Source organism: Scyliorhinus torazame, chromosome 11, assembly GCF_047496885.1.
Source record: "Scyliorhinus torazame isolate Kashiwa2021f chromosome 11, sScyTor2.1, whole genome shotgun sequence".
NCBI classification, from domain to species: domain Eukaryota; kingdom Metazoa; phylum Chordata; class Chondrichthyes; order Carcharhiniformes; family Scyliorhinidae; genus Scyliorhinus; species Scyliorhinus torazame.
Window position 1 is genome coordinate 123,616,082 of NC_092717.1, and position 144,179 is coordinate 123,760,260.

At 49.5% G+C, this 144,179-nt stretch overlaps 1 protein-coding gene across 2 annotated transcripts; it reads right to left on the reverse strand.

Annotated features, from left to right (window-relative positions):
- Positions 1-264: 264 nt before the first annotated feature.
- On the reverse strand, positions 265-77,154 carry LOC140385504 (cytochrome P450 7A1-like). Of its 2 annotated transcripts, none has more exons than XM_072467728.1 (6): positions 76,862-77,154; positions 67,007-67,247; positions 25,939-26,549; positions 8,156-8,286; positions 5,050-5,228; positions 265-2,215 (listed from the first exon to the last, which is right to left on the reverse strand). In XM_072467728.1, exons 1-6 carry the CDS (start codon positions 76,942-76,944, stop codon positions 1,922-1,924), a joined length of 1,539 nt encoding a protein of 512 aa, XP_072323829.1. In that variant the 5' UTR covers positions 76,945-77,154; the 3' UTR covers positions 265-1,921. The 2 variants fall into 2 exon arrangements, with proteins under 2 accessions (XP_072323829.1, XP_072323828.1); XM_072467727.1 differs by having other exon boundaries at positions 25,939-26,564.
- Positions 77,155-144,179: the final 67,025 nt, after the last annotated feature.

Consider the following 144,179-nt stretch of genomic DNA (forward strand, 5'->3'; position numbering starts at 1 on the left):
GCACGGACACCCATCCTCCTCCCCGGCATGGACCCCATCCTCCTCCACGGCACGGACCCCTTCCTCCTCCCTGGCACGGACCCCATCCCCCTCCCCGGCACGGACCCCATCCTCCTCCCCGGCACGGACCCCATCCCCCTCCCCGGCACGGACCCCCCCATCCCCCTCCCCAGCACGGACCCCATCCTCCTCCCCGGCACTCACGCCCCCTCCCGGCACTCCCTCGGAGCCCAGCCCACTCTAACCACCCCCCCCGCTGCACACACACACACAAAACCCTACAGACACCTCTCCCCCACACATTCAGACTGCGGCCACGCCACCGCCTATCCAGCGGCCAATCCCCCAGGCCGTCACCCACCTCCACGCTGGTCGGCGTAAACCTTCAGCACTGGTTGACGCCGATTGAAAGGTGGTTTGATTTACGCCGACGTGACCCGTCATCACGCCGGCGGGACTTCGGCCCATCCGGACGGGAGGATATCGGCAGCCCCAAAATCCATTGCCTTGCGCCCACCCGTGCCATTCTCCAAGGTGTGCGGCGCCATTGACGCCCTGCCGACTTTTCTCCCTTTGGAGACTTTGGCGGGCGGCGGGGGCGGAATTCACGGCGGCCAATGGCCATTCTCCGACCAGCTGGGGGGTCGGAGAATCTCGCCCAGGGGTAGATTCTCCATTATCCCCCGCCGGTGTCGGGATTCCCGATCGGGAGGAGAATGGGGCTCGCCCAAAAATGTGATCGGAGCCAGACGTAAAACCCATTGTTATGCTCTGATCCCCAGCTGGCAGCAGCAGAGCGCTACCCTCCCTGTGCCAGTGGGAACTGTAATTCAATGTTAAGCATGCACATGCATGCAATTGACAGGCTTGAAGCCGGAGTGGCAAATTGGATCCAAAATTGGTTTAGTGGTAAGAAGCAAGGGGTAATGGTTGCAGTGGATTTTGTGACCGGAAGGCTGTTTCCATTGGAGCTCAGTACTGCGCCCCTTGTTTTTCAAGGTATATATCAATGATTTAGACTTAATTGTAGAGGCCATAATTAAAACATTTGTGTATAATATGGAAATTAGTTATGCGGTTGGTAGTTAGGAAGAAAGCTGTAGACTGCAGGAACATACCAGTGGACTGATCAGATGAGCAGAAAAGTGACAAATAGAATTCAATCTGTAGAAGTGTAAGCTTTTGTATTTGGAAGGGCAAACAAAGCAAAAGAGTACCCAATAACTGGTAGGATACTGAGGAATGTAGAGAAACAAAGGAATCTTTAAGTGCATGGTCACAGATCCCTGAAGGTAGCAGGACTGGTAGATAAGATAGTGAAGAAAGCATATGGACTACTTATGTCAGAACAGTATAACATCTTAGGCCACAAATAGAGTACTGCATGCAGCTCTGATTGCCAGAGAGGTACAGAAGACATTTCCAAGCATATTACCAAGAATTAAAACTTTATGCTAAGAGGAAAAATTGTATAGGCTGAATGCTGAAGAAAGATCTAATTGAGGTGTATAAAATTATCAGAGCCCTAGATAGAATAAGTAGGAAGGACCTATTTCTCTTAGCAGAGATCAATAACCAAGGTGCATAGCTTTAAAGTAATTGGAAGAAGGGTGAGAAGGGAACTGATGTTTTCATCCAGAGGGTGGTGAGAGTTGGGAACTCATTGCTGAAAGTATGCGAGAGGCAGAACTCCTCATCACATTTAAAAAATACTGAGATCTAAACTTATTCTGCAGGACTACAAACTAAGAGTTGAAAACTGGGGCAATGCTAGATATCCCTTCTCCATCCTCCTTCTATGCCTTAAAATTTCTTTATGTCTATGTATTACTTTTCATTTAGGCTTCAAAGGGGAGACATTGATTTTCTATACTTGGCATTTTACCAAATTTCAAATTCCTGTGAAATCATTATGCCATTATTATTTCATCCGGTAGCGAAATAGAACATCATGAGATGGCTGCAGAATTCCAAATCCAGCCCTTGAGTTATCAAGAGCTGGAGTAGGTGCTGTGGCATCAAGCAGTTCCATGTCATAGTAACAGAGCAGTAAAGCCAAGCACTGTTTGATCTCATTGATTGCAAAAAAACGACCAGGACACATACTGACTCCAGAACCAAAAGGCATGAGATAGTACTTAAGCTTTCGACCATTTTTGTAGAATGTAGTCTTCTCTTTTCCATTTTCATCCAAAAATCTGTTGTACTTAAACTCCTGAATGGTAAAGAATGATACTTTATTTTAATGCATTTACTAAACTATCACATGAAAAATATTTTGAATACTTTAAAGAATAACAAATCCTCTTGATATACCTATGTTTTGTGGAGAACATGAATGTGTTATGAGGAAAGTTTTACCTAGGCACCAAAGACAACAAATGCTAACTGAGCCCAGTTAATCCTGTAATTTCTTCTCCCTAACACCAGAGAACTTCTGTCAAAATTAGGTGAGCTGTCCCACAGACCAGTCAAGTAACAGCCGGACATAATCTTTCTTTTAATTGTTTTTTTTTTCAATTAAGGGGCAATTTAGCGTGACCAATCCACCTACCTTGCACACCTTTGGGTTGTGGGGATAAGACCCACACAGACACTAGGAGAATTGTAAACTCCACACAGACAGTGACCCGGGGCCGGGATCGAACTTGGGTCTTTGGCGCCTTGAGGCAGAAGTGCAAACCACTGTGCCACCATGCCGCCTGATATAATTTTTCTTGCAGAATCATCTTTCAATTAATGTCTTGCACACCTCGTTCACCATTCCTGGGACCTCTCTATCCACTTCATTCACCATCAGCACACATAGCTTTAATCTGCACCATCCACAAGATGCATTGCAATAACTCACCAAGCTTACTTTGGCAACATCTCCAAGTCTCTTGAACTCTATCACTAAAAAAAATGAGTGGCAATATAATGGGAATACCATCATCTCTAAATCCTCCTCCAAATCACATACCATAACGACAAGTAAATATATTGGGTGGGATTCTCTGTTTCTGAGACTAAGAGTTGACGCCAACGCAGAATTCATGGACTTTCACAACAGCACAACTGGCGCCACACCTGGACCGATTCTGCTACTGTTGGTAGCACAGTGATTAGCACTGTTGCTTCATAGCACCAGAGACCCGGATTCGATTCCCGCCTTGGGTCACTGTCTGTGCGGAGTCTGCATGTTCTTCCCCTATCTGCATGGGTTTCCTCCGAGTGCTCCGGTTTCCTCCCACAAATCCCGAAAGACGTGCTTGTTAGGTGAATTGGACATTCTGAATTCTCCCTCAGTGCACCCAAACAGGCACCGGAATGTGGCGACTAGGAGATTTTCATAGCACCTTCATTGCAGAGTTAATGTAAGCCTACTTGTGATAATAATAAAGATTATTATTCAAGGGCTAGCACCAGTGCCATGTGGAACACAATTGATTCCAATGAAAAACGGTGCGGGATTTGCCAGGTCCGTGATTGACACTCGGGAGGCTGACAAGCTGCAGCCGCTCATACACATTACAATCCCCACACATATTCATCTCAGCCAACAAGATAGCACTGGTTGTGCTGGAGTGCACCCATACAGCTGATGGGCCAGCTGGGGCCAGAGGGCACCTAGGGGGGGTGTCATGGGCGGCACCCATATGACCCGTGTTCACAGTGGACTGTTCGGGGCATGTGCAGTTGCATGGCTGCCTTGCCGGCTGCAGCAATGGTGTTCAGTGCTCGTCCATCCCAACCCCACGGCCCACCTCCTGGCCATCCCTCGCTATCCCCCCCCCCCCCAACCCGGCCCTAGCAGAAGCCCCTTGGCCAGCAGCACAACTGTCAGTAGACTATGGCGATGTTCGACATTTTCTGTACCCGCTCTCTCTCCCTCAGCAGCCACACGCCGGTTTCACAATTTTTAAAAGCACAAGTGAACTGCGCAATCGGGAACTCGGCTCATTGGAGGCAGAGAATTGCAGAGGCCCCGGAGAATACCGGGTCGGGCCCCGAATGACATGTAAACGATGTTTACTGTATGTGCGTTCCGGAACGCATTGCCGCTGCTGTCGAGGTGATGGAGAATTGCGATTTGCCATCATTTTGGCGTTGGAACCTATTCTCCACCCAATCGCCTTTCCTGATTTCAGCATCGGCCAATGGAGAATCCCGCCCATTATCTTTTCTTCATTGTAGCTGGGTGGAAATCTTAATATTCTGTACCAATCCCTAACTTGAGACCATCATCATCACAAAGATATGGTGGTTCAAGGTGATGCCCTCCTTGCTACCTCAGGATAATTAGGAATTTAGGATTGAGAGGATAAAACTATCAGGAAAGGCTGCACATAATGGGGCTCTTTTCTCTAGAAAATGGAAGACCAAGATTGAGGTCTTTAAAATTATGAAAGGGTTTGATAGGTTAGATGCTTCCAGTTGTGAGAGCATCCAAAACTATGGGCCATAATTCTATAGATCCATAGAACCCATTGAATCCCTACAATGCAGAACTACTCCAAGATTCATATTCTAACCATTCTCTGAGTAAAGGAGTTTCTTCTGAATTCATTATTGTATTTATTGGCAACTGTCTTACATTTGATTACAATACAGCGGTTAGCACTGCTGCCCCGGTTCAATTCTAGCCTTGGGTGACTGTGTGGAGTTTGCACGTTATCCCTGTGCCTGCATGGGTTTCTTCCAAGTGCTCCGGTTTCCTCTCACAGTCTACAGATGTGCAAGTTAGGTGGATTGGCCATGCTAAATTGCCCCTTAATGTCCAAAAGGTTAGGTGGGGTTACTGGGATAGGGTGGGGGCATGGACTTGGATAGGGTGCTCGTTCAGAGGGTCAGCACAGACTCGATGGCCTGAATGGCCACCTTCTGTACTTTAGGGATTCTATGATTCGATGAAGACAGAGAGATTTGTAAAAGTCTCTGAAACAATTCTCAAAAGATGAAATTAAAATCCATGATAATACTTAAGAGTACGTTTTTGAAATGTAGTTTCAGGATTCCTAAACTTTTCACACTAAAATTCAATCTGCATAATTTTGATATTTTACCTACCAAGGGATCCTCATAAATCTCTGGATCCAAATGTAGTTGTTGAGGATATAAACCAATTTGGTCTCCTTTCCGAACAGCCAGGTTTGTTCCCGTATCCAGAGTTAGTACAAAGTTCTCGGTGGCAACACGCAGCATGATTGATGCACTGGATAAGCGCAGACTTTCATTTATTAGGCTACCTGTTCAATTTTTTGAGAAGATTGTTTAGCAGAGATTCAAAAAACATTACACAAAACAAAGCCACAAATTGTTTCTCCAAAGAATTATGTCAAGAAATATTACAAGGCTGAATAAAGTGCAAGTTTATTTCTGAAATTAGCCACAACGGTAAAGATGGTAGATAATGGATAGTCAAATCTAGATCAGTAGTTCAACAAAATGAAGTTCCCTGTAGCAGAAAACAGAGTGGGCAGGGCATTTAATTGTGTGGGAGGTAAAATGTCAGCCTCTTGATGGTGGGACGAAAGTTGGGAAGCAAATGGCAGCAGATTATAGGTGCATCATGGTTCCCGATGGCAAACGGCAGGACCCTATTTTTATGCAATATCAGGTCATGTATGCACATTTAAATACATGGTCACTAGATCAAATTGTCCCTCTGCAATTAAGTTGGCAGTAAATGACGATCAGGCCCCTTCCAATTCATGCTGGTCAAAGGTGGCGTGCAGCAGGCGAGGTTGTCTTTCTGGTGGATTTGGGGTGGGTATGATCTGCTGTTCCTATATGGGGAACTTCGTTAGACCAGAGAAGAGGAGGCTGAGCTGATGCATTAAGTCTGTCCAGGGGAGGTCAGGGTATGACTGTTCAAGAGAGGGAAGTTGGAATCAACTCCAGGGACCCAATTGTGGAAGGTGTGCAGGGAGTGGCAGCAGTTCTAGTTCAAAATCTTCCCCTCAAACAGGCAGAATTATACTGCTGGCTTGCAGGGAATGGATGCTAGCACCCTGGCCTTTGACTCCCTGAAGTAACGGTGGGGTCCTGTCCAGCCCCGCTGCACAACTGGTTGGGTCGCTCGACTGCAAAATGATTGTATGGTCAGCCATTCCGCATCCAAGCGGAGGCCCCACTTACTTCCAATCCAACTGTTGAAACACCCGTCGCTGCAACAAGATTCCGCCCAATGCTTCTCATAACATTGTAAGCTACAACTAATTAAGGGATCTTATGAATGTCACTGGAAGCACAAGATTGATATGCTGCAATAAACTTCTTCTCTGCTGACACTAAGCTATGTGGCACAAAAGATTCAAAGGGTCATTGATAGATTAAGTGGACAAAACTGTGGCAAATGGAGTTTAATGTGAGGTAAGTGTAAGATCATCCATTTTGGGTCTAAAAAAGGTTGGTCTGGATATTTTCAAAATTGTGAAAAGCTAGAAAGGTTTTGGGGCCCAAGCACAGAAATAGCTTATTGTCAGGTACTAAAAATAATTAAGAAGTTGTCCTTTACCTCAAGAGGACTAGAATACAAATGATTGGAAGTTATTTTCCAGCTATACAGAGCTCTGGTTAGACCCCGCCTAGAGCTTTGTATTCAGTTCTGGGCATAACACCTTACAGTTGGAGAATCATGGAATCCCTACAGGGCAGAGTGAGGCCATTCGGCCTATTGAATCTGTACCAACCCTCTGAAAGAGCCAACCACCCCCCCCCCCCCCCCCCCCCTCCCTATCCTCGTAACCACCTAAGCTACACATCTTTGGACACTAAGGGACAATTTTATCATGGCCAGTCCACTTACCTGCACATCTTTGGCCAGTGGGAGGAAACCAGAGTTCCCGGAGGAAATCCACACAGACATGAGGACAAAGTGCAAATTCCACACAGCCAGTCACCCAAGGCCAGAATTCAATCCCGATCCCTGGCGCTGTGAAACAGCAGTGCTAACCACTGTGCCATTCATCGGAATGCAAGGGTTAAATTATGAGGACTAGTTGCATTGGCTAGGCATGAATTGCCTTGAATGTAGATTAAGAAGTGATCTAAATGAGGTGTTTAGGATGATCAAAAGAGTTTATAGGGTAGACTGATAATTCTCCCTGTGGAAGATTTCAGAACAAGAGGGGCATAACCTTAAAGTTAGAGCTAGGCAGTGAAGGGTTGATGTCAGAAAGCACTTCTTCACAGAAAAGGTAATGGAAATCTAGAACTCTCTTCCTTAAAAAGCTCTTGAGGCCAGGTCAATACTGAACCTATTGTTCAGGATTAACGAACCATGGCAGGTAGATGGGAGATGAGGGGCAGGATTCACCAAAACGGCGGCCAAGTGTTGACGACGGTCTAAACACCGGAGCGATTCACTTACCTGAAGGGGGCCAGCAGGGCGGCGGAGTGCTCCACGCAGCTCCGGCTGCTGAAACGGGGCCCTGCAATTCCGGCCGCGGGGTCCACACAGTAAGCCGGCCCCAACAATATAGGCCCCCTCGAGATCACGCGCGCCTGCCGATCGGTGGCCCCCGATCGTAACCCTGGCCGTCCTGGAGGACCCCCCCCCCCGGTGATGGATCCACCCGCCCCCTACCAGGGCGCCGTCAGCCACTCCAAGTGCCCGCCAGGTGGAACCATGTTAGAACCACACCAGCGGGAACTCGGCCAGCTGCCGGCAGAGACTCGCCGCGGGGGCCTCTTTCAATGGCTCCCGACCAGTGCTGCGTCGACCGCGCTCGCGCGACTGGCGGCGATTCTCCGGTCCACGGAGAATTGAGGGAAGGCATCGGACCCGATTGCAGGTCTGATGCCCCAATCTCCGCCCCTGCATCGAGCGCGATTTCGGCGCGGAGGCTCGGACAATCCCGACCAAGATACCCATTAGCCATAATCTAGTTAAACAGTGAAACAGGCTGAAAGGGGCTGAATGGCCTAACTCATTCCTATATAGTGAAAAATTTGTTGAAGCTAATTTGTATAGCTGGTTTAGCAATACAATTGAGTGCTTGTTATGTTAATAAAGGGGAAATAAATAAAATCTGTTGTCAAACCCCAGGCCACTTATCTGGTTATACTAGGTCTGTCTGCTCTAATACCTAGTGAGTCTTATTATTTCACATTATGTGCATTACTATTTCAAAGATATACATTAGAATGACAGATGTGATCATGTTCTTACCCATCGCTCTCATGCTATCTAATTGCTCTCTGGTGAAGATAATTGGATTATTCATGTCTCCAGGCTTCTGATTTGTCACAAGGAGCAAATCTTCAATTTCATTTTTCACTGCTTGCAATGCTTCTTGAGACCTGCAGTTTGTGTAAACCCAGATAAATGATGGTGTGAACAATATGTCATAGATAGCACGCATGATAGTTTTCCATCCAGTTATTAAAAATCTTGGGCGGGATTCTCTAATAATGGGGCTATGTCCCCACGCCGGCGTGAAAACCGGCGGCAACGATTCCGGCGTCAACGGCACCCGAAAGTGAGGAATTCTCCCCTTTTAAGGGGGCTAGGTTGCCGCCGGTGTCGTCCCCGCAGCTCCAGCCGGAGCAGAAAGGACTGCGCAAGTCCGCGCATGTGCGGAACGGCCGACGTATTTCCGTGCATGCGTGGGGGTTCCCTTCTCTGCGTCGGCTCCCGGGCAATATGGCGGAGCCCTACAGGGGCCTGGCGCGGAGTAAAGTAGGCCCCCACGGAAGCAGCCCGTTCGCCGATCGGTAGGCCCCGATCGCGGGCCAGGCCACCATGGGGCTCCCCCCCTGGGTCAGATCCCCCCGTCCCCTCTCCAGGACGGCCCCCGCACACTCACCTTCCAGGTCCTGCCGTGTGGGAGGTGAGTAAACCACGCCGGCGGGACTCGGCCAAACTCGACGGCCACTCGGCCCATCGGGGCCCGGAGAATCGCTGGGGGGAGGCCACTGTCAACGGCCCCCGACCGGTGTGGCGGCAATTCCGCAGGCCCCCTAAAAAACGGTGCCAGAGAATGGGGAAGCCGGCCTCGGGGCAGCGGGGGGCAATTCTCGTGCCCCCCCCCCCGGGGATTCTCTGACCCTGCGCGGGTCAGAGAATCCCGGCCCTTAGCTCAGCATGCATTTCTTGTCACCGAAATGTAGCGGTCCCAAAATTTGCTGGAAAAATAATGACGTGTTAATGACACATCCCATTATTAATGTGCAAATTAACCAGCACCTTGTGTGAGAGAATTGCAAATTGGCATAGGTTGTTGGGAGGAATTGCACTGCTGCATCATTAGCTTTGCAAAATGGCATCTCACCTTTAATTTCCCTGAGATTTTCATGAAGTTGCTGCATTTCACATTAATGGAAAATTAAATTCAACAAAGGAAGCAAATTGTAATAACCTCTAAGAGACCCAAGGGGCCGACCCGATTGATCTTCCTGTGGGGCTCATAAGATATCGGAGCAGAATTAGGCCACTTGGCCCATCGAGCCTGCTCTGCCATTCAATCATGGCTGATCATTTTCTTATCCCCATTCTCATGCCTTCTCCCCATAACCCCTGATCCCCTTATTAATCAAGAACCTATCTTTCTCTGTCTTAAAGACACTCAGTGATTTGGCCTCCACAGCCTTCTGCGGCAAAGAGTTCCACAGATTCACCACCCTCTGGCTGAAGAAATTCCTCCTCATCCCTGTCCCTTTAGTCTGAGATTGTGTCCTCTGGTTCTAGATTTTCTTACAAATGGAAACAACCTCTCCACGTCCACTGTATCCAGGCCTCGCAGTATCCTGTAAGTTTCAATAAGATCCCCCCTCATCCTTCTAAACTCTGAGTGGAATACAAGCTCCCCCACTGAGGGGCGGAGGTCTAACAGTGGGGCTCATTAAAACTCATTGATAAAAGCCAGCCAGGAAGGTAACCGGCATCTTCAGATGTTCCCGGCTGGGACAAGATGTACTCCCCGCTGCTTTGCGGCTTTGCTTTGGCTTGTTGAATAAATATTCCTTTTTTAATCCTTCTTGGGATTCCTGTTATTGTAATACTGGCGATGAGGAAACACTGAACTATCGGCAACAGTTCTGGACATCCAGACCATGGCTGAAATTCACTACAGAGGAGCATCGTTAAAACAGATTTTAAAATGCCACTCTTTGGGAGGCTCGATGCTTTTGACGAGAGTATAGAAGACTCGGTTGAGTGCGTTCAGCGAATGCGTTACTTTTTTAGGGAGAACGCCATTATACAGGATGACCGGCAGGAGGTGATACTACTGACTGCCTGTGGGGCCCCTACCTTTGGCATCATAAAAAGTGGGACTTATCCTGCGGCCTCAGATTCCAAAACAATTGACGAACTGGTGACACTTGTGGTGGACCATTACAACTTCAAATCATTGGTATTTGTCCAAAGGCACAAGTCTATATGGCCGGTAGAACCCGGGGGAGACAGTCACAGAACGTTTGGTGCACCTACGCAAGCTGTCTGAGAAATGCAATTATGGGCCATCCCTTCTGGAGATGCTGAGATATCGCGTTGTGTGTGGAATAAACAACATGACCACCCAATGTAAGTTGCTGGCTGAGCCATTTTGGATATGGAAAGAGCCAGTGAAAACGAGGAGAAGAGAGTCCAGGAGCTCCAGCGCTCACAAGAGATGGAGGTGAATAGCAGGTGTCCTCCATTTAGGCCAACAAAACCCCCTAAGCATAGAGCCTCTGAGACCCAGCCACTGCTCGAGCAACGTCGAGGCCAGACTGGTTGGCCGATGTCCTCTACAGCCCAGCGAGACGTCTCCCCTGAACACCAGGAGGAGGACATGCCCACCTAGAGCCAGGGCTTTACACCTGGCACAGCCCGACGAGGATGAGTACATGCAGCTAAACTGCATCCCAGCACCAGAATAGCCCCAACACCAGAATAGCCCCCAACAAAGTCACCCGCAGGTCAATGGCCACCCGCGTGAAATGGAAATTGACATTGGGGCTGCTGTCTTGGTCATAGGATGACAGACATACCAGGAAGTCCGGACAGGAATCCAGCACCTGGACCTGAGGGACGCTGAGGAGTGTTTGGCAACGTTGACAGGACTGTGGTTGAGGGGTCGAGAGCAAAGTGACATGGATCTAAGATTAAATGATGACTTACGACAGAAAGCAGGCAAAATCTCTTCACACAAATGATTATGAGCTTGTGGAACGGACTACTAGAGTTTCTGGTTACAGTAGAGACGATGGAAAACCTTGGGTGGGATTCTCCATCGGCCGATGCTGGATTCGTGAACTGCGGTTGGGCGCAGAATCGGTTGCGACACCAAATTCGTGGCGGGCGCCAGGCGCACACCAGAATGTCATGTGCCTCGACAGCGGCAAGAATGTGTTCTACTCCTCATGTACAGTAAAGACCCGGTATTCTCCAGGGCCCCCACAATGCTTCCCCTCCGTCGGGGGAATTGCCAACAGCAAGTTTCACTTGTGGTTTTAAAAATCAGGAAACAGACGCCATGGCCGACAAAGGAGAGAGAGGAGGTAGGACATGCAGAGGTGCGACCGTGTGCTGCCAGTCCTGCCACGGCCTGTGGTGGCAGCGGGAGGTGACCAGGGGATGGGCCGTGGGGTCAGGATGACCCTCCCCATGGGACTGGGCTTCCAGGCACGCTCTGCTATTGCCAGGGCCTGAAAAGCAGCCATCTTGCTGCGCTCCCAACTGACTGCCTTCCGTGGCCCGTGATTATACAGAGTGCCACTGACCGTATGCACTTGAGTGCTGAATTTGTGTGCCTTAGAGTGTTAAAGTGAGAGTTTGGTGATTGAGGGAGTTAGGTGAGGAGGGAGTAAGGTGCTCCTTTCATTTCATTTCCTACATTTCCTCAAAGAGCGTGAAGGGAGCCAGGAGTTTACAGAGAGTGCAGCTGACTGGGAGCAGAGTCGGAGGGCGGAGTTCCAGTTGGTTCACGGGGCAGCTTCATTCTGTAAGGTAAGAGTTGTTTGTTTTAGATTTTTATTTTATTTTAAGTTTTTTTTAATTTTTGTGTTTGTTTTGTTTTTTGGGAGCAGAAAGCTATCTTTGTATCATTTAGCAGTTTCACCAAGTTTAGAGGGTTCACTTGGGAGAGCAGTAGCAGTATATATATATATATTTTTAAGGGCCAAACGGGTGTTTCATCTTTTCCTTTTTTTTCCCTTTCAATGTCTTCGAGAGTTCTGATCAAAGGGAATGGAGGCTCGGGCAGTTGCATGCTCCTCCTGTAGGATGTGGGTGGTGAGGGACACCATCAGTGTCCCCGCTGACTACACCTGCAGGAAGTGCACCGAACTCCAGCTCCTCAGAGACCGCGTTAGGGAATTGGAGCTGGATGAACTTCGGATCATTCGGGAGGCAGAGGGGGTGATAGAGAAGAGTTACAGGGAGGTAGCCACACCTAAGGTGCAGGACAAGAGTAGCTGGGTTACAGTCAGGGGAAGGAATAGGAACAGGCAGACAGTGTAGAGATCCCCCGTGGCCGTTCCCCTTCAAAACAAGTATACTGCTTTGGATGCTGTTGGGGGGATGACCTACCGGGGGAAGGCCCTAGTGGTCAGATCTCTGGCACTGAGCCTGGCTCTGTGGCTCAGAAGGGAAGGGGGGAGAATAGAAAAGCATTAGTGATAGGAGACTCAATGGTTAGGGGAACGGATAGGCGATTCTGTGGTCACGAACGAGACTCCCGGAAGGTATGTTGCCTCCCAGTGCCAGGGCCAGGGATGTCCCGGATCGAGTCTACAGGATTCTTAAGGGGGAGGGGGAACAGCCAGAAGTCGTGGTGCACATAAGCACCAACAACATAGCTAAGAAAAGGGATGAGCATCTAAAAAGTGATTTTAGGGAGTTAGGTTGGAAGCTAAAAAGCAGGACAAGCAGAGTAGTGATCTCAGGATTGCTATCGGTGCCACGCGCAATGAGGCAAGGAACAGAGAGCGAGTGCAGCTGAACACGTGGCTACAGGACTAGTACAGGAGGGAAGGCTTCAGATATGTGAATCATTGGGATATCTTCTGGGGAAGGTGGGACCTGTACATGAAGGACGGATTGTACCTAAACTGGAGGGGCACCAATATCCTGGGTGGGAGGTTTGCTAGAGCTCTTCGAGGGTTTAAACTAGTTTGGCTGGGGGATGGGAACCAAAGCTATGGATCAGAGGATAGTGCAGTTGTTGAACAGGTAGAAATAGTATGCAGCAAGTCTGTGAGGAAGGATAGACAGTTGATAGGGCAAAGTTGCACTCAGTAGAATGGGTTAAAGTGTGTCTGTTTCAATGCAAGGAGTGTCAGGAATAAGGGAGATGAACTTAGAGCATGGATCAGTACTTGGAACTACGATGTTGTGGCCATTACGGAGACATGGATTTCACAGGGGCAGGAATGGTTATTAGATGTTCCGGGGTTTAGATGTTTTCAGAAGAATAGGGAGGGAGGTAAAAGAGGAGGGGGCATGGGAGTGTTAATTAGGGAGTGCATCACAGCTACAGAAAAGGAGGTAGTTGAGGAGGGTTTGTCTACTGAGTCAGTATGGGTGGAAGTCAGAAACAAGAAAGGAGCAGTCACTTTATTGGGAGTTTTCTATAGACCCCCCAATAGCAGCAGAGAGATAGAGGAACAGATTGGGCGGCAGATCTTGGAAAGATGCAGAAGTAACAGAGTTGTTGTCATGGGTGACTTCAACTTCCCTAATATTGACTGGAACCTCCTTACTGCAAATGGTATGGATAGTGCAGATTTTGTCAGGTGTGTACAGGAAGGTTTCCTGACTCAATATGTAGATAGGCCAACTAGGGGGGAGGCCATATTGGACTTGGTGCTCGGCAACGGACCAGGCCAGGTGTCAGATGTCTCGGCGGGAGAGCATTTCGGTGACAGTGACCACAACTCCTTGACCTTTACCATAGTCATGGAGAGGGATAGGAACAGACAGTATGGGAAGGTATTTAATTGGGGGAGGCGAAATTATACTGCCATTAGACAGGAGCTGAGGAGCATAAAGTGGGAACAATTGCTCTTGGGGAAATGCACTACAGTAATGTGGTTTTTTTTTAAGGAGCACTTGCTGTGAGTGCTGGATAGTTTTGTCCCACTGAGACGAGGAAGGAATGGTAAGGTGAAGGAGCCTTGGATGACAAGAGAAATGGAGCTTCTAGTCAAGAGGAAGAAGGAAGCTTACATAAGGTTGAGAAAGGAAGGATCTGGCACGACTCTAGAGGGTTACAAGGTAGCCAGGAAGGAACTCAAAAATGGACTTAGGAAAGCTAGAAGGGGGCATGAAAAAGCCCTGGCGGGACGGATTAGGGAAAAACCCAAGGCATTCTGCATTTGTGTGAGAAATAAGAGGATGATCAGAGTGAGAGTGGGGCCGATCAGGGATAGTGGAGGGAACTTGTGCCCAGAGTCTGAGGAGATTGGGGAGGACCTAAATGAATATTTCGCTTCAGTATTCACTAGAGAGAGGGACCTTGTTGCTCATGAGAACAGTGTGAATCAGGTTAATAGACTCGAACAGGTTGATATTAAGAAGGAGGATGTGCTGGAAATTTTGAAAAGCATCAGGACAGATAAGTCCCCTGGGCCTGATGGGATATACTTAAGGTTGCTACGGGAAGCGAGGGAGGAGATTGCTGCACTGTTGGCGATGATCTTTGCGTCCTCACTCTCCACTGGAGTAGTACCGGATGATTGGAGGGAGGCGAATGCTGTTCCCCTATTCAAGAAAGGGAATAGAAAATTCCTGGGAATTACAGACTCATCAGTCTTACGTCTGTGGTGAGCAAAATATTGGGAAGGATTCTGAGAGACAGGATTTATGATTATTTAGAAAAACAAGTTTGGGTTTCCGGTGTTGACTATGAAAGGAGTAAGTCACACATTTGGTGGCTCCCGCTCGGGTCGGATTTTTGGACCTTTTCTCCCGATTTTCTACCGGACTTGAATTGTAAAACTGATGACAGAGGCAATTGTGTTCTGAATTCCCACATCGGTGCATGGAGAGAAGGACTAGATGTGCTCGTAAAGAAACAGAAAGACAGAGAAGGCTTGGGGTGAAGCTGCAGCAGGAGACAGCATGGCAGAGGGCTGGACCCCATGTTTGTCGACCCAGCGGTCTACGAAGCAGCTGATGCATGTTATTCAGGAAGGCTTTGCTAAGTAGAAACGGGACTGCTTGGACCAGATAAAAGAGTCAATTGAGTGGCTGGAGCTTAGATTGGAGGCCCAAGTTCGGGTGATCCAGAAGGTAGAGAAGGCGCTGGCTGAGCAGGAGGAACATCAAACTGCAGTGGAGTTGGAGGTGGGGATGCTGAGAGACCAGCAGAAGAAGCTCCTGGAGACGGTGGAGGACCTAGAGAATAGGTCCCGCCGGCAGAACCTGAGAATCACTGGGTTCCCGGAGGGATCCGAAGGAGCGGACGCTGGGGCATACATCGCAGACATGTTTGAGAAGCTGCTGGGGGATGGGGCATTCTCCCGGCCCTTGGAAGTGGACAGGGCTCACAGAGCACTCGCGAGGAAGCCGCGAATGGGAGACCCCCCGAGGGCAATGGTGGTGAGATTCCACAGATACTCAGATGAGGAGCTCATTCTACAGTGGGCCAAGCAGACACAGAGCTGTAAGTGGGACAACAGTACCCTGCGGGTTTACCAAGACCTGAGTGTGGAGGTGGCCAGGAGAAGAGCAGGCTTCAACCAGATTAGGTCGATTCTTCTTAAGAAAAAGGTGAAGTTCGGACTGTTGTATCCGGCCCTTCACTGGGTCACGAGGTACAGCACTTTTATTTTGAGTCGCCTCAGGACGCGCAGGACTTCGCGAAAAGGGAAGGACTGGTGGTGGACTGAGAACTTTTGAACTTTGCTGCAACGTTCATGGTTTGTTTTTTGTTTGTTTTTCTGTTCATTTAAAAAAAGTTTCTAATTTTTCGTTTTGTGGAAGCTGTTTGTAATGCCTTTTGCATTGATTTGGGACCAGCGGTAGAACTGAGCGAGTTAAGGTTTTCATTTACACTGTTGGGGGATGAAGGTGTGCTTGTTTGGATCTTGGTGCTTTTCTGTTGGGCAATTGTGTGGGGATTGTTTGATGTTGGAGTATGTTTGTATGAGCGGGGGGCAGGGTGGGGAGGGAGCAATAGGTGGGAGACTATCGGGCACCAGGGATGGGGGCCACCAAGCTAGCTGGGCGGGCTAGCTCACGGAAGCGCAGTGGGGGGTGTGCATATGTTTGGTTTCTTAAAGGGGTTGGGTTACAGAGTGTTGTTACTAGGGGGGAGGGGGGTAAATGTTCTGCTGACGAGGGACGGACTTGGGCTAAGGGACATAGAAGAGGTTGGGGGCGGAGGCTGCCTGGGGGGCGGGCCAGTGGAGGCGCAGAGCATGGGCTGGAGGCAGGCCCCAAAAAGGGGGTGGCTGATCGGTGAAGCGGGGGGGGGCAATGAGCCCCCCAACTAGGCTGATCGCCTGGAATGTTCGAGGGTTAAATGGGCCGATCAAGAGGGCGCGTGTGTTCGCGCATCTTAGGGGACTGAAGGCGGACGTGGCAATGTTGCAGGAGACGGACCTTAGAGTAACTGACCAGATTAGATTGAGAAAGGCTGGGTCAGTCAGGTTTTTCACTCGGGACTAGACTCAAAGACTAGACGGGTCGCGATCCTGATCAATAAGCGGGTGGTGTTTGAGGCGGGTAGAATAGTCTCGGGTGTGGGAGGTCGGTACATTATGGTCAGTGGAAAGCTAGAGGGGGTGCAGGTGGTATTAGTAAATGTGTATGAGTCAAATTGGGATGATGTGGAGTTTATAAAGAGGATGCTGGGAAAGATACCGGACCTGGACTCGCACAGGTTGGTCATGGAGGTGACTTCTACACAGTTATTGACCCTGGCTTTCTACTGATCAAGCTCGAAAACGGGCAGGGTGCCAGCAATGGCAAAGAAACTAAAAGGGTTCATGGAGCAGATGGGGGGGGGGGGGGGGGGGGGGGGGCGGGGGGGGGGAGGGGGGGTGGATCCATGGAGATTTGGGCAGCCGAGGGTGAAGGAGTTCTCCTTCTACTCACACGTGCATAAAGTGTACTCCCGGATTGATTTCTTTATTTTGAGCAGAGCCTTATTGGCAGGGGTGGTAGACACAGGGTACTCGGCAATCACAATCTCAGACCATGCTCCGCACTGGGTTGACCTGCAGGTTAGTAAAGACAGTAACCAGCGCCCGCACTGGAGGTTAGATGTGGGACTTTTGGCTGATGAAGGGGTGTGCGAGCGGCTGAGGAAATGTATTCAGAGCTACCTGCAGGTCAACAACACGGGGGAAATGTCAGCAGCGGTGGTCTGGTGAGCACTGAAGGCAGTGGTTAGAGGAGAGCTGATTTTGATACAGGCCCATAGGGAGAAGGTAGACAGGGCAGAGTCGGACCGACTGGTAAAGGAGATACTGCAGATCGATAGGAGGTATGCGGAGACCCCAGAGGCAGGGCCTTTAAGGGAATGGCGGAGGCTGCAGGCGGAGTTCGGCTTGTTAACCACAGGGAGGGCGATGGAGCAGCTGAGAAAGGCGAGGGGGGTGATCTATGAGTATGGAGAGAAGGCCAGCAGAATGCTTGCACAGCAGCTTAGAAAGAGGGAGGCAGCCAGCGAGATAGGGAAAGTAAATGACGGAGATGGGAACCTGGTTGGAGATTCAGCAGGGGTGAATAAGGCGTTTAGGGATTTCTACAGTAGGCTGTGTAGGTCTGAACCCCCTACGGAAGTGGATGAGGCACTTCTTGGAGGGGCTGAATTTCCCAAAGGTGGACAGGGAGCTGGTAGAAGGGCTGCGGGCCCCGATCGGGTTGGAAGAGATAGTGGAGGGTCTGAAGGCTGTGTGGCGGGTAAAGCCCCGGGGCCGGATGGGTACCCAGTGGAGTTTTATAAAACGTTCTCTGGGATATTGGGGCCGGTGTTGATGAGGATGTTCAATGAGGCAAGGGAAAGAGAGGTGCTGCCCCCGACAATGTCACAGGCCACCATTTCGCTGATTCCGAAGCGGGACAAGAACCCGGTGCTGTGTGGGCCTACAGGCCGATATCCCTGTTGAATGTGGATGCCAAATTGCTGGGCAAAATTTTGCCGTCCAGGATCGAGGATTGTGTTCTGGACGTTATTGGGGAGGACCAGACGGGGTTTGTTAAGGGTAGGCAGTTGGTTGGCAATGTAAGAAGGTTGTTAAATATGATCATGATGCTCCCGGAAGGTAGGGAGATGGAGGTAGTGAACGCAATGGATGCAGAAAAGGCTTTTGATCGGGTAGAATGGGATTATCTGTGGGAGGTACTGGGATGGTTTGGATTTGAGTGGGGCTTTATTGACTGGATCAGGTTGTTGTATCAGGCTCCTGTGGCAAGTGTACGGATGAATAGGACATCGGATTATTTTAGACTGCACCGGGGGACGAGACAGGGATCCTCCCTCTCCCCACTGTTGTTTGCGCTAGCTACAGAGCCGTTGGCAATTGCTCTGAGAGCCTCAAGGGGCTGGTCCGGGGTTTGGGGGGGCGGGGGGGGGGGGGGTGAGCGGTGGAGCACAGAGTCTCGCTTTAAGCAGATGACCTGCTTCTGTATGTATCGGACCCATTAGAGGGGATGGAGGAAATCATGAGGATTCTAGATTAGTAGGGGGAAGCTTTAAGTACCTAGGCATTCAAGTGGCGCGGGAATGGGACCGGCTGCATAAATTAAATCTGGCCTGGCTAGTAGACCAAACGAAGGACGATTTTCGGAGGTGGGACGCACTTCCGTTGTCACTGGCTGGGAGGGTGCAGATGGTGAAGATGGCGGTTCTCCCGAGATTCCTGTTCGTGTTTCAATGTCTCCCCATCTTTTTTTAAACGGGTCAACAAAGTAATCACTGGCTTTGTTTGGGTGGGCAAGACCCAGCGAGTAAGGAAGGTAATGCTTGAGCGGAGTCGGGGAGAGGGCGGGCTGGCGCTGCCAAATTTTAGTAACTATTACTGGGCGGCGAATATAGCCATAATCAGGAAGTGGGTGGTGGGGGAGGGGTCGGCATGGGGGCGTATGGAGGCGGCTTCATGCAAGGGCACCAGTCTGGGGGCGTTGGTAACTGCGCCTCTGCCATTCCCGCCAGCACGGTACTCCACCAGCCCCGTGGTGGTGGCGGCCCTGAGAGTCTGGGGGCAATGGAGGAGACATGTGGGAGCAGAGGGAGCATCGGTCTGGTCTCCAATCTGTAATAATCACCGGTTTGCCCCAGGAAGTATGAATGGGAGGTTCCGGATATGGCGGAGTGCAGTGATTGAGAGGATGAGGGATATATTTATAGAGGGGAGGTTTCCGAGTTTGAGGGCGCTGGAGGAGAAGTTTGGGTTGGTGAGGGGGAAAAAATTCAAGTATCTGCAGGTGCGGGACTTCCTAAGTAAACAGGTGTCAACCTTCCCGCTCCTACCACTAAGGGGGATTCAGGGCAGGGTAGTTTCCAGAGGGTGGGTAGGAGAAGGGAGCGTCTCTGACATTTACAAGGAACTTATGGGGTCAGAGGAGATGCAGACCGAGGAGCTGAAGCGCCAGTGGGAGGAGGAGCTGGGAGGAGAGATAGAGGATGATCTATGGGCGGACGCGTTGAGTAGAGTCAACGCGTCCGCACCATGTGCCAGGCTCAGCCTGATACAATTCAAGGTCGTTCATCGGACTCACACGACTGTGGCCCGGGTGAGCAGATTCTTTGGGGTGGAAGACAGGTGTGCAAAATGTGCGGGAGGACCAGCAAACCATGTCCACATGTTCTGGGCATGTCCGAAGCTTTGGGGATTTTGGCATGGGTTTGCAGATGTCATGTCCACGGTGTTAAAAACAAGGGTGGCACTGAGTCCAGAGGTGGCGAGTTTCGGGGTGTCAGAAGACCCGGGAATCCAGGAGGAGAAAGAGGCAGACGTTCTGGCCTTTGCTTCCCTGGGAGCCCGGAGACAAATACTGTTAGCTTGGAGGGACTCAAAGTCCCCAAAGTCGGAGACCTGGCTATCGGACATGGCTAGTTTTCTCTGTTTGGAGAAAATCAAGTTCGCCTTGAGAGGGCCACTGTTAGGGTTCGCCCGGAGGTGGCAACCGTTCGTCAACTTCTTCGCAGAAAATTAATCGTCAGCAGAAGGGGGGGGGGGGGTTAGTTTAGCTTCGAGTAGGGGGTTAATAAAGGTGGGACCTGTTAGGGAGGGAGATGGCTTTTGCACTATGTTTATAGTTTCATGTACATTGTTTATTTTGTTGTTGTTATGCTACCAAAAATACATCAATAAAATGTTTATTAAAAAAAAAGAAAAACATAGTTTGATTAAAGATAGTCAGCATGGCTTTGTGAGGGGCAGGTCATGCCTCACAAGCCTCATTAAATTCTTTGAGGATGTGACGAGACACATTGATGAAGATCGGGCAGTGGATGTGGTGTATATGGATTTCAGTAAGGCATTTGATAAGGTTCCCCATGGTAGTCTCATTCAGAAAGTCAGGGGGCATGGGATACAGGGAAATTTGGCTGTCTGGATACAGAATTGGTTGGCCAAAAGAAGACAGCGAGTGGTAGTGGATGGAAAGTATTCCGCCTGGAGGTCAGTGACCAGTGGTGTCCCGCAGGGATCTGTTCTGGGACCTCTGCTCTTTGTGGTTTTTATAAATGACTTGGATGAGGAAGTGGAAGGGTGGGTTAGTAAGTTTGCCGATGACATGAAGGTTGGGGGAGTTGTAGATAGTGTTGAGGGCTGTTGCAGGTTACAACAGGACATTGACAGGATGCAGAGCTGGGCTGAGAAGTGGCAGATGGAGTTCAACCTAGATAAATGTGAAGTGATTCATTTTGGAAGGTTGAATTTGAATGCTGAATACAGGGTTAAAGGCAGGATTCTTGGAAGTGTGGAGGAACAGAGGGATCTTGGGGTCCACGTACATAGATCCCTCAAAGTTGCCACCCAGGTTGATAGGGTTGTTAAGAAGGCGTATGGTGTGTTGGCTTTCATTAACAGGGGGATTGAGTTTAAGAGCCGTGAGGTTTTTCTGCAGCTTTATAAAACCCTAGTTAGACCACACTTGGAATATTGTGTCCAGTTCTGGTCGCCTCATTATAGGAAGGATGTGGGTGCTTTGGAGAGGAGCTTTACCAGGATGCTGCCTGGAATGGAGGGCATGTCTTATGAAGAAAGATTGAGGGAGGTAGGGCTTGTCTCACTGGAGCAAAGGAGGAAGAGAGGTGACTTAATAGAGGTGTACAAGGTGATGAGAGGCATTGATTGAGTGGATAGCTAGAGACTTTTCCCCAGGGCGGAAATGGCTGTCACGAGGGGTACATAGTTTTAAGGTGATTGGAGGAAGGCATAGGGAAGATGTCAGAGGTAGGTTCTTTACACAGAGAATGGTAGGTACGTGGAATGCACTGCCAGCAGAGCTGGTGGAGTCTGAGGCATTAGGGACATTTAAGCGACTCTTGGACAGGCACATGGATAGAAGTAAATTGAAGGGGTGTAGGTTAGGTTGACCTTAGATTAGGATAAATGGTCGGCACAACATTGTGGGCCGAAGGGCCTGTATTATGCTGTACTGTTCTATGTTCTATGTATGGGTGCACCCACCCTATCAACCCCCGCACATAGCCCCCATCTTCCACCCCACCAACTACCTCCCCCCAACCTGCTGACACCCACCTGCAGAGCAGCACACAGCCCATCCAAGGGCAACGCTCACAGTAGCCCCTGCAGGAGGGCGCTGGACGGGGGCCACAGAGCGAACCGCGCGAGGACGGGCACTAGAGCCAGAGGCCCCACTGTGCCGGGCACTAACGGGGCCAAGGGTGCAGAGGGCAAAGTGCCAAGGGGAATGGCCGGGGCTGGGGGTGGGGGGATAAGCCGTGACAGGGTCTGCAGAGCAGACCGGGCTATTGAGTAGCCTGGTGGACCTGGTTGGGTACAGGGGTATGCACCTTGCTAACATGTCTGACTTTCACCTCCTGCAGGCAATGGACTTCAGAATCCAACCAGGAATGGTGGCTTTCATTCTGGTTGCCATAGCCATGGGGGAAGCACTGAGGCAGTACAAGCTGCAGCTGCTCGAGGGGGTCCCTGCAGCAGCAGAACCTGTCCCAAAGGAACAGGAGCCACCCGGTGAGAATGGAGAGCCGGCCGCCCACCAGGCCAAGGAGAAGGTGGTGGATAGGAGGCGCTGAATGAGCTCTCGAGTGTACCGACAGCACCTATTATTCAAGGATCTGCCAGACCAGGCATGCCATCGAAGACTCCGGCTGAGCAGGGGGACATTGCAACATTGCACCTGGCAACACGGGGATATGGGGGAGGACAACTGGTCCCAGTGGCTGTCAAGGTGACGGTCACCCTGAACCATTACACCACAGGGTCCTTCCAGGTGCTGAGTGGGGACCTGTCCAGAATCTCACACACCTTGGTGCACAGGTGCATTCTCACCGTCACGGAGGCCCTATATGCCCACTCGGCACAATACATCAAATTCAATGTGGACCAAGCCCACCAGGATGCCCAGGCAGCGGGGTTCGCTATCGTCGCCGAGCTGTCCCAGGTCCTGGGGGTGATCGACAGGATACATGTCGCCCTACGGGCACTGGCCCATGACAGGCCAGTCTTCACAAATTTAAAGGGGTTCCACTCGATGAACGTGCAGCTGGTTTGTGACCATGAGATGCGCATCATGCACCTCTACACCCGATACTCAGGCATGGTGCATGACACCTTCATTCTGGCCACGAACGGTTCCTGACCTCTTCAAGGCGCACCCCTAGCTGAGGGGTTGGCTTCTGGGCAACAGAGGTTATCCGCTGTGGCGCTGGCTGATGACGCCTATCCGGATGCCACAGACTGACATGGAGACCCACTACAATGACGCCCATGCAGTGACTAGGGACGTGATCGAGCAGTGCTTCGACATAGAACAAAGAATAAAGAAAAGTACAGTAAGAGGTCTTACAACACCAGGTTAAAGTCCAACAGATTTGTTTGGAATCACTAGCTTTCAGAGCTCATTCAACACACTCACCTGATGAAGGAGCAACGCTCCGAAAGCTAGTGATTCCAAACAAACCTGTTGGACTTTAGCCTGGTGTTATAAGACTTCTAACTGTGCCCACCCCAGTCCAACAGAGGCATCTCCACATCAAAGTAAAGTACAGCACAAGAACAGGCCCTTCAGCCCACCAAGCCTGTGCCGATAATGATGACGAAACGAAAAAAAAACTTCTGCCCTTACTCGGTCCGTATCCCTCTATTTCCTCACTATTCATGTACCCACCCAAAACGCCTCTTAAATGTTGCTAATGTACCTGCTTCCACCACATCCTCTGCCAACACATTCTAGGCACCCACCACTCTCCACATGAAAAACCTACCCCCACATCTCCCTTAAACTTTCCCCCTCTCACCTTGATCCTGTGCCCCCTTGTAATTGACACTCCAACCCTTTGAAAAAGCCTCTGACTATCCACCCTGTCTATGCCTCTCATAATTTTGAAGACCTCTGTCAGGTCTCACCTCAGCCTCTGTCTTTCCAGTGAAAACAATCCTAGTTTATTCAACTTCGAAGTCAACACCTTCAAGACCTGGCAACATCCTGGTGAATCGTCTTTGCAATCTCTCCAAAGCTTCCATGTTCTTTGGATAATGTGGTGACCAGAAGTGCACGCAGTACTCCAAATATGGCCTAACCAAGGTTTTATATAGCTGCAACATGATTTCCCCACTCCTGTACTCAATGCCCCGGCTGATGAAGGCAAGCATGCCATATGCCTTCTTAATCACCTTGGCCACCTGTGCTGCCACTTTTAGGGAACTGTGGACCTACACGCCCAGATCCCTCTGTATGTTAATGTCCCAAAAGGTTCTGCCATTTACAGTATAATTCATACCTAGATTTGATCCTCCAAAATGCATCACCTCGCATTTGTTCGGATTAAACTCCATCTGCCATTTCTGTGCCCAAGTCTCCAATCTATTTATATCCTGTTGTACCCTCTGACAATCCTCAGCACTATCAGCAACTCCGTCAATCTCTGTGTCATCCGCAAACTTACTAATCAGACCACCCACATTTTCCTCCAGATCATTTACGTATACCACAAACAACAGAGGTCCCAGCACTGATCCCTGTGGAACACCACTAGCTACAGATCTCCATTCTGAAAAACACCCTTCCACTGCTACTCTCTGTCTCCTATAACCAAGCCAGTTCTGTATCCAACTAGCCAGTCCACCCCGAATCCCATGCGATTTTAGTTTTTGTACCAATCTTCCATGTGGGACCTTGTCAAATGCCTTACTAAAGGATTGGATTGGATTTGTTTATTGTCACATGTACCGAGGTACAGTGAAAAGTATTTTTCTGTGAGCAGCTCAAACAGATCACTTAGTACATGAAAATAAAATAAAATAAAAAGAAAATACATAATAGGACAACACAAGGTACATAGACACCGGCATCGGGTGAAGCATACAGTAGTATTAATCAGATCAGTCCATAAAAGGGTTGTTTAGGATTAGGATCTGGTAACAGCGGGGACAAGGTGATTATTCCATATAAACTACATCCACAGCCCTTCCCTCATCAATATTCTTTGCCACCTCTTCAAAAAACTCAATCAAGTTGGTGAGACATGACCTTTCCCATACAAAACCCTAACTAGTACATTTTCCATCAAATGTGCATGTATCCTGTCTCTCAGTATCTTCTCCAAAAGCTTCCCCACCACTGATGTCAGGCTCTCCGGCCTTTAATTTGTTGGGTTATCCCTGCTTCCTTTATTGAACAAGATAACAACATTGGCTATTCTCCAGTCCTCTGGAACCTCACCTGTGGTTGAAGAGGATGTGAAGAAATCTGCTAAGGCCCCAGCTATTGCACCCCTTGCCGCCAGCAATAACCTGGTATAGATCCCATCTGGCCCTGAGGACTTGTCTACCTTAATGCAATTTAGGATACTCAACACTTCCTCCTTTAATATATTGACAGGCATCCTGAAGATGCGGTTCAGGTGCCTGGACTGCTCTAGAAGGGCCATCCAGTATAGCTCTAGGAGGGCCTGCTGCGTCCTGCACAACACGAACTTCAGAGGGGCGACATGCCGGAGGAGAGGGGTGAATGCCAGGCCTGGTCAGATGAGGAGGATACAGACATGGGGCCCGGGTAGGCACAGGAGGCCGCATAGCATGTGTGCCTGGGTCGATGCACACGGGATGCTCGAATCGCCTCCAGGTTCACCGACTAGAGAGCCTGGCCAGTGGCACAGGCAATCCCCCCCCCCCCCCCCCCCCCCACCCACCCGGACCGGCCACCCTCTCCCATGAACACCCTCTCTGTGCTATCCCCCCCCCCACCTTGCAAATCCTTCCATGATTCCTACCTGTCACGCTGCGGGGTGTGGGACCTGGGTTGGCAGTAATAGAGGGTCTGGTCCATGGGATGGGGGTTTATGATGCCTCGCTCTGGGTTGAGCTCTGGTGCAGATTTGCCAAAATGTGATCCTGCCCATTGTGGGCAGGATTCATCTCACAACATCTCGCGAGATTGGGTTGAATCTCACAAGGCGTTGCGAGCCAGGTAGATCCTGGGAGTGGGGTCTCCTGGCCACTCTGCACCACGGCGAGCTGCTTTTCTGGCGCAGCGTGGCTGTACGATCGCAGCCTTAGTTTCTGAAAAGGAGAATTCTGCCACCCGTCTTTACCACTTTTGTGATATTCTGGCAAAGCAGTTTGCCCACCCATTATAGTACCTGCCTGATTTCATCCTATTTACAATGGACAGGCTATCCATTGCATCAGATTACTGAAAGGCAGTGAAGATAAAAATCCTCATTTCCATGTCAACATGAATAGATTAGAAAGGTGGTTGAAGGAAAGCAGTATAAATGGTTATGGCAACAAAACAGAATGTTCAGGTTTAAAATTGCTGTAAGTTGATCAGACTTCTAACTTGAAATTTGTAAGTAACAGTACCTTATTAAATAATAAACACTCCAGAAGGTAGCAGGAAGCGTATTAGCCTGTGAAGCCCACAGCATTGTGACATGAGTCTTCCCCTTGCTGAGTTCATCAAGTGCAGGTGAATGATCAAAAAGTTGCATTCTTTGCTCTATGAGCTGAGATTTATTGCCATTCTGTCTTAGGTTATTGTGCGATAATGCTTGTGCTAGAGCCATTCTTGATTGCTTGGCAGCTTTGAAAAACAACAATGGAATACCACCAGCTAAAGCAGGAAATACATTGTCAAACACCTTAAAATTCTCCATGACAGACTGAATGGCAACATGCTGTGCCTTTACCTTTTCAGTATTGTCTTGTTTCATTGCTTTTTTATTTTTTCCAAAGAGTGTTAAATATCCAGCTTCAAACATTATCCTGTATGAAAATGCATAAAGACTTTCGGTGGTCCAGTTGCTAGAGTCTGGTGATTTTTTGTCTTGTAACATTACAAACTGGAGGTTTTCCATCATACTTGAGGTCAGAGGGTCCAAGGAGAATCCCTGTAGGGTCTTGTTGAAGATTTGATGTATCTCTTCATAGTTTATCCCATATTTAGCATCAGTAAAATCTGCATGATTAAATACCTGTGGAAGACAATACTGAATATTGTTTTATTTATTATACAGGAAAATTAAATAAAATCAATATTTACTTTCAGAATTCTTGCTTATGATAGCTCAGAAAGAATTGTATTCATCTCAGTATGAACAAAAATATCACTTTTGTGGGCGGTACATGCAGATTAGTTGCTTTCTAAGCCACACCATCCAAATGAAAGCTGTCTTTAACACATTACTGTGTTTGTACTGCATGCATTCAGGGAAGAATAGATAAAATCAGTTATTCCGAACCTTTTTAAATGCTTAGCTCACAATGTTACCTCATGTCACACATTTTAAACTGCTTTCCTCCTGTTTTCAATTGAATGTTTGCCAAATGTTAACTTATAATGAAAAGGTCAAAAGATTTCTTTGAACTAACAGCGTTTGGTTCACTGATTTAAAATACTAATCGCTGCATGGTTGGAAATCACAGGGGTTTCCTGTGAGTTGAATAAGCTAATTCTACAGTAAGAAACTACTTACATTTATTTAAAAAGAACGATTGAAAGCAGTTTACAAGGCAAAGTGGTGAAGGCATGAAAGAGGTATTATTAGGGTGTGGGAGGCAAACAGCCCATTTGAAGAAATTGATTTGAGAGAAGCTTCTGAAACTAAGAGGAGGGTAGGTGGTGGAAGTATTTTCTCAAAGAGAATTTCAGAAAGATGTTGCACAATAACTGAAAGGTTGGTCTCTGATGGTGGAATGGAAGGAATGAGAACAAGTGGTAATCCAGATTCAGTGAAACTGAGGGTCTACTAGGAGATACAGATGAAGAAATTTACTGAAAAAAGGTGTAGCAAGTCCATGAAAGAATTTATAGAACTTAATGTCCAGCATTTTCTGTTTTTGTTGGAAGATTTTAATATTAGTTTAAAAAAAGGAATAGAAAAATGAATGGGACTTAAAGAGGATAAATCCTCTGGACATGATGATCTACACCCCAGAGGGTTGAAAAAGGTGGCTGTAAAGATAATGGATGCATTGGTAGTTTTCTTTCAAAATCAAGACAAATTTCAAGACTCTGAAATGGTTCCAGCAGATTGTAAAATGGAAAATGTAACCTTATGTTTCTCATGTTTAATAAATCTATTGGAATTTTTTGAGGATGTAACTCGCAGAATAGGTAACAGAAAACCAGTGAATGCAGTAGATTTAGTTTTCAGAGAGCTTTTGATAAGGTCCCACACAAGAGGTTGCTAAACAAAATTAGAGCACATGGAATTGGGGGAATATACTGGCATGGATTAAGGACTTTTATGACTTTCAAAAGTAAGCAAGGGAAGGTTATTAACTTTTATTTGACCCTAAAGTGGAGACAATAGAAAAACATGAACGATTTTTATATTTTGGAAAAGTTGAATTAAAAGAGGTGCTGAGGACAATGGAATCAGGTGAAAGAGGAAAAGGATATTTTAAGTAAAGACATTGAGCTGCATTGTGTGGCTGTGTGGGGGATCCTGAGACCAGCTCTATGCTGAGGGAAGGTATGAAATCCGAAACAGCCATTCAGTAAAACAGGAAACATCTGTATTCCAGAAAGCTGTTTTGTTTCTGAACTTTCTTGGATTTCCACAGCAGAGTGGAAGTGTTTGAGGAGTCGGGTGGTATACCTTTACTAAAGTAACAGCAGTTCTGCCTTGGGCAATATTACTGGATTTTTAGAACCATAGGATTCCTGCAGTATAGAAGGGAGCCATTCAGCCCATCAAGTCTGCACTGACACTCTGAAAGAGCACCCTACCTAGGCTCACTCACTGTCCTATCCTACATAACCCCATCACCTGTAACTCCCTAACCTGTACATCTAACCTGTACATCTTTGGGCACTGAGGGACAGTTTGGCCTGGCCAATTGACCTAATATGCACATCTTTGGACTTTATAGTTAAAAGTCTATTTGGGACTATAGCCAACTGGTTTACATGTATGCACTGGCCAAGTAGGTTTTGGGAGGGATATTGTGTAAGACCTTTTAACCATGTAACTTAATCTTGTGTTCTTCAGGGTTTTTTTTTTCCTTTTTAAAATCCCAGAAGTATTATTGGAGTTTTTTGCGTCTGGTTTCAGAGGCTTTTTCTCCTCATTTTCAAAATACAGAAAGAAGGTTATGATCAATAAGACAAGTTTCCCTCTGGGATTTGGCTTACTCAGAAAATAACATCTGCTGTAATCGTAACATCTGTTACTTTCTCCACAGGTGCTGCCAGACCTGCTGAGTATTTCCAGCATTTTCTGCTTTTATTATTATAATGGTTCAGATGTGCAGAAAAAGGTAATCTGGCTTTCATTGAAAACGGTTCAAATTTGACTGTCATGTTTCTTATAAATGCCAAATTGATAAATATTTTGAAGGGGTTTCATGGTAAAATTAAGTTTTTTTAATTAACAGATTATTCCTAGAGGAGGGTGTCATTTCAATCACATTTAAAATCTAATGTTGTGCATATTTCTCTCCCAAACAGGTAACTGTTCAGTGCAATTGAAGCAGAAGGCATAGAACCAAACTGAATCAAAAAGGAAGTAGTTTGAGATCAGAAGAAAGAGGAAAAGAACTGAACTTCTGCAATGTTAAAGAACCTAAAGGGCTCAATACAGGTCTGCTGAAGCAGGAGGACGAACAGTGGAAGTATATGGTTATGAGAAGTTAAGAGGGTGGCTTGAACTTCCACAAGGCTTTACACCACTTTCCCAAGTGATTTTGAAGCTTGTCCAACAAGAATATGGTCGATAATCAGGGGAATCCTGCAGAAATTCACCCTTCAGTGTTTAAATGAAAGAAGCAAATCAGTAAATATTATTGCCATCATTTAATTACTCATATTTCTGATCACAGTGTGAAAACTTATGTATAATAGGGACAGCACAGCAACACAGAGAAATATGTTTGTGCAATGTTAACTAAGCTACGATGCTCTTCCGGTTGCGGCTATGCGGAGCTAAGCCGCAGGATTCGGCAGCTCCCGCGAAGATGGACTTTCGGGCTCGATAGAAGAGCCCCAACGGAACTTTTTACATAGCCAACCCGTGGGGAAGAGAGGAGAGAGGTCCCCCACTAACCTATATGGACCGGACCCGCAGCGAAACGGCCAAAAAAACGGCACTGGAGCAGCGGGAGAAGAGGGGGGAAAACAAACAAAATGGCGGCGGCCAGGGACAAAGAGGAGATGCAAGAATTCATCAAGCGCTGCTTCGAGGAGCTGCGCAAGGAGATGGTGGCGCCTATGCTGGCAATAATTGAAAGACTTGGGGCAACCCAGAAAGCCCAGAGGTGAAGATCCAGGAAAAAGTGAGTGAGAATGAGGATGAGCTCTTGGGCCTGGCGGTGAAAGTGGAGCGACATGAGGCGCTACACAAGACATGGGCGGGAAGACTCAAAGACCTGGAGAACAGGTCGAGGAGAAACAATCTGAGGATCCTGGGTCTCCCAGAAGGAGTGGAGGGGGCCGACGCCGCGGCATATGCGGGCACAATGATCGGGGCGCTGATGGGCACGGAGGCCCCCCCGGGGTTGCTGGAGCTGGAAGGGGCGCACCGGGTGCTGGCGAGGAAGCCCAAGGCAAACGAGCCGCCAAGGGCGATGGTGGTGAGATTTCACCGGTTCACAGACAGAGAGAGGGTCCTGAAATGGGCCAAGAAGGAGCGGAGCAGCAAGTGGGACAATGCTGAGATCAGAATATACCCGGACTGGAGCACGGAGGTCGCTAAGCGGAGAGCGGGTTTCAACCGGGCCAAAGCGGTGCTGCATCGGAAAGGAGTGAAATTTGGAATGCTGCAGCCAGCGCGACTGTGGGTCACATATAACAGCCAACACCACTACTTCGAAACGCCCAAAGAGGCGTGGACCTTTATACTAACTGAAACGTTGGACTCTAATTGAGGGTTTGTGAGGGTGGGGGGTATTTGAGGGTTGAAGTATGATGGCAGTTGTATCTAGGGGGGCAAGCACGCGCAGGGAATGTTATATAGGCTGGGGACGAGAGACAAGGCCGCAACAGAAGCTGCGTCAGGGGGGGCGGGGCAGGCACTGGAAATCGCGGGGTTTTTCTCCCGCGCGCGGGAAGAAAGGTGGGAGGGGGAACGTCTACTGATGGGGAGATTCCCACACGGGGGGGTCAAAGGAATGGCGGGGGAAGCCGGGGTCAGCACGCGTCAGCTGACTTACGGGAGTGATATGGGGGGAGCAAAATAGCTAGACAGGGATTTAGCAGGGGGGAAGGAAGGGGGGAGGGGCCGAAGGGGGGAGGGGAGGGGGGGAAGGGGGGGGAAACAGGGTTGCTGCTGCACTGGCCGAAAGGGAATGGGACACAGAAGAGGTGACCGGGACAGAGGACCCCCGGTTGGGGGCCTGGAGGGTGAGGGAGACGCGGACACGGGACTGGCCCAGAAAAGGAGATGGCTAGTCGGCAGGGGGGGGGGGGGGGGGGGGGGTGAGAGCCCCTCCAATTCGGCTGAAAACGTAGAACGTGAGGGGCCTGAATGGACCGGTGAAGAGGGCTCGAGTGTTCGCGCACTTGAAGGGACTGAAGGTAGATGTGGCTATGCTCCAAGAGACACACCTGAAGGTGGCGACCAGGTTAGGTTAAGAAGGGGATGGGTAGGACAGGTATTTCACTCGGGACTGGATGCGAAAAATAGAGGGGTAGCAATTCTGGTGGGAAAACATGTGTCATTTGAGGCCAAGACTATCGTAGCGGACAATGGAGGGAGATACGTGATGGTGAGTGGTAGGTTGCAAGGGACGTGGGTGGTGTTGGTAAATGTATACGCCCCGAACTGGGATGATGCTGGATTCATGAAGCGCATGTTGGGGCGCATCCCGGACCTGGAGGTAGGAGGCCTGATAATGGGAGGGGACTTTTAATACAGTGCGGGATCTAGCACTAGACCGCTCCAGATCAAGGATGGGAAAGAGGCCGGCGGCGGCCAGGGTGCTCAGGGGGTTTATGGACCAGATGGGGGGAGTGGACTCATGGAGGTTTGCAAGACCGCAGGCCAGGGAATTTTCTTTCTTCTCCCACATGCACAAGGCATACTCTCGGATAGACTTCTTTGTGCTGGGCAGGGTGCTCATCCCGAAGGTGGAGGGGACGGAGTATTCGGCCATAACCGTTTTGGACCATGCCCCGCACTAGGTGGAAGTGGGGCTGGGAGAGGAGAGGGACCAACGCCCGCTGTGGCGGTTGGATGTGGGACTGCTGGCAGATGAGGTGGTGTGTGGGAAGGCAAGGGGGTGTATTGAAAGGTACCTGGAGGCCAACGACAACGAGGAGGTGCGAGTGGGAGTGGTATGGGAGGCGTTGAAGGCGGTGATCAGGGGAGAGCTAATCTCCATCAGGGCTCATAGGGAGAAGACAGAGGGCAGGGAAAGGGAGAGGTTAGTGGGGGAGATTTTGCGAGTGGACAGGAGATACGCAGAGGCCCCGGAGGAAAGATTACTTGGGGAAAGGCGACGGCTCCAGACGCAGTTTGACCTGTTGACCACGGGGAAGGCAGAGGCACAATGGAGGAATGCGCAGGGGGCGACCTACGAGTACGGGGAAAAGGCCAGTCGGATGCTGGCACACCAGGTCCGTAAGCGAGGGAAATAGGGGGAGTCAAAGATGGTGGGGGAGTCATGGCCCAGAGTGCAACGGAAATAAACAAGGTATTCAAGGCCTTCTATGAAGAGCTGTACAGATCCTAGCCCCCAGGGGGGGAAGAGGGGATGAGAAGATTCCTGGACCAACTGCGGTTCCCGAGGGTGGAGGAGCAAGAGGTGGCTGGTTTGGGGGCACCAATCGGGTTGGAGGAGCTGAGTAAGGGTTTGGGGAGCATGCAGGCGGGGAAGGCCCCGGCGCCGGATGGGTTCCCGGTGGAGTTTTATAGAAAGTATGCGGATCTGTTGGCCCCGCTACTAGTGAGGACCTTTAACGAGGCAAGAGAGGAGGGGACCCTGCCCCCAACAATGTCGGAGGCGACAATTTCCTTGATTCTGAAGCGAGACAAGGACCCACTGCAATGTGGATCGTACAGGCCAATTTTGCTCCTTAATGTGGACGCTAAGCTATTGGCAAAAGTGCTGGCCACGAGGGTTGAGGACTGTATCCCGGGGGTGATACATGAGGACCAGACGGGATTTGTAAAGAGCAGGCAATTAAATACGAATGTGCGGCGGCTCTTAAACATGATAATGATGCCATCGGAGGAGGGAGAGGCAGAGAAAGTGGCAGCCATGGACGCGGAAAAGGCCTTTGACCGAGTAGAGTGGGAGTACCTCTGGGAGGTGTTGCGTAGGTTTGGGTTCGGGGGAGGGTTTATTAGCTGGGTTAAGCTCCTTTACAGCGCCCCGGTGGCAAGTGTGGTGACGAACCGGCGGAGGTCGGAGTACTTTCGGCTGTACCGAGGAACGAGGCAGGGGTGCCCTCTGTCCCCCCTGTTGTTTGCATTGGCGATCGAACCCTTGGCCATATCACTGAGGGAGTCTAATAAATGGAGGGGGGTGGTCCGCGGGGGAGAAGAGCATCGGGTGTCGCTATACACGGACGACCTGCTGCTGTACGTGGCGGACCCAATGGAGGGGATGGCGGAGGTCATGCAGACTTTGAGGGAGTTTGGGGAGTTCTCGGGCTATAAGCTCAATGTAGGGAAGAGCGAGCTTTTTGTATTACAGGCAGGGGACCAAGAAAGAGGGATAGGGGACCTACCGCTGAGGAGGGCGGAGGGGAGTTTTCGGTATCTAGGGATCCAGTTAGCCAGGAGCTGGGGGGCCCTACACAAATTGAATCTGACGAGGTTGGTGGACCAAATGGAGGTGGACTTCAAAAGATGGGACATGTTGCCGCTCGCGTTGGCGGGTAGAGTGCAGTCGGTCAAAATGGTGGTCCTTCCGAGGTTTTTGTTTGTGTTCCAGTGCCTCCCCATCGTGATTACCAAGGGCTTTTTCAAGAGAGTAGGTAGGAGTATTATGGGGTTTGTGTGGGCGAACAAGACCCCGAGGGTAAGGAGAAGGTTCCTGGCACGCAGATGGGACCGAGGAGGGCTGGCGCTGCCAAACCTAGGGAGCTACTACTGGGCAGCAAACGTGGCGATGATCCGTAAGTGGGTTATGGAGGGAGAGGGAGCGGCATGGAAGAGGATGGAGATGGCGTCCTGCAAAGGAACGATCTTGGGGGCGCTGGTGACGGCACCACTGCCGCTCTCGCCATCAAAGTACACCACGAGCCCGGTGGTGGCGGCAACGTTAAGGATCTGGGGCCAGTGGAGAAGGCACAGGGGTGCAGTGGGAGCCTCGGTGTGGTCCCCGATCAGGGGTAACCACCGGTTTGTCCCGGGGCAGATGGACGGGGGGTTCCAGGGCTGGCATCGGGCGGGGATTAGAAGAATGGGGGACCTGTTCATCGACGGGACATTTGCGAGCCTAGGGGCACTGGAGGAGAAGTTTGAGCTACCCCCGGGAAATGCATTCAGATATATGCAGGTGAGGGCTTTTGTGAGGCGACAGGTCAGGGAATTCCCGCTGCTCCCGACACACAAAATTCAAGACAGGGTGATCTCGGGTGTATGGGTTGGGGAGGGCAAGGTTTCGGCAATACACCAAGAGATGACAGAAGAGGGGGAAGCGCTAGCAGAAGAGTTTAAGGGTAAATGGGAGGAGGAGCTGGGGGAGGAGATCGAGGAAGGTTTGTGGGCTGACGCCCTGGGTAGGGTTAATTCCTCCTCCTCATGTGCCAGGCTCAGCATGATACAATTTAAGGTGGTTCACAGAGCGCACCTGACAGGGGCGAGGTTGAGTAGGTTCTTTGGGGTAGAGGACAGATGCGGAAGATGTTCAGGGAGCCCGGCGAACCATGTCCACATGTTCTGGACATGTCCGGCACTGGAAGGGTTCTGGAGAGGAGTGGCAGGAGCAATATCTCAGGTGGTGAAAGTCCGGGTCAAGCCAAGCTGGGGGCTAGCAAGGTTTGTAGTAGTGGACGAGCCGGGAGTGCAGGATGCCAAAGAGGCCGGCATTCTGGCCTTTGCGTCCCTGGTAGCCCAGCGAAGGATCTTGCTAATGTGGAAGGAGGTGAAGCCCCCTAACGTGGAGGCCTGGACAAACGACATGGCTGGGTTCATAAAGTTGGAGAGGATTAAGTTTGCCTTCAGGGGGTCTGCGCAGGGGTTCTACAGGAGGTGGCAACCGTTCCTAGACTATCTCGTGGAGCGTTAGAGGAAGGTCGGTCAGCAGCAGCAGCAACCCTGGGGGTAGGGAGGGGGGGGGGGAAACGAGGGATTGTTTGAGGGGACGGATAAGCGGGGGATAACATGGAGGGTGGGGGAAACTGGCACGAATGGGCGAGAGCCAGTGTATAAAGCTATGTAAATATATCATCTTGCTCAGGGCGGTTTTGTGTTATTTTGTTACGGGGGGGCGGTTTATTGTTTGTAAGGGGAAAAAATTGTTTTGTTAAAAAACTTTAATAAATATATTTTTTTTAAAACTAAGCTACGATGGAGAAATAACTGAAGGACAAAGACACCAGTCACAAACACTGATTCACTACACACTTCCAAAAGCAAGCTAATCAGGCTGGAGCATGAAGCTGATTTACCTAAGGGATCAGGGCCAAATTTCTCCAGCCGTTGGGATTCTCTGTACCTGCCAGCAGTGCACCTCTCTTCCTCCCCCAACCCCGCCGTGGGTTTCCAAGCGGTGTGGGCAGCTTCAATGGGAAATCCATTAGTCCAAACGTTTGAGTGGACGAGTACTAAAGGGTATCCTGGTGAGGACTCCCAGGTGCGACCAGTGAATCCCATGCCCCGCACAGCGAGAGCGAGATCCAGATCGCGATGTCTCGTGAGACTCCATTAAATCTCGCAAGATTTTTCAAGCCTTGCAAATCCCTCGAGAGACCCCTCGCAAGACTCAACGGCCTCATCCCGACACCAGGTTGGGTGCGACAAGGCCGTTGAATTTCTCCCAATGTGTCACTGACTTTATTATGATTTGTAATTTTAACCTTGCTAAGTCACGTGGCAAGCTCAGGCTTTGAAAATATCTTTTCAATACTGTAATATTGTGGGCGGCACGGTAGCACAGTGGTTAGCACTGTTGCTTCATAGCTCCAGGGTCCCAGGTTTGATTCCCGGCTTGGGTCACAGTCTGTGTGGAGTCTGCACATTCTGGGCACTCCCAGAGAAGACACAGTCAGAGTGAGACACATCGAAGAATGAGTTTGGGAGCTGGGAATTTGAAGCGAGTTGGAAATTCAATTGTGAGCGACCTTGCCCTGTAGGTGACTACAAGGGAGAGAGCTGATTGGTGACTAGCAGGTAAGCCCTTCATATCGGGAGCAGAGCTGAACAGGAGAAATCCGGAGTGCAGTCTGAGAAGGTAAGTGGTTCTCTATAAATCAGGGGTGGGATTTTCCAACCCTCCGCTGGGTGGGAAAATCGGCGGGGTTCGGCGTGAATCCCACCCCCCGCCGTCTTCCCAATTCTCCCGCCCCCAAAAATCCGGCGTAGCGTGAGTCGCGCCGCCCGCCTTGGAGAATGGAGGGATTGGGCGCGACTCAATGGGCCCCGGGGCTGTCCGGATTCTCCGGCCCGCGATGGGCCGCAGTCCCGCCATTCTATGCCAGTCCCGCCAACGTAAATTGGAGTTGGTCCCTTACCGGCGGGACCTGGCAGCGCGGGCGGGCTCCGGGGTTCTTGGGGGGTCGCGGGGGATCTGGCCCCGGGTGGTGCCCCCACGGTGGCCTGGCCCATGGTCGGGGCCCACCGATCCGCGGGCGGGCCTGTGCCGTGGGGGCACTCTATTCCTCCGCGCCGGCCGTGTAGGCCTCCGCAATGGCCGGCGCGAAGGTGAACCACCCTGCGCATGCACGAGGATGACGTCAGTGGCCTCTGATGCTCCTGCGCATGCGCGGACCTGTGCCAGCCAGCGGAGTCTCTTGGGCCCCGGCTGGCGCGATGCCAAAGGCCTTCCACGCCGGTCGGCGGGGCGCAAACCACTCCTAGCCCCTGAAGGTGCAGAGGATTCCGCACCTTTGGGGCGGCCCGACGCCGGAGTGGTTCCCGCCACTCCACTACTCCGTTTCTGCCCGCCCCGCCGATTCCCGGAGAATCCCGCCCCAGGTGACTCGTGTCCTTAACCCTTTCATCCTAGGCTCATCGGAGTTGATTCTGAGCTACATTTTGTAAGGTAAGAGTTTTGTTTTGTGTTTTTTTTTCTTCTCACACTCACGAGAGGGTAGCAAGTTAGACTCAGTCTCCTCGACCAGCAGGTAAGCGATTGGCTGGTGACTGGTAAGTAGTTTTTCCTTTCATTTTTCTTTTTCTCTTGGCATTGTAGCTGTTGTTATAAGTTAACTTAAGGGTTTCGACATGGCATCCCAGACCCGTGTCATGCTCCTCGTGTGCGATGTGGGAGTTCAGGGACATGTCCACTGTCCCTGGCTCCTTCACATGCAAGGAATGTGTCCAGCTGCAGACTGTTAGTCCGCTTGACACTCCACGATGCTGAGGAAGTCGTGAATAGCACGTTTAATAAATTAATCACACCACATTTAAAGAGTACTTTGGGAGATAGGAAATGGGTGACCACCAGTCAGAGGAAGAGTAGGAAGGCAGTGCAGGGGTCCCCTGTGGTCATCTCCCTCCAAAACAGGTATTCCGTTTTGGATACTGTTGGGGTAAATGGCTCACCAGGGAAGGCAGCAGTAGCCAGGTTCATGGCACCATGGTTGGCTCTGCTGTACAGAAGGGCAGGAAAAAAAGTGGTAGATCTATAGTGATAGGGGATTCGATTGTAAGGGGAGTAGACAGTGATCATAATTCTGTAAGTTTTATGCTGCTTATGGAAAAGGACAAGAGTGGTCCTCAGGTAAATGTGCTAGACTGGGGAAGGCTAATTACAACACCATAAGGCAGGATCCGGAGAGTGTTGACTGGGCGAGGCTGTTTGAGGAAAAATCAACATCCGGCATGTGGGAGGCTTTCAAATGTCAGTTGATTAGAATTCAGGACCGGCATGTACCTGTGAGGACAAAAGATAAGGGTGGCAAGCATAGGGAACCCTGGATAATGAAGGACATTGTGAACTTTGTCAAAAAGGAAAAGGAAGCATTCGGAAGGTCTAAAAGGCTTAGGACAGATGAAGCCCTTTAAGAATATAATGCAAATAGGAAGGAACTTAAGGTAGGAGTTAGGAAGGCTAAAAGGGATCATGAAATGTCATTGGCAAACAGGATTAAGGAAAATCCTAAGGCGTTTTATACATATGTAAAGAGCAAGAGCGTAGCCAGGGAAAGGGTTGGTCCATTCAAGGATATTGGAGGGAATCTATGTATGGAACCAGAGGAAATGTGAGAGACGCTAAATGAATACTTTGCCTCAGTATTCACCAAAGGGAAGGGCTTGGTGGATGAGGAGTATAGGGTAGAGTGTGTAGATATTCTGAGTCATGTTGATATTAATAAAGAGGAGGTGTTGGGCATCTTAAAAAGCATTAAAGTAGATACGTCCTCAGGGCCTGATGGGATCTATCCCAGAATACTGAGGGAGACAAGGAAGGAAATTGCTGGGGCCTTGACAGTAATCTTTGTATTCTCATTGGCTATAGGTGAAGTTCCAGAGGACTGGAGAGTAGCCAATGTTGTTTCATTGTTTAAGAAGGGCAGCAAGGATAATCCAGAAAATTATAGGCCGGTGAGCCTTACGTCAGTGTTAGGGACATTATTGGAAAAGATTCTTAGAAATAGGATTTACTCACATTTGGAAACAAATGATGAATAATGGATCCATTAGAACATAGAACATAGAACAATACAGCGCAGTACAGGCCCTTCGGCCCACGATGTTGCACCGAAACAAAAGCCATCTAACCTACACTATGCCATTATCATCCATATGTTTATCTAATAAACTTTTAAATGCCCTCAATGTTGGCGAGTTCACTACTGTAGCAGGTAGGGCATTCCACGGCCTCACTACTCTTTGCGTAAAGAACCTACCTCTGACCTCTGTCCTATATCTATTACCCCTCAGTTTAAAGTTATGTCCCCTCGTGCCAGCCATATCCATCCGCGGGAGAAGGCTCTCACTGTCCACCCTATCCAACCCCCTGATCATTTTGTATGCCTCTATTAAGTCTCCTCTTAACCTTCTTCTCTCCAACGAAAACAACCTCAAGTCCATCAGCCTTTCCTCATAAGATTTTCCCTCCATACCAGGCAACATCCTGGTAAATCTCCTCTGCACCCGCTCCAAAGCCTCCACGTCCTTCCTATAATGCGGTGACCAGAACTGTACGCAATACTCCAAATGCGGCCGTACCAGAGTTCTGTACAGCTGCAACATGACCTCCCGACTCCGGAACTCAATCCCTCTACCAATAAAGGCCAAGACTCCATAGGCCTTCTTCACAACCCTATCAACCTGGGTGGCAACTTTCAGGGATCTATGTACATGGACACCTAGATCCCTCTGCTCATCCACACTTTCAAGAACTTTACCATTAGCCAAATATTCCGCATTCCTGTTATTCCTTCCAAAGTGAATCACCTCACACTTCTCTACATTAAACTCCATTTGCCACCTCTCAGCCCAGCTCTGCAGCTTATCTATATCCCTCTGTAACCTGCTACATCCTTCCACACTATCGACAACACCACCGACTTTAGTATCGTCTGCAAATTTACTCACCCACCCTTCTGCGCCTTCCTCTAGGTCATTGATAAAAATGACAAACAGCAACGGCCCCAGAACAGATCCTTGTGGTACTCCACTTGTGACTGTACTCCATTCTGAACATTTCCCATCAACCACCACCCTCTGTCTTCTTTCAGCTAGCCAATTTCTAATCCACATCTCTAAATCACCCTCAATCCCCAGCCTCCGTATTTTTTGCAATAGCCTACCGTGGGGAACCTTATCAAATGCTTTGCTGAAATCCATATACACCACATCAACTGCTCTACCCTCGTCTACCTGTTCAGTCACCTTCTCAAAGAACTCAATAAGGTTTGTGAGGCATGACCTACCCTTCACAAAGCCATGCTGACTATCCCTGATCATATTATTCCTATCTAGATGATTATAAATCTTGTCTCTTATAATCCCCTCCAAGACGTTACCCACTACAGACGTGAGGCTCACCGGTCTATAGTTGCCGGAGTTGTCTCTGCTCCCCTTTTTGAACAAAGGGACCACATTTGCTGTCCTCCAGTCCTCTGGCACTATTCCTGTAGCCAATGATGACATAAAAATCAAAGCCAAAGGTCCAGCAATCTCTTCCCTGGCCTCCCATAGAATCCTAGGATAAATCCCATCAGGTCCCGGGGACTAATCTATTTTCAGCCTGTCCAGAATTGCCAACACCTCTTCCCTACGTACCTCAATGCCATCTATTCTATTAGCCTGGGGCTCAGCATTCTCCTCCACAACATTATCTTTTTCCTGAGTGAATACTGACGAAACATATTCATTTAGTATCTCGCCTATCTCTTCAGACTCCACACACAATTTCCCATCCCTGTCCTTGACTGGTCCTACTCTTTCCCTAGTCATTCGCTTATTCCTGACATACCTATAGAAAGCTTTTGGGTTTTCCTTGATCCTTCCTGCCAAATACTTCTCATGTCCCCTCCTTGCTCGTCTTAGCTCTCTCTTTAGATCCTTGCTCGCTACCTTGTAACTATCCATCGCCCCAACCGAAACTTCACACTTCATCTTCACATAGGCCTCCTTCTTCCTCTTAACAAGAGATTCCACTTCCTTGGTAAACCACGGTTCCCTCGCTCGACGCCTTCCTCCCTGTCTGACCGGTACATACTTATCAAGAACACGCAGTAGCTGATCCTTGAACAAGCCCCACTTATCCAGTGTGCCCAACACTTGCAGCCTACTTCTCCACCTTATCCCCCCCAAGTCACGTTTAATGGCATCATAATTGCCCTTCCCCCAGCTATAACTCTTGCCCTGCGGTGTATACTTATCCCTTTCCATCATTAACGTAAACGTCACCGAATTGTGGTCACTGTCCCCAAAGTGCTCTCCTACCTCTAAATCCAACACCTGGCCTGGTTCATTACACAAAACCAAATCCAACGTGGCCTCGCCTCTTGTTGGCCTGTCAACATATTGTTTCAGGAAACCCTCCTGCACACACTGTACAAAAAACGACCCATCTAATGTACTCGAACTATATCTTTTCCAGTCAATATTTGGAAAGTTAAAGTCTCCCATAATAACTACCCTGTTACTTTCGCTCATATCCAGAATCATCTTCGCCATCCTTTCCTCTACATCCCTAGAACTATTAGGAGGCCTATAAAAAACTCCCAACAGGGTGACCTCTCCTTTCCTGTTTCTAACTTCAGCCCATACTACCTCGGAAGAAGAGTCCCCATCTAGCATCCTCTCCGCCACCGTAATACTGCTCTTGACTAGCAGCGCCACACCTCCCCCTCTTTTGCCTCCTTCTCTGAGCTTACTAAAACACCTAAACCCCGGAACCTGCAACATCCATTCCTGTCCCTGCTCTATCCATGTCTCCGAAATGGCCACAACATCGAAGTCCCAGGTACCAACCCATCCTGCCAGTTCCCCTACCTTGTTTCGTATACTCCTGGCATTGAAGTAGACACACTTCAAACCACCTACCTGAACACTGGCCCCCTCCTGCGACGTCAAATCTGTGCTCCTGACCTCTATACTCTCATTCTCACTTACCCTAAAACTACAATCCAGGTTCCCATGCCCCTGCTGCATTAGTTTAAACCCCCCCAAAGAGCACTAACAAATCTCCCCCCCAGGATATTTGTGCCCCTCAGGTTCAGATGTAGACCATCCTGTCTGTAGAGGTCCCACCTTCCCCAGAAAGAGCCCCAGTTATCCAAAAATCTGAATCCCTCCCGCCTGCACCATCCCTGTAGTCACGTGTTTAAATGCTCTCTCTCCCTATTCCTCATCTCACTATCACGTGGCACGGGCAACAACCCAGAGATAACAACTCTGTTTGTTCTAGTTCTGAGCTTCCATCCTAGCTCCCTGAAAGCCTGCCTGACATCCTTGTCCCCTTTCCTACCTATGTCGTTAGTGCCAATGTGGACCACGACTTGGGGCTGCTCCCCCTCCCCCCTAAGGACCCGGAAAACACGATCCGAGACATCACGTACCCTTGCACCTGGGAGGCAACATACCAAACGTGAGTCTCTCACGCTCCCACAAAATCTCCTATCTGTGCCCCTGACTATAGAGTCCCCAATTACTAATGCTCTGCTCCTCTCCCCCCTTCCCTTCTGAGCAACAGGGACAGACTCCGTGCCAGAGGCCCGTACCCCATGGCTTACCCCTGGTAAGTCCCCCCCCCCACAAGTATCCAAAGCGGTATACTTGTTTCTCAGGGGAACGACCGCAGGGGATCCCTGCACTGACTGCTTTTTCCCAGTCCCTCTTACAGTTACCCACCTATCTCCAATCTTTGGTGTAACTAATTCCCTGAAGCTGCTATCTATCACTGCATTAGTGATGGATAGCATGGTTTTGTGAAGGGGAGGTCGTGCCTCACTAATTTTATCGAGTGAGGAAGTGACAAAGATGATAGATGAAGGAAAGGCAGTAGATGTTGTGTACATGGACTTCAGTAAAGCCTTTGACAAGGTACCTGGTATGAAAGGTGAAGTCACATGGGATCAGAGGACAGCTGGCAAGTTGGATACGGAACTGGCTTGGGCACAGAAGACAGAGGGTAACAGTAGAAGGGTGTTTTTCTGAATGTAAGGCTGTGACTAGCGGCATTCCATAGGGATCAGTTCTGGGGGCTTTGTTATTCGTGGTGTATATGAATGATTTGGAGAAAATGTAGCTGGTCTGATTAGTAAGTTCACAGACGACACAAAAATTGGGGCAGTTGCGGATGGTAAAGAGGATTGTCAGAGGATACAGCAGGATATAAACTGGTTGGAGTCTTGGGCAGAGAAATGTATGAAGGATTTAGGTTATTCCGGACCTTTAGTAATACTTTATTAATAACCTATGCTCCAGGTTAACCCACCAAAAGAGGGAAACCTGTTTTCCTGCTAAGACTCAGAATAGATCTCACGAAGGGAGGATGCTTTTCCAGGTCTCAGACAGTTAAACAGGATCTCAGTTACTTTTTATGGGGAAAGTTCAGATGCATCACTCATAACTAAATTTTTACCTCTATCGTCATGGGTCCTAGCCATTTAAGGCTTCATAAATGAGTGTCTAGGAGTTTAAACTTTGAGAGTAATTCTTACACAGTATAATTTTGATCAAAGTATTTTCATTGTAAAAATACTCCCAATAGATACATACAGAATTGCAGAGTTAAAAATATAAATTGATTAACAGTCTGTGGTTATCTGTTAATAATATAAAATTGTTAACAGTCCTATGTTATCTTCTAACACACTAACTTCTCTCAATAGAATGAGATATCTGAAACATGGAAAATCCTAAAGTATCTCCTATAAATTTCTTAATACATTTCTAAGAAGTTAAACAAAACATACTTACAAAACCTTAGGTTTTGTCTGACGAGGCAAGCTTGAAGAACAGAGCTTTGACCCACACTCCTGCAGAGGAGTGAGAAGGTACCTCTCTGCTAAAATGCCCCTCTTTTTATGTACATAAAATTCTCTTATCAGTCAAGGACTGCATCTGTTATCTTGTCACTTATTGTTGGTTAACCCCTATAGCCAAATGGCTAATTGGATGTATTATCATCAATACATGTTTTAATGATGTTAGTGTCTGCGTGAATGTCAGGTGTCTTAAGATATATTGGCAAAGAGGGACTCGTATAGAGATCTGTCTCTTTTCAATGCCATGTCTCTTAGATATATAGATTGTCAAACAGACACTTCTTTGAGGGTGTTATTCTAAATGTCAAGAGTTATATAGTTAAGGAAAGATATGTGTATTATTTATCTGAAGAATTTCCTGTCCTCATGGTTTGAATACTTATAGGTGCAGGGGAGTGATCCCAAAGAATTTATGGTGTGTCAAAGGAAGGTCTTTCTTATCCTGTAATTACTTGTATTAATGAGCCTTTGAAACCAGCTCCGAGTTTCTTCCAGCAGGTGGTAACCTCTACCTGACCTTTAGCTGAAGTGGTTTTATTCCACTTTGAATTAAAATACTGTTTGTATTAATGCCTTATTTCAAACCGAATTCTGCGGTGAACGTGATATTCATCACAAATGGCAGATGGAGTATAATCCCAACAGGTGTGAGGTAATGCACTTTAGAAGGTCCAATGCATGTAGGAATTCTATAATAAATGGTAGAACTCTTGTGGGTACTGACAGGCAGAGAGATCTGGGTGTGCATGTCCACCGATCACTGAATGTGGCAACGCCTGTGGATAAGGTGGTCAAGCAGGCATACGGCATGTCGTTTGGGGCATTGAATATAAAAATTGGCAAGTCATGTTGCAGCTGTACAGGACCTTAGTTAGGCCTCATTTGGAATATTGTATACAATTCTGGTCGCCACACTACCAGAAGGATCTGGATGCTTTGGAGAGGGTACAGAAGCAGTTTACAAGGATGTTGCCTGGCATGGAGCACATTAGCTATGAGGAAGGTTAGATAAACTCGGTCTGTTCTCACTGGAACGATGGAGGTTGAGAGGCGACCTGAAAGAGGTCTGCAAGATTATGTGTGGCATGGACAGGGTGGATAGTCAGATGCTCTTTCCTAGGGTAGGAGAGTCAAGTACTAGGGGACATAGGTTTAAAATGCGCGGGGAAAACTTTAGAACCGATGTGTGAGGCAAGTTTTTTTACACAGAGTGGTAAATATATGGGGCTGGATTCTCCGCAGCCCTGCATGGAAATTGCGGTCGGTGCGGGGGCGGAGAATCCACTTTCACGATGTAATCGGGCCCGGCGCCGATTCGGCGATTCTCCAGACCCCGAAAATCGGCGAGACCGCGGAGTACGCCGCGCGGCTGGGGGCCCATTGCCAAAGGCCCGCTGAGCAAATTTCTGGCCGAGTTCCCGATGGCGTGGAACTAACCACCTATTGCCAGTCGGGATGCTGGTCGAGGGCGGGCGAATCGGAGACCGGGGGGGGGCCGGCGATTAAAGGCGCGGGATTCAAGGCTCAGGCTGTCGAAGTATTGCAAGGCTGACACAGGAGCTCTTTGATTAAGTTTTATTGACGTGCACATGGACGGCAAAGCCAGTGGGATGCACTGGTATTACTCTGAATTATTTTAGTAAGGAGGAACATTTATAGCTCGATTTAAACAATAGAATTAACAGCCCCTCAGTCTAAAACTAGAGGGCATAGGTTTAAGGTGAGAGGGGAGAGATTCGGAAGGGCCCAGAGGGGCAATTTCTTCACTCAGAGGGTAGTGAGTGTCTGGAATGTGCTGCCAGAGGTAGTAGTAGAGGCGGGTACAATTGTGTCTTTTAAAAAGCATTTAGATAGTTACATGGGTAAGATGGGTATAGAGGGTTATGGGCCAAGTGCGGGCAACTGGGACTAGCTTAATGGTAAAAACTGGGCGGCATGGACTGGTTGGGCCAAAGGGCCTGTTTCCATGCTGTAAACTTCTATGATTCTATGATACAGACCAATGAAAGGACAGTAATTCTAGCCAATAGAAAGTGACAGAAAACAGGGCAAATGGACCAATGAAACACTAGCTCTTTCTATCCTCCTCTTGCATATGTATCTTCCCTTTGACCTGAATATGATGGTACATGACAAGAAAAACGCATTCCTGTTATAACTACTTCCAACATTCTGTCTCTACAGACTTGCGTCATTACTAATGGACTCTGAGAACAGCGCGGGAGCTGAGGGAGCCGGGACTTTGAAAACAGCACGGGAGCTGAGTGAGCCGGGACTTTGAAAACAGCGCGGGGGCTGACTGAGCCGGGACTTTGAAAACAGCGCGGGAGCTGAGTGAGCCGGGACAGTGAAAACAGCGCGGGAGATTTAAAAAGCGCGGGAGCTGCGAGTCGGAGCGGAGATTTTAAAAGATCGCGGCCTAGTTTCGGGAGCCGTTCGGAGGAGGAGGAGCAGTCTCTGTCAGGGAGAGAACCTGAGAACATCTAAGACACTCAGAAGATAAGAAGGTAAGTAAGTTATTTTTACTCATTTTTACTTTTATACCTTTTTCAAATTGTGTGTGTCGGGGGGAAACTGAAGTGACATCACAGAAAAGCTTTGCCTGAGTGGCTGGTTGGGAATCTACACTAAATTAAAAAAATTAAGCATTGGTAACTAATTAAACATAATTACTTAATTATAATTTAGAGGGATATCTAAGCCAGAGATCGGAGAGTACTATATTTAGCTTTCGCATTTCTATTAGAAATCTAGTGCTAGGAAACAGATAGTTAACAGTAACTTTGAAATTTAAAAAAATATATTTTTAAAAAATAAAAAAATTTAATTTTAATTTTAATTAATTGACGCAATGTCAGTTAGAGGGGTGCAGTGCTCTGACTGTGAGATGTGGCAGGTCCGGGAGGCTTCCAGCGTCCCGGATGGCTTCATCTGCAGAAAGTGCACCCAACTGGAGCTCCTCACAGACCGCATGGTTCGGTTGGAGCAGCAATTGGATGCACTTAGGAGCATGCAGGTGGCGGAAAGCATCATAGATCGCAGTTATGTAAATGTGGTCACACCCAAGGTGCAGGCAGAGAAATGGGTGACCACCAGAAAGGGCAGGCAGTCAGTGCAGGAATCCCCTGTGGTTGTCCCCCTCTCTAACAGGTATACCCCTTTGGATACTGTCGGGGGGGGATAGCCTATCAGGGGAAAACAGCAGCAGCCAGAGCAGTGGCACCACGGCTGGCTCTGATGTTCAGAAGGGAGGGTCAAAGCGCAGAAGAGTAATAGTAATAGGGGACTCTATAGTCAGGGGCACAGATAGGCGCTTCTGTGGACGTGAAAGAGACTCCAGGATGGCATGTTGCCTCCCTGGTGCCAGGGTCCAGGATGTCTCCGAACTGGTAGAGGGCATCCTGAAGGGGGAGGGCAAACAGGCAGAGGTCGTTGTACATATTGGTACTAACGACATAGGCAGGAAGGGGCATGAGGTCCTGCAGCAGGAGTTCAGGGAGCTAGGCAGAAATTTAAAAGACAGGACCTCGAGGGTTGTAATCTCGGGATTACTCCCTGTGCCACGTGCCAGTGAGGCTAGAAATAGGAAGATAGAGCAGCTAAACACGTGGCTAAACAGCTGGTGTAGGAGGGAGGGTTTCCGTTATCTGGACCACTGGGAGCTCTTCCGGGGCAGGTGTGACCTGTATAAGAAGGACGGGTTGCATCTAAACCAGAGAGGCATAAATATCCTGGCCGCGAGGTTTGCTAGTGTCACACGGGAGGGTTTAAACTAGTATGGCAGGGGGGTGGGCACGGGAGCAATAGGTCAGAAGGTGAGAGCATTGAGGGAGAACTAGGGAATAGGGACAGTGTGGCTCTGAGGCAGAGCAGACAGGGAGAAGTTGCTGAACACAGCGGGTCTGGTGGCCTGAAGTGCATATGTTTTAATGCAAGAAGTATTACGGGTAAGGCAGATGAACTTAGAGCTTGGATTAGTACTTGGAACTATGATGTTGTTGCCATTACAGAGACCTGGTTGAGGGAAGGGCAGGATTGGCAGCTAAACGTTCCAAGATTTAGATGTTTCAGGCGGGATAGAGGGGGATGTAAAAGGGGAGGCGGAGTTGCGCTACTGGTTCGGGAGAATATCACAGCTGTACTGCGGGAGGACACCTCAGAGGGCAGTGAGGCTATATGGGTAGAGATCAGGAATAAGAAGGGTGCAGTCACAATGTTGGGGGTTTACTACAGGCCTCCCAACAGCCAGCGGGAGATAGAGGAGCAGATAGGTAGACAGATTTTGGAAAAGAGTAAAAACAACAGGGTTGTGGTGATGGGAGACTTCAACTTCCCCAATATTGACTGGGACTCACTTAGTGCCAGGGGCTTAGACGGGGCGGAGTTTGTAAGGAGCATCCAGGAGGGCTTCTTAAAACAATATGTAGACAGTCCAACTAGGGAAGGGGCGGTACTGGACCTGGTATTGGGGAATGAGCCCGGCCAGGTGGTAGATGTTTCAGTAGGGGAGCATTTCGGTAACAGTGACCACAATTCAGTAAGTTTTAAAGTACTGGTGGACAAGGATAAGAGTGGTCCTAGGATGAATGTGCTAAATTGGGGGAAGGCTAAATATAACAATATTAGGCGGGAACTGAAGAACATAGATTGGGGGCGGATGTTTGAGGGCAAATCAACATCTGACATGTGGGATGCTTTCAAGTGTCAGTTGAAAGGAATTCAGGATCGGCATGTTCCTGTGAGGAAGAAGGATAAATACGGCAATTTTCGGGAACCTTGGATGACGAGAGATATTGTAGGCCTCGTCAAAAAGAAAAAGGAGGCATTTGTCATGGCTAAAAGGCTGGGAACAGACGAAGCCTGCGTGGAATATAAGGAAAGTAGGAAGGAACTTAAGCAAGGAGTCAGGAGGGCTAGAAGGGGTCACGAAAGGTCATTGGCAAATAGGGTTAAGGAAAATCCCAAGGCTTTTTACACGTACATAAAAAGCAAGAGGGTAGCCAGGGAAAGGGTTGGCCCACTGAAGGATAGGCAAGGGAATCTATGTGTGGAGCCAGAGGAAATGGGCGAGGTACTAAATGAATACTTTGCATCAGTATTCACCAAAGAGAAGAAATTGGTAGATGTTGAGTCTGGAGAAGGGTGTGTAGATAGCCTGGGTCACATTGAAATCCAAAAAGATGAGGTGTTGGGTGTCTTAAAAAATATGAAGTTAGATAAGTCCCCAGGGCCTGATGGGATCTACCCCAGAATACTGAAGGAGGCTGGAGAGGAAATTGCTGAGGCCTTGACAGAAATCTTTGGATCCTCGCTGTCTTCAGGGGATGTCCCGGAGGACTGGAGAATAGCCAATGTTGTTCCTCTGTTTAAGAAGGGTAGCAAGGATAATCCCGGGAACTACAGGCCGGTGAGCCTTACTTCAGTGGTAGGGAAATTACTGGAGAGAATTCTTCGAGACAGGATCTACTCCCATTTGGAAGCAAATGGACGTATTAGTGAGAGGCAGCACAGTTTTGGGAAGGGAAGGTCGTGTCTCACTAACTTGATAGAGTTTTTCGAGGAGGTCACTAAGATGATTGATGCAGGTAGGGCAGTGGATGTTGTCTATATGGACTTCAGTAAGGCCTTTGACAAGGTCCCTCATGGTAGACTAGTACAAAAGGTGAAGTCACACGGGATCAGGGGTGAGCTGGCAAGGTGGATACAGAACTGGCTAGGCCATAGAAGGCAGAGAGTAGCAATGGAAGGATGCTTTTCTAATTGGAGGGCTGTGACCAGTGGTGTTCCACAGGGATCAGTGCTGGGACCTTTGCTCTTTGTAGTATATATAAATGATTTGGAGGAAAATGTAACTGGTCTGATTAGTAAGTTTGCAGACGACACAAAGGTTTGTGGAATTGCGGATAGCGATGAGGACTGTCGGAGGATACAGCAAGATTTAGATTGTTTGGAGACTTGGGCGGAGAGATGGAAGATGGAGTTTAATCCGGACAAATGTGAGGTAATGCATTTTGGAAGGTCTAATGCAGGTATGGAATATACAGTGAATGGTAGAACCCTCAAGAGTATTGAAAGTCAAAGAGATCTAGGAGTACAGGTCCACAGGTCATTGAAAGGGGCAACACAGGTGGAGAAGGTAGTCAAGAAGGCATACGGCATGCTTGCCTTCATTGGCCGGGGCATTGAGTATAAGAATTGGGAAGTCATGTTGCAGCTGTATAGAACCTAAGTTAGGCCACACTTGGAGTATAGTGTTCAATTCTGGTCGCCACACTACCAGAAGGATGTGGAGGCTTTAGAGAGGGTGCAGAAGAGATTTACCAGAATGTTGCCTGGTATGGAGGGCATTAGCTATGAGGAGCGGTTGAATAAACTCGGTTTGTTCTCACTGGAACGAAGGAGGTTGAGGGGAGACCTGATAGAGGTCTACAAAATTATGAGGGGCATAAACAGAGTGGATAGTCAGAGGCTTTTCTCCAGGGTAGAGGGGTCAATTACTAGGGGGCATAGGTTTAAGGTGAGAGGGGAAAGGTTTAGAGTAGATGTACGAGGCAAGTTTTTTACGCAGAGGGTAGTGGGTGCCTGGAACTCGCTACCGGAGGAGGTGGTGGAAGCAGGGACGATAGTGACATTTAAGGGGCATCTTGACAAATACAGGAATAGGATGGGAATAGAGGGATACGGACCCAGGAAGTGTAGAAGATTGTAGTTTAGTCGGGCAGCATGGTCGGCACGGGTTTGGAGGGCCGAAGGGCCTGTTCCTGTGCTGCACATTTCTTTGTTCTTTGTTTGTTCTTTGTTTGTAAGAAGCAGTTTATTGCTGGATTTCATTTCAGCCATTGACCTCTATACAGGAGCTGTATAATCATGACCTTTGCACAAGCTCAGTTATATTAATGGATTCCACAGGGTGCACAGCCGATAGGGGGGTCTATTTTTTTTGTCTGGCTCCACAGTCATAGTCCGCTATGGAGCACGGCGTGGCCTCTGGAAGTCGCCACACGTGCGGACTCCGAACCAGAAGTGTGTGGGTCCATATCCGCAGCTAAAGCTGCGAGATTCACTCCGGGTCCCTGCTAGCCCCCTGCAGGGCATTGAATTCATTCAACTTTTTGGAAGGAATTTCTGGAGTAAAACTCCACCATTTTTACGCCGGCGTGGGGACATAGTTCCTTTGGGAGAATCCAGCCCAAGGAACGCGTTGCCTGGGGATGTTGGTGGGATCAGGTATGATAGCGGCATTTAAGGGGCATCTAGGCAAATACATGAATAGGGTGGGAATGGAAGGATACGGACTCCGTATGTGCATATGGTTTTAGTTTAGGCAGGTACCATGGTCGGCGCAGGCTTGGAGTGCCGAAGGGCCTGTTCCTGTGCTGTATTGTTCTCCCTGTGTCTGCATGGGTTTCTTCCGCGTGCTCCGGTTTCCTCCCACAAGTCCCGAAAGATGTGCTTGTTGGGTGAATTGGACATTCTGAATTCTCCCTCTGTGTACCGGAACAGGCGCTGGAATGTGGCGACTGGGGCTTTTCACAGTAACATTGCAGTGTTAATGTAAGCTTGTGACAATGAAGATTATTATTATAATCAAGACAAAAATTAGTTACGGTTGAGTTACATGACTTTCATCTTCATATCTTAAAATAAACTTTTACATAACTTATATTTCTGCCTCTACCAATTTATATTCTGTTGCTTAATAACTTCTACTAAATAGTCATTACTAGTATGAATATATATTTAAGCATCAGCCAGGTATACAGATTGCGAATGCCAATGCATTGAGGAGACTCTTGTTGCCGAGATGCCCACCGTTTCCCCCTAAAGCCGACAAAGTCGTTGTGACTCTAAATTTAATGAATACTTTGCCGGTCCAGATCCACGAGTGGATGCAGAAAGACCTCTTATTGTCAAAAGTCCACATTGTGTTATACCGAGGTCAGCACCGGAGATTGCCTGAAGAATTACGTACTATTTGATGAAGATATTGGAGTTCAGCGTCCAGCACGGCATCCTCCTTTGGGGAACTCGAGTTGTAGTCCCTCACCAGGGTCAGGATCTCATACTACAAGATCTGCACAACGGGCCTCCAGGTGTTTCGAAGATTTAAAAATTCACCCGTAGTTATGTCTGGTGGCGAGGCCTAGATGGGGAAATAGAGTGACTGGCTCAACAACGCGGTGTCTGCTAAGAGCAGCAGAAGCTGCGCATCTTCACTCATGGGAGTGGCTGGGCCGGCCTTGGGTGAGACTCCTGGGATCCATGTTCCTGATAAATATAGATGCTCATTCAAAATGGCTTCAGGTCATTAAGGTGTCGTCCACCACACCGAGGGCAACGACCAAGAAGCTTTGGCTCTCATTCAGTACACATGGCATTCCAGAGGTGCTGGTCACGGATAACGGCACGCCCTTTACCATTGAGGAGTTCAGGGGTTTTATGAAGGCTAACGGGGTGCGACATAGCCGCAAGGCCCCGTACCACCCAGCCTCAAACGGACTGGCTGAAAGAGCAGCGCACAGGCAGACCTCAGGGTCCATGGAAACACAGCTGGTTATGAGGAAATGAACAGAAAGGCATGATGGGTAGTTAGGCCAAGTTAGGAGTAAAATCTTCCTACAGTAGAATAAGGAGTTAGGTTAGCGGACTTTTAAACATCTCTAGCTTAGGCTGGAGAAAATGGGGGGCAGTCTGTAATTGCCTGTAACTGGGATTTCGCAAAGCATGAAGAGGGGGATGGGCAGCCATTAGGATCGGTTCCTTGTGCAGAGGATGCTGCAGAGGATGCTGGGTAACAGAGTGACCCCAGGGTCAGCTTATAGGGCCAGGTCAAGGAATGTGTGAGAAAGACCTATGAGAATCTTGTATTTGTCACCGTTACCTTATTTGGTCGTGGGTATGTGAAACTCGATGCTGAATCCATGTGTGTGTGAGACCAGATGCTGTGCTTCCTTTGTCTCACTCACTCTGGAAGTTTCAAGAGACATGTTGTCTCCTGCCTTTTATCAGAGTGAGTGGAGCTTGCAAGCTATTTGAAATAAAATAAATCAATACCTACAATCCGACTTAACCTTTGACTGAGACCAGACTGGGGCCAATATCGTCATTTGGTGGCAGCGGGTGGGATTTCGAGGACGAATTCCCGACTATCCGCGAAATAAGAATTAAACCAGCCTTGGACGGAGAGAGGGGAAATGGGCCCATGGTATGAGTAGATTATAAAGGACCACGTCAGTTTTCCCCTGCCTCGTAGTACTCGCCTATGGTCGGGTAAGATCGTTCGACAAAATCAAAGGTCAATCCGGCAGATTAGAAAACTTAATTTCAGTCGATGTAGGTACGGCTGAGGTACGTTAAACGAGAATTGAGAGAATATCGGGCGATAATTCAGTTAGCAACTGCGGCAATATCGCAGTGATAGTTCAGTTCCGTGCATGTGGGTTGAAAATTAAAATTGGTTGTACTGAATTACACTTTAATTTGGTTAAGGTCTTTAACGGGTTGAGGGAATGTCACAGAGACAATTCAGTTAAGACCGCTGTTGGAATGTTCTGGAGACAATTCAATTCCGTACAATTAGAATTGACTAAAGTTGGATTTTGTTTTTGGGAGATATGTCTTATTGTTTTTGGGAGATGAATGGCCACTGGGGGGAACCAGAGACTTGGAAAATTAAGAACCGTATCGGAACAGAAAAAAACCCACATTGTGTTTTGTGTAAATTCAAAGTTTTATTGTCCAGTTGGTTGAGATGAATGAAAGTATAATGCTTTGAATTCCTTTTGTTTGAGTGGAGATCTCGGTGGATGAATGAGTGTATGTGTTTAATAAGAATTTGTGAACTTCCTCTGGTATTCCTAGTTTTTTAAAATGTTGTGTTTTGCAAAACGAAGTTGCACATCAATTAGGAGGTATACACGGCAGTTAAAGTGAGATTTAAAACGGGGTTTAGCAAATCATGGGAATTGTGGGGTATTTGAGACCAGTAGTGGAAGACTTTAGTCTTTATGCTAGACCCATTTATGAAACTTTGAAAGGGGATTTTAGGTGGACCAGTGAAGCACAGAGGAGTTTGGACCAGTTAAAAACAGCTGTAGCAACATCTGGGCCATTAGAGGAGAGACATGAAGAGGACAATTTGAGCATTAAATTTGATCTGTGCGCAAATGGATATGGTATGGTGCTTGCTAGTCATAGTACTCAGGCACCTATCAAACATTGACAGGAAATTGGGCAAGGGCTGAACAAAAGTTTTTGGACATCGCAAAATGTCTGCCAGCCATAACAAAAAGGATAGCAGAGATTGAAAATGTATCAACCGGGGAGAAAGGTTATGCCACAATGAATTTTTAGAATTGACAGAGTTGACCAAGAGACAGGGTTGCCAGCAAGGCACGAATACAGCTCGATGGGAAAGATGGGAAATCATTCTTTTAAACCCTGCCTTAATGTTTATTCATAACATTAAAAAGGGACAGAAACTTGATAAATCAGTGAGCAGAACAGAGTTGGGAAATGCTTGGGTGGTATATACGGATGGTAGTAAAGTTAAGGAGGATGAGGAACAAGCCAGATGGGCATCCATTTAAAAAAATAATTCAGGCAAGAAAATGGTGGAGAAACAGGAGTAGCATAAGAAAAAACTGAGACACTGATGGAAGAATGGTCATTAGAGTATGCAGGCCCTCTTTTTCCTAGGAGCAGCAAAAGTAATTTGTACGTTTTAATCAAAGCTGATAGCAGCACGGGGGACATTGAATTAGAGTATCAGTGGCATCTGGAGCAAAGGAATTTTATCAGAACTAAAACATCCGACCCAATTCAATAATAACAGAGGGATTATTATAAACCATAAGAAACCTATCGGCCGCAAACGAAGAAACATAATCAGTAAGGAGTTGAGAATATGGGTTGATAGGTAGGCCACGGGCTGTTATTAACGGACCCCAGTTTAAAATGATTCATTGTCAACGTAATGAAACATCATGTCAAGGATGTGGCACATTTTGTAGCCCAGTAGTTTGGACAAGGAGTAATCATATGAGACCTAGGAGAATGGCAGATATAGAGCATTCAGGTGAGTTGATATTGCTTTTAGAACGACAGAAATGGGGAAATGCTTTGGCTCCCAGGGAAATTTGGGGAATTCAGTTTGTCATGATTGTTTTGTGAAACATCAGGCAACACTGATGATTGAAGTTTGTGACCACAGGATAGATTTTGACCATGGGGTGGTGTGATAATGATAAATTGTAATTACTGAAGAGAAAACCAAGCTGACGACGAAGTGATTGGGAAAGGATGTGCAGGATTGTGGAGAAGTGACAAACTTGTGGTACCAATTAGTGAGGGAGTACGTAGTTTAGGAGATGTTGGGATGACCCGGGGAAGTAAAATTAGCCTAACAGTGTTTAGAGACTGTATCACTGCAATTATGCTGTGCCACAGGATAGATCATATCCCTAAACCGCTCGGTCAAGGGAAAAGGAATGTTTGGTTGTGAGTGGCAGGGGATAACTGCACTTACTAGTATTATGTAATCAGTGGAGCGGGATGCCAGGGAATTGAAACCTGTTAGCAGCATCAATAGGACAGATGATAAAGTGAAAATGTCATGGTTGGAAATTACTTTCATAAAAATCCGGTCGTAATCAAAATTAAAGAAATTAAAGTAAATGCAGTAGCAATATCCGACATGTAGCAGGGAAAGTTTCGAACCGCTTGGATCACTGAGTTAGCAAAAGAGGAGGAGTTTGAGATTCTTCGAGTCTCACTCAGGGGTACAACGATAGGACAAGGCTTAACAGGCCTTAATCGTATGATGTACGTTAATGGTGAGGGGAAAAAAGGGAATTAAATGGAAATTCGGAAGTCCTGGAGAGGGCACTTCTGGAACATCCAAACAAGAATAGAAAGATACAAATTAAGAAATAAGGCCCTCTCTGCCCTTGACCTGTTCATTTGGTTTTCAGATGAAGCAAAAATAACACAGACAAAGAACGAGAACTACACTCCAGAGAAGAATGTTTTAGACAGTATGGGGGGGGAAAACTAATGATACAATTGGCTACATATTTGAGGGAATTAAATGACAGAGCCCGGAAGAAAAACCTTACGGATTAAAAACAAATCAAAAAATCAAATTATTACTGAATAGTGAAACCTCCGGTCAGACATCTTGAACTGGACATTAGCTGATGGATGATCTGTGGTCTCCACGGGGTATGTACTACGCGGTGGAGTTATTCAGGGTCTCAGCAGACAGCCGCGACTGACGAGGAATTCCCGCATTTTAAATGCCAATAGTTTAGGAATTTTGGCAGCTTGATGCCACGGTGGGAAATTTGTAACTAATGCAGCAAACAATATGGCATTGGAGAGTGTAATAGTTATTACGGACGAAATGTCCTGTAAGTTGTTAGGAACTGTTATGTATGGATTCAATTGGGTTGTAACCCCAAAAGTTGACTGTATTAAATGTGCAAGTGGTGTTATTGCAAAGTAAAAAAACAAACAAACAAATAATGGCAAGTATACACTCCATGCTGTAAGGAAAATGATAACGGACAAAAGGGATTTGAAGAAAACTGAGTACTGTCTCATGTAAACCAGGGCTGGCAGACTACATGTTACAATGTTAGACGTTAGTGTGAGGAAGTCAGGAATAGAAACAGGATCGATTGAAGCTTCTGCAATTCATAGAGCAAGATAATCAGTGGATAGTACATGATATCATAATTTACCATTCCAATGAGAAACGGCAAGCACTTCCAAAAAAAACCAATGAGGGATAAAAGACCTTTTTGCTCGCTGATGGACTGAGTTGTGTGCTGTTTCTAAGGGACATGAGGAAGTTTCTACGGTGCTGCTACCCCAAGGTGGTCAGATGCCTTGGAGGTAGTGGAACACACGGATATAGCTATTGTGTTACCTTCCTGAGTAGCGACAGCTATGGTTCACGGTGATTGGACTTGAGGAAAGAACAATACAAAGAGTCTATCGACACTGGTCTGCGGGATGGATGAATTTACAATTGATTCCCGTGCACAGTTTACAAATCACGACATGTACACACACATGACAAGGATCAGGGATATCTGCTAGTCAGTACAACTAGAAGGGGGATATAAATCCTAAAGCAGGATTCAGCTCATAGTTAGCTCTCATAGCTCGGTCATGGGGTTTTACCTGATGCATGGATTGATAATACTTGTTATTATAATTGTATATTGTATAATCATTGGATGCCTTAATATGTGTTGTAAGACGACTATGGCTCGGATGATGCCGATAGACCCGGCCCATCACCACTCACCAAGATGACATCCTGTTACTGGCGACCATCAAACCAGAAGGAACCCGGACGGAGAGCCAGTGGCTGTAAAAATGTGATTAGGTGTTTATGTACAGAATGTAATGAATTGCGGGATGGTCTTTCAGACCAGACATTGATACAGGTTATTCCCCCGGGGATGTTTATAATGGACACTGGGAGTTGTATGCTTAACCGAAATCCAAATTTGTACCGAGACAGCAACAGGACTATTGTTGGTCTGGCGAATTGTTAGCACACTTTTTGACCATCAGGGGGAATACCTACCCAAACATTTCTCTACCAATAGAGACCCTCGTGGCAGAGGTGGAAAAAAATATAACAAGTCTGTTCTCCACCTGCACTGCACGGTGGTGTAGCGTAACCCAGACGTTAGACCAATGCATCTGCCACAACGATAACGGTGTCCCGTTGTCGGCAGGTAGCGAAAGGGAATGATAGTTATCATAGAATGATAAAAGGAGGGAATGAGGAAATGAACAGAAAGGCATGATGGGTAGTTAGGCCAAATTAGGAGTAAAATCTTACTACAGTAGAATAAGGAGTTAGGTTAGTGGACTTTTAAACATCTCTAGCTTAGGCTGGAGAAAATGGGGGGCAGTCTGTAATTGCCTGTAACTGGGATTTCACAAAGCATGAAGAGGGGGATGGGCAGCCATTAGGATCGGTTCTTTGTGCAGAGGATGCTGCAGAGGATGCTGGGTAAGAGGGCCCCAGGATTAGCTTATATGGCCAGGTCAAGGAATTTGTGACAAAGACCTATGAGAATCTTGTATTTGTCACCGTTACCTTATTTGGTCGTGGGTATGTGAAACTCAATGCTCAATCCATGTGTGTGTGAAACCAGATGCTGTGCTTCTTTTGTCTCACGCGCTCTGGACGTTTCAAGAGACATGTTGTCTCCTGCCTTTTATCAGAGTGAGTGGAGCTTGCAAGCTATTTGAAATAAAATAAATCAATACCTACAATCCGACTTAGCCTTTGACTGAGACCAGACTGGGGCCAGGAAGAACTCAATATTGTCAGCTAGGTTTCTGTTTTCCACTGCACCACCTCACATGCCACGACCGGCGTAGCACTGGCAGTACCTTTGATGGGCAGGTGGCTCCGGACCTATCTCAACCTCGTGTTCCCAGATATTGGTGGGAAAATGCAGTGCAGTCAAGAAAAACATGGGAGTAGCCAGACAGGCACACGCAGACCAGAAGGTTCGGACCAGGTAATGTAGTTTATATCCGAAACTTCGGCGATGGCACCAGATGGGTTTGTGGTACGCTAATTTGGCTGACCGGACCTGGCTCATACGAACTCCGAGCTCGAGACCAAACACTGAAGAAGCATGTGGACCACCTCGGGCAAGAGACCAGCATTACTCAAAACTCCTCCGAAGAAGTCAGCTGCTAACAGATCTTCCTGACATCGCCAGGTTATGGGACGTCACCACCTGGTGGCCAACACAAAGGTGCCAGAGGTCATCGACTCTGATATGGAAACCCAGGCATCGGAGATCTCTGACCGTGAACAAACCAGAGAACAGTCGGCAGCAATGGTACCCCACCCCAGTCCATCAGCAAGGAAACTGTGTTCCCCGATATGCCCTCTGATTCAGCCCTGCAGGCGGAGGAAATGCAGCCACAGGTGATGAAGAGCCGGCTCCCTCCTGCTCCACCTTCCTCGGACGAGTTTTTAGAATTTGGGGAGGAGGGATGTTATAATCCGAACAAGACCCACTGGGATGGGCCGATTATTATTATTTTACTTTTAAATTTAGAGTATCCAATTATGTTTTTCCAATTTTTTCCAAGGAGCAATTTAGCATGGCCAATCCACCTTGCCTGCACATCTTTGGGTTGTGGGGGTGAGACTCACGCAGACACGGGGAGAATGCACAAACTCCATATGGACAGTGACCCGGGGCCATGATCGAACCCGGGTCCTCGGCGCCGTGAGGCAGCAGTGCTCAATACTGCACCACTGTGCCACCGGGGATGGCTCATTAGCCTCTCCACAAGCCTCATGAACTATGAGCTTCCTTGATGAGAGCCGGGGCCTGTATCAATAGAGTAATGGGACTGCATCCATCGCTTCTGGGGCTATGTTCCCAATCCGGCCTGGGAACAGTGGCATTTTACGCCGGAAGAAATGGCAGAAAATTGCCACCGATTCCCCGTTTTGCTGGAGGCTAGCAGGAAGGCAGTGTAGAACACCCGGCTCTAACTGCCGGTATGGCCCAGAGAATTGCCGGGTCCGTGGCCACGCATGCGCACGGCGGCTGCCTGCAGCGGCCGTGCCATGCAACATGCCGGCGGCTGCTCGCAGACCCCGCCCGCGGAATAGTCCCCCCCTTCTGTCGGCTCGCGCACCCCAGACCACCCCCCCACAGTGCCCCCAGCCCCTGATGAAGTATCCCCTGCCCGCGTATCAGCCCTCCCCTGGCGGCGCTGGACTGAGTCTGCAGCTGCCTCGCCGAGTTCCCGAAGGATGAGACCACACATGTCCCGCGCCGTCGGAAACTCGGCCGGTTGGGTCAGAGGATCGAGGGGCGGGCCTCAGGCAATGTTCTGAGGCTATCGATACGTGGCGCGGAGTACTCCTAGAGTACGGCGCTTTGGAGGGGGCGTAGCATCGCAAAAGCGGCACCGACCAAGAACTTTGATTCTTCGGCCAATCGCCGAACGCAATTTCGGCGTTGGCGACCAGAGAACTCAGCTCAAGGACTCTAACATAAAAGCCGGTCCAGATAGGAGCCAGGCTACAGTCATCCCTGCTAGGACCTGAATGTTATGTGTGTATCATTGATTAAAACAACAAATAGTTTTCTTTATATTCAAGAACCTCTGTGACCGTTAAATTGGCGATGAGGGTAAATATGGTGCTACAGTCAGCGGTGCTAACTATCGTAAGCACGGCCATCTCCTCTTGTTCTGGTAAGTTAAGGTTTGCACCATTTTCAATATGCCGCTCTTTGGAAGACTGGATTTGTTCTACGTTTATGTTAACGAACCGGACTCCTCTGTGACCATTAAACTTATTTTGTGTCTCGAAACTGCTCCCATATTGTTGCCTGACCCTTTGCAACATCACAATACATCACAGTACATTCCAGTGGAAAACAAAAACTCAGCGAGAAAGACAATATGTGTCTTACTCAGGAAGTTAATTTAATTCAATTAAAAGAGGAGGCTTATAGTGTTGCAAAAAATCAACAGCAAGTCTGAGGGTTAGGAATGTTTTAGAAACCAGCAGAGGGCCACCAGAAAATTAATTAAAAAAAGAAAAAATAGAATATGGGAGTAAACTACCCAGGTTGTAAGAGCTTTTATAAGTATATAAAGAAGAGAGTGGCTAAAGTAAACATTGGTCTCTTAGAAGCAGATCAAACTTACTGATCCTACCCCCCCCCCCCCCCCCACCAGCCCCCCCCCCCCCCCCCCCGCTACATAGTCATCTAAGTAATTTATATAAATGACGAATAATAAGGGAGCCAGCACTGATCCCTGTCACTAAAGGAGCTGTCTGTCATCACCCTCTGTCTTCTACAGCTCAGTCAACTTTAAATCCACCTTATCAACTTCCCCTGCATCCCATGTGCATCTGTCTTCTTTCTAAGTCTCCCATGTGGGACCTTGTCAAATGCTTTGCTGGAATCCATGTAAACTACATCAACTGCACTACCCCGATCTACACACCTAGTCATGTGCGCAAAAGATTTAATCAAATTTGTTAGGAATGACCTCCCTCTGATAAAGCCATGCTGACTATTCCTGATCAAACCTTGCCTCTCCAAGTGGAGATATATTCTCTCCTTCAGAATTGTCTCCATTAGTTTCCCCACCACTGACGTGAGACTCACTGGCCTATAGTTCCCTGGCTTATCCCTCCAGCTTTTCTTAAACAGTGGGACCACATTTGCAGTTCTCCAGTCCTCTGACACCTCTCCCGTGACCAGAGAAGAATAAAAAATTTGGATCAGGGCCCCTGAAATCTCCTCCTCGCTTCCCACAGCAATCTGGGACACAATTCATCCAGACCTGGAGATTTCTTCACTTTTAAGCCTGTCAACACTTCCTATACCTTGTCCCTCCCTATGACAACTTGCTCAATAACCTCACAGTCTCTCTCCCCGAGTTTCATATCTGTCTCCTCATTCTCTTGGTTGAAGACAGATGTGAAATATTCATTTAACACCCTACCAATGTCCTCTGGCTCAACCCACAGATTCCCCCCTTGGTCCTAATAGGTCCTATTTTTTCCCTAGTTATCCTCTTCCTATTGACATACTTACAGAATATTTTAGGATTTTCCCTACTTTTACCAGCTAAAGATTTATCATGTCCCCTTCTTTGCTCTCCTTATATGCTTTTTTAAGCTCCATCCTGTACTTTCTGTACTCCACTAATGCCTCTGTTGATTTGCTCCCTTTGTACTTATTAAAAGCCTCTATCTTCCTTCTCATCGTATCCTGAATATCTCTGGTCATCCATGGTTCCCTGGGATTGTAACTCCTTCCTATTACCCTAGAGGGAACATATACCCTCCCCATTTCCTCTTTGAACACCCCCCACTGCTCCTCTGTAGATCTCCCCACCAGTAACTTGTTCCAATCTACTTTGGCCTTATTTTACAAAAGCTTCTCTCCCCCAATCCAAGGTCTTTTTCTGCAATTTCATTGTCCATAACAAACTTTAGTTGCACCTGGTTGTGGTCGCTATCACTAAAATGTTCCCCCACCATCACATCAACCACCTGTCTGGCTTTATTCCCCAGAATTAGGTCCAGCACTGCACCATCCCTTGTTGGACCCTCCACATGTTGAGCTAAAACGTTCTCTTGTATACATTTTGCGATCTCTACTCCATCTAAGCCCTTAACTCAATGACTATTCCAGTTAATGTTGGGAAAGTTGAAATCACCCACTATAATTACCCTATTATTATTTTTACACACTTCTGCAAATTGCGCACATACTTGCTCCTCAATTTCCGACTGACTATCTGGAGGTCTATAATAAACATAAGAACATAAGAACTAGGAGCAGGCCCTTCGAGCCCCTGGCCCCTCGAGCCTGCTCCGCCATTCAATGAGATCATGGCTGATCTTTTGTGGAGTCAGCTCCACTTTCCGGCCCGAACACCATAACCCTTAATCCCTTTATTCTTCAAAAAACTATCTATCTTATCTTAAAAACATTTAATGAAGGAGCCTCAACTGCTTCACTGGGCAAGAAATTCCATAGATTCACAACCCTTTGGGTGAAGAAGTTCCTCCTAAACTCAGTCCTAAATCTACTTCCCCTTATTTTGAGGCTATGCCCCCTAGTTCTGCTTTCACCCGCCAGTGGAAACAACCTGCCCGCATCTATCCTATCTATTCTCTTCATAATTTTATATGTTTCTATAAGATCCCCCCCGCATCCTTCTAAATTCCAATGAGTACAGTCCCAGTCTACACAACTTCTCCTCATAATCCAACCCTTCAGCTCTGGGATTAACCTAGTGAATCTCCTCTGCACACCCTCCAGCGCCAGTACGTCCTTTCTCAGGTAAGGAGACCAAAACTGTACACAATACCCCAGGTGTGGCCTCACTAACACCTCATACAATTGCAGTACAACCTCCCTAGTCTTAAACTCCATCCCTCTAGCAATGAAGGACAAAACTCAGTTTGCCTTCTTAATCACCTGTTGCACCTGTAAACCAACCTTTTGCGACTCATGCACTAGCACACCCAGGTCTCTCTGCACAGCAGCATGTTTTAATATTTTATCATTTAAATATTAATCCCTTTTGTTGTTATTCCTACCAAAATGGATAACCTCACATTTGTCAACATTGTATTCCATCTGCCAGACCATAGCCCATTCACTAAACTTATCCAAATCCCTCTGCAGACTTCTGGTATCCTCTGCACTTTTTGCTTTACCACTCATCTTTGTGTCGTGTGCAAACTTGGACAACATTGCACTTGGTTCCCAACTCCAAATCATCTATGTAAATTGTGAACAATTGTGGGCCCAACACTGATCCCTGAGGGACACCACTAGCTACTGATTGCCAACCAGAGAAACGCCCATTAATCCCCACTCTTTGCTTTCTACTAATTAACCAATCCTCTATCCATGCTACTACTTTACACTTAATGCCATGCATCTTTATCTTATGCAGCAACCTTTTGTGTGGCACCTTATCAAAAGCTTTCTGGAAATCCAGATATACCACATCCATTGGCTCCCCGTTATCTACCACACTGATAATGTCCTCAAAAAATTCCACTAAATTAGTTAGGCACGACCTGCCCTTTATGAACCCATGCTGCTTCTGCCCAATGGACAATTTCCATCCAGATGCCTTGCTATTTCTTCCTTGATGATGGATTCCAGCATCTTCCCTACTATTGAAGTTAAGCTTATTGACCTATAATTACCCGCTTTCTGCCTACCTCCTTTTTTAAACAGTGGTGTCACATTTGCTAATTTCCAATCTGCCGCTACCATCCCAGAGTCTAGTGAATTTTGGTAAATTATCACTAGTGCATTTGCAATTTCCCTAGCCATCTCTTATAGCACTTTGGGATGCACTCCATTAGGTCCAGGAGACTTGTCTACCTTTAGCCCCATTAGGTTGCCCATCACTACCTCCTTAGTGATAACAATCATCTCAAAGTCCTCACCTGTCATAGCCTCATTTCCATCAGTCACTGGCATGTTATTTGTGTCTTCCACTGTGAAGACTGACCCAAAAAACCTGTTCAGTTCCTCAGCCATTTCCTCATCTCCCATTATTAAATCTCCCTTCTCATCCGCTAAAGGACCAATATTTACCGTAGCCACACTTTTTTGTTTTATGTATTTGTAGAAACTTTTACTATCTGTTTTTATATTCTGAGCAAGTTTACTCTCACAATCTATCTTACTCTTCTTTATAGCTTTTTTAGTAGCTTTCTTTGCCCCCTAAAGATTTCCCAGTCCTCCAGTCTCCCACTAATCTTTGCCACCTTGTATGCTTTTTCCTTCAATTTGATATTCTCCCTTATTTCCTTAGATATCCAAGGTCGATTTTCCCTCTTTCTACCATCCTTCCATTTTGTTGGTATAAACCTTTGCTGAGCACTGTGAAAAATCGCTTGGAAGGTCCTCAACTGTTTTACCATAAAGTCTTTGCTCCCAATCTACCTTAGCTAGCTCTTCTCTCATCCCATTGTAATCTCCTTTGTTTAAGCTCAAAACACTAGTGTTTGATTTTACTTTCTCACCCTCCATCTGTATTTTAAATTCCACCATATTGTGATCGCTACTTCCGAGAGGATCCCTAATAATGAGATCATTAATCAATCCTGTCTCATTACAATATCTAGCAACCTGCTGTCCCTTTTTTATTCCTGCGCTCTACCAACAAAGTTTCATTTATAGCATGCCCCAAGATATCATCTCTAAAACAAGGAGGCACAATCTCACGATAAGGGGCCAATCATTTAGGACTGAGATGTGGAGAAATTACTTCACTCAAAGGGTTGTGGAACTTTGCAACTACCCCAGAGGGTAATGGATGCGCCATTGTTTAAAACATTTAAGGTTGGGACAGACAGATTTTTAGTCTCTCCAGTAATGAAGGGATATGGGGAAGAGACAGGAAACTGGAGTTGAAGTCAATATCAGCCATGATCATATTGAATGGCAAAGCAGACTCGAAGGACCAAATGGTCTATTCCCACCCCTATTTATTGTGTTCCTGAAACAGAAAAACGACTTCTACCCTAAGGTAACGGAGTAGCATAATTATGAAATAAAAATAAAACCTGATGACCGTATTCAGTTGGCGGGATTCTCCGCAATCGGCGCAATGTCCGCCGACCGGCACCAAAAACGGCGCGAATCAGTCCTGCATCGCGTCGCCCCAAAGGTGCGGAATCCTCCGCATCTTGAGGTGCCGAGCCCTAACCTTGAGGGGCTAGGCCTGTGCCGGACTGATTTCCGCCCCGCCAGCTGGCGGGACGGCCTTTGGTGCCCCGCCAGCTGGCGCTAAACTGACTTTGCCGTGCGGCGCTTGCGCGGGAGCGTCAGCTGCCGCTCACGGCATCCCCGCGCATGCACAGTGGAGGGGTTCTCTTCCGCCATAGTGGAGACCATGGTGAAGGCGGAAGGAAAAGAGTGCCTCCACGGCACAGGCCCGCCCGCGGATCGGTGGGCCCCGATCGCGGGCCAGGCCACCATGGGGGCACCCCCCGGGGCCAGATCGCCCCGCGCCCCCCCCCAGGACCCCGGAGCCTGCCCGCGCCGCCTTGTCTCGCCGGTAAGAGAGGTGGTTTGATTCTCGCCGGCGGGACAGGCATTCCAGCAGCGGGACTTCGGTCCATCGCGGGCCGGAGAATCGCCGGGGCAGGGCCCGCCAACCGGCGCGGCGCGATTCCCACCCCCGCCGAATATCCGGTGCCGGAGAATTCGGCAACCAGCGGGGGTGGGATTTACGCCAGTCCCCGCCGATTCTCCGACCCGGCGGGGGGTCGGAGAATCCCGCCCAGGGAGAGAGAAACATAGGGAATAATTGATGTTCTTCCATCAGAACTGTTCTGGTGAAACGTCATCACCTGAAACCTTAGGCGCTGAAAAGCAGGGCGCTATGGTGCAACGTGGCCGGTAAATGGCTGGAGACCATGCTCCTGCGATCTATCCGGCTCGCGATGCCTTTCGAGATCTAAAGTGATCTTGCTTGACATCGCAATATGAAGCCAGCCCATTGTGGGCAGGATCACTTTTGTCAAATCTGACTATCTGTCTTGCTCTAATATCTGGGTTGTGGGGATAGGGCCGGGGTTTGGGCCCTACGTACCCCACGTACTCTTTCCAAGGCTTGGTGCAGACTCGATGGGCTGAATGGCCCCCTTTTGCACTGTAGAGGTTCTATGCAGTTCCCTGAGGTAACCAAGGTGTTGGAATCTAACCTCTTCATCTTGGAGACCTCGGCCAAACGCCGTTCAGTGCTAGTCCCCACAATCCGGGACCAGACGGAATGGCATTCATGGGGGTCTCGCAAGGGATTGGAGGTCCCCAGGTGCTTTCCCTCTGGGCACTGCTGGTGCCACTTGGGCACCCTGGCACTGCCAGCCTGGTACCTTGGCAGTATCATCTGGATATCGGCCAGACACTGGCACGGTGCTCAGGTGGTAGGCACACTGCCAAGCTGGCAGTGCCAAGGTGTCAAGCTGGCATTTACCACTGGTGGTGAAGGCCGGGGTGGTGCACTTGTGGGTGTGGGGTTGAGGGGGGGTGCGAGGGAGCCCAGGTACCCCTTATAGTGAGTTGGGGCATGAGGGAGATTCGAGGGTCAATCGGGAATTCGAAAAATTAAAAATGGCGATCCGTGACTGAGGAGGTCCAGCGAGCGCAGTTCCTCAGTGCAGAAACGAGGTCTGAGTGCGGCCGCGTGTTGCCCAATGAGGCCCCTTATCTAACCGGATGGGCGTTAGATAGCGGGGTGTTTCCTGGTGCTCACGGCTAAATGCACTCGCTATGGGACTCTGTTCCCATTGGGTTAGATTGGGCCCCTTAACTCTCCAAAGGTGCTGCCAGATCTACTGGGTATTTCCGGCATTTTCTGTTTTTATTTCAGATTTGAAATAGTGCATCTGCACTATTTTTCTTTTTCTTAACCATAACTCTCACTTATGCTTTTTAGACTGCTACTTAAGTACTATAATGTACCAATTCTTGCTTATTCCAAATAAAGTCATAACTATAACAATACGGTGTTGGGTTGTATGTTTAATTAAGTCACATACAGCAATTTAGCCACTGTGTATTTAACCACACACAATTCATCTTATGCCTAGCTAAATGACAAGTGAACAACTTTCTAAAAAAAATGACTGTTAAATACGGTGTGGGATTGGTAAATATAATTAATCTGTTTTTGGGGCGGCACAGTGGCGCAGTGGTTAGCACTGCTACCTCACGGTGCCGAAGACCCGAGTTCGTTCCCAGCCCCGGTTCACTGTCCGTGTGGAGTTTGCACATTCTCCCCATGTCTGCGTGGTTCTCACCCCCACAATGCAAAAAGATCTGCAACGTAGGTGAATTGGCCACGCTAAATTGCTCCTTAATTGAAAGAGAGAATTGGGTACTCTAAATTTATATTTAAAAAAATGAATCGGCAATGCACCACAAGAGGCCACAATTAGAGAATCACTGCTATCTCGGAGGGCTGTGGGCTGGAGGAGATTATAAAGGTAGGGAGGCACAAGGCTATGGAGTGATTCGAAAACAAAGTTGAGAATTTTAAGAAACAAGGCATTGCTAGACCAAGCATCAATGTAGGTCAGGAAGCACCTACATATACTTTCAACTATGTACTACAGTAGTGTGGCTATTTTTCCATTACTGTAATTGCAAGCTAGTTTGAGGTCAATTAAGCTTCTTGATTAATTTTTAAATCAGAAAAAATAATAGAAAATTGTGATAAAATTACTTGGCAAATTATTCAGTTAATCATTTTGCACAGTACTACTAAACAGGCAATACGTCATAAACAAGTAGGCTCCCTTACCCTTTTTGAGATTTTTAGTGCAATGGCCTGAAAATTAAGATTTTTTCCATGTCGAACAACAGAATTGTATGAGAAGGGATCAGTGATGAAAGTGATGAAGTTCCCAGCTATTTTACACGTAAAAGCATCTCCGTATTTCCTTTGGCGAGTCTGCAGAAACTTCAGCGGATTCGCACCAAACTCTAAAGCGCAGCCAATGTACGGAATCCAGCCATTTTCAACTGGAGGCTCTCCCTCTTGTCTGTGAAAAAGAAACATTGAAATAAAACAAGAGACATGAACTATCACTGCACATCTTTCAACTGTAGCAGTTAAGTAGGAAAATCCACAAGAAAATTCACCCCAATAGTGTATTTAGAAAGACTGCTACTAAATATTAAATGTTAAAAATATATGCAATCCAACCAGTTTAACATTGCGAAGAGAGCCAAAAGGAACTGTTCAAAACACCATTATACAAGATATCCATATATTAGTGCCGCTGGCTGAAGGCTGCTACACCTATACATTAAAATGCATGTGGAACTAGTTCATGACCAAACCTTAAGATTTCTCATGCTATCAGATCATAATTATTGTTGGAGTTTTTAAAAACGTTTTCTGTCTCTTTATCTCTTTCTCCTAACCCCATCTTTATTTCCCATTCTTTATTAATTCTACTATTTTGTTTTCTGTATATAATTCAACATTAAAGAGTGTAACTCATAGTTCCCAGTTTGAGACTCTACTCCTCATTAACAATATTTCAATCTGATTAGTTAAGAAAATACATAATTGCTTGAGCCATTCACAGTGCAGAGGGCACTGTATCTTTCAGAGTAGGTTCCAGTGCAAAGTCCCATAGAACGTTTGTAGACAAGTGCAATGAATAGTTGGCACCACTTGTTCGCCATTAAGGGGCTGGTTTAGCACAGGGCTAAATCGCTGGCTTTGAAAGCAGACCAAGGCAGGCCAACAGCACGGTTCAATTTCCTTACCAGCCTCCCCGAACAGGCACCGGAATGTGGTGACTAGGGGCTTTTCACAGTAACTTCATTTGAAGCCTACTTGTGACAATAAGTGATTTTCATTTCATTTCATTGAAAACAAAAATCCAGCTTAATGTGGGGGTAGAAATTCAAACACCAAAATGACACAATTTGTAGCTGAAATCAATATGTGCAATACATTAGTTTAATACCACACATATTCCCTGCAGCACTAAAATTAAATGAAGAAAGTGAAAGCAATCAAACACTTGAAACAGTAACCAAAATGTCTTGCAACAATATGTCTTGCATTCCCATTACACAAAGACCAGTGCATAGTATTCAACTCCAAAGTGCTTAAACTAATCCAATGCAGTTAATTCCTAATAAAAAAAGAACTTGCAACTGCAGGGGTAAAAAGTTCAACTGTTATGTGTATCCAGAAGAATTGTATCATAAATCTCTGGGATAATTCTGAAAACAATACTTCATCTTACCGTGGGAGAATCTTATTTCAATTGCAACGGTACAGCTTTACATTAATATACAAGAAACATAGGTAGCTGCATGTAGCAAATACGCTGAGTTGGAGCAAAGATTTGGAGGGGGTGACCAAATATTTTTCGAAGAGAAGGTTTTTAAAGGAGAAGAGGAAATTGGAGTGGCAGAAGAGAGCTCCAGAAAATGGAACCCAGAAAAAGTGTAGTTCCGCTCCTGGGGTGAGGGGGAGGCACAAAAAGAGGAAGAGCACACGCTACCAGAGTCAACAGAATTGGAAAGTTAAATTGTGGGAATTGAGGCTTGGAGGAAGGTACAAAGGTAAGATGATATCAAACATACAAACGTCCATGTATAAAGACACGTTCAATGCATATGACATTCCAAGTTGAAGTGGCAGAAAGTTAGGACTGATATATTTGGTTTTCATTACAATCAATCTTTATTAATTATAAACAATTTCTCAAATTGTTTTGAACTCAGTAGGGTAAATTAGTGCCAAGAGTTCAAATATGATTGCACTTTACAAGCAGCTGTTTGCTTGGTATGGTTGCCCATGGTTTCAAATTATTTTGCAAAGCCAATAGTATGAACCTCAACTCAAAAGAATCCCAAAATATAACAGAAAAACTGAGAATGATGTTCAAAATGCACAAGACGTGTTGAAGTAAGGAATTAGATCATTATGCCTCTGACCCTATTCAATTATTTGGATTTGGATTTATTGCCATGCGTACCAAGGTCCAGTGAAAAGTTCTGCGTACAGTCTAGGCAGATCGTTCAATACTTAAAAAACATAGGACATACGATAAATACAATAAGTAAATACATAGACATAGACATTGGGTGAAGCATGCGGAGTGCAGTGCTACCAAGTAGAGAAGATGCGTGGAAAGATCAGTTCAGTCCTTAAGAGGGTCATTCAGGAGTCTGGTAATACTGGGGCAGAAGCTGTTTCGAAACTGTTAGTGCGTGTTCTCAGAACTTTGTATCTCCTACCCAATTGATGGGATACGGGTTGGCATGATGGACTGGGCTGTGTTCACAGCTCACTGTAGTTATTTTATTATTGCTGAAAAAAAGATATATGTTATCAAAGCTTTTCATCGAGCATGCATCAGACAATTCATAAGAATACCAATTGTAATAGGAACAACATTTATACTTCATGAGAAGAGAGTGCTGATTAATTGGCAAGTGGATTCTGATTGACAGAGGTGTTGCCATGGAGAATGCACCAGCTAACTGGTGACTTACAGTTAACTGCCAAGCTTTGTTTAAATTCAGGTAGGTTAGCTCTCATTGGTCAAGGCATTAGCTTGGGGAATGAACCAGAGAACTCAGTCACCTATTTTGTTTAGTTGAAACAGGTGGATTGTGTGTACATGTTCATTTTGTCTGCAAAGAACAGAGCCATGTGTATTAATATATGTAGCTCCTATCAGGTGTATGTGCATCACATTGTGAGCCTGACTGGTAATCTTAAATTGGTTATCATCTTAATTCCTAGCACACTCAGGATTATTTAGTAAATATTGTCCAATTGTTGAATTCCATCAATGCTGGACACTGTATTGAGTTTTGTAAGCACATGCTGGTTGGGTACAGTTGCTTGTTGTGAATAGCCAAAGGCACACGCTGTTTGATACGATCCGCTAATCTTTGAGACATAAAGTCTAGATACCTAACATCACAGTGGAGGTTAAATGTATATAGCACATTACATTTGTGTGCTAGACAGGACATTTTGTTAGCTTGATGGCAGCATCTTGTTAGTGGCGAATATCACTCAAGTTGCTACTGCGTTGTAACAGCATGAAAGAGCTAGCTTCACCTGTTGCTCAAACCTTTTAAGATACCTTACCCTTCCAGGATAATCTGAGGTAGACTGGGAACATTTCAGGATTGAATGTGGTGGCCTCAGACCCATTTAGGGGTTTGTGCGATATACAGCCAGCAATGATCTGATCAGGGTAGCCATTACCACGCAGAGTGGCTTTGATTCACCCTATTTCAGCATCAAGATTACAACGGCGGGACCAGTTGATCCCGCTGCCGCCTCCCCCACCAAAAAGTACGCGGCGGGGTAGTCGGTAATTCCCGCCCTACAATCCTTGGGGGAAGGACATTTTGTATATGTTCAATGAATGGCCTATTTTCACTGGGTTCTCTCTGTCTTGGGCACCAAGTACTTACGTCGTATCTTATAACATTCAGGCATTAAAGTAACAGACAACGACTCGCGTGAAGCAGAGGAGCAGATGCAGCTTCTTGTTGGGTATTTTCTCCATTGAGGATTTGGCCGCCTCGTCCGACACCTCCGACTTCACGGCAACAACCTCGTCCGGTCCCAACAGCCCCCGTGCCTGTCAGGACCCCATTACTGCCCCCCCCCTCCCCCAGCTCAAACTGGAGCATGAGACCTTTTCAGGTCACCAGCAAGCTACACCAATATTTCTCTCCCGATACCAATCTAGGTTTTACAATGTTCCGATTTTCACAAAGCAGCTCAACGTCAGCTCCACACTCCTGCTTGTTGAAAACACTCCGTCCAATACAAACCACCAGCTGCATCATTTCCCCCCATCAATACACGGGAAACTTGTGCAGTGTTTGCACCGTCCCCTCCTGGCATGACCAGTGCATATTGCCTATTGGAATTGCTTTTCAGTAGACATTCCAATTATCTTGATTAGAACAAAGCTCATTCAAAGCACTGAAAAGGAAACATGCTGTGAAAATGTTATTTTATTCCAATGTGTTGCAAGTGAGGCATGTTTGAAACAAACTGCCAATGACAGAATAAGTTGCACACTCTCAAGCAAATCCGAGACCGGTAATCGAGTGAAAGATCAAGTGGGTTCTCCGACTGTCCGTTGAATTTGGTATTGGGTCCCAAAATCCGGCACAGTTGCAACGATAAGGAAATGAAAGATCTTTCTATCTGGCTTTCACATAATCACATAGGATGTCATTTGTATCTTTGGTAAGAGCCATTTTGTTACTGTGGCAGGGACTGAAACAGGATTGAAGTGATTCAAACATAGAGCGATGGGCATAGAATTGAGACAAACAGCCATTCAAAGACTTTGGAGAGAAAAGAGAGGTTGGAAATGAGGCAGTAGCTTGCAAGAACAGTGATGTCATGCAATGGTATTCTGACAAGGGGTGATTATAGCAGATTTGAAATGGGGACAGCCATGAAGAGAAAACTGTGAATAGTATCTGCAAACATAGGACCCAGGATGGGGAGCTAGTAGGGATAGGGTCAAAGGAACAGGAGGTGGGACTCAATGACAAAATGGGCTCGGAGAGGCCATGAGCAGAAATAAGAGAAAAACTAGAGAAAGGTGTGAGTTCAGGGCTAGGGAAGGGGAGAACGCTGGAGGAAGTTTAGTCCATTTGGATTTGGATTTACTGTCACGTGTACTGAGGTACAGTGAAAAGTATTGTTCTGCGTACAGTACAGACAGATTGTTCCATACATGAAAAACATTGGACATACGATAAATACACAAAGTAAATACACAGACACAGACATCAGGTGAAGCATACGGAGTGTACTGCTACTCAGTAGAGAATATGCGTGGAGAGATCAGTTCAGTCCATAAGAGGGTCATTTAGGAGTCTGGTAACAGCGGGGAAGAAGCTGTTTTTGAATCTGTTAGTGCGTTTTCTCAGACTTATGTATCTCCTACCTGATGGAAGAGGTTGGAAGAGAGAATAGCCCGTGTGGGAGAGGTCTTTGATTATGCTGCTCGCTTTCCCAAGGCAGCGGAGGTGTAGACAGAGTCAATGGATGGGAGGTGGGTTTGCATGATGGACTGAGCTGTGTTCACAACTCTGTAGATTCTTACAGTCTTGGACTCAGCAGTTTCCATACTAGGCTGTGATTCAGCCAAATAGGATCCCCCAGCGGGCTAGGGGAAGGGACTGGTCTACCTATATATTATCCCACTCTACCTTGGTGCTGTTATAATTTTTTTGTGGTATTGAAATATCGTGATAAAGTTGTGTTGCATAGCAGATATTGAAAATATATTGTAGCGCGAAGTAGCAATCAGCAGAGCCTCAGATTTGCTGATCAAGGAAACACAGTTATAATTGTGAAATATCTAGTCTTTGTCCTCTGGTCTCATAAAAGTTGCATCCCACAGGGACACCTGAGGGCTTGCACTTGAGGGCTCTAACACTTCTCACTGACAGTGAAGACCTATGTTGCTCAATCATTCCACTTTTTTGCTCAGGAGTCATTTGATCTTTCGACTCTGCGAAATTACATTCCTTGTAGGAAATAATTATATTTAATAATATCATGCACCAAGGCAGGAGAAACTCTACAGAATGGAAACGATCCTGTGCACCTGTGCAGTAGTTTGAATCATTTGGAAATCAGTTGTCACTGTGTAGTGAATGGTTATCATTAAGTTCTTACTATGCTCTGTAAAGGAGCCCAATTTATGCTTCTTACCAGGGAATAGATTACAAAATAGACTGACTAAAGACATTGCCAGAAGCATTCTGGAGTTTACCCCTCCCCAAACCTATTAAACTAAGAAGGGTTTCTAATTGTGAACAAATTAGGACGATCTTGATGTAAACATTAGACAGTTGAGGCACTGTGTGAAGATGGAAAAATCTCTTTGCCACTAACAGTTTCTGGAAGTGGCAGCCATCCATGGACGATCAACTGGGAAAGCAATGCTTAGAACATGACACATCCACCTCCTCCAAATGCGTGGTATGTGAAGCTTTAAATATTCTCGGTAACAACCCTGAAATCAGCAAACTAGACATATCAGCTTCAAATTGTGTTAAAAAATGTTTCCAAAATAATGAGTCCAGCAAAAAAAATTACCATCTGTCATCAACCACCAAAGAGCCTATTATCAAGGTTTCGTCAAATTCTTACAGTCAGGAAAAAGAAAGGCCTGGATTGATATAGCATGTTTTTTTTTAATAAATATTTTATTGAAAATTTTTGGTCAACCAACACAATACATTGTGCATCCTTTACACAATATTATAACAACACAAATAACAATGACCTATTTTGTAAACAAAAAATGAATAAATAATAAATAACAAAAATGAAAACTAACCCTAATTGGCAACTGCCTTATCACAAGTAACACTCTCCAAAAATATAATTTAACAGTCCAATATATAATTATCTGTCGCAACGACCTATACATATTATACAGTATATATTAACAACCCTGAGAGTCCTTCTGGTTCCTCCTCCCCCCCCCTCCCCCCCCGCCCCCCCCCCCCCCGATCCTGGGCTGCTGCTGCTGCCTTCTTTTTTCCATTCCATCTATCTTTCTGCGAGGTATTCGACGAACGGTTGCCACCGCCTGGTGAACCCTTGAGCCGACCCCCTTAGAACGAACTTAATCCGCTCTAGCTTTATAAACCCTGCCATGTTATTTATCCAGGTCTCCACCCCCGGGGGCTTGGCTTCTTTCCACATTAACAATATCCTGCGCCGGGCTACGAGGGACGCAAAGGCCAAAACATCGGCCTCTCTCGCCTCCTGCACTCCCGGCTCTTGTGCAACCCCAAATATAGCCAACCCCCAGCTTGGTTCGACCCGGACCCCCACTACTTTTGAAAGCACCTTTGTCACCCCCATCCAAAACCCCTGTAGTGCCGGGCATGACCAAAACATATGGGTATGATTCGCTGGGCTTCTCGAGCACCTCGCACACCTATCCTCCACCCCAAAAAATTTACTGAGCCGTGCTCCAGTCATATGCGCCCTGTGTAATACCTTAAACTGAATCAGGCTTAGCCTGGCACACGAGGCCGACAAATGATTCTCATCGGTGACTTCTTTCCTTCGTATTTCTTATCTACATACAAACTGATTCTACATTTTGATTCTCGGTATTAAGATCATTTCTCTAAACTGTACTGATCTGATCCTTTATTAACAGAGCCTCACCAACTCCTTTTCCTTTCTTCTTGTCCTTCTGAAATATCAAATGCCCTTGAATATCAAAGTCCCAGCCATGCATGGTTACTTGCACCATTTCCTCTGCAGTGGCTATCATATCATACTTATTTATTTCTATTGTTCTACTGATTCATCAATCGTGTTATGAACGTTGCATACATTCAGGTAAAGGGCATTGAATCCTGTCCCTTTACCACTTTCCTCCTACACTCATCATATTTGCTGGTCCACTTTGGTTATCATTACCCACACTGATACCGTCCTTGTAGCTTAACCCTTGGAGTCCAAGCATCATTCTGATAAAAACCAAGTGGCAAACGCTTCAGGGCCAATTTATCTTTCCTGAGGTGTGGCGCGCAGAACTGCTCACATTGTACAGTAGTAAATTAAATATATTTGAATATATGGGGCAGGATTCTCCGTCAGCCGACGCCAAAATCTCCACCCCGGCGACCTTTTCCTTTGGGCCACTGACATGTCCAGGGCACTCTGTTCAGCCACGATGTGGGGCCACAGGTCCGACGGTCTCCCTCCAGTTTTCTCCCGCTCCCGGCAGTTATGGGCAGCCTTCTCCTTGGGGGTGGGGGGAACAGAAAACGACAGTGTTAGATAGTCCGATGCATGCAGCCCAGGGGGTGGGTAGCTGGTGACCTCAGTGATCAGGGCACCCGGCCATTGCAGCTGGTATGGGCATCAGCATGTGGTGCAGGGTGAGGGTTCGCCGGGTGGGAGGGGGGTAGGGTTACGTGTGTGGGATGGGGGTTAGTGCTAAGAGCACAGTGTTGCTTACTCACCCTGGCTGCCCTGCCTAGATTTTGTAATTTTTTACGGCACTGCTGACCAGGCAGGGGTACAGGGTGGCCTGCTTCTCCTCCACCGTGTCCAGCAGGCTCTCCAGCTTGGCGTCCATAAATCTGGCTGCCATCTCGTAGGCTGGGATGGTGTGTGTGGGGAGTGAAGTGTGTATATGCGGCTGCAGCTTGTCAGCCTTGTCAGATTGAGTGTCAATTGCAAATCCTAAACTGTTTCTCATTGGAATCGATTGTGTTCCACATGGCGCCGTGCTAGCCCCTCAACAGTCGCTGAATCGGTCTAGGTATGGCACCAGTTTCGCTGTCGTGGAAGTCCATGAATCCTGGGCGGGATTCTCTCAGCCCGGGGCCGGGCCGGAGAATCCCCGCGACCGGCGCAAAACGAGCCACGCCTCCCCGATGCCGGCACGCGATTCTCCACAGAGTGGAGAATCAGCACCATTGGCGCCGGCATGGTTGGCGTGCCACCGGTCAGGGGCCACTCTACCCAGGATGGGCCAGCCCAGGATGGGCCGAGCGGCCCTCGTAAAAATGGCAGGTCCTGCCGGCGCCCTCCACACCTGTTCTCAGCCGGCGGGAACTCGGCGTGGAAGGATCGGGAGGGCGGCCTGTGGGGGAGGGGGGGTCCGACCCCGGGGAGGCCTCCGATGTGGCTTGGCCCGCGATCGGGGCCCACCGATCGGCGGGCAGGCCTCCTTTCTTCCACGCCGGCCCCTGTAGTCCTGCGCCATGTTGTGTCGGGGCCGGCGCGTTGCACATGCGCACATGCGCACATGCGCACGTTGGCGCCGGCGCCACTGCGCATGCGCGGATCCCGCGGCGCCCAGTTCGCACCGGCAACCACTCCAGTGGCACGCTGGCCCCCTGTCGGGGCCAGAATTGCTGATCCTGAGGCCATTTTGACGCCGTCGAGAAACGCGACGGTGTTTCCGACGGCGTCAATACTTAGCCTCAGGATTACATAATCCCGCCCCCTGTGCCAGCATCAACACTTAGTCTCAGGAACTGAGAATCCTGCCCATTATATCTACTGGAGCCCTTGAAACACAGTAAAAATTCTTAATACATTCATTCTGCTGAAGTTGCCACCTTCCTCTTTAAAGACCCCCCAGTCTGAAGTTGAAGGGCGGAAAATTACAGCGCCTAGTTTCCACGCAGCTTCTACGCAAATGTTTTCCTAGCATTAGTTAGGAACTCCCCAGGTAACAACACACCTCAGGGACTGCAGCTGTTCAAGGCAGCCCATAAATGAATATTTTTTTTTAAAACTGCACAAAACGACACAGAAACAATCGGGACTGAGGTCATCTAAATTCTCCCAAGAACTACTACTGCCCCTTTGGACCCCTAAATGTGCATGTTGCCACCTTTCTGCCCGTTTCTTTTCCATAACACCCTCTAAACTGGCTCAGAGCATACTGGTAAGGGAAATCATCCCTGGAAAACCCGCAGAAACACTGGCGGGAGCAGAATTCGCAATAGCTTTTTAAAGGAAAGCGGATAAAGATGTGAAAAAGAAAATCGATTTTTGTTAAACTGAAAAGGGGCTGCTTCTCCTGCTACCAAGGTTTTGCCATCAGAATCTAGAACAGAGACAGTAACAAAAATCTGCACTCGCCTTCTCCTGATCCTTAGCAGCAGGAAGCAGCCGAGTGACAACCCCGCCAATGCACTCACAATCCAGACACTCAGATCTGCCATTGTTGGATAATTTGTCCACAACAACGGGAGGGTGACAGCAGCAGACAAAGGTTGCTGCAGCCTTCGCTCTTCCCTGCGATCTCCCCGATTCGCCCAAGTTTGCTGATTCGCCTCACTGAAATGGCGCTAAAAGCCACGCCAGGCAGATTCGGAGATCGACCAAGGGTTAAGTCCTTTCGGGGATACGAAGCCAATGAAGATCCACGTCAAGGCTTTATTACTCATCGATGTTGTGAACTTTACACAAACAAGTTACGCAGGAGGGGTGGGGGGACATGCCGAATATGCAAATCCAGCGCCGCAGCTTTTTTCCAGCCCAATCATTTTAAATAAAGAAAAAGAAGTGAGCGTGGGAAGGGGCTCCAGATTTGTCGATACGTCAGCAATTTTAGTCTCACACTGCTCAGGTTTTACCAATTCACCAATTTGAAGAAATATATTTAAAATATTTTTTCTGAATAATTTCACAGCTTTTAAAAACTTGATATCGATATATTTTTAATAGTAAAGTAAGTAAGCCATAGACCCGGACGAAGGTACGCTGCTTTTTCCTTAGAGGGGTCGTGATTTAACCTGAGGGGCAAGGTTGAGGGTACACCCAGCCTGTACGGGAATTGAAACGCTATTTGACTGGTTCTGTATCTCAAACCAGCTGTCCGGCCAAATGAGCTATTTTCAATAGTGGGAAAGCGATTTGCATTAATTTACACTTGAGCTGCAGTCAGCGCTTCAATTGTAGTTTGGTGGCGAAGGGAATTGAAGGTTTAATTTCTAGCTAAAGTATAGTCTTTCTTTAATGTAGTACTTAACTAAAAGTTGCTGTTTTATAGGGCCCTACTTCTCTAATTTAATAAGGCCAGACAGGCAAAAAATAATTTTTTTAATGTTTTGTTTTTTGTGTTTTGTTTTAATTATTTTTAATTTTTTTTGTGGTTTTTTTCATGAGTGATGACCTGCTACGTTTATTTACAAGTAGCAGGAGTGAATCCGGCATCCGCCACTTACACTGGAGTGATGCTCGGTGTGACGACCAAGCAAAAGAACACAAAGTAACTGATGGATAAAACAAAAAAGGGGAGTGCCCCTGAGATATCCTCAATTACGACTCAGGAGAGGAGTTTGATAATACAAAGGCTTTAATAACCTGAAAACCAGACAGCTGCCGAGAGGTGTGCTCACTGCATGCTGCCTGCTGAACGTAACCTTATATACAGCTTCCTGGGGGCGGAGCCGGAGGCGGGGTCCCCCAGGGTTCCAAACCCGGTCTTAAAGGGGCCTACGCATTAAGGGTACATATGTATACAGATATCATTCACCACATTCACCCCTGTTTTTAAAAAACGCATAGTCCGTCGGGGGTGAAGTGGAATTACAAGTTCTGTCTTTTGGGTGGTCTGATTGCCCGTGTCGACCTTCTCAGCTCCGGTGGTGGTGCGGTGGATACGGTCGTCCTCGGTGGTGGTATATCCGGGAGCACGGTTGTCTGAGCCTTTGCCCGCATTGGAGCAGGGGGGTATCCGGGGTGATTGGTGATTGGTGCCGGCGTCAGCTGAGGGGAGAGGGGCGCTATGTGGGGGGGTGCTTTCAGAGTCGATTGCCGGTGCGGGGAGCGTTGGTGGAGGGGGGGGGGGGCGTCGGTGGGCGAGCCAGCAGGTGCCAGGTCTCGCAGAGAAACAGTGTCCTGCCTGCCATGGGGTGCTCGACGTAGGCGTATTGAGGGTTTGCGTGTAATAGTTGGACCCTCTCGACCAGTGGATCTGTCTTATGGCTCCTCACGTGCCTCCGGAGTAGAACTGGTCCCGGAGTCGTCAGCCAACGTGGAAGCGAGACCCCAGAGGTGGACTTCCTGGGGAACATAAGAACAGAAGAACTAGAAGCAGGAGTAGGCCATCTGGCCCCTCGAGCCTGCGCCACCATTCAATGAGATCATGGCTGATCTTTTGTGGACTCAGCTCCACTTTCCGGCCCGAACACCATAACCCCTAATCCCTTTATTCTTCAAAAAACTATCTATCTTTATCTGAAAAATATTTAATGAAGGAGCCTCTACTGCTTCACTGGGCAAGGAATTCCATAGATTCACAACCCTTTGGGTAAAGAAGTTCCTCCTAAACTCAGCCCTAAATCTACTTCCCCTTATTTTGAGGCTATGCCCCCTAGTTCTGCTTTCACCCGCCAGTGGAAACAACCTGCCCGCATCTATCCTATCTCTTCCCTTCATAATTTTATATGTTTCTATAAGATCCCCCCGCATCCTTCTAAATTCCAACGAATACAGTCCCAGTCTACTATTCCCTTACTATTCCTGATTTCCACCCAAATGGATTCAACCTATCCTCCATAGCACCGATGTCATCCCTTACTGTTGCCCGGATGTCACCCTTATATACAGATTCCTGGGGGCGGAGCCGGAGGCGGAGTCCCCCAGGGTTTCAAACCCAGTCTTAAAGGCGCCTATGCATTAAGAGTACATATGTATGCAGATATCATTCACCACAGCCCCAAAACAACGCGTGGAGCACAGCCCAAAAAGAACAAGAAGGGAAACAAAAGCTTATCCAAAACCCGGCAAATCAAAGTGCGAAAATCAGGGTCGATAAGGCAATTCAACCCCTGTAGTGCCCACCGTGCACGGAAGGTCTCGAGTGTGCCCGTGGACACCGCATGCTCCCGCTCCAGGGACACCCAGCCGTGAACGAGACTGTGGAAGATGGGCAGACTGTCAGGCTGGACGACCCCCTCGGTCGCCCGCTGCCTGGACCTATAAATGGCAAGTTTGGCCAGGCTCAGGAGCAGGTTCATGAGGAGGTCCTCCGTCTTCCCCGGTCCCCTCCGCACCGGATGTCCGTAGATCAGGAGCGTGGGGCTGAAGTGCAAAGAAACCTCCACAACAACGTGGTCAAGAAACCAAAAAGGGAGTGCAGCCTAGGATAGACAACATAAATGTGCTCCACGGTCACAAAAGTGGCAGGTCTCTGGCCGTGTAGTGATTCAATCAATGGTTGCACGGCACTGCCATGCGCAGCACCCTCCAACCCAGATCCCCTAGTTTTATGGGGAGGACACCTCCGTAGAAGGACCTCCAGTGGGGGCCTCCGCCGCCGGACGCCAATGAGGCATGTCCTGGCGGCGGGTGAGGACAAAGCGGTGGAAGGTGTGCAACAGCAGGCCGCACAGGAAACCCCGCCGCACGGTGCGAAAAGGCACGGAGGGTATTTCCGCGAGGCAGCTGAAGCTGTGGGGCACTAGCACCCGGGGGGGGGGGGGGGGGGGGGGGCGGAGGTTCCGGGGTTTGGGACCAATGTGGAATTCCGTCCAAGCAGGGGTCCGCTCAGACGGGATACCCACGAGGCCGAGCACGACCGTTTTGAGGCCTTGGATAGCATTGGCTGCGCGCTGGCCAGACACCGCTCCACGTCTGGCAAACTGGTAAGGTGTCATCCAGCCCGCTCCTCCACCCAGCACGTCCCCGATCCTGGTCACCCCGGCATCCACAGCCCTCGCCAGTCACCTCAATGGATATTGGCGGAGGTACGACAGCCACTACTCCTGACGGGGGAGAGCGCAGGCGCGTGGCGACCGAGTTCCAGACTTTGAGAAGGTCCAGGTACAAGACGGGCAGCACCAACAAAGAGTTCCGAAGACCTTTTTGGTCAACGAACAGGAGCTGCATAGTTCAGGCCGTGCACCTGCCGGAAGAAATACATCGCCAGGGCACACCATCGTGAAGGAGGCTCAACGTACAGGTATCGCTGCAGAGTCTGAAGGCGGAAAGTGGCGACCAGGGTGCAAAGGCACACCAGCGCCAAACCGCCCTCTGCAATCGGGAGTCGCAAGACCTCCGTGGCGACCCAGTGCAATCCTTTGTCCTAGTAGAACTGAATCAGAGTCCTCTGGATTCGTGTGACAAAGGCAGGGGGAGGGGTCAAAGTGACCAGCCAGTACCACAGCATGGAGGCGATCAGCTGGTTTATGACGAGAACTCGGCCCCTGTGGGACAGCACTCGGAGCAGTCCTGTCCAGCGTCCCAGGCGAGTGGTGACCTTGGTCTCCAGCTCCTGCCAGTTTGCCGGCCAGGCTTCCTCTGCCGGGCAAAGATGGACTCCCAAGTAGAGGATGTTGGTCTGGCTCCAGCTGAAGGGCCTGAGCTCCTCTGGAAGGGGGTCCATTTGCCACGGACCGACCGGGAGTCTGGAACATTTAGTCCAGTTGATCCTAGCAGAAGACGCGGCAGAGTACACAGCCTGGCACTCTCGCATCCTCCGCAGGTCACCTGGGTCAGTGAACATGAGGAGCATGTCATCAACGTAAGCCGAGAGGACCACCCCAATGCCCGGCCCGCGCAAAACCAGCCCCGACAACCTCCTCCGCAGGAGGTACAGGAAAGGCTCCATGCACAGAGAATAAAGTTGGCCGGACAAGGGGCAGCCCTGACGCACTCTTCTCCCAAAGCGAAGGGGTGCCATCAGGGACCCGTTAACATTAATCAGACACTCTGAGGCAGCGTACAATAATAGGATCCTGGCGACAAAGTGCGTTCCGAACCCGAAAGCTCGCAGAAACCCGAGCAAATACTCGTGCCCCACCCTGTCGAACACCTTCTCCTGGTCAAGAGACAGGAAGGCGCTCGACATACCAGTACTCTAGGTAAAATGAATTATGTCCCGGACCAGATGGATATTATCCTAGATTGTGCTGTCTAGGACTGTGTAGGACTGGTCAGGGTGGATCATGTGGTCCAGCACGGAGCCAAGGCGTAAAGACATTGCCTTGGCAAAAACATTGTAGTCCATGCTGAGGAGGGAGACCAGTTGCCAGTTTTTGAGTAGGCGGAGAGTCCCCTTCTTGGGCAGCAGGGCAATGACAGCCCTGCGCCACGAAAGGGGCATGGCCCCGGTCGCGATACATTCCCCCAGGACCCCCGCATAGTCACTATCCAGGATGTCCCAGGACGCCCTGAAGAACTCCACGGTCAGGCCGTCCAGCCCTGGGATTCTGCCCCATAACAAGCTGTCCAGGGCGCCGGTCAACTCTTGGAGATTGATGGCATGATCGAGCTTCCCGACCTGCGGCAGGTCCTCCCACAAAACTCTGCAAGCGTCCTCGCTGGACGGATCCGGAGAGAAGAAGTCGGAATAAAAGTCCCTAACCAGGGTCCTGACCCCGTCCGGATCCGAGATGAGGGACCCCTCGTCGGCCAACAGCATAGAAATCTGTTGACGGGCCCCGCATTCTTTTTCCAGCAAGTAGAAGAAGGGGAGCCGCGGTACTTGTCCGTCAGGAGACGGATCCGCGACTTCACGTACCCACCGCGGGACCTGGCAAGTTGCAGGTCCCGCAGCGTGCCCTTCTTCTCTCTGTATACCAGCCCCAGGGCCGTAGACCCCTTTGTGTACCCCTGTAGAAGGCACGGACGTGAGTCTTGCTCACGTCCCACCATAGCCTCAAGGAGGGGAACCACCCCGCTTCCTTCTCCAGCCGGCCCAGGAACGGCGAAATGAGTCCAGGAACCGCTCGTCCTCCAGCAGCAGGTTGTTAAAGTGCCAGTACGCAGACCGTGTCTGAGCGCGGGATGGGGCAAGCCCCGCCCACACCAGGTGGTGATCCGAGCATGGCACCTGCTCCACAGAGGCCGTCGGAACGCTGGGCAAGCACCTCTTGGAAATGTAAAGACGATCGATTCTGGACGCTCTGAATGGACGGCACAAAGGTGTACACCTGCAATTCAGGATGGAGAGTCCGCCAGACGTCCACCAAGTCGAAGGACCTAACCAGGTCTCTCAACTTCACCACCGCCGGCGAGCTGCGCTGGACTCCTTGACGGTCCTTGTCCTGGGGGGTGCAATTAAAATCCACTCCGAGGGCGATGCACCGGGATGGTGCCTGGAAGAGTGGACGCTGTTTCGTAGAAAGTCGCCTGCTGAGCCCGACCAGGGGAGCATAGACGTTCACAAAGTGAAACACCACGTCCCCGTCGCGGACCGTTAAGTGCAACAGACGGCCTGGCACAGGCTCCTTGACCCCAGATCTCCGGCTGAAAATGTGGAGCCAACAAGATAGCCACCCCACCCGAACGTGGGGCCAAGTGACTCATGAAGACTCCACCTTGCCACTCCAGGGTCCACTGAGTTTCGTCTCCTGGAATGGCATGGGTTTCCTGCAGGAAGCACACCCCGTACTTTCCATCCCGGAGGACAGAGAAGCACTGGAAACGGCGATGTGCGTCCTTGCTGCCATTGATGTTGATGCTGGCGATGGTTACCTCCATGTCAGTAGTAGTGTTATCCTTCACCAATACGCTTTATACAGTGCTCGGAGGGAGTCAAGGTTCAACGCTCCCTCAGGAGTCCTGCAAGGAACAGAACAGCTTGGCGCTGCTCCCCCTCGTCCTGATCGAATTCCCGCGCCTCTTTGGCATAGGCGCGGGCGGACTCAAGGAGCAGCCCCAGATTTCCCCAACTGTCTAGGGCCAGCCGCACACAGTCCTGGTGACCGTGATGAGTTCTCCCGAGGAGATGAGGGAAGACTCGGTGTGGGTGTGAGGGCGCCCTCTGCCTCGCTGCAGAGAGCGTCAAAATACTTCTCCTCACCCGTCACCGAGCAGCCTGCCTCCTCCGAGCGGTCACCACCCAAGCCCGAGTCCTCCGCCACATGGAGTGTGACGGACGACACGGGCCCACCGGCTAGCCCTAGGCCCGAGTCGATCCCACCCCCAGGATCGTCCTCAGGCAGGTCCCGTTTCCGCCTGGCCCCAGCTCGGGGGACGACAGCAGCTCAAACACCTCGGGGGCCTCGGAGGCCTCCTTGGCTTTCTTGTTGACATGTGTGGGCGTCAGGGTGATGGGGATGAATATGGGAAACACCCACCCCGGCTCGCCCGGGGAGGGGACAGCAAGATCCACCTCCTCCTCCTGCCCGGACAGGCGGTGCTTGTGGTGAGGGGGAGTGCGGGATCCCCCTGCTGCACGACCTCCACCGCTGGAGGGTCTTCGGCAGCGTCCCCCCCGGGACGTCGGATCCTCCTCCGTCTCGGGGCCGTATATAGTGTCACCGTTGGCCCCTGGAGCCCGTATGGTGGTCTTCTTGGGCCCAGGTTGTTGTGGAGCGGCGGTGTCCTGAGGTGATAGTGGGGCGTCCCCCAGCTCAGGGCCTAATAAAGGATCCCCACCGCCCTCTGTAGCCCGTTCGGCGGTCTCTCTGGGTTCAGGACGTTGCAGGGCGGCGGTGTCCCAAGATGAGGCTGCGGGCTCTGAGCTTGTCTGGACGGGCACGGGGTCAGCGGTTGGAACAGGGCCTGGATCTTGGAGGGCCTGGTCTGACCGCCGTGCCGACTTTCATTTTGCTTTTATTGGCTGTTGCTGGTCAAGCGGGGGTTCCGCCCCCCCCACCGCCGCCAGCAGCCGTGCAGATGGCAGGGTCGGCTGCTGGGCAGACAAAGAGGTAGTAGAGGAGAGGGGGGCAGTGCCAGATGTTGCCGCCCTGGAGGTGGCGTTGGCGGCGGCCGTCAGGGTGGGGCAATTGCGGCGGATATGCCCCAGCCCTCTGCAGGCATGGCACCGCATGCCCTCCGCTGACCAGAAAACTTTGCGGTCCTCCCTGGGGCGGGAGACCATGAAACCTCCCTCCGTGACCTCCTCCCGGGTCAGGCGGACTGAAACCTGACGTATACATGGCGGAGGGAGGGGTCCCTCAGGCCGAGCGCCAGCATTGCCACCCGGGACCTGAGCTCCCCCAATAGGTTGAGATGGGGGCGGAGGAGCTCAGTGGGGAGGTAGGGCGGGACGTTGGATAACACAACACGCTCGGCGGTGGCCTCTAGCAGGTCCACCGCCATGTGTGTCCCGCCCACCGTGAGCCCCCTTTCCAGGACCCGGTGGACCGCATGCTCGGCCCGCAGGAAAAACACGGCCTTGCCATACATCCTGCAGGCGCTACGATGGACGAGGGGCTGACGACCCCGGCCATCGCACGAGTGCATGCCTCGATGGTCATGGTAGGATGGGCATAGCACTTGACCCCCAGTTGCCGCATTAGTAGGCGGAAGGGCGTGTGGGCCGTGGAGGCAGCGGAGGGTCAAGAGGCTGCCGCCTCTGCATAGGTACGTGGCCGCCCCGCACCCAGCAGAGTGGAGGATGCCCTTGAGGTGCTAGCCATGCCCACCCCTGGTATGGTCCGGCCGTGTATCTGAGTACGGAAAGGGTAAGGGAAGGGGGGTGGATGTGGCACCTTAACAGCAGGTGCCACAAGGGAAGATGCTGCAGAGCGACAATAGCAGCAGAGTGGGGCAGCGTTCTTCAGCCCTGGGGAGGCCTAAAACAATGTCCCTGGCTGCCCCATGCCCTCCACAGAGTCCCTAATTAATTTTTTCCAATTAAGGGGTCATTTTAGCGTGGCCAATCCACCTAGCCTGCACATCTTTGGGTTGTGGGGGCGAAACCCACGCAAACACAAGGGGAATGTGCAAACTCTACATGGACAGTGACCCAGAGCCGGGATCGAACCTGCGCTTGGCGCCGTGAGGCAGCAGGGCTAACCCACTGCGCCACCGTGCTGCCCACTCCCACGCATATCTGACATGGTCAATCAGATTGCGCCGTATCGAGTCTTCTCCACAGTAGACTTGAAGTCCGCCTATCACCAGCTCCCCATCCGCCCGGAGGACCGCCAATACACTGCATTTGAAGCAGATGGCCACCTCTATCATTTCCTTCGAGTTCCCTTCGGCGTCACCAATGGGGTCTCGGTCTTCCAGCGAGAGATGGACCGAATGGTTGACCAGTACGGGCTGCGGGCCACCTTCCCGTACCTAGATAATGTCACCCATCTGCGGCCACGATCAGCAGGACCACGACGCAAACCTCCAAAAATTCCTCCTCCTGGAACTCCTCCCCCACTGCCCCAAGGCCCTGAAACGATGCCTGGCTTTTTCTCGTATTACGCCCAGTGGGTCCCTAATTATGCGGCAAGGCCCGCCCACTCATCAAGTCCACAGTTTTTCACCTGACGGCTGAGGCCCGCCAGACCTTCAACCACATCAAGGCAGACATCGCCAAGGCCACGATGCACGCAGTTCACGAGAACCTCCCCTTCCAGGTGGAGAGCGATGCATCAGACGTAGCTCTGGCCGCCACCCTCAACCAGGCGGGCAGACCCGTGGCTTTCTTTTCCCGCACCCTCAATGCCTCCGAAATCCGGCACTCCTCTGTTGAAAAGGAAGCCCAAGTCATTGTGGAAGCTGTACGACATTGGCGGCATTACCTGGCCGGCAGGAGATTTACTCTCCTCACTGACCAATGGTCGGTTGCCTTCATGTTTAACAATACGCAGCGGGGCAAGATCAAAAACGACAAGATCTTGAGGTGGAGGATCGAGTTCTCCACCTATAACTATGAGATCTTGTATCGCCCGGGGAAGCTCAATGAGCCCCCAAATGCCCTGTCCTGCGGTACATGTGCCAGCGCACAAGTGGACCGACTCCGGGCTCTTCACAATGACCTCTGCTACCCAGGGGTCACCCGGTTCTTCCATTTTGTCAAGACCCGCAACCTACCCTACTCCATTGAGGAGGTCAGGACCATAACCAGAGACTGCCAAGTCTGCGCAGAGTGCAAGACGCACTTCTACCGGCCAGATAGAGCACACCTGGTGAAGGCCTCCCGACCCCTTTGAGCGCCTCAGCATGGACTTCAAAGGGCCTCCACCGACCGCAACGTGTACTTCCTCAACTTAATTGATGACTACTCCCGGTTCCCTTTCACCATCCCATGCCCCGACGTGACTTCTACCACAGTCATCAAGGCACTGCACAGCATCTTCACCCTGTTCGGTTTCCCCACCTACATCCATAGCGATCGGGGATCCTCTTTCACGAGCGATGAGCTGCATCAGTTCCTGCTCAGCAAGGGCATCGCCTCGAGCAGGAGGACCAGCTACAACCTCTGAGGAAACGGACAGATAGAGAGGGAGAATGGGACGGTCTGGAAGGCTGTCCTGCTGGCCCTTCGGTCTAGGAATCTCCCGGTCTCCCACTGGCAGGAGGTCCTCCCGAACGCACTCCATTCCATCCGGTCGCTCCTGTGCATCGCTACTAATTAGACCCCTCACGAACGTGTCTTTGCCTTCCCTAGGAAGTCCACCTCCGGGATCTCGCTCCCAACATGGCTGACAGTTCCTGGACCCGTCCTCCTCCGGAAGCATGTGCGGAGCCATAAATCATATCCCTTGGATGAAAAAATTCCACCTCCTCCATGCAAACCCACAGTTCGCCTACGTGGCACACCCTGACAGGTGACAGGACAGAGTATCCCTCTGGGACCTGGCACCCGCTGGGTCCCCACCCACAACCCACAACCTGATACCGCTCCCCCCCTCGTTGCCTCGTTCACCCCTGCACCACCCACCCTCCCCCCAGCGAACCTCACCGCAGCCCCCACCCCAGCAGGATCCATCCCCCCACTGGATCCACTTAGGGGTGACGAAGGAGAGGACAACATGCTCCCGGAGTCGCAGGTGACCACGTCGGAGCCCACACCACCACCAGCACTGAGGCGATTGCAGCGGAGGGTCAGATCCCCCGACAGACTCAATCTAATGTTTTCTTCACCCCTGCCGGACTTTCTTTTTTAAACAAGGGGTGAATGTGGTAAACGCCACTGGTAACACATTGCATGTATTACGGTACTGCCACTGTATAACAGGTACCACTGTAAATATTAGCCTGCTGGCTCCTCCCAGCAGGCAACGTATAAAAGCATATGCTCTCCTGCGCTGCACCCATTCTGGTTCCAGCTGCAGGAGGCACAACATCGTGTGCAATAAAGCCTCGATTGTTTCACCATTCTCGTCTCGTGGTAATTGATGGTACATCACACAGGCTCTGCTTACAACTGCAACTAGTTAATTAGATAATTGGTTAAACAGGTTTTCAGAGGCTAGATTCAGTCAATGGATGTAGTTTAAGGGAAACAATTTTAAGTGTCATTTTGGACACAATTGGTGGGCTGTTTCTCGACGACCGCATTGGCAAGTCCAAAGACGTGCAGGTTAGGTGGATTGGCCATGCTAAATTACCCGTAGTGTCCATAAGGGTTGGGAGGGGTTTTTGGGTTGCGGGGATAAGGTGGAAGTGAGGGATTAATGTGGGTCGGTGCAGACTCGATGGGCCGAATGGCCTCCTTCTGCACTGTATGTTCTATGTAATCTATGTTCTATCGCGGCCCGTATTTAATGGCACTTAGTGTTAAAAATGAACCCCACGAGCTTCTCGCCATTACTGGCTGTCTCGCCATCTGATTTGCCAGACTCATTCCTCAACAGCTCACTGGTAACAAGGGGGAACTGCTTTTAAGTGCTCCCTGTCATGTGAGAGTACCTTTAAGAAATGGATGTTTAAGCAATGTACCTTTAAGAAAATAGTGATGTCAGAGAGTGGGTGGAACTGAACTCAGTTCAACCATTTTGAGGTTCGTTCTGGGTTTTAGTTTCAGTTTGAGACAGCAGCTTGGGTGTGACTGTGTTTTTTGGCTGTGAGCTGCAGGAAGAAAAGCAAGGTGCTGGAGCTGAAATCAACCAAGCTGATATATCTCTGCCATCTAACAGAAAATATATATTAACTGTGACCTGGTGTGTTACTGTTTTTGTGAAGGTGAAGTCTTTTGGATGTGTAAAGGAACATTTTGCAGGGTTGGGTAGTGTTGTATTATTTTCGGGGTTATCTTTGAAGTAAGGGGTGTTAAGAGATCCAATGTTTATTTAAAAGGTTAATTTGAGTTCATGGAATAAACATTGTTTTGTTTTAAAAAAACACGTGTCCATAATTGTAATACTACACCTGGGGTACAAGCCGTGTGCTTCAAAAGCAACAATCCATTAAAGGTGGGGGTTGGTTGAACTCCATGATACATTTTGGGGTTCTGAAAACACCTCTCCCATAACATCCCTCAATACTCACTCCCAGTCAACAAACAAACATAGCAGCGCGCAGATGTGCTCATCGCTGGGGCAATGCCGACTTGCCCAGGTGCCTGGACACAGTGGAGTTGACTGGACATCCTGTTACCCCAGGGGGATGGGAGGCCCAGCAGCAGGGCCACCAATGCCACCTGGGAGGCAGCAGCTGTCAGTTTGGGCAGCATGAACTGGAGGACCACCGTACAACGTAGGAAGAAGACCACCGAGCTGCAAAGGTAAGTTACCACCTCTTTCCTGGCCTCAATCCGCCTGCCACACCTCAATTTCCAACTCCCCCCACAAATCACTGGCTGACATCCTGCACCCTACCCACATCCAATCTTCATGCTTGTTCATCAGCACCCCCTGGTACCCACATGCACAACTCCTTCATGCCAAGTTGTGGATGGTGTAATTGAGATTTTGGTTCTGTTGACAGGCATGTTGAATTGTTGCATTGTTGGGGTTTCATGTTTGATCTTGTTAGGGTTGAATTTTTATAGTTCTTGTTTAGATTTGGGGTTTAGTTCTATGTGGGGCTCTGTTTATTATGATAATATATAGCCCACCTTTGGTGCACAAGGTTTATGGGCTTTTGGTAATTTGTTGTTTGTAATCATTTTTCTTATCTCTAGTCGGGAGCTCATCATAGTAGTTTTTTAGGTAATCGGCCTAGAATACTTGTTTTGTTTAGGTTCGGTAGAAGTAGACTTCAGTAGTTTGTGTTTGCCTTGCCTCTATTTGTATTTGTACTTGGGTGGGGTTGTGTTCAAGGGCGATGACAGTCGGGGGGGGAGGGGGTGGGGGGTTGGGGTAGTTAGCCGATGGTGTTTGTAGATTTCTCTTTGTCCTGACTTTTAAATTGGTTGGGTGGCCATCTTGGGTGGGCCTGTTTATTGTACCTTTTAAGTACCTTTGAGTAATTCCTCTTGGTGGAAATGGCTGACTCCAGATTGAGGGTCCCCCAGTTCACTTGGCCACCTGGAACATACGGGGTTGAATGGCCAGGTGAAAAGATCGAAAGTATTTGCTCACCTTAAGAGCTTAAACTCCGATGTGGTGTTCTGAAGAGACCCATTTGCGGGTCTGTAACCAGGCTGTGAAAGAGATGGATTAGACAAGTCTTTCATTTAGGTTTCGATGGTAGGACCAAGCCAATCTCACCTTCCACGCTGTGGGAGGCCTTAAGGTGGTCCTTAGGGGGGAAATTATCTCCTGTAAAGTGTACGTGGTGACTACAGCGAGGGTGGAGCAGCAGAGGCTGGTGGCCTCCATTCTTTAGGTAGACCACTAGTACTCACTTGTACTGCAGTTGCAGGCTAGTAGGAAAAAGCTGCAAACACAGTTTGAACTATTGTCAACGGGCATGATGGTAAGGGTTGGTGGGGACAGGCCTCCCCAAGATTCACAAACAATGCTGTCCCAGTAGGCCCATCGTGTCAGCCTGTTCCCGGCACACTGAACTCATTTTTTCCTACCCTGACTCCAGACTCCCTCATGGGATGGCACAGTAGCACAGTGGTTAGTATTGTTGCTTTACAGCTCCAGGGTCCCAGGTTCGATTCCTGGCTTGGGTCACTGTCTGTGCAGAGTCTGCACGTTCTCCCCGTGTCTGCGTGGGTTTCCTCTGAGTGCTCCGGTTTCCTCCCACAGTCCAAAGATGTGCAGGTTTGGTGGATTGGCCATGATAAATTGCCCTTAGTGTCCATAAAGGTGAGGTGGGATTGCTGGGTTACGAGGACAGGGTGGAGGTGTGGGCTTAAGTAGGGTGCTCTTTCCAAGGGCCGGTTTAGACCCGATGGGCCGAAGGGCCTCATTTTGCACTGTAAATTCTATGATTCTGTGATCTTGTCCACTTCCTTCCCACTTCCTTCCTTTCTTTCTGAGCTATACATAATGTTTGGTTCATTGGCTTACACTTTTAAATTATTTTTGACATATACTTAAGTTTGCTTTGGTTTCAAAATTTGAAATCATTATGGCAAAGTTCTGTCAGTTAGGCAGCACAGTGGCGCAGTGGTTAGCACTGCTGGCTCACGGCGCCGAGGTCCCAGGTTCGATCCCGGCTCTGGTTACTGTCCGTATGGAGTTTGCACATTCTCCCCATGTTTGCATGGGTTTCGCTCCCACAACCAAAAAAGTGGCAGAGTAGGTGGATTGGCCACGCTAAATTGCCCCTTAATTGGAAAAAATTAATTAGGGACTCTAAATGTTTTATTTTTTTATTTCTGTCAGTTAATTGCTGGGTGTTTGGATTTCCCCTTTAAACATAAATAACGCAGAACAAGATCGTAACAAATCTAATAACTTTAATCTCTGCTCAAATTAACATTTACAGAGATTAATTTACCTGGAAGCTTTGGTAGAAAAGCCCCAGGGACTGCTGTAGAAACAGCATTAACACCAATTTGCACCATTTTTCTGAACCTTCCATAGCTTATCTGCCAAAATGGCAGCCATAAGCCCTCAAATTCCCACCCTAAATCCTTCAATAATCTACCTGCCTTCCCTCTCTTAAATTCTGCAGCTTTGACGATTTGGTGATCCGTCTTAATGTTTCATTCTTGTCTTCTGTTGCTTATTTTTATCTGCTTATTCCCCTGTTAAGATCCTAATTGCATTTGTGGTTTAGTTCTGAAATCACAAGTTAGCTTACTCATAATTGCAAAACTCATGTCTTTTAACATTTAAAAGGCATTGTTTAAATCTCATCTTATTTTCTTTTGTCAAAGGTGTGTCCAGCTAGCAGACAGAATTTAAAAGCTAGAATCATTTTGAATCTTCATGAGCACACCTACGAACCTTAGTAATCAAAGCAAACAAATTTCACACAGCATTTTGAATTGTCAACGAGTTGCGAACAATTGAAATACCCCATGTTCTGAGTAGGGGAGCTACTGTGTAGAGTGCAAGTCATAGGATTACAACATGTCAACCCAATTCTCTAATCTGGGGCATGGGATTGCAGAAATGCTCGTAATAAAATAACACTCAGCCTCATCCCCAACTTTCATCCCACAGTCACCTTAAGTTTTGTTTTTTTACGTTTCCTATCCCCTCTGTAGTTGGACTATCCCTGCCTGTTCATCCTATTAACCTCTACCTTCTTTGCACTGTGACATTATACAAATGTACAGAATGTGAAGAGTTAATGTTATGTTAAGCCTAGCCACTAAAGAGAGCTAAGGGACAATACTATAAATTGCACTGCTCTTAAACTAAGAAGAGGAGTTTAGACTGGAGCTGACAAAGATAAGATTCATATTGTATTGCAGAATTAGTTAAGATATAATAGTTATAGTTAGTAGATAGAGATAGTGTTAGTGAGTGTAGTTTAATTCTTACATGTATGTTTGCTATTCAGAATAAGTGTCAAACTCAAATTTAGTAGTGTTAATAAAATTAGTTTAGTTCTTCAAAAAAGCTTTGTGTATCTTTGTGATCTCTACGCCTTCCATCCTGGAAACCCCTCACAAAGATCACCACATGCTACCAGGAGTGCACACCTTTAAATTTTATGGTACCAAAAGTGTATTGCAGAAAAGCAAGCAGTAAGAAAGAAGAAAGAAAATAAATCAGTGCATTGCTACATATTTGAAAATCTGCAAAGAACAAAGAAACACCGAGACCAAATGGATGCTGTGCAAAAGCCAGATAACTTCAAGATGTCCGGTAAACTTAAATTTAAATTGGAAAATCTTCAAGCAGCAGTTTGAAATCTTTCTCTCTGCCTCTGCACTTGAATCAGCTCTTGGCACTAGGAAAATAGCTCTCCTGCTAAATCTGGCAGGTCCGCAGGCATTTGAACTCTTTAACTCATTTGATTTCTCAGAAAATGAAGCTAAAAATAAGTATGAGAAAGTAATGGAAAATTTTGACTGTCATTGCAAAATACAGGTCAATGAGAGGTACATGTTTAAAAAAAGGGTGCAGCTAGGGCAGCACGGTGGCACAGTGGTTAGCATTGCTGCCTCACGGCGCCGAGGTCCCAGGTTCGATCCCGGCTCTGGGTCACTGTCCGTGTGGAGTTTGCACAATCTCCCTGAGTTTGCGTGGGTTTAGCCCCCACAACCCAACGATGTGCAGGGTAGGTGGATTGGCCACGCTAATTTCCCCCTTAATTGGAAAAAATGAATTAGATGCTCTAAGTTTAAAAAAAAAAGGGTGCAGCTAAAAGGGGACTCTTTTGACTATTTTCTAACTGATTTGAGGCTCCGAATGCAACCTGCAATTTTTCTTCAATTACTGAATCTATCCTGCATGACCAAATTACCTTTGGCATATTTGAAGAGCAAATGCGGGAACGTTTGCTCAGAAAACCAAACTTAATTTTAGAAGAAGCTATCAACCTCTGTAAAGCAAGTGAGCAAGCCGCCAATGAAAATGCTGAATTCAGATCCCGTGAAAATGCGCGAACTTCAGCAACGTGCTCAGTGCGATTGCCTCTGGGGCGTAGTTTAAAAAATATCCTGCTGCAGCAGGTAGCTGTATTGCGCAGGCGCAGGGAAGAAAAAACTGCGAAACGGACATTCGAGAACAACATCAGAGAAGACTTGGCAACAATAGACGACTTTCTATTGAAAGGGGACCGCATTGTAATTCCATCATGCCACAAATCCTGCGCATGTGTAGGATCCGTTCGCACATGCACACTTTGAAAAAGGACGCGAACCGGAAGTTGACTGATTTATGCATGCGCATGAGAGATTTACGCATGACATCACCAATGTGATGAAATGTATACATTGTTGACACTCCCACTAAAAGCAACACTGTCCTGCATTTGGAAAAAGGTGTATAACATGTAACAAACTCAATCATTTTGCTACACAATGCAGATTCAATTTAAAAATGCATTTCAACAGAATAAAAAAGTCAACACTATACTAAACAAGGAAGAAGAAAACATTTTGAAATCAAAGATTGATCTCCCTATGTCTACTTCACTGGACAACTTCATAATAGAAGCAATCACTAAAACAAGTGGAAACGATATGCTGATAAACCAATCAGGCAACTATCTGATAGAAGCAAAGATTGGATAGAAACATTGATCATAAATGGATCAGAAGTACAATTTAGGTTGGACACTGGTGCACACGCTAACAGAATCGGATTTGGGCAAAGTAGCAACCTGTCCAAAATATAAAAAGACACATTGTAGATTAACAGACTACAATGGAAATGAAATAGCAACAAAAAGTTCATGCTACCTCATAGTTCAGATTGGCAACATTAAAATTCCACTTGATTTTGAAATTGTGGATGACACAAAATCCTCACTTATTGGAGTTGATGCATGTATCCAGCTAAGCCTGATGCAGAGAATTCACACTGCCAACTCTTTCCCTGGTTTGAAAGATTTAGTACTTGCGGATAAGTTATCCAGAGCCACAATGCACGAGGATAACAAAGTTATTGGCATTGTACTCAGTATTGAAGCAGAAGCCAACTTCATAACAGAAATGCTACCTGTTACAGATGCTAAACTACAAATAATCAAAGCAGAAACTCTGCGCGATACGACACTTCAGCAAGTGATACAATATCTACATAGTGACTGGTCTAAAGGGAATTGTGCAAACTTTCGTAACATCAGAGAAGACCTGACAACAATAGACGACTTTCTTTTGAAAGGGGACCGCATTGTAATTCCATCATGTCACAAATCCACGAAGGACATCAAGACATTGAGAAATGTAGAAGACGAGCACAGCAATCGGTGTATTGGCTGGTTATCAACAAGGATATACACAACTACATTCAACAGTGTTGAATATGCCAAATGCACCAACCGACACAATATAAGCAGACCTTGGTGGAAAGGAAACTAGTTACCCAACCATGGACAAAAGTCGCCATGGACATATTTTACTTTTAAGGCTGTGATTATTTGATAATCATTGACTATTACTCAAATTTTCCAGAGTGCCAAGAGCATTGCCAAGGGGCAAAGCCTGAGGGTGGAGGGGTGAAGGGGTATTAAGGGAGCACATAAATTGGGGGTAAAAAGGGTGGGTGAGTATGAAGGTTGAAGGGAGGGTATTAAGTGTTGCATGGGTGGGCCTGTTGTGCCTGAAAGGGAGGTTTGAAAGTTGGGGTGACCTTCAAGGAAGGGGCCCCCAGCGACCCCATAGCGGGGTATGCTCACTTTGGGGAATGGGGGGCAATGCCGCAATCCTAACAAGCATGAATGGGGGTGGGGCCGAGTCGCCGCCATGCGCATGCATGGCCACAGACCCGGCCATTCTCTGGCCGTTTATATCATGGGAGCCAGGAGTTTTAGGTGGCGTGGCTGCTAGACCCTCACTGGTCACAGGATCAGTGAGGGGGTGCCACCAATTTGTTTCACGTAAAACGCCACAGATCCTCCGCACTTAGCCTCAGAAACGGAGAATCCAGCCCAATGTCTCTAATTGTCTACTCTGCAGAAATTATAACAAAAACCCAGTAGCCTCTCCTTTTGAACATAAACATGGCTTGAAATAACGATGATCTCACTTTTATGACATCTTAATTGCACCCTTTTTGCAGCCACAGTGTCTATCTTTCTTTTAAACTAGGATTTTCAAAAAAGCATACTGCAGAGATATATACACACCCTAACCCAGGCATTTAAAACCATGACTACACCAAATACGTCTAATAAAATATAAATACCAATTTCTTACATTAATCACACCTCCACCTTAAAAAAAACCCAACAATATGAAAAGATGGCTTCACTTTCCATGCCTTTACACACTTAAAAACTCATTATTAAATACCACTAATATCTGTAAGTCTTATTATATTTAGGTTTGCAAATTTGAATATGAATATTGTCCATTTCAGTCTTTTTCCAACTTTGAACATTCCAGTCTTCTCACATCTCAAAGTCATGAAAAAATATCTGCCATCATGTCTCCTCGTCCTACTACATATATAATCTTCAGGTTAAATGGTTGTAGCAATAAACTCCATTTATGGGCAGCACGGTAGCATAATGGTTAGCACTGTGGCTTCACAGCGCCAGGGTCCCAGGTTCGATTCACTGCTGGGTCACTGTCAGTGCGGAGTCTGCACATTCTTCCCGTGTCTGCGTCTGTTTCCTCCCACAGTCCAAAGACGTGCGGTTTAGGTGGATTGGCCACGCTAAATTGCCCTTAGTGTCTAAAAAGGTTAGGAGGGCTTATTGGGTTTGAGGGATAGGGTGGAAGTGAGGGCTTACATGGGTCAGTGCGGACTCGATGGGCCGAATGGCCTACTTCTGCACTGCATGTTTAAAAAAAGCAGTCTTTCATATTGATTCTTAAACTTCTCCAAAAACTTTAATAGCTTATGGTCTATATATACAGTTATCTCTGATGAATTGTTAGCAACACAAATGTCAAAAATTCACAATGCCAATACCAAACTCAATATCTCCTTATCAATAGTTGAATATTTATTTTGATGCATATTTAATTTTTGAGAAAAATAACTTTCCATTCTTTCATCATCTTCCTGTAACAGTACAGCAGCCACATCACTTGCATCAATTGCCACCTTACGTTGATTAACATAATTCAGTGTCGTCAACACTAGTGCGGTGTTAACACAGTTTTCAGATTGTCAAATTCCTCCTGATGTTCCGACATTCAATTCAATTTCCTGAACATTTTCTGAAGTTCAATCAGTGGAGCAAAGACACTGCTAAAGTTTTCACAAATTTTGGGTAGAAGCCACTCATACCCAGAAATCTCTGAACTTCGATTCCCGTTGATGGTATTAGGAACTCAGCAATAGCTTTCGTTTTGACATTCTGTGGGACCACCAGACCATGTACAACTAAATGGCCAAAGAATGTGAGTTGAGCTTTCTCAAATTTAACTTCAGCCAAGTTCCCACCAAACCAACCTTCAATAGCTGATGGGACAATTCCTTTAATGTTGAAAATGCTCCTTCCATACTTGATTGAACACCACCAGGTCATCTAAGCATACTGCACAATTCGTTAGTCCAGAAATGACCTTGTTGGTTAGTCTTCAGAATGTTCCTGGCACATTCTTCATTCCAAACAGCATAATTTTAAACTGATACAGACCATTTGGTGTTGCAAAAGCTGAAACTTCCTTCATCCTGTCTGTTAAAGGTACTTGCCAGTATCCTTTAAGTAAGTCAAGTTTGGCAATAAAATTCACTTGACCCCACCTTTTCACATACATAGTCTCCCCAAAGTGTTGACACAGGCGTCAAAACGGTATAGTTATACTCCTGAAAATCCTGGATTAAAGGGACACGATTTCCCAGCCCTGTAGGGGGCTAGCAGGGATCCGGAGGAAATCCCCGCCATGCTCCATGACGGACTCGGACTGCGGCGGTAAACCTACAAAGGAGACCCATCCCATTCGGCCGAGCGCCCGACCCTCAAACCCCGCACAATCATTCCCCGGCCACCAATAAGGCCCCCCCTGGCCTCCGATCGGCCGTCCCCGACCAGGGTGGCCACGCCGCCACGCAAGTTTCCCGACCGACAGGACCAGGTTAGATTCACGCTGTCAGGAATTCGGCCGGTTGGGGGCAGAGGATGTCGTAGCGGGCTTCTGGAAATGGCTCCAGGCGGCACGACGTACTCCCCAGTGATGCGACTTTTCAGTGCGTGGAGAATCGCCGCCATTCCCAATTTCTGCGTCAAACTGGATTCTCAGTCCCCGCGCCAGCCGCGATTTCGGTGCGGTCCTTTGGGACCCTTTTCACCGATTTCTGGGGGATTTGATAGACAAAACAGGAGACTGGTGAGATAGAGGAGTAGGATTCCCCACCAGTGTATGGATTCATGGACCAGAAATGGTCTGAAAAGGAGAGATCGTTGGTTGAAGAAGAGTCTGCAGCACAGAAAAATATGGCAGATGGTCAGGGACCGAAATTGCTGGCCCAGAGGTCAACAGAGCAGCTGGTGGACTTTCTCCAGGAGAGCTTTGCTCAGCAAAGATAAGAATACCTGGGGGAAGAGGCGGTTGGTAGCCACGATAGCAGCGGAGATGGGGCTGTTAAAGGACCACCAGAAAAGGCTGCAAGAGAAAGTGGAGGATCTGGAGAACAGGTCGCGCAAGCAGAACCTGAGGATCGTTGGCCTCCTGGAGGATAGCGAAGGATCGGCTGCAGGGGCAAATGTGGCGCGTATGTTCGAGAAGCTGCTGGGGGCAGGTGCACTTACTCGGCCTTTGGAGGTGGACAGGACGCACAGAGCGCTGATGTGGGAGCCGTTGAAGAATGAGCCGCCAAGGGCGATGGTGGTACGAATGCACCGGTTCCTGGACAAGGAACAGATCTTGAGGTGGGCGGGACAGACGAGGAGCTGCAAATCGGAAGCTAGCGAGCTGTGTATTTACCAGGACCTGGGTGCGGATCTGGCCAAAAGAAGGGCGGGTTTTAATAAAGTGAAATCGGCCCTCTTTAAGAAGGGGGTGACGTTCGACATGCTGTACCCAGCTCATTTGTGAGTCACTTTTGAGGGTCAAGAACTTTATTTCAGATCGCCAAATAAGGACAGGGGACTAGCAGGTGATGGAGGACATTGAACTTGGGGGCGAGTGGTTGTGTTCTTATTCTGCTGCTAAATTTCTTTTTGGGTTTTGTATGTGTTGTTTTGCACTAAGTTATGGACCGTGGCTCAGTTTTGTATTTGGGTTAACTTGGTTCTTAATGGTGGGTGGAATTTTCTTCTTTGTGTTTGTTGGGGATTGTAATGTTTGCACATGCATGTTTGAGCGTGGGGGAGGGAGATCAGTGGAAATCTGTAAAGAAATGATGTACCATCAATGGCCACGAGATGAAAATGGGGAAACTAATGAGGCTTTATTGCACAAGATGTTGAGCCTCCTGCAGATGGAACCAGAATGGAAGCAGCGCAGGAGAGCATACACTTTTATACAGTGCCTGCTGGGAGGAGCCAGCAGGCTGGGATTTACTGTGTTACCTGTAGTACAGTGGCAGTACCGTAATACACGTAGTGTGTTACTAGTGGTGTTTACCACATTCACCCCCTGTTTAAAAAAAAGTCCAGCGGGGTGAAAACAATGTTACAGATTGTGTCTGTCGGGGGCCTTGACCCTCCGCCGCGACCCCCTCAGCCCTGGTGGTGATGTGGGCGCCGATGTGGTCACCTGCGACTCCGGGAGCGTGTTGTCCTCTCCATCGTCACCCCGTAGTGGATCCGGTTGCTGCTGGGGTGGGGGCTGCGGTGAGGTTCGCTGGTGGGAGGGTGGGCGGCGCAGGGGCGAGGGGGGCAACCAGAGGGGGAGGGGATGGTACCAGGTCGGGGGTGGTGACGGTTGTGGGTGGGGACCCCGCGGGTGTCAGGTCTCGGAGGGAGACTGTATCCTGTCACCCATCGGGGTGTGCCACGTGGGCGTACTGTGGGTTCGCATGGAGGAGGTGGACTTTCTCGACCAGGGGATCCGATTTGTGACTCCTCAAATGCTTCCGTAGGAGGACGGGCCCAGGAACTGTCAGCCAGGTTGGGAGCGAGACCCCGGAGGTGGACTTCCTAGGGAAGGCAAACACACGTTCGTGAGGGGTCTCATTAGTAACAGTGCACAGGAGCGACCGGATGGAGTGGAGTGCATCGGGGAGGACCTCCTGCCAGTGGGAGACCGGTAGATTCCTAGACCGAAGGGCCAGCAGGACGGCCTTCCAGACCGTCCCCTTCTCCCTCTCCACCTGTCCGTTTCCCCCGGGGTTGTAGCTGGTCGTCCTGCTCGAGGCGATGCCCTTGCTGAGCAGGAACTGACGCAGCTCGTCATTCATGAAGGAGGATCCCCGATCGCTATGGATGTAGATGGGGAAACCGAACAGGGTGAAGATGCTGTACAGGGTCTTGATGACCGTGGCAGACGTCATGTCGAGGCATGGGATGGCGAATGGGAAATGGGAGCATTCATTAATTACATTGAGAAAGTACACGTTGCGGTCGGTGGAGGGGCGGGGCCCTTTGAAGTTCCATGCTGAGAAGCTCAAAGGGGCGGGAGGCCTTCACCAAGTGCGCTCTATCTGGCCTGTAGAAGTGCAGCTTGCACTCTGTGCAGACTGGGCAGTCCCTGGTCATGGACCTGACCTCCTCGATGGAGTAGGGCAGTGTGGTGAATGTATTCACTGAAGTATGAACTGTCTGTATCGTGCTGTGACCTATGTCCTGGAAATGATGATACGGTCTACTTCCAGGTACTGTACTGGAAACCCTGTGGGCTCCGCCTCTGGCTCCGCCCTCACCGGGGCAATATATAGACCGGCCATGTGTGGGCGGCACTCCTTTGTACAGCCGACACTGGCAGGCGAGTTCATGGATAATAAAGTTTGTTCTCACGGTCTCACAGTGAATTGACAGTATAACAGGCAGGTTGCGTGCCTTGATAAAATGGAAGAACCTGGTGACCCCCGGGTGGCAGAGGTCATTGTGGAGGGCCCGGAGTCGGTCCACCTGTGCGTGGCATATGTACCGCGTGATAGGGCATCTGGGGGCTCATTGAGCTTCCCCAGGCGATACAAGATCTCAGAGTTATAAGTGGAGAGCTTGATCCTCCACCTCAAGATCTTGTAATTCTTGATCTTGCCCCACTGTGTATTGTTAAACATGAAGGCAACCGACCATTGGTCAGTGAGGAGAGTGAATCTCCTGCCGGCCAGGTAATGCCACCAATGTCGCACAGCTTCCACAATGGCTTGGGCCTCGTTTTCGACAGGAGTGCCGAATTTTGGAGGCATGAAGGGTGCGGGAAAAGAAAGCCACACAGTTGAGGGTGACGGCCAAAGCCACGTCCGATGCATCGCTCTCAACCTGAAAGGGGAGGGACTCGTCGACCGCGTGCATCGTAGCCGTGGCGATGTCCGCCTTGATGTGGTTGAAGGCCCGGCGGGCCTCAGCCATCAGGAGAAAGATTGTGGACTTGATGAGTGGGTGGGCCTTGTCCGCATAATTAGGGACCCACTGGACGTAATATGAGAAAAAGCCAGGCATCGTTTCAGGGCCTTGGGGCAGTGGGGGAGAGGGAGTTCCAGGAGGGGGAGGGGGAGTTCCAGGGGCGCATGCGGTCAGGGTCGGGCTCTAGGACTCCATTTTCCATCCAAGAATGGCTAAGCGGTTGGTGCGGAAAACGCACTTCTCCTTATTGTAGGTGAGGTTAAGGAGTTTGGCGGTATGGAGGAATTTTTGGAGGTTTGCGTCGTGGTCCTACTGATCGTGGCCGCAGATGGTGACATTATCTAGGTACGGGAACGTGGCCCGCAGCCCGTACTGGTCAACCATTCGGTCCATCTCTCGCTGGAAGATCGAGACCCGATTGGTGATGCCAAAGGGAACTCTAAGGAAGTGATAGAGGCAGCCTTCTGCTTCGAAGGCAGTGTATTGGCGGTTCTCCGGGCGGATGGGGAGCTGGTGGTAGGCGGACTTCAAGTCAACTGTGGAGAAGACTCGATACTGCGCAATCTGATTGACCATGTCAGATATGCGTGGGAGCGGGTACGCGTCGAGCTGCGTGTACCGGTTGATAGTCTGACTGTAGTCGATGACCATCCTGTGTTTCTCCCCAGTCTTAAATACCATCACTTGAGCTCTCCAGTGGCTGTTACTGGCCTCAATGACCCCTCCCGCAGAAGCCGTTGGACTTCCGACCTGATGAAGGTCCTGTCCTGTGCGCTGTACCGTCTGCTCCTTGTAGCGATGGGCTTACAGTCCGGGGTGAGGTTTGCAAAAAGTGAGGGCGGATCGACCTTAAGGGTCGTGAGGCCACAGACGGTGAGGGGGGGCAGGGGTCCGCCGAATTTCAGAGTATGGCTTTGGAGGTGGCATTGAAAATCGAGACCTAGCAACAGGACAGCGCAGAGATGGGGGAGGACGTAGAGTCTGAAGTTGCTGTACTCTACGCCCTGAACGGAGCGGGTCGCGATGCAGTACCCCCGATTTGCACGGAAAGGGATCCGGAAGCCAGGGAGATTTTCTGGGTGACGGAGAGAACCGGGAGGGAGCAGCGCCTTACCGTAGCAGGGTGGATGAAACTCTCTGTGCTCCCGGAGTCAAAGAGGCAGGTCGTCTCGTGCCCGTTGATCTTTACAGTCGTCGTAACGGTCGGGAGTTTGTGGTGCCGAGACTAATCGAGGGTGATGGAGGCGAGCTGCAGAAGATGTTGGGAGATGCTGGGCTGATCAGTGGTGGCAGAGGTATCGGCGGGCCCTGAACGGCCGTGCGAGCAGGGGTCCTGAGGCGGTCCAAGATGCCGCCGCCCACGGGGCGCACATGATGGGCGACATCCAAGATGGCGACACCCACGGGCCGCACGTGGCTGGTGGCGGAGAAGATGGCGGCGCCCCTGGATCGCACATGGGGGGTGTAGTGAAGCTGGGCCTGGAAACGGCAGTGACCGATCGGGCCTGGCAAACGGAGACTAAGTGGCCCTTCTTTCCACACCCGTTGCAGGTCACGCTCCACGCTGGGCAGCGCTGCCTGGGATGTTTGCTCTGGCCATAGAAGTAACATTTGGGCCCTCCGGAGTTGGCTGGCTGCCGCGCGGCGCAGGCTTGCGGTGTACCCAAGTCGGTAGATGGTAACGAGGGTGCCGCGCGGTCGGAGGTGTAGGCCTCCAGATTGCGGGAGGCCACTTCCAGGAGTTAGCAAGCTGCACAGTCTCTGTAAGGTCGAGCGTACCCCCTTCCAATAACCGCTGGCGAATGTAATTAGACTTAATGCCCGTGACATAAGTGTCTCTGATTAGTAGTTCGGTGTGTTGGACTGCCGACACTGCCTGGCAATTACAGTTTCTACCAAGTAGCCGCAAAACACGCAAGAAATCGTCCTGAGACTCTCCCGGGCATTGCCATCTCGTGGCCAGGAGGTGCCTGGCGTACACCTGATTCACAGTCTTGATGTACTGTCCTTTTAGTAGCGCCATTGCTTCTGTATAGGTGGGCGTGTCCCGGATGAGGGGAAAAACCTGTGGGCTCACCCGTGAGTAGAGGATCTGGAACTTCTGCGGGCCTGAGAGTGCTTCAGTGGCTCCTCCGAAGTATCCTTCAAAGCAGGCTAGCCAGTGCTCGAAGGTGGATGTGGCATCGGCTGCGTGAGGGTTCAGCTCCAGGCGATCAAGCTTGATTAAGACGTTCATCTCTAAAAATCTTGTGCAATAAATTGATGTACCATCAATGACCCTGAGACGAAAATGGAGAATCTATTAAGGCTTTATTGCACAAGATGTTGAGCCTCCTGCAGCTGGAACCAGAATGGAAGCAGCGCAGGAGAGCAGACACCTTTATACATCGCCTGCTGGGAGGAGCCAGCAGGCTGGGATTTACCGTGTTACCTGTAGTACAGTGGCAGTACTGTAATACGCGTAGTGTGTTACTAGATGCGTATACCACAAGATATAAGAGAAAATCCCACGATAGGGTTAACAATACAAGGAACGGAGCATGAATGTGTTGTGGACGTAGAGGAAGACGCTAGTGGAGGCTTGGCAGAAGAGCCACTGGTGGGAGAGGTTGTGAGCAACTTATATGTGGATGGAGCAAGGAAGTATAAGCGAAAGACCAATTAGAGCAGGAATGGGTGGGGATGCAGACTCCAGGAATAGCAGCCGTGAAGGCCGCAGGCAATGCTGATATTGATGTAAGGCAGATGCAAGAACAAGCAGGAGTGGAGGAAAAGGGGGGGGGGGTGGAGAAATAGCGGGGGACAGATAGGCCATAATGGAATATGGAGGAGAGAGGGAAAGATAACAGCCCCCGAGGCCATGCAACAATCCCTGTTAGACAAATACCACGGACAAGCGCACACAAGGAGAGACAATATGATCAAACTATTAAAGGAATGTTGGTGGTGGAAGGGAATAGACAGGGATGTGGCCAAATTCTGCCAGCGATGCATACAGTGCCCCCTGGTGGAACCAGGCCATCCCTGCAAGATAAATGGGAAGTCAGCCCTGGTCCAAGGGACCATGGGGAAATTTGCAACTAGATTTTACTGGGCTTTGGCCTCGGGTACAGGGTAAAACATACTGTTTGGTGATTGTAGATCAATTCACCTAGTGAGTGACGCCACCACTAGTACCGTGGCTTTGATATTGGCTAATGAAATAATACCAAGGTGGGGGGTGCCACTTCAACTGGATTCTGACCAAGGGGCCCATTTCACAGGAAAAGTCAAGAGGGAGGCTTGTAGGGTTTTGGGAGTCCAACAAAGATTCCACATCCCATACCATCCTCAAAGCTCGGGAATGGTAGAGCAGATGAACCAAACCTTAAAAATAGCCTAGCCAAAGCTATATTGCAGGAAGGGAATAATTGGATACGGGCCCTGCCTGCAATATTGTTGCGACAAAGAGCCACCCCCACCGGGGAATGGGTCTAGCCCCTTTTGAGTTAATGGCAGGAAGAATGATGTGCCTCCCGGAGGAGGTAATAACTGGAGGGGCGGAACTTGAGATAAGCAAAGGCACTGTACTCCAATGCATGCAAGATCTGGAGAACCGCCTGCATATCCTTAAGGGTCAATTAATTGCACAGAAACAGCATAGAGATTGGACCAAACTGACTGGAAAGGATACCCCAAAACTACTGACACCAGGAGATAGGATCATGGTCAAACTCATGACAGGTAAAAAGGGACTAGGGGTGTTATGGGAGGGACCCTATGCAGTAATCATTGCTGGACAAACATGTGCCTTAATAGACGAGAAACCCAGTCCACGGTGGCGGCACTGGACACAGTTGAAATCATACCCTCATGAGTCATCCCATAGTCACAAGGATTGAGAGAACCCTCCGGTGGGTTGGCGAACCCAAGGAGCAGGCGATAGCCATGGCATTGGCAGTTGCTGCATTTGTAATGGGACATATCTGGATTTGTAGATGGGCCACCAGAGTGGCTCAGGATATGTGACTAAGGCATGGAAAGGATGTATATAAGGAAGGAGTGGCGATGATGTGAATGATATAATAGAAATTGAGCGCCGGAAGATGTTTGTTTATTCCTACAGGTTTCTATTGCTAGCACGCTTTGGGTCCCCACTTCATCTCTGGTTGCAGCCATCAACATCGACTGCCTTGCCATAGACACGGAAGGAGCCGGTCATTGCTGAAACAAAGAGCAGTGGTCGCATGTATAGTAATGTCACGCGGGTGTGTCGGCATGCTGTAAATGTTATGGGAGATATAAAGGGGAGGAGTGGTATAGGTTTTTATTATGATGGGACTCAGGATGCATCCACAAACAGGACTCTATACGTCCCTGTGGGGCAGCTTATACAAATTACGTGCAATTCCAAAATACCTGGGCCCTATATCAGTTGGGAACCCAGGATCATGGGAGTTACAGGTGATACGGAATGCTGGGACGCAGGACCTTTGCCCCCAGGCAGGATGACATTGTTTTTTAACAATGACCGATCAGAGAATGTTAAATGCCATCGATGGCCCAAATCACCCGATTGTAAAATAGAAAGTTATGGGGGATCGTCTGGAAATTCACTGCACATCCCTGCCAGGCATCTAACCGTACTGAAAATCATGAGATGATATGTGATAGATTAACAGCTTTGTATCGGGGAAGTGAGGTAGGCAGCCAGTCAGCACAGGAGCCCGAGAATCGGGTGGGATATTGTAGGAAGCAAGGACCCCACGGGGTACGGGTGGGGACCAGGCCGAAGCCTACCACCACCACTGTGACACCGGCGAGCTCTGGCTCTATTACAACCACGAGTCCAAGGACAACCCCCAAGCATAAACGTGAAAAGCATATCAGTAGACACACTGTGGGACACGGGTTAGTTCTGACCCTTACTGATGAATCAGTGATGGTAGTATGAGGATATGAACATGCAAGAGTTATGATTAATCTCGCCAACCTACAACCTTCTCAGTCTATTGCTATGGTCGAGGATTGTTTATAGCCTTGGAGAGGGGATTTTGGATGGGAGTGGATTGAAAATATGTAAGCGTCAATAGACAGACATAGTGGAACTGAATGCCCTTGACATTGCAGAGATAAGTGAAGAGATTGAGGTTATGAAAGGGCAAATGAGAGCTGCAGTTCAGGATATATACCAGGATGCCGAAACGGCTACAGACCTTAGCCAGCAAGTCAATCAGTTTGTGTGGGAGGCACTTAAAAAGTTGTAGTCATATCAGCCAATAATTAATGAATTACGTCGTATAACAACTATTCCAAGCGAGGCATTGCGTGTGAATTGCCTGGGCATACTGTTGTTCTAACCAATTTCTCAGAGTCTATTACCATTGGCCGACACGAACTGACTCCATACAGGGGTGTGTCCATTGTGGACGCGGATGACCTAGAGCGAACTGACGATGACCAGCGGATTCACCAATATGACCAGAAGGGACTTCCACACGTCCCGCGCTTGCAGGCCGATTGGGAAGGACTTAGGAAGGAAGCAATGCAAATTGACCACCTCTGGAATACGGGGCGGGAGTTTATCCAGATTCACACCGAGAAGGCTGCGAAACTATTTCAGTCACAGAACTTTTTCTCTAACACATGGGATTGGGGACTGAATACCAATATCCATCCATGGATACGTATTGTATCGCACATTGTTGTACTTTTGCGGCTGTTGATATTGTTCGTATTTTTTATTACGCTCTGTTGTCTCAGGCGCCGCATTAAGGGCTGGCAGACAGACTGTCGCCCCCTAGTTAAAGAGGAACTGTTACAGCTCTTACCTGTTGACTATTTCACACATCAGCCGGACACCAACAAATTCAGTATGTCTCTTTAATGGTCCATTCTTGGGCTAGCCAAGGGCCAAAAGGGGGGATTCAAGGGGGGGGGGGGGGGGTGCTCAGCCATGATACCTCTTAAAACTGGATAGCTAGCATGCCACTAGAGTAGTTTTACATAAGTTACTTTATTAAGGATTGAGATTAATTATAGGGAGTGTACTGAATAATCATTATTAACCATTAAACATGTATTTTTTGGACATAGCAGTAATAAGTAATCAAATGGGATTTAGGATAGCTAACTTGACCAAAAGGACGTCACTTCTGATATCTTGTCTTTGTGAAACAATCCAGGATGTGGGTTTTGCTGTCCTGCTTCTCACAGACAATGAATGCACAGCAAGCAGAGCTGTCAGGATGAGGATCAATCATGCGCTGCTTGCAATTTTATTGGGTGAAGTTTAAACATTGCTTGCAATTCTATTGGATAAGTTTAAACGTAGCAGCTTCAGGGATTGGATCGCGTCCAACTGGGGTGGGCTATTGATTTTTGAACATTGTATAAGTACTGTGTTCTGGTCTTCGTTCAGGAGAACAGATCTTGGCAGATATCCAGGTCTGTTCTCCGTGTACACGTAACAAGCTTGATTAAATAGCCATCTTGTCCAGGTTGTCGATGTGTCTTTTCCTCTCTGTACTGAGTTGAGCCACAGGGAATAACCCCACGTGGAAGCTGACAGGTCCTGAAACCACTGCGACAAGGAAGGCCTGCAAATCATGTCCACATGTTTTGGGCAAGTCCGAAGCTTAGGGGATTCTGGCAGGGATTTGCCGATGTCATGTGTTAAAAGCGAGGGTGGCGCCGAGTCCAGAGGTGGCGATCTTTGGAGTCTTGGAAAACCCGGGCGTCTAGGGGGCGACAGGTTTTGTCCTTTGCCTCCTTGGTAGCCCGGAGACAGATCTTATTAGCGTGGAGGGACTCGGAGCCCCTGAAATTGGGGGTATCGCTTAGCAAAATGGCTGGGTTTCTCAGGCTTGAGAAAATTAAGTTCGCCATGAGACGATCAACGTTAGGGTTCGTCCGGAGGTGGCAGCCGTTTATCCACTTCTTCGGGGAAAACTAAACTGTTAGCAGATACAATAAGGGAGGGGTGGGGGGAGTAGGGTGAGTTAGTTTAGTTTAGGTTAGTTCAATTTAGGCAGGATCAGCGAGAGGAGATGGAGGGACTTGAGGGTTGTGTGTGTAAGCTATGTTGGCGGGGTATGGTTGTTGGTTGGGGGGATGTTACGCACTGAATTATGTTTAAATTTGTATCTTCTGTTGTTATAAAACCATAAATGCCTTAATAAAATGTTTGTTAAAAAAAGAATTATTTCAGGTCACTTGATTTTCCTCCAGAATGTAACTCAGTAATTTATCCCAATTGATTATCATTTCCTCATTGTTCAATCCGACTAGTCCGGGACTGTGACTGCCAGGACGTTACAGCTAAGGAACACTCAGACCTCCTTATGCGGGACGCCTTTGTGACTGGAATTGGGTCAGATATCATACGTCAGCGGCTCCTAGAAGGGGCCACGCGCGACCTCGCAGAGACTAAAACGCTAGCGCTCTCCATGACGGTCGCTCTGCGCAACGTCCAGTCCTCCGCCCCCAATCGCGCGGCCCACCCCTCCTATGCCTCATGGACCTCACAGGCAGCCGCCCCAGCGGGGGCACTGCCCACCCAATACGCCTGCGTTATATGCCAGCCAGCAAACCCCGGGGGGCCCCGATGCTACTTTTGCGGCCAATAAAAGCACACCCGCCAACGCTGCCCGGTCCGTGCGGTCCATTGTAAAGTCTGCGGGAAGAAGGGCCACATCGCCGCGGTGTGCCAGGCCCGCTCAGTGGCCGCGATCGCTCCCACACCCCCCAGTCACGGACAATGTGCGCCGCCATCATCCCCTCCGCGCAACACATGCATTTCATGGGTGCCGCCATTTTGTAATCCCCAAAACTCCGGGCGCCACCATCTTGTCTACCCCTCAGCACATGGACACCACCAGCATTCCAAGATCTGAACTCAATGGCCGCCGCATTACCCGACGACCAACCAAGGCTCGCCTCCATGTCAATCGACCAGTCTCGCCCGCATAACCTGACTAACGCATCCACCAGCGTGAAAGTCGACGGCCATGCGACCTCTTGCCTGCTGGACTCCGGAAGCACCAAGAGCTTTATACACCCGGATATCGTAAGGCGCTGCTCTCTCATGATACACCCCGCCAATCACAAAATCTCCCAGGCCTCCGGATCCCATTGCGTAACGATCCGGGGGTATTGTACGGTCACGCTCACAGTCCAGGGCGTAGAATTCCACGGCTTCCGCCTCTACGTTCTCCCTAACCTCTGCGCTGCACTTATCCTCGGCCTGGATTTCCAGTGCAACCTCCAGAGCCTAACCCTTAAATTCGGCGGACCCTTACCACCCCTTACTGTGTGCGGTCTCGAGACCCTAAAGGTCGACCCACCTTCCCTCTTTGCTAATCTAACTCCAGATTGCAAACCCGTTGCCACCAGGAGCAGACGGTACAGCACCCAGGATAAGACCTTCAACAGGTCCGAAGTCCAGCGGTTGCTTCGGGAAGGCATCATCGAGGCCAGCAACAGCCCCTGGAGAGCTCAAGTGGTAGTGGTTAAATCTGGGGAGAAATACCGAATGGTCGTGGACTACAGCCAGACCATCAACAGGTACACGCAGCGTACCCCCTCCCACGCATATCTGACATGGTTAACCAGATTGCACAGTACCGGGTCTTCTCAATGGTAGACCTGAAATCCACCTACAACCAGCTCCCCATTTGTAAATCGGACCGTCGATACACCGCCTTCGAGGCAGATGGCTATCTATATCACTTCCTTAGGGTCCCCTTCAGCGTCACTAACGGGGTCTCGGTCTTCCAAAGGGAGATGGATCGAATGGTCGACCGGTACGGTTTGCGGGCCACGTTTCCGTACCTAGACAATGTCACCATCTGCGGTCATGATCAGCAGGACCACGATGCCAACCTTGCTAAATTTCTCCACACCGCTACTCTCCGAAACCTCACTTACAACAAGGAGAAGTGTGTGTTCAGCACAAACCGCTTAGCCATCCTCGGCTATGTGGTCCAGAACGGAATTCTGGGGCCCGATCCCGACCGCATGCGCCTCCTCATGGAGCTCCCCCTTCCCCACTGCTCCAAGGCCCTCAAACGCTGCCTGGGGTTCTTTTCATATTACGTGCAGTGGGTCCCAAACTATACGGACAAGGCCTGCCCACTCATACAGTCCACCCAATTTCCCCTGACGGCCAAGGCCCAACAGGCCTTCGCCCGGATCAGAGCTGATATTACCAAGGCCACAATGCACACTGTAGATGAAACGCTGCCCTTCCAAGTAGAAAGCAACGCATCAGACGTCGCCCTTGCCGCCACCCTCAACCAGGCAGGCAGGCCCGTGGCATTCTTTTCCCGCATCCTCCATGCCTCCGAAATTCGGCACTCATCCGTCGAAAAGGAGGCCCAGGCTATCGTTGAGGCTGTGCAACATTGGAGGCATTAGCTGGCCGGCAGGAGATTCACTCTCCACACTGACAAACGGTCGGTAGCCTTCATGTTCAACAACACACAGCGGGGCAAGATCAAAAATGATAAAATCTTGCGGTGGAGAATCAAGCTCTCCACCTATAATTACGAGATTAGGTATCGCCTTGTGGCAAACTCAACGAGCCCCCAGACGCCCTATCCCGAGGTATATGTGCCAGCGCACAGGTAGACCGACTCCGGACCTTGCACGACAGCCTTTGTCACATAGGGATCACACGGTTGTACCACTTCATTAAGGCACAAAATTTGCCCTACTCCGTCGAGGAAGTCAGGACAATCACCAGGGACTGCCAGGTCTGTGCGGAGTGCAAGCCGCACTTCTACCGGTCGGACCACACACGCCTGGTGAAGGACTCCCGCCCCTTTGAACGCCTCAGCATGTACTTCAAAGCCCCCCTCCCCTCCACCGATCGTCACACATATTTCCTCAGTGTGATCGACGAATACTCCCAGTTCCCCTTCGCCATCCCTTGCCCCGACATGACGTTTGCCACCGTCATTAAAGCCCTCAATTCGATATTCACTCTGTTCGGTTTCCCTGCCTACATCCACAATGACAGGGGATCCTCATTCATGAGAGATGAGCTGCGTCAGTTCCTGCTCAGCAGGGGTATCGCCTCCAGCAGAACGACGAGCTACAACCCCCGGGGAAACGGACAGGTAGAAAGGGAGAATGGGACGGTATGGAGGGCCGTCCAGGTGGCCCTACTGTCCATAAATCTCCCGGCCCCCCGTTGGCAAGAGGTCCTCCCTGATGCACTACATTCCATTCACTCGTTACTCTGCATTGCCACTAACAATACACCGCATGAACGTCTTTTTGCCTTCCCCAGGAAGTCCACATCCGGGATGTCGCTCCCGACTTGACTTACAGATCTGGGAACCGTGCTTCTCCGTAAACATGTGCGGCTCCACAAGGCAGACCCGTTGGTGGAGACGGTACACTTGCTCCACGCAAACCCCCAGTACGCCTACGTGGCGTTCCCCGATGACCACCAGGATATTGTCTCCCTCACGGACCTGGCACCAACAGGTTCCACCCCCACACCACCCCCGGCGCCCCCGGCGCCACCTCCACTCCCCCGTCACACACAACAACACCCCCCCCCCCCCCCCCCCCCAGGACCGTCCGTTCTCCCCCTGCCCACGCCCGTCAATGAAGAGGATTTTGGCACGCTCCCAGGGTCAACTTCGACCACGTCTGCGCCAACATCGCCGTCATCACTTTGTCGCTCTCAAAGGACCATCAAGGCCCCGGACCGTCTGAACCTCTGACCGGTCCACCTGACGCCTAGAGACATTTGTTTTGCTTTGTAAATATTAAAATCATGATTGTATATAGTTATCCACCAACCCCGCTGGACTCAATTTTAACAGGGGGTGAATGTGGTAAACCACTGTTGTACCTATATTAGAGGATGTATGGTAGAATCTGCACTACAGGTTCACCTGTGGCCCCTGCCTGCTGGCTCCGCCCAGGAGGCGGGGTATAAATATGCGTGTCCTTCAGCTCGCAGCCATTTCGCCAGCTGATGTGGGAGGCCACACATCTGATACCAATAAAGCCTCAGATTGGATTCAACTTTCGTCTTTAGTCAAATTGATCGTGCCTCCTAAATTTAAGTGGTTCCTCTCACCTCATGACCAAAAATCAATTTGAATGGACTGAATTTAGTTGATACATTTGGTGCATCCCTAATTGCAAATAGTACAAATGGAATTTCTTTGTCCCAATCCTCTGGATAATCCTGACCTAAGGCCCTCAACATGGTCTTTAACGTTTGATGCCACCTTTCTAACACTCCCTGCGATTGTTGAAGATACGCAGTTGATTTAAATTGCTTTACTCCTGAGCAATCCATAAGTTCCCTGAACAACTGTGACATAAAATTAGATCCTTGATTTGATTGAATTTCTTTTGGTGGTCCGAATCTGGTAAAAAAAATTGAGTTAACTCCACTACAACCCTCTTAGCTGCCATGATATGCGGACACACACATAATGATATACAGACAAGCAGCTAATGGACACAGAGAACAGGACATGACCAATAAGCAGGCAGGACACTCAGGGGTGGGATCTGACTATAAAAGACACGAGGCAGTCACACTCCACCTCTTTCCACTGATGAACATCTAGAGAGTCAGTCAAATTACAATCTCACACCTCCACCACGAGGCTAAGAGCTAATCTGGTTCAGTCAGACAGAGTAACCACACTTAAGTTAGCAGAGAGTCGAAGTCACAGAACTGTGCGAACTGTGCTATTAGTTCAATAAACCTGATTGAACTAACTTCAAGGTCTGGAGTATCTTTCTGATCTAAGCTGCATCCAGTTGCAGCCAGTGTTAGACCAGTGTACCTAACACAACATGATACCAGGTGACTACTAATTTAAGGTGGCTTACCTCAGTCCGTTCCGTGACAACCAGCAAATGTATCCCGGCACCATGGAGAAGATTCAGGCTCCTCACCAGCTCAGGACCTCTGGCAATCTCAGTGCCAACTGGTGGATATTCAAGCAAAAGTTTCTGCTGTACATCAAAGCCTCAGACCTCGAGGGTGCGTCTGATGCTAGAAAGATCGCGCTTCTCCTCTCAACAGCGGGTGATCAAGCCATCGAACTCTTCAACTCGTTTAACTTCACCGACGGCCAGGACAAGACAAAGTTTCAGACCATCCTGGACAAGTTCGATAGTCACTGTGAAGTGGACACCAATGAAATCTTCGAACGCTACATATTCAAACAATGTCTTCAAGGTAAAGATGAACCTTTCAATGCCTTCTTAACTAGCCTCCGCCTGCTAGCGCTGTCCTGCAACTTTGGTGATATTGCTGACTCCATGATCAGAGACCAAATCGTGTTTGGAGTTCACTCTGATCCTCTGAGAGAGCAGCTCTTAAAAATCAAGCATATGACCCTGCCAGTCACGATTGAAACATGTACAGTGCATGAGCATGCAAAAAATCGGTATTCCCACTACAAATCGGCTGAAAATGAGAAACTTGCCTCCCACGAGGCAGTGAGTGTGCAGGCCATCTCCCGGATGCACGCCTCAGCATTGAACACAGCGGCCATCTCGCGCCCTTTTCCCAGAGCCCCATGCATGCGCAATGCGAACGGGATAATGAAGCGGCCGAAACCCACACTGCGCAGGTGCAGACGTCTGCCGATCGCACTGCGCATTTGCGATGACGTACACCGCGTCACGACGCCGACGTCATGACGTGCCTGAAATGTGGCAACGCCCACTTAAAGGGACACTGCCCTGCAAGAGGCTGGCGATGTTTAAACTGCGGGAAGCCTGGACACTATGCAGCCTTGTGCAGGTCTGCACCACCGGTCAGGGGCCAGCGCTCCCAATTCCGACGACGGCGCGTCCAGAATGTGCAACGACGATTACAGAATTCTGATCCTGGCAGTACAATGGATCCAGAGGACGAGTGCCTGGAGTCCGCCTACCGAGTGGGCATCATTACCACACGTGAACATGCCACACCTAACTCATCTCGCATTCAGTCCATCCTCGCTGTGAACTCGGAGGATGAATGGCGTGCGGTGATGCAGGTCAACCACTGCTCCATCCAGTCCAAGCTGGACACAGGTGCTTCTGCCGACCTCCTCTCACAGGCAGACTTCAAACGCATCAAGAAGTCCCCCAAGATCCTTCCAGCAGCCTGCCAGCTCCTGGACTATAACGGTAATGCCATCACGGCACTGGGGTCCTGCCATCTACTTGTCTCCAACCGGTGTACCCATGCACGGCTCAGGTTTGAAATTGTCAAGCCGGACAGGGCATCCCTATTGGGCGCGCATGCCTGCAAAAAGCTAAACCTGGTGCAGCGGGTTTATTCAACGACATCTTCCAACATGGATCTTCAAGCTGGCTCAGTATCCAGATGTGTTTGACGGGATGGGCACTTTGCCACATCTGTACAAGATCCTACTGTGACCTGATGCCAAGCCAGTGGTCCATGCACCACGCCGGGTCCCGGCTCCGCTGAAGGAGTGCTTGAAGGAACAGTTCAAGGAGCTGCAGCAACATGGGATCATTTCAAGGGTAACCGAACCGACTGACTGGGTCAGCTCGATGGTGGTGGTTAAAAAACCCTCTGGAGACCTGCGCATCTGCATTGATCCCAAGCGTCTCAACCAGAACATAATGCGTGAACACTACCCCATCCCGAAGCGGGAGGAACTCACCAGTGAGATGGCACATGAACAGTTTTTCACGAAGTTAGATGCGTCATATGGATTCTGGCAAATCCAGCTGGATGAGTCCAGCAGAAGGCTCTGCACCTTCAACACACCATTTGGCAGGTACTCCAATAACTGTATGCCGTTCGGCATCGTCTCGGCATCGGAGATATTTTGTCGCATCATGGAGCAGATGATGGAGGGCATCGAAGGGGTTTGTGTGTACGTGGACGATGTCATCATATTGTCCGCGTCCCCTGAGGAGCATGCTTCCTGTCTCCAGGTAAGACAGTAATAGCCAGGCTCATGGCACCGTGGCTGGCTCTGCTGCACAGAAGGGCGGGAAAAAGACTGGCAGGGCCATAATCATAGGGGATTCAATCGTAAGGGGAGTAGACAGGCATTTCTGTGGTCGAAAACGAGACTCCCGAATGGTATGTTGCCTCCCGAGTGCACGAGTCAGGGATGTCTCAGATCGGCTGCTGGACATACTGAAGGGGGAGGGTGAACAGCCAGTTGTCGTGGTGCATATAGGCACCAACGATATAGGTAAAAAACGGGATGAGGTCCTACAATCAGAATTTAGGGAGTTAGGAGACAAGTTAAAAAGTAGGACCTCAAAGGGAGTAATCTCAGGATTGCTACCAGTGCCACGAGACAGTCAGAATAGAAATTCAAGAATAGTCAGAATGAATACGTGGCTTGAGAGATAGTGCAGGAGGGAGGGGTTCAGATTTTTGGGACATTGGAACCGGTTCTGGGGGCAGTAGGACCTTTACAAATTGGATGGTCTACACCTGGGCAGGACTGGAACCAATGTCCTAGGGGGTGCTTTTGCTAACACTGTTGGGGGGGGGGGGGGTTAAACTAATGTGGCAGGGGGATGGGAACCAGATTAGGAAGTTAGAGGTCAGTAAAGAGGCAGCAACTAAAGCCAGTAAGGTATTAGATAATAAACTCAATGTGACTAAGGGGAAGAGTAGACAGGGAAGAGATGATGAATGCAAAGGGACAGATGGTATGAGGTGCATTTGTTTCAATGCGAGAAGTGTAGCAGGTAAGGCAGATGAACTTAGGGCTTGGATTAGTACCTGGGAATATGATGTTATTGGTATTACTGAGACTTGGTTGAGGGAAGGGCAAGATTGGCAACTGAATATCCCAAGGTATAGATGCATCAGGAGGGATAGAGAGGGAGGTAAAAGAGGTGGAGGAGTTGCATTACTGGTCAGAGATGATATCACAGCTGTGATTAAGGAGGGCACGATGGAGGATTCAAGCACTGAGGCAATATGGGTAGAGCTAAGAAATAGGAAGGGTGCAGTAACATTGTTGGGACTTTACTACACGCCTCCCAAAAGTGAGCGTGAAGTAGAGGTACAAATATGTAGTCAGATTATAGAAAAATGTAGGAGCAATAGGGTGGTCGTGATGGGAGATTTTAACTTCCCCAACATTGAATGGGACTCATATAGTGTTGGAGGCGTAAATGGAGCAGAATTTCTGAGGAGCATCCAGGAGAGTTTTTTAGAGCAGTATGTAAGTAGTCCAACTCGGGAAGGGGCCATACTGGACCTGGTATTGGGGAATGATCCCGGCCAGGTGGTTAAAGTTTCAGTCGGTGATTACTTTGGGAATAGCGATCACAATTCCGTAAGTTTTAGAATACCCATGGACAAAGACGAGAGTGGTCCTAAAGGAAGAGTGCTAAATTGGGGAAAGGCCAAGTATAACAAAATTCGGCAGGAGCTAGGGAATGTGGATTGGGAGCAGCTGTTTAAGGGTAAATCCACATTTGAAATGTGGGAGTCTTTTAAGGAAAGGTTGATTAGAGTGCAGGACAGACAAGTCCCTGTGAAAATGAGGGATAGAAATGGCAAGATTAGGGAACCATGGATGACGGGTGGAATTGTGAGACTAGCTAAGATGAAAAAGGAAGCATACATAAGATCTAGGCGACGGAAAACTGATGAAGCTTTGGAGGAATATCGAGAAAGTAGGACAAATCTCAAACACGCAATAAAGAGGGCTAAAAGGGGTCATGAAATATCTTTGGCTAACAGGGTTAAGAAAATCTCAAAGCCTTTTATTCGTATACAAGGAGCAAGAGGGTAACTAGAGAAAGGATTGGCCCACTCAAAGACAAAAGAGGGAATTTATGCGTGAAGTCAGAGGAAATGGGTGAGATTCTTAATGAGTACTTTGCATCGGTATTCACCAAGGAGAGGGACATGACGGATGTTGAGGCTAGAGATGGATGTTTAAATACTCTAGGTCAGGTCGGCATAAGGAAGGGGGAAGTTCTGGGTATTCTAAAAGGCATTAAGGTGGACAAGTCTCCAGGTCCGGATGCGATCTATCCCAGGTTACTGAGCAAGCGAGGGACGAAATAGCTGGGGCCTTAACAGATATCTTTGCAGCATCCTTGAGCACGGGTGAGGTACCGGAGGACTGGAAAATTGCTAATGTTGTCCGTTTGTTTAAGAAGGGTAGCAAGGATAATCCAGGGAATTATAGACCTGTGAGCTTGACGTCAGTGGTAGGCAAACTGTTGGAGAAGATACTGAGGGATAGGATCTATTCACATTTGGAAGAAAATAGACTTATCAGTAATAGGCAGCATGGTTTTGTGCAGGGAAGGTCATGTCTTACAAACCTAATAGAATTCTTTGAGGAAGTGACAAAGTTAATTGATGAGGGAAGGGCTGTAGATGTCATATACCTGGACTTCAGTAAGGCGTTTGATAAAGTTTCCCATGGCAGGTTGATGGAAAAAGTGAAGTCGTATGGGGTTCAGGGTGTATAAGCTAGACGGATAAAGAACGGGCTGGGCTACAGGAGACAGAGAGTAGTGGTGGAAGGGAGTGTCTCAAAATGGAGAAAGGTGACTAGTGGTGTTCCACAGGGATCTGTGCTCGGACCACTGTTGTTTGTGATATACATAAATGATCTGGATGAAGGTATAGGTGGTCTGAGTAGCAAGTTTTGCAGATGATACTAAGATTGTGGAGTTGCAGATAGCGAGGAGGACTGTCAGAGAATATAGCACAATATAGATAGATTGGAGAGTTCGGCAGAGAAATAGCAGATGGAGTTCAATCCAGGCAAATGCGAGGTGATGCATTTTGGAAGATCTAATTCAAGAGCGGTCTATACGGTCAATGGAAGAGTCCTGAGGAAAACGGATGTACAGAGAGATCTGGGAGTTCAGATCCATTGTACCCTAAAGGTGGCAACGCAGGTTGATAGAGTGGTCAAGAAGGCATACAGCATGCTTGCCTTCATCGGTCGGGGTATTGAGTACAAGAGTCGGCAGGTCATGTTACAGTTGTATTAGGACTTTGGTTAGGCCACATTTGGAAAACTGCATGCAGTTCTGGTTGCCACATTACCAGAAGGATGTGGATGCTTTAGAGAGGGTGCAGGGGAAGTTCACCAGGATGTTGCCTGGTATGGAGGGTGCTAGCTATGAAGAAAGGTTGAGTAGATTAGGATTGTTTTCGTTGGAAAGACGGAGGTTGAGGGGGGACCTGATTGAGGTCTACAAAATTATGAGAGGTATGGACAGGGTGGATAGCAACAAGCATTTTCCAAGAGTGGGGGTGTCAATTACAAGGGGTCACGATTTCAAGGTGAGAGGGGGAAAGTTTAAGGGAGATGTGCGTGGAAAGTTTTTTACGCAGAGGGTGGTGGGTGCCTGGAACGCTTTGCCAGCGGAGGTGGTAGAGGCAGGCACGATAGCATCATTTAAGATGCATCTAGACAGATATATGAACGGGTGGGGAACAGAGGGAAGCAGATCCTTGGAAAATAGAAGACAGGTTTAGATAAAGGATCTGGATCGGCGCAGGCTGGGAGGACCGAAGGGTCTGTTCCTGTGCTGTAATTTTCTTTGTTGTTTGTTCTTCTTTGAAGGTGAGATCAAAGTGGAGATCAAGGTGGTGATGGCGGAGGCGCTGGTGACAAAGCAGCGATGAGGAAGACACAGGGAGAGAAAAGAAAAAGAAAAGTTAAGGACATATACAATTTTTGTGCGGGACGGTACTGCCTCACCTTGAGCAGGAGCACCAGCCCACATGAAGGAAGGGGCAGCTGAGCGCAGGAAAGGGTGAAGAGGAGACAGAGGGGATGGCAATTCATCAGGCATAAGGAGGGGGAAAGATCAACCCCGGGAGGGGGGGGGGGACCACACTATCGGGGAAAGCTTGCGCCAGGAGGTATGAAAGAGAGGGGGCTGCGGCACATCTCCCAGCGGGGGTGGGGTCATCTCCCAGCAGGGGTGGAACCACAGGGATAGGGGAGGGGAAAGTTAGGGGGTGAATAGGGAGGTGGGGCAGGGGGGGTGCGGGGGGAAAGGGTAGAAAGCGGGACAGAGGGGCGGTGTACAAAGAACAAAGAAAAGTACAGCACAGGAACAGGCCCTTCGGCCCTCTAAGCCTGTGCCGACCATGCTGCCTGTCTAAACTAAAATCTTCTGCACTTCCGGGGTCCGTATCCCTCTATTCCCATCCTATTTATGTATTTATCAAGATGCCCCTAAACGTCATTATCGTCCCTGCTTCCACCACCTCCTCCGGTAGCGAGTTCCAGGAATCCACTACCCTCTGTGTAAAAAACTTGCCTCGTACATCTCCTTGAAACCTTGCCCCTTGCACCTTAAACCTATGCCCCCTAGTAATTGACCCCTCTACCCTGGGGAAAAGCCTCTGACTATCCACTCTGTCTATGCCCCTCATAATTCCCCACCATCTGGCCTGCGAAATCCTACCAACTGCCCTGGCTTGACACAATTCACACCTCTTTAACCTGGGGTTACCCCATCTCTGGATCTGTAAAGATTTAATCACCTGCTAATGCTCGCATTCCAAGCATTGTTTGGCATCTTTGAATCTGTCTATATATATATATATGTTTCAGGAACATACCTCTTCATTCACCTGAGGAAGGAGCAGCGCTCCGAAATCTAGTGACATCGAAACAAACCTGTTGGACTTTAACCTGGGGTTGTAAGACTTCTTACTGTGTTCCCCTGGTGAGTCATCTCCCCCAACAGTATCCAAAACGATATACCTGTTACGGAGGGAGATGACCGCAGGGGACACCTGCACTGCCTTCCTGCTCTTTCTCTGCCTTTTGGTCACCCATTCCCTGTCTCCCTCACCAATCCTAATCTGCGGTGTGACCAACTCACTGAACGTGCTACCCACGACCTGCTCAGCATCGCGGATGCTCCAAAGTGAGTCCATCCGCAGCTCCAGAGCCGTCATGCGGTCTAACAGGAGCTGCAGCTGGACACACTTCCCGCACATGAAGGAGTCAGGGGCATCAGCCACATCCCTGAACTCCCACATTGAGCACGAGGAGCATAACACAGGTCTGGGATCTCCTGCCATTTTTGCACTTTACCTTACCTGATTAAGGCAGCACGGTAGCATTGTGGATAGCACAATCGCTTCACAGCTCCAGGGTCCCAGGTTCGATTCCGGCTTGGGTCACTGTCTGTGCGGAGTCTGCACATCCTCCCCGTGTGTGCGTGGGTTTCCTCCGGGTGCTCCGGTTTCCTCCCACAGTCCAAAGATGTGCAGGTTAGGTGGATTGGCCATGATAAATTGCCCCTAGTGTCCAAAATTGCCCTTAGTGTTGGGTGGGGTTACTGGGTTATGGGGATAGAGTGGAGGTGTTGACCTTGGGTAGGGTGCTCTTTCCAAGAGCCGGTGCAGACTCGATGGGCCGAATGGCCTCCTTCTGCACTGTAAATTCTCTGATAATCTATGATGATTACAAATATAATATTAAATAATGAATAAGTGAAAGGAATAAAGATTTTACTTACCAATCACAATACTTACCAACACACGAAGAGTTAAATTTCTCCCAGCTACTGCTAATTGGAGCACTTTCCTTACCAGCTAATCAGGCCACTGCTTTGCTGTGATGTCACTCTTCAAGGTAAGTTTTTAAAGAGGAAAACTTACCTTCCCGGCAGACCCCTGGCCACTGCTCCCGCCAAAAATCTGAAGGCCGCTTCTCCGGCAGCTGTGTCCCCGCCACTCTCCTCGCGGTCTTTTATCCTGTGTCCCCGCCGCTCTCCTCGTGCTCTTTTATCCTGTGTCCCCGCCGCTCTCCTCGCGCTCTTTCAATGTGTCCCCGCCGCTCTCCTCGCGCTCTTTTATCCTGTGTCCCCGCCGCTCTCCTCGTGCTCTTTCACTGAATCCCCACCGCTCTCCTCGCGCTCTTTCACTGCAGGCTGTGACGTCACGGTTCAACTTTCTTCTACTTCTACCTGCCCTTGAGTCTCCTTCTTGATCTTTACTCGGCTGGGATCCTTTCAGTGATTGTTTTTTTTTTTGGTTAGAGGAGGAGGTAGAGAGGGAAACACTGAAGAAGTGTTTTGGGTTTAACTGTCACTTGACATCAGCTCCTCCACAAACCACAAACCACCTTCAAGATACGGTGACCGCAAGGTACTTACGCAAATTTTCCCCGGAACAGCCAATCAGAGGGCTCTACTGCCCTCTGCTGGATGCTTGCCTTGACTTGAGCACCTAGGGTGTCTTGCTCAGGTACACTTTCTGGATGCAGTGACCGCAAAGTGACCTTCATCGCGGTCAATTCCTTAGTTAGAAAAGTCTTCCATCCCTCTCGAGGTTGGGGGAGGAGGGGGGGGCGGTCATCAGTCTCCCTCTCTCTCTCTCTCTCTCTCTCTCTCTCTCGAGGTGGCCAGGGACCCCTCGTCTCGTGGGTCAGCTGACTCGCTCGCTCGCTGCTCCTGCCCTCTTCCACAACTTTTGGCTTCGCTGCAACCTCTTGAGCTACTGCTTGCTGGCATATTGCCCTTTTTCTCTCCCTTTTCTGTTTAAGAGTAGAATAAGTCTGAATCTTTGGGCTAAATTCATCCAAAAGTGCCTATTTTACTGTATTCTGGAGGAGAGACAGCTGATGTGTGACCGCTCAGCACATCCTGTCACCGGAAGTCTGCCCATTACTCATCTGCCTTAATATGTAACGGCCTCCACTTCCTAACTAATATTATTTCTAATGTAATAACTCTGGTATACACTCAGATTATATTTCTGTATATTCTTTCTGATACAACTGCTTTATCTCTGAATCTTTCTGCTGTAATTCTGCCAACTTTGTTGAACTGAAGATATCCACTTCATCCACCACCTGCTCTCGTTCTTTATCAATCATCTGGTCAAAGATTTTTTCTGATAACTGAACCTCCGCCTTCCTTTCTTTACTCCTTGAGTTCTCCTCCTCCTGTCTCAATCTGTGGCTTTGTGATCTTGTTACCATCAATCTGCAAACACCCCATGATATACTTCTTGCAGTTTTAACCCTTTTTTTTAAGTCCCGCTTTAACCCTTTGCTGTTCCACACGAGTTCTCACTATTGCAGGACATGAACCTTTAAATTCCTTCAAAATGGGACTTCCGGTGATGCCGATGTGCTGAGTTGTTGCTTATCAGGTGGCGCCTGAAGCGGAAAATAGGGTATTTTACCCGAAATAGCCCGCTAATACAGGGGAAAAAGTATCCCCGCACCTCAACCAACACCAACGCAAACGGAGATGCCGAGCAACAGCAACTCCAGAGGCAGAAAAGAGGTGAGAAATGGGAAATGCCAGGAGAAGCGAATGGCAGACGCACGAGGTGATGAAACTCAGGCCGCGCCAGAGCGAGAAGGACAGGCCAACTGCACTAGGAGCCCTCCGCCCCCCCCCTCTCCTCCCCTCACCAGGGAATGGTTGGAGGGTGTTTCTCTCAAGGGAACTGAGAGAACACAGAGCGGAGACGCAAACCAATATCCAGACAGCGGTCAAGATGGCAGCCGCGGAATATCTGGAGACCATGCAGGTGGCCCTGGACAAGGCAGAGAGGCGACTGGAAGCCCAGGAGAGCACCATAAAGGAGATAAAAAGGACTTCAACAGGCCATAGCAACCGAATTGCTGCCCTGGAGAAAGAGATAACACGGTTTTTTAAAAATATATATTTATCAAAGTTTTTTAACACAATTTTTCTCCCTCACAAACAATAACCACCCCCCCCCCCCCACCCTCGTAACAAAAAAAATGAGAAATCGCGCAGAGCAAGATATAGACATGGCAAAATGATATATTTACACAGCTTTGTACACTGGCCCTCACCCGTACGTGCCAGTTTCCCCAACCCTTCATGTTATCTCTTGCTCATCCACCCTCCCAGGCAGTCCCCCCTTTCCCCCCCCTCCCCTCCCCCTCCCAGGACTTCCCCTGGCACACGAGGAGGAGGAATTAACCCTACCTAGGGCATCAGCCCACAGACCTTCCTCGATCTCCTCCCCCAGCTCCTCCTCCCATTTACCCTTCAACTCTTCTACCAGCGCTTCCCCCTCTTCTTTCAACTCCTGGTGTATTTCCGACACCTTGCCCTCCCCGACCCATACAACCGAGATCACCCTATCTTGAACTTCTTGTGCCGGGAGCAACGGGAATTCCCTCACCTGTCGCCTCACAAAAGCCCTCACCTGCATATATCTAAAGGCATTTCCCGGGGGTAACTCGAACTTCTCCTCCAGTGCCCCTAGGCTCGCAAACGTCCCGTCGATGAACAGGTCCTCCATTCTTCCAATCCCCGCCCGATGCCAGCTCTGGAACCCCCCGTCCATCTTCCCCGGGACAAACCGGTGGTTCCCCCTGATCGGGGACCACACCGATGCTCCCAATGCACCCCGGTGCCGTCTCCACTGGCCCCAGATCCTTAGCGTTGCCGCCACCACCGGGCTCGTGGTATACTTTGTCGGCGAGAGCGGCAGCGGTGCCGTCACCAACGCCCCCAGGCTCGTTCCTTTACAGGACGCCATCTCCATCCTCTTCCATGCCGCCCCCTCTCCCTCCATAACCCACTTGCGGATCATCGCCACATTTGCTGCCCAGTAGTAGCTCCCCAGGTTTGGCAACGCCAACCCTCCTCGGTCCCTACTGCGTTCCAGGAACCCTCTCCTTACTCTCGGGGTCTTATTCGCCCACACAAACCCCATAATACTCCTGCCTACTCTCTTAAAAAAGGCCTTAGTGATCACGATGGGAAGGCACTGAAACACAAAAAGAAACCTCGGAAGGACCACCATTTTGACCGACTGCACTCTACCCGCCAGCGAGAGCGGTAACATGTCCCATCTTTTGAAATCCTCCTCCATTTGCTCCACCAACCTCGTCAGATTCAGTTTATGTAGGGTCCCCCAACTCCTGGCTATCTGGATCCCCAGATACCGAAAGCTCCCTCTGCCCTCCTGAGCGGTAGGTCCCCTATCCCTCTTTCTTGTTCCCCCGCCTGTAATACAAAGAGCTCACTCTTCCCTACATTGAGCTTATAGCCCGAAAACTCCCCAAACTCCCTTAGAGTCTGCATGACCTCCACCATCCCCTCCATTGGATCCGTCACGTACAGCAACAGGTCATCCGCATATAGCGACACCCGATTCTCTTCTCCCCCTCGGACCACCCCCCTCCATTTATTAGACTCCCTCAATGACATGGCCAATGGTTCGATCGCCAATGCGAACAACAGGGGGGACAGGGGGCACCCCTGCCTCGTCCCTCGGTACAGTCGAAAGTACTCCGACCTCCGCCAGTTCGTCACTACACTCGCCATCGGGGCTCTGTAAAGGAGCTTAACCCAATTGATAAACCCTGCCCCAAACCCAAACCTACGCAGCACCTCCCAGAGGTACTCCCACTCAATTCGGTCAAAGGCCTTCTCCGCGTCCATAGCTGCCACTATCTCAGCCTCTCCCTCCTCCGATGGCATCATTATCACGTTTAAGAGCTGCCACACATTGGTGTTTAGTTGCCTGCCCTTTACAAATCCCGTCTGGTCCTCGTGGATTACCCCCGGGACACAGTCCTCGATCCTCATGGCCAGCACTTTTGCCAGCAACTTTGCATCCACATTGAGGAGCGAGATCGGCCTGTACGATCCACATTGCAGTGAGTCCTTGTCCCGCTTTAGGATCAAAGAAATTGTTGCTTCGGACATTGTCGGGGGCAGGGTCCCCTCCTCTCTTGCCTCATTAAAGTTCCTCACCAGTAGCGGGGCCAACAGGTCTGCGTACTTCCTGTAGAACTCCACCGGGAATCCGTCCGGTCCCGGGGCCTTCCCCGCCTGCATGCTCCCCAAACCCTTGCTCAGCTCCTCCAACCCAATTGGTGCCCCCAAACCAGCCACCTCTTGCTCCTCCACCCTCGGGAATCTCAGCTGATCTAGGAATCGTCTCATCCCCTCTTCCCCCGCTGGGGGCTGGGATCTGTACAGCTCTTCATAAAAGGCCTTGAATACCTCGTTTATTTTCGTCGAACTCCGAACCGTGGCTCCCCTTCCATCCTTGGCTCCCCCTATTTCCCCCGCTGCCATCCTCTTACGGAGCTGATGTGCCAGCATCCGACTAGCCTTTTCCCCATACTCGTAGGTCGCCCCCTGCGCTTTCCTCCACTGTGCCTCCGCCTTCCCTGTGGTCAACAGGTCAAACTCCATCTGGAGCCATCGTCTTTCCCCAAGCAATCTTTCCTCCGGGGCCTCTGCGTATCTCCTGTCCACTCTCAAAATCTCCCCCACTAACCTCTCCCTTTCCATACCCTCTGTCTTCTCCCTATGAGCCCGAATGGAAATTAGCTCTCCCCTGATCACCGCCTTCAACGCCTCCCATACCAACCCCACCCGCACCTCCCCATTGTCGTTGGCCTCCAAGTACCTTTCGATACACCCCCTCACCTTCCCACACACCACCTCGTCCGCCAGCAGTCCCACATCCAGCCGCCACAACGGGCGTTGGTCCCTCTCCTCTCCCAGCTCCAGTTCCACCCAGTGCGGGGCATGGTCCGAAACGGCTATAGCTGAATACTCCGTCCCCTCCACCCTCGGGATGAGCGCCTGCCCAGAACAAAGAAATCTATCCGGGAGTAGGCTTTGTGTACATGGGAGAAGAAAGAAAATTCCCTGGCCTGCGGCCTTGCAAACTGCCATGGGTCCACTCCCCCCATCTGATACATAAACCCCCTAAGTACCTTGGCCGCCGCCGGCCTCTTTCCAGTCCTTGATTTGGAGCGGTCCAGTGCTGGATCCAACACTGTATTGAAGTCCCCTCCCATTATCAGGCCTCCTATCTCCAGGTCCGTAATGCGCCCCAACATGCGCTTCATGAATCCTGCATCATCCCAGTTCGAGGCGTATACGTTTACCAACACCACCCACGTCCCTTGCAGCCTACCGCTCACCATTACATATCGCCCTCCATTGTCCGCTACAATAGTCTTGGCCTCAAATGACAACCGCTTTCCCACCAATATTGCAACCCCTCTATTCTTCACGTCCAGTCCCGAGTGGAATACCTGTCCTACCCATCCCTTTCTTAACCTGACCTGGTCCGCCACCTTCAGATGTGTCTCTTGGAGCATGGCCACGTCCGCCTTCAGTCCCTTTAAGTGCGCGAACACTCGAGCCCTCTTCACCGGCCCATTCAGGCCCCTCACATTCCACGTTATCAGCCGGATTGGAGGGGCTCTCACCCCCCCACGCCCCACCGACTAGCCATCTCCTTTTCTGGGCCAGTCCCGTGTCCATGCCTCCCTCACCCTCCAGTCCCCCAGAGGGGGGACCCCCGTCCCGACCACCTCTTCTGTGTCCCATTCCCTTTCAGCCAGTGCAGCAGCAACCCTTTCCCCCCCCCGCCCCCTTCCCCTCCTCCCTCCCCTCCCCCCCGCTAGACCCCTGTCTCGCTTTATTGCTCCCCCATGTCACTCCCGTAAGTCAGCTAACGCCTGCTGACCCCGGCTTCCCCCGCCGTCCCATTGACCTCCCCGCGTGGGAGTCTCCCAATCCATATCCATATTCCTTTGTTCCCCTTCCCGCCTTTCTTCCCACGCGCGGGAAAAAACCCCGCGCTTTCCAAAGCCCGCTCCGCCCCCTCTGGCGCAGCTCCTGTCGCGGCCTTGTCTCTCTCCCCCAGCCCATGTAACATTTCCTGCGCGTGATTGACCCCCTATATACAACAACCATCACACATCAAACCCCAAAACATCCCCCCCACCCTCACAAACCCTCAGTTAGAGTCCAACTTTTCGGCTTGTACAAAGGTCCACGCCTCTTCAGGCGTTTCGAAGTAATAGTGTTGGCCCTTGTATGTGACCCACAGTCGCGCTGGCTGCAGCATTCCGAATTTCACTTCTTTCCAGTACAACGCCGCTTTGGCCCGGTTGAAACCGGCTCTCCGCTTTGCAACCTCCGTGCTCCAGTCCAGGTATATTCGGATCTCTGCATTGTCCCACTTACTGCTCCGCTCCTTCTTGGCCCATCTCAGGACCCACTCTCTGTCCGTGAACCGGTGGAACCTCACCACCATCGCCCTTGGCGGCTCATTTGCCTGGGGCTTCTTCGCCAGCACCCGATGTGCCCCGTCCAACTCCAGCAGCCTCGAAGGGGCCTTCATGCCCATCATCGCCTCGAGTATCGTGCTCGCGTATGCCCCGGCATCAGCCCCCTCCATTCCCTCAGGGAGACCCAGGATTCGCAGATTCTTTCTCCTCGACCTGTTCTCCAGGTCTTCAAGTCTTCCCGCCCACCTCTTGTGTAGCGCCTCGTTCTGCTCCACTCTCACCGCCAGGCCCACGAGCTCATCCTCGTTCTGAATGACTCTTTTCTGTACCTCCTGGATCTTAGCTTCGTGGGCCTTCTGCGTGATCCCGAGTCCTTCAATTGCCGAAAGCATAGGCGCCAACATCTCTTTGCGCATCTCCTCGCGCTGCTCCTCGAAGCAGCGCTTGATGAACTCCTGCAGCTCCCCTTTGTCCCTGGCCGCCGCCATTTTGTTTTCTTTCCCTCGCTTCTCCCGTTGCTCCAGTGCCGCTCCTTTGGCCGTTACACTTCTGGTCCGTTTCATAGAAGTTGGCAGTGTTTGCTTCACCAGCCTGCCCCAAAACGTCTGTGGAAACTCCTGAAAAAGGTCTGAGAGTCGGCTCCAGACGGGAGCTGCCGAATGCGCGACCTACTCCTCCATGGCCGCCACCAGAAGCCTCGTCCCTGCTTCTTCAATGGCCCTGGTAGATCTTTTCACAGTTGTTCCCTCTGCTGCTAGAATTCACCTTTGATAGAGTCAAGCCAGCTTGCAGCTTTAAGCTTGCCCTTCCCCCGCCTGCATGCTGGAAGAGGCCCTCGTCTACTGCTGCAGCTCAAGCCAAATCTTTCACTGTTTCTGCCGGGTCTGGTAGCCAAAAGACACAACACTCCTGGGGGACACTGTCAGGGGAATGCTGCAGCCTTCTTCCCACACCGGGAAATGTCAAACAAATGCCGTGGGGGCCCTTTAAAAGAGCCCAAAAGTCCGTTCCAAGCGGGAGCTGCCGAATATGCGACCTAGCTCTGCATAGCCGCACCCGGAAGTCAAGAGATAACAAGGTTGGCCGTGATGCAGGGGAATCTGAGGGGGAAAATAGAAGATCAGGAGAACCGATCAAGGCGCCAAAACCTGCGGATAGTGGGCCTGCCGGAGGGGATCGAAGGCAGGAATCCCACGGACTATGTGGTCCAAATGCTGAGCAATCTATTGGGAAGGGTAGCTTCCCCAAACCACCAGAAATAGATAGAGCCCACCGGTCGCTCCGTCCAAAACCCAAGGCAGGAGAACAACCGAGGGCGATAATCGCTAAAATGCAGTGGGATCAAAACCAAGAAAGAATCCTGCGCTGGGCGAGACAGACGGAAAACTGTAACTGGGAAGTTCACCAGATCAGGATATATGAAGACATTGGGGCTGACCTGGCCAAGTACCGGCCAGAGTTCAACAGGGCAAAAGCTGCCCTGTACAAGAGTGGCGTAAAATTTGGGATGCTGTACCCGACCAAACTCTGGGCCACATTCCAAGGCAGGGGACACTTTTTCATGGCCCCTGCGGACAAATTCATCCCGGAGAAATGGCAGCAGGGACAGCGATGAAAGGAGCACCCAAAGAGACTTTATTTATGTACCAATTTAATGAACCTTCTCAAAGAACACTTTGTGCGAGACAGCATTGCCTCGTTGTGAGGATGGGGAGGCGCAATGGAGGAAGGAAAGGGTGAGGACAGCAGAGCACAGGAAAGGGTGAAGAGAACAGCAGGCAGGGAGAATAGACAGCAGCCGAAAGGTGGATACATAACCAACCCTGGAAGGGTTCCACCACACTAGCAGGAAAGCTAGCACCTGGAAACATGAGCGAGGGAGGGCCCTAATGCATCTCCCACAAGGGAGAGAGCACCTGGCAACGGGATGTACGCATCAGCAACCAGGGAACAACAAGGGGAGGAAACGGGGAAGGGAACATGGGGGGGTGGGGAGCAACAACAGGATGACAGAGGGGGTGAGAAAGTACCATAGGGGAGACAGAGGAGCAAAAATAGTAAGGGCATTAGGCTGGCTACAACATGCCACACATGGCGAGCTGGAACACAAAGGCACCGCAAGCAGCCAGTTTGGAGGTTCCTGAACAAAGGAAAACCCTGGAGTGCAGGGGCATGTCCACAAGTAAGTAAAGTTGATGATGCAGGAGTGGGGGGACAAAAATCCCTATCAGGATAGTCACCTGGAACGTTAGGGGCCTTAATGGCTCACCTGAAAAGTATGAAAGCTGTGATGTGTTGGGTATGCTGGGTCTGCGAGGACTGCGTTTACCAGAGCAGTGAGAGAGACAGGCTACCAACACTTGTAGAAGTACAACTCTATTTTATTTCGCTATGAGCTGTTTAACATACTTGCACTGTGGGTTGACACTATGTTAGATTGACTGGAGACCTGAGGCTAACCTGACCAGACTATACTGCTAGCACATGGTAGATGTTCGTGTTACTGATCACGGGCTCTGGCTGTCTCAGAGGCTGCATCCCGAATGAGCGGGAAAACTAGTGCCCTCTAGCTATATAGTGGCCGTGTCCTGTCTGGTGATTGGATGCTGTGTTCTGTGTGTTGATTGGTCTTTCAGTGTGTCAGTCAGTGTCTGTCTCTGCACCATCATATACTTGTGTGTATATTATGACAAGCTGACATAGTCTTCCTCCAAGAGATGCAGCTGAAAGAGTAGGACTAACTGCGGGTAAGGAAGGGCTGGGTGGGACAGACATACCATTCCTTCTATGGGACGAGGACCAGGGCGGTAGCTATCAGAGGTCGATATTTACCGTGACGAGGATGGTCATGGACCAAGGGGGATGGTAATCATGGTCAGCGGTGTCCTCGATAGGTGAACGTGTATGCTCCCAACTGGGGTGACACGGAATATATAAAAACGAACATAGCGGAAATCCCCGACGTTGACACACACCGACTGATCATGGGGGGTGCGGGGGAGTTTAACTGTGTACAGGACCCATGGACAGACAGGTCAAACACCAAAATGGGGAAGACCTCCAACATGAAGAAAGAACTCGGCTTATTCATGGAGCAGATGGGGGAAGTGGACCCCAACGGTTCACCCACACAGGGGAGAAGGAGTTCTCCTTTTCCCAGGTACACAATGTATATACACAGATCGACTTCTTTGGAGTGGGGAAATCAGTGCTTCCAGCGTCAGTAAGGGCAGAATATTTGGCGATTGTAATCTCCAACCAGGCTCCATATTACGTGGATGTGAGGTGGAGACGGGCTGCACCCAATGGCCACCATGAAGGTTGGACACAGCCTTCCTGGCCGATCAGGCTTTTTGCGAGAAAATATCACAGGCCAAAGATGAGTTCATCACTAATAACCAGAATGGGGAGGTCTCACCCTCCATGTTCTGGGAGGCACTGAATGCTGTAACCAGGGGTGAAATAATTGCCTACAAGGCATGTAGAGTAGGGAAGAGAGGGTGTCTAGGCAATAGCTAGTCGACTCCATGTTGGAGGTAGACCGGCGATACTTCGCGGCCCTGACCGTAGAGTTCCTGATGGAGAGGAAAAAGCTACAATCTGCTCTCCACGAGGAAAGCAGTGCACCAACTCTGACAAGCACGGGGGACCTTCTACGAGCAAGGAGAGAAAGCCAGCCGCCTGCTGGCTCAGCAGATGAGAAAGCAGGCAGTCACGAGGGAAATAGCTCAAATTAGAGATATCAAAGGCAAACTAGCAGCAGAGCCGGATAAGGTCAGCGAGGCATTCTAGACCTTCTACCAGGGGCTGTACATCTCCGAGCCCCCCCACAGGGAACTTGGAGATTGATGCACTATCAATTACGACGAGACGAGAGTAGAGAGTAATCGAGGCTTTATTAAGCAGAGATGTGCTACAGCTGCTGCCGAAATGGCTGCAGCTCGGTGAGCACACACATTTATACTCCGCCTACTGGACGGAGCCAGCAGGCAGGGATCTACCCCCGTACCTCTAGTACAGGGGCCTTAACCTATTACTTCTCATATACATCATATATACAAACAGTGGTGACTACCACATTCACCCCCTGTTAAAGAAAGAGTCCAACGGGAGTGGTGGAAAACTATTTACATGTATGTGAGCGTTTTTAAGGTGTACAGTTTGGGGAAAAGTTCACAAATTTAGCTGGTCGGGCCCCTTGATCCTCCGTTGTGAGCGCCGCATTCCCGGTGGCGATGCAGGTGCCGGCTTGGTCGCCGGTGACTCCGGGAGTGTGTTGTCCTCATTTTTATCCCTGGGTGGAACCAATGGGAGGACGGATCGTCCTGGAGCGGGGGCTGTGGCGAGGTGCACTGGGGGGCGGATGGGTGGCGCTGGGGCAGTTGTGGGAGGGGGGGGGGCGGTGGGGACCCAGCTGGTGCCAGGTCGCTGAGGGAGACTGTGTCTTGGCGGCCGTCGGGGTACGCCACATAGGCGTACTGCGGGTTTGCATGGAGTAGCTGTACCCTCTCGACCAACGGGTCCGCCTTGTGGAGCCGCATGTGCTTGCGGAGGAGAACGGGACCTGGAGCTGCCAGCCACGTTGGGAGCGAAACCCCGGAGGTGGACTTCCTAGGGAAGGCAAGGAGGCGTTCATTGGGTGTTGCATTAGTCGCACTGCAAAGTAGCGATGGGATGGAATGGAGGGAGTCGGGGAGGACCTCCTGCCAGCGGGAGACCGGGAGATTTTTAGACCGTGGGGCCAGCAGGACGGCCTTCCAGACCGTCCCGTTCTCCCTCTCCACCTGCCCGTTTCCCCGGGGGTTGTAGCTGGTCGTCCTGCTCGAGGCAATGCCCTTGCTGAGCAGGAATTGACACAGCTCATCACTCATAAAGGAGGATCCCCGGTCGCTGTGGACGTACGCGGGGAAACCGAACAGAGTGAAGATGCTATTGAGGGCTTTGATGACTGTGGCAGATGTCATATCGGGGCATGGAATGGCAAAGGGGAATCTGGAGTATTCGTCGACCACTTTAAGGAAGTATGTGTTTCAGTCGGAGGAGGGGCGGGGCCCTTTGAAATCCATGCTGAGGCGTTCAAAGGGACTGGAGGCCTTCACCAGGTGCGCACGGTCTGGCCGGTAGAAGTTCGGTTTGCACTCCGTACAGACCCAGCAGTCTTTGGTGACCGCCCTGACTTCCGCAATGGAGTAGGGTAGGTTGCGGGCCTTTATGAAGTGAAAGAACCAGGTGACCCCTGGGTGACAGAGACCATCGTTTAGGGCCCGGAGTCAGTCCACTTTTGCGCTGGTACATGTACCTCGGGATTGGGCATCGGGGGGCTCGTTGAGCGATACAAAATCTCCTAATTGTAGGTGTGGAGCTCAATCCTCCACCTCAAGATTTTATCATTTTTGATCTTGCCCCACTGTTTGTTATTGAACATGAAGGCAACCGACCATTGGTCAGTGAGGAGAGTGAAACACCTGCCGGCCAGGTAATGCCTCCAATGCCGCACAGCTGCAACAATGGATTGGGCTTCCTTTTCGACGGAGGAGTGCCGAATTTCGGAGGCATGGGGGGTGCGGGAAAAGAAAGCTACGGATCTGTCTGCCTGGTTGAGGGTGCCGGCCAGAGCGACGTCTGATGCATCGCTCTTGACTTGAAAGGGGAGGGTCTCGTCGACTTCGTGCATCGCGGCCTTGGCGATGTCGGCCTTGATACAGTTGAAGGCCTGGTGAGCCTCGGCCGTCAGGGAGAAAACTGTGGAGTGAATGAGTGGGCGGGCCTTGTTCGCATAGTTAGGGACCCACTGGGCATAGTATGAGAAGAACCCCAGGCATTGTTTGAGGGCCTTAGGCATTGGGGGAGGGGGATTTCCATGAGGGGGCACATGCGGTTGGGGTGGGGCCCCAAACTCCATTTTGCACCACATAGCCAAGGATGGCTAAGCGGTTGGTGCTGAACACGCACTTCTCCTTGTTATACGTTAGGTTCAGGAGTTTGGCAGTGTGGAGAAATTTGAAAAGGTTAGCGTCGTGGTCCTGCTGGTCGTGGCCGCAGATGGTGACGATATCGAGGTACGGAAAGATGGCCCGCAGTCCTTACCGGTCAACCATTCGGTCCATCTCCCGTTGGAAGACCGAGACCCCATTAGTGACGCCGAAGGGAACCCTAAGGAAGTAGTAAAGACGGCCGTCTGCTTCAAACGCAGTGTATTGGCAGTCCGCGTTGTGGATGGGGAGCTGGTGGTAGGCAGATTTCAGGTCCACTGTAGCGAAGACCCGGTACTGTGTAATCTGATTAATCATATCAGATATGTGTGGGAGGGGGTACGCGTTGAGCTGCGTGTACCGATTGATGGTCTGACTGTAGTCAATGACCATCCTTTGTTTCTCCCCAGTCTTTACAATTACCACTTGGGCTCCCCAGGGGCTGTTGCTGGCCTCAATGACCCCTCCCGCAGCAGCCGCTGGACCACCGACCTGATGAAGGTCCTGTCCTGGGCACTGTACCGTCTGCTCCTGGTGGCGACGGGTTTGCAATCCGGGTGAGGTTTGCGAACAGAGATGGCGGGTCGACCTTAAGGGTCTTGAGGCCGCATGCAGTAAGGGGTGGTAGGGGCCCGCCGAATTTCAGAATTAGACTTTGGAGGTTGCACTGGAAGTCCAGGCCGAGTAGCAAGGCAGCGCAGAGGTTGGGGAAGACGTAGAGCCGGAAGTTGCTGAACTCTACGCCCTGGACAGTGAGGGTGGCAATGTAGTACCCCCGGATCTCCACGGAGTGGGATTCGGAGGCCAGGGAGATTCGTTGGCTAATGGGGTGCACCGCGAGGGAGCAGCACCTTACCGTATCGGGGTGGATGAAGCTCTCCGTGCTCCCGGAGTCGAGAAGACAAGGTGTCTTTCTGGCCATCGACCTTCACCGTCGTTGTCGCGGTTGCGAGGTTGTGTGGCCGGGACTTGTCGAACTTAATCAAGGCGAGCTGCGGCTGGTGTTGGTGGGCCCCGGGCTGGTCGGCGGCGGTTGCGGGCGATGAGCGGCCCGATGAGGTGCCCGGCGAGCAGGGGTCCTGAGGCCAAAATGGCTTCGAAGATGACGGCATTAAAGATGGCGGCGCCCACGGGCCGCACGTGGGGGGTGCAGGAACAATGGGGCTGATTACAGCGGCGATCGACCGGGCCTGGCACACCGCACCAAAATGTCCTTCCTTCCCGCAGGCCTTGCAGATTGCGCTCCGCGCCGGGCAGCGCTGCCGGGGGTGCTTTGTCTGCCCGCAGAAATAACACGTGGGCCCCCCGGGGTTGGGGCTGGCACGCGGCGCAGGCTTGGGGTTGGCTGGGGGCGGTCGCGGATGGGGTCCACGATGTCCAGGAGGGGGATGCCATGTGGTTGGGGGCGCACGCTTGTACATTACGGGAGGCTTCCGTTAGTGAGGTCGCGAGTTTCTTGATCACCACGAGGTCGAGCGTACTCTCTTCATTTCATTTCATTTCTTCCAAGAGGCGCTGGCGGATGGACGCCGACCCTATGCCCGTAACGAAAGTGTCCCTGATTAGGAGTTCGGAATGTTCAACGGCCGAAACTGCCTGGCAATCGCAGTTCCTCGCCAGGGTGTGCAGAGCACGCCAGAAATCTTCCAATGACTCACCGGGGAGTTGTTGCCACGTGGACAGGAGGTGCCTGACGTAGAGTTTGTTGATCGGCCAGGTGTAGTTCTCTTTCAGAAGCGCCATGGCCTCAGTGTAGTTGGGCGCATCCCGGATAAGGGAAAAAATAAGGGGAAAAATATCGGAGCTCAACCGTGTGTACAGGATCTGGGGTTTCTGTGATTCTGAGGGTTGTTCTGTCGCTGACCCAATGCAGGCTTCAAAGCAAGCTAGCCAATGGTCGAAGGCCGACGTGGCATTGTCTGCTTGAGGGTGAAGCTGCAGGCGATCTGGCTTGGTGCGTAGGTCCATCGCTGTAAAATCTCTGCTTAATAAATTGATGCACTATCAATTACGACGAGACGAGAGAAGAGAGTAATCGTGGCTTTATTAAGCAGAGATGTGTTGCCTCCTACAGCTGCTGCCGAAATGGCTGCAGCTCGGTGAGCACACACATTTATACTCCGCTTACTGGGCGGAGCCAGCAGGCAGGGATCTACCCCCGTACCTCTAGTACAGGGGCCTTAACCTATTACTTCTCATATAAGTCATATTTTCAAACAGTGGTGACTACTACAGAGATTAAACAGTTCCTCGATGGACTGGACATGCCAGTTGTGGGAGAAGACAGAAAATGGGTGATGGAAGCACCACTAGAACTGGGAAAAATCATGGAGAGTCTGAACTCCAATGCAGGTGGGAAAGGCTCCGGGACCAGACGGTTTCTCGGCGATCTTCTACAAAACATTTATGACAGCACTGGCCCCGCACTTGCAAGAGATGTTAACAGACCCGCTGGCAAGGGGCACCGTGCTGCCTACTCTAGCACAGGCCTCAATTTCACTGATATCCAAGAAAGACAAAGGACCCAGCTAAATGCAGATCTTACAGATCCATTTCGCTGCTAAACGTAGATGAGAAAATACTAGTCAAGATCCTAGCCAGGCGACTGGAGAACTGCGTCCAAGAGATTCTGGGTCAGTTAGGAGGGGTGGGGGCTAATTAGGTTGTGTCAGACATAGTGAGGTGGTCAGATCATATCAGGTAGAGGTGAGTAAAGTGATTGGGGCTAATCAGGTGGGATTGTGAGCTAGTCAGGTCGATTCAGTGGAGGTTGTCGGGGATCAGGGATGTTGGGAGCAGCGAGTCACCCATGTATTAGACTAGGATTTCTTTGTGTAACTTTTCCTGGGTAACTATTCAAGGAAGCAAATCAATCAAAACTGTCCAGTGTCTCCCACCCTAACTCTGAGATGGAGGGCCCTGAGGATCAGGGGAATTGCCATCAGACGTTCAATCGTCCCGGGCAATTTCCACAGAGTCAGTGCCTCGGGACTTTTGAGGGGTTGTGCAGTGAATATTCTGGGGCACATCAGTCCCCAACTATCCAAGGATCAGAAGATCTGGACCATTTTTCATATACTCCTTTGTCCGAAGTAAACTTGAGGGTTTAAGAGAGTGCCTCAATAAAATGCATGAACGTTACAATAGAATTACTGCAAGTGCATGCCTAATATTGTTTATGGATAATATACAATTGTTCCCTAATCCCTTACTGAATCGACGCAGTCCGTGTCCTTTCTGAATAATAGCCATCTGGGGTGTCTAACCAATAGACCCATTATTCAGATGTGAGAACCAGTGTGTTATGCAATTCTGGACAGTATTGCAGCCAAGCACAATTCACAACACACTTACAGCACCGGTTGCTGAGCAACAAATGGTCACCTTGGGTTATTTTCCTCCTAATCTTGGAACATCCAAGTGCCCTATAATAAACCCAGCTAAAACTCACCACTTAAAACTATTTGATGTGCATAGGAACGATACGCAAAATAAGCTGCCAAGGTGCTGTCAAATAACCTCATTTCTAATATTAATACTTAAATAGTAATCTTTTCCTTAAAGTTGTAAAGACCATGGGCGGGATTCTCGGTTTCAGAAGTTGTTTTTTTTAAATTTTAGAGTACCCAATTCATGTTCTTCCAATTAAGGGCCAATTTAGCGTGGCCAATCCACCACCTACACTGCACATTTTTGGGTTGTGGGGGCGAAACCCACGCAGACACGGGGAGAATGTGCAAACTCCACACAGACAGTGACCCAGAGCCGGGATCGAACCTGGGACCTCGGTGCTGTGAGGCAGCAATGCTAACCACTGCGGCACCGTACTGCCCGTTTCAGAAGTTGAATGTTGACGCCGGGACTGAATCGGTGGACTTTTATGACAGCAAAATTGGCACCGCTCCTGGACCAATTCATCAACCGTCAATCGGCTAGCACCAGCCCCACATAGAACACGATTGATCACAATGAAAAACGCTGTCTGATTCGACAGACTCAGGATTGACACACAAGAGGTTGACAAGCTATAGCCGCATATGAGCACTCCACTCCCAACACACACTCCCCCCAGCCAACAAGATGGCAGCAAGAAGAGCGGCACTCCGTTTCACCAATGATGAACTCGAGACCCTGTTGGATGCCGTGGAGAAGAGGCGGGCCACCCTGTACCTCAGGGTGGAGGAGGTTACCACCCGCCACCAGACCTGGGCGCAGGTAGCAGAGGTCACGGGCACTGTGGGCAACACCCTCAGGACCTTCCGGCAGTGTAGAAAAAATCTGCACAACCTCCTCAGGGCGGCCAGGGTGAGTAGGCGGCACTGTGCCCCTGGCACTAACGCCCGTCCCACACACTGGTTGCACCCCACCCCCCCAACCACCACCAACCAGACTGCGACCTAATCCCCACCCTGCACCACATGCCAGCACCCATACCGGCCACAAAGGCTACTCCACACCCTGCTGTACTACATGCGTTCGACTATCTAACACTGTGCATTTTCTCTTCCCACCCCCAGGAGAAGGTGAACCACAAATGTCAGGAGAGGGAAAAGTCTGGGGGGGACCACCGCCCAGGCGGAGGTTAGCATCGAATGAGCAAGTGAGATCCCGCTGGGTTGCAGTTCCCTACGGCACAAGTGTCACCACTACCATCACCCCCCCCCCCCCCCCTCCACCACCACTTCCACACCCGTCGCCCCCCCTACCACCGCCACCCCAACCTGCTATCGAATCATGCATCATGTCTTGTGCCGTGCAGCATCTCCTGGCAATGAGGCAGGCCCTTCTGGTGTCCCCCACACCCCAACCCAGACCCCAAGTGGAGAGCACCGACAAAGAGGACACGGACAGTAACGGGAGTCCTCGACCCGCAGCAGGAGACACCCCGGAGCACCAGTCCGGGTATGTCACTGACTTCCCATCAAAGCTGTCTCCAACACGATCTTGACTTCCAAAAGGCCTTTGATAAGGTGCCTCACGGGAGACTGCTGAGTAAAATAAGGGCCCATGGTATTCGAGGCAAGGTACTAACATGGATTGACGATTGGCTGTCAGGCAGAAGGCAGAGAGTTGGGATAAAAGGTTATTTTTCGGAATGGCAACCGGTGACGAGTGGTGTCCCGCAGGGTTCAGTGTTGGGGCCACAGCTGTTCTCTTTATATATTAAAGATCTAGATGACAGGACTGGGGGCATTCTGGCTAAGTTTGCCGATGATACAAAGATAGGTGGAGGGGCAGGTAGTATTGAGGAGGTGGGGAGGCTGCAGAAAGATTTAGACAGTTTAGGAGAGTGGTCCAAGAAATGGCTGATGAAATTCAACGTGGGCAAGTGCGAGGTCTTGCACTTTGGAAAAAAGAATAGAGGCATGGACTATTTTCTAAATGGTGACAAAACTCATAATGCTGAAGTAGAAAGGGACTTGGGAGTCCTAGTCCAGGATTCTCTAAAGGTAAACTTGCAGGTTGAGTCCGTAATTAAGAAAGCAAATGCAATGTTGTCATTTATCTCAAGAGGCTTGGAATATAAAAGCAGGGATGTACTTCTGAAGCTTTATAAAGCACTAGTTAGGCCCCATTTATAATACTGTGAGCAATTTTGGGCCCCACACCTCAGGAAGGACATACAGGCACTGGAGCGGGTCCAGCGGAGATTCATACGGATGATCCCAGGAACGGTAGGCCTAACATACGATGAACGTCTGAGGATCCTGGGATTATATTCATTGGAGTTTAGGAGGTTGAGGGGAGATCTAATAGAAACTTACAAGATAATGAATGGCTTAGATAGGGTGGACATAGGGAAGTTGTTTCCATTAGCAGGGGAGACTAGGACCCGGGGGCACAGCCTTAGAATAAAAGGGAGTCACTTTAGAACAGTGATGAGGAGAAATTTCTTCAGCCAGAGAGTGGTGGGTCTGTGGAATTCATTGCCACAGAGGGCGGTGGAGGTTGGGACGTTGAGTGTCTTTAAGACAGAAGTTGATAAATTCTTGATTTCTTGAGGAATTAAGGGCTTTAGAGAGAGAGCGGGTAAATGGAGTTGAAATCAGCCATGATTGAATGGTGGAGTGGACTCGATGGGCCGAATGGCCTTATTTCCGCTCCTATCTCTTATGGTCTTATGGTCTTAACACCCTCCACCATCCCAGAGACATTCACCTCAGGTGGGCATGTTAGTAAAGAGGTTCCTGGGGCACTATCTGGTGCGCAGCACAAATGTACAGCAGGTGGAGGTAGGAACCACCGGGTGGATGGACAGTCGGAGGACGGCTCGACTCCAGACACTAGCTGCCATCCCGATGGGTATCGGGTTTCTGGAACAGACAGTCCCCTCTATAATGGAGATGCAGTTGCAGAGCCAGGGACTGTATGAAGGTGTGTCGGCAACCATCCAGCGTCAGCAGGTGCAGTTGGAGGAGTCCAACCGATGCAGGAGCAGGAGGTGGTACCGACCATACGTACCATCCAGGTCAACACCGCACGGGTGGCATCTGCAGTGGAGGCCTTGGGGACAAAGGTTTCGGCCATGGGTCAGGATGTCCAAGGCCTGGGGCACTCTGTGCGGGTGGTGGCCGAGGCCCAGGACAGGGCTGCCATATCACAGGCAACCATATACCAGGGCCAGCTTGACATTGCAGTGGCACTTCAGAGCATGGCTCAGTCACAGCGGGACATGGTTGTGGGCTTCGGTGGCATTGCCTGGGTGCTGGCTGTTGTGGCACAGACCCAGAGGGAAGCTGCGCATTCATTGGCTGATGTGGCACAGGCCCAGAAGGTGGTGGCTTAGTCACAATGTGGTGTGGCGCAGTCCCCGCGGAGGTGATCCACGCCATGGCCGTGAGTACCAAGACTCTGTTCGAGACGGGAATGGGCCTCCAGGACTGGCAGCAACAGGTGGCGGGGAAGCTGTACTACATACTCCACTCGCACCCCAATCCCATGGAGTAGCCCGGGTACATCGGGCATCCCAAGGGAGTAGGAGGTGATGGGGCCCGTGCCGGTGACTCACGCATGGGAGATGCCGGAACACCGCAGCACCTCGAACCCCCCTTGCCAACCACCCCCCTCCTGTCCCTGGCGCATCTGATGGGCAGCGGGCAGAACAGGGTGGCACCACGTCACCTGGAACGAGCAGCAGCCAAGCCTATCCAGGCCCGGTCGCCCCAGAAGACAAAGGGGACCCAGGTCACAGGGCGAGAATCACAGCAGGCCACCTCCACTCCTGATGTACTGCCTGGGCATAGCATTAGTGCCCGTAAAGCCAGAAAGGTAGGCACCAGCTACGTTGGCATGGGTGTAGCATATAGGATAGAGTTAGGGGCTAGGGCACAAACCTGTATATATGTTCACTGTTGCAGAAGAAACAAATGTTCACAATGTTTCAACCTGCCTTGGTGCTCTGTCAGATGGGTGTGAGGGATAGGCTGGGCTGCAGAGATGACATGTGAGGCGGTGGGAGGGAGATGGGCAGATATTGGGGGAGGACATGAGCCAGGGAGGCCGGTTCAACCAGCGCTCACTGATCACTGCTCCGGTGTCCCGCGGAGACCGGGGGGGGGGGGAGGATGTTCATCGGAGAGGGAGGTCGGATGCGGGGGTGGGATCAGCCAGGCCCTCTAGGTGGCGAACGTGGTGGTGATTAGAGTGCCCCAGCACATTGACCCAGGAATACACGCTGTTCGGCTTCCTGTGTCTGTCTGGGCCCCATATCATGCCCATCCTGGACCTCCTCCACATCCTCTTCATCGGAAGAGGTCTGGCATTCATCCTCCTCCTCCAGCACATCTGCTGAGCGATGTTGTGGTGAACGCAGCAGGCTTCCACAATGTGGGGCGACTCTCCTAGTGGTATACTGCTGGAGGGCCCCTCCTGAGCCATTCAGGCACCTGAACCGCATCTTCAGGATGCGTACCAGCCTCCCCGAACAGGCGCCGGAATGTGGCGACTAGGGGCTTTTCACAGTAACTTCATTGAAGCCTACTCGTGACAATAAGCGATTTTCATTTCATTTCATTTCATGCTGAAGCACCGCTCGATCGCGCCCCTGGTCGCGGCATGGGTATTGTTGTCGTGGGTCTCCGTGTCGGTCTGTGGCCTCCGGATACGCGTCATCAGCCACGACCGTAGCGGATAACTACTGTCGCCCAGGAGCCAAACCCTAATCTGGCGGTGCGCCTCAAAGAGGCCAGGAGCCTTTGAGTGTGCCAGGATGAAGGCATTGTGTACATTGCCCGGGTATCAGTTGCAGACGTGCATGATGTGCATCTCATGCTCACACACTAGTTGCACGTTCATTGAGTGGAACCCCTTTCACTTTGTGAAGATCGGCCTGTCATGGGCCGGTGCCCATAGGGTGACATGCTCCAGCTCACACAACCTCAGTGCATCCCTCAGGGCTGCGACGACTAGAATGAGGGCCACCATTCCTGGTTGAATTATAAAGTCCATTGTCTGGAGGGGTAAAAGTCATACATGCTAGCATGATGCGTATCCCGATGCCCAACAAGTTCCACTGGGCTGCACGGTGGTCTTGGTCTGCACTGCAGACCCTGACCCCACATGTCCCTCCCCATGCCCACACCCACTCCTGGCACTCTGCACCCCTCGCCCCTTTGGTGCCTGGCACTATGGGGAGCTCTGCCCCTGGCGCCCATCTCTACTGCAGGGTACCGATGGCTGGCGCCACTCATGCCAGTGGCACGCTCCGCGGCCCCCAGCCCCCGTCCAGCGCTCTCCTGCAGGGGCTACTGTGGACGCTCCACCTGGGAGGGCCGCATGCTGCCCCATGAGCGAGTGGCGGTTAGTTGGGTGTGGGGAAGTTGGTGGGGTGGAGGGTGGGAAGTGGAATGTGGGGTTGGTGGGGGGGAGTGCACCCATAGGGCCGCTGTCACTCTGCACAACCACAAGCCACGGTGGGCAGTCAGAGGGGTGAACATTAAGATGGCTGCCTTGGAAGCTGAGTGCCTGGACACCCCATGGCCCATCCCCTCGTTATCACGTATCCCCCACCTGAGACCCTGCATGTCCTATCTCCTCTCTCTTCCTCATCGGCCACAGCACTTGTTTCCCGATTTTTGAAACCACAAATGAAACACACCGACGGTAGTTCCTCCCGGCTGTGGTGGAGCATTGCAGAGGCCCCGGAGAATACCGGGTCAGGTCCGCTAATGATGTGCGAACGGCATTTACTGTACGTGCAGAATAGAATGCATTGACGCCGCAATTGAGGACCGGAGCATGGCTGAGCGCCTGCCACGATTTTGGCTTTACGACCGATTCTCCGCCCAATTGCCTTTCCCCGATTCCGGAGTCGACTGACGGAGAATCCTGCTCCATAGGTTTTACGTCAGTTTGCCTTTTATTTTTTTTATAAATTTCCAATTAAGAGGCAATTTGGCGTGACCAATCCACCTACCCTGCACATCTTTGGGTTGTGGGGGTGAGACCCATGCAAACACGGGGGGGAATGTGCAAGCTCCACACGGAGAGTGACCCGGGGCCGCGATCGAACCCTGGTACTTAGCGCTGTGAAGCAGCAGTGCTAACCACTGCATCATCGTGCCGCCCCTTATGGCAATTTGTTAAAAACCTTTCCCCCTTCAAAGGTCCTTCCATAGAGTGCATTATTAACTCAGTTGAGAAGTTTAATTTATGTCATGGAGTGATGAATCTGAAAGTGAAGACTGCAGCCGGTTGAGTTATTTTCCAACTTTATTGTTTCCTTCTGACCATGTGTGCTGTTAATTGCTTGCCCTAGGCAGCATAATCACTATCGAAACTCACAGGGGAAATCACAGATACAACCTTGCATTTTCAAAACCCTGGCTGGTAGAATATGGATTGTCGGTCCTGCCCTCAGTAAACAGACAGCTTTCTCTCCTGCAGCTGGATTTCCTTTATTAAATTTAATTGAACTTAAATATTCTTAAACTTGCCAATGAAACAAAACTTTATAGACAGTTAATTATAGAAAAGCACGTCTATCTTCAGCTATTAGATTGACCAATACCTGGCAGAGGAATACTTATTTGGTCAAATGAAGGGTAGACATTTATGACCAGGTAACAGCAAAGATATGTATTGGTTTATTTTAACATGGTTCCATAGGAACTGTTAAATTCAATTAAGCACAGCACTTCGTGGAATTTAAGAAACGGATTCTCTCTGGTCCTATGAAACTTTCAGGAAGGTTGGTTCACCCAAAAGAGATAATTAAGGTAGTAAAGATGTAATGAACAACAAAAATAAGGATATCCAATAGTGAATATCCAATGGTGAAAGCGTCACTGAAGAAAGCAGTGACCTGTAAATTGTGGTTCTCAAGTCACCTGGGTATGACCTACACGTAACAGAAAGTCAAATGAATGACAACTAATGGTCCTATATTGCAGATCTGTGGATGACAACATTCCCCAGGAACAGGAGCAGATCTCGGAGGAGATTCACCAATTAGATAGTCTAAAACACTCCATCGCCAAAAAATAATAGGTGTGGCTGAAAAAGTGAAGAATCTAGAAGTGATCCATGAACATACTTTGAAAGAGGGAGATAATTATCATAAGTTAAATCAGGTAATGTGGTGTGCAGGTCACCTGAAAGATATGAGCTTAAAGACAAAATAATCAGTATTTTACAGGCCAATGGTTAGTAGGACAGTTCTTGAGTACACCAAGTGGTTTCATAGAATCATAGAATTTACAGTGCAGAAGGAGGCCATTCGGCCCATCGAGTCTGCACCGGCTCTTGGAAAGAGCACCCTACCCAAGGTCAACACCGCCACCCTATCCCCATAACCCAGTAACCCCACCCAACACTAAGGACAATTTTGAACACTAAGGGCAATTTATCATGGCCAAACCACCTAACCTGCACATCTTTGGACTGTGGGAGGAAACCGGAGCACCAGGAGAAAACCCACGCACACACGGGGAGGATGTGCAGACTCCGCACAGACAGTGACCCAAGCTGGAATCGAACCTGGGACCCTGGAGCTGTGAAGCAATTGTGCTATCCACAAGGCTACCATGCTGCCCCTGGTCACTACCGTAGCTAAATTCAACCCCATAAAATATTTTTGAATTAATTTTTGGGAAGGAGGCGTCACTGCCTAAGCCAACATTTATTGCCCACCCCTAATTGCCCTCGGACAGCATGATGACACAGTGGTTAGCACGGCTTCCTTACAGCACCAGGGACCCAGATTCAATTCCGATCTTGGGTGACTGCCTGTGTCAAGATTGTACATTCTCCCCATGTCTGTGTGGGTTTATGCCGGGTGCACCGGTTTCCTACCACAGTCCAAAGAACTGCCGGTAGGTAATAATAATAATAATCTTTATTAGTGTCTCAAGTAGGCTTACATTAACACTGCAATGAAGTTACTGTGAAAATCCCCAAGTCACCACACTCCGGCACCTATTTGAGAATTCAGAATGTCCAAAT

Bases quoted from the DNA above. Each gene is read 5' to 3' on its own strand.
- LOC140385504 (XM_072467727.1), bottom strand. From the start codon at position 76,944: ATGGCAGATCTGAGTGTCTGGATTGTGAGTGCATTGGCGGGGTTGTCA. The intron at 67,248-76,861 runs GCGAGTGCAGAT...TCTTTTTCACAG, and splicing joins CTGCTAAGGATCAGGAGAAG to ACAAGAGGGAGAGCCTCCAG. The intron at 26,565-67,006 runs GTAAGGGAGCCT...AACAATATTCAG, and splicing joins CACTAAAAATCTCAAAAAGG to TATTGTCTTCCACAGGTATT.